This window comes from Parasteatoda tepidariorum, chromosome 2 (genome assembly GCF_982258835.1).
Source record: "Parasteatoda tepidariorum strain Cologne lab strain chromosome 2, Ptep-v5.0, whole genome shotgun sequence".
Classification (NCBI taxonomy): Eukaryota; Metazoa; Arthropoda; class Arachnida; order Araneae; family Theridiidae; genus Parasteatoda; species Parasteatoda tepidariorum.
In genome coordinates this window covers 123,017,231-123,161,409 of record NC_141756.1, presented here as the reverse complement: position 1 = coordinate 123,161,409, position 144,179 = coordinate 123,017,231, and the positions used below count along the sequence as shown (strand labels likewise).

General features: G+C 30.0%; 4 protein-coding genes and 1 long non-coding RNA gene across 6 annotated transcripts; 2 read left to right on the top strand and 3 right to left on the bottom strand.

The window, feature by feature from the left end:
* Positions 1-7,939: 7,939 nt before the first annotated feature.
* On the bottom strand, positions 7,940-19,443 carry LOC107438184 (low molecular weight phosphotyrosine protein phosphatase). Its single transcript, XM_016050402.4, has 5 exons — positions 19,248-19,443; positions 17,275-17,348; positions 13,946-14,121; positions 12,068-12,167; positions 7,940-8,459 (listed from the first exon to the last, which is right to left on the bottom strand). The coding sequence occupies exons 1-5, from the start codon at positions 19,285-19,287 to the stop codon at positions 8,379-8,381; spliced, it is 471 nt and encodes a 156-aa protein (XP_015905888.2). The 5' UTR covers positions 19,288-19,443; the 3' UTR covers positions 7,940-8,378.
* Positions 19,444-19,450: 7 nt separating this feature from the next.
* Oseg2 (intraflagellar transport protein Oseg2) lies at positions 19,451-25,222 on the top strand. The gene has a single exon (XM_016050401.4). It carries the CDS (start codon positions 19,738-19,740, stop codon positions 24,979-24,981), a length of 5,244 nt encoding a protein of 1,747 aa, XP_015905887.2. The 5' UTR covers positions 19,451-19,737; the 3' UTR covers positions 24,982-25,222.
* Positions 25,223-28,291: 3,069 nt separating this feature from the next.
* On the bottom strand, positions 28,292-93,168 carry DNAlig1 (DNA ligase 1). 2 transcript variants are annotated; one of them, XM_087158260.1, is made up of 24 exons: positions 92,988-93,168; positions 90,933-91,007; positions 87,989-88,033; positions 84,492-84,557; positions 84,326-84,407; positions 83,863-83,911; positions 82,342-82,396; positions 80,251-80,311; positions 78,244-78,385; positions 70,818-71,051; positions 68,135-68,251; positions 66,145-66,205; positions 61,122-61,256; positions 55,827-56,064; positions 54,659-54,760; positions 46,418-46,686; positions 45,931-46,132; positions 43,524-43,730; positions 42,053-42,269; positions 39,135-39,217; positions 33,205-33,357; positions 32,930-33,127; positions 30,645-30,737; positions 28,292-28,461 (listed from the first exon to the last, which is right to left on the bottom strand). In XM_087158260.1, exons 1-24 carry the CDS (start codon positions 93,005-93,007, stop codon positions 28,384-28,386), a joined length of 2,982 nt encoding a protein of 993 aa, XP_087014386.1. In that variant the 5' UTR covers positions 93,008-93,168; the 3' UTR covers positions 28,292-28,383. The 2 variants fall into 2 exon arrangements, with proteins under 2 accessions (XP_087014386.1, XP_087014385.1); XM_087158259.1 differs by having other exon boundaries at positions 84,492-84,552; positions 92,988-93,141.
* A 44-nt stretch (positions 93,169-93,212) lies between these two features.
* Positions 93,213-99,678, top strand: LOC107438180 (V-type proton ATPase subunit e 2). Its single transcript, XM_087158261.1, has 4 exons — positions 93,213-93,443; positions 94,687-94,734; positions 97,191-97,300; positions 99,443-99,678. Exons 1-3 carry the CDS (start codon positions 93,346-93,348, stop codon positions 97,285-97,287), a joined length of 243 nt encoding a protein of 80 aa, XP_087014387.1. The 5' UTR covers positions 93,213-93,345; the 3' UTR covers positions 97,288-97,300; positions 99,443-99,678.
* A 4,697-nt stretch (positions 99,679-104,375) lies between these two features.
* On the bottom strand, positions 104,376-105,537 carry LOC147816143 (uncharacterized). Its single transcript, XR_015431064.1, has 2 exons — positions 105,407-105,537; positions 104,376-104,560 (listed from the first exon to the last, which is right to left on the bottom strand). It is a non-coding gene; the product is annotated as an uncharacterized LOC147816143 (long non-coding RNA).
* Between the last annotated feature and the right edge of the window lie 38,642 nt (positions 105,538-144,179).

The window sequence follows — 144,179 nt, the reverse complement described above, 5'->3', positions numbered from 1 at the left end:
TTAAAACAAATAGTCGTTCTTTTACCACTTAGAATTAGACCATGCATCCAGGGTAGAGCATTTTAGAGAGACAAGAAAGTACGTGTGTGAGGGGACTACAGGCAAGGGAAAAGAAATAATGTCCTTTCATTAACACACTGGTGTGCAAAACTTAAGCAACAAGTGGTTTTTCGGCCACAGCTCCCCAACAAAGTAAACTGCTGTTTGTAGAAAATGCAACACCATGAAGGAATCATCAGAATCAAATGAAATTCGCAGCAAATGTCAATTATAGGATATTATGCAAATTAATAAAGTTTCAGAGCCATCGCGCGTGCGTGGCGCGCGCAGCGCCCTCTGAATTGATGCTGAAAGCGTATAAATAAAGTGCTGTAGCGGGACGTTGAAAATAGTCTATGATTATTTGTTAGTGGCAAACGTTTAGTGAGACCTGAGTATGCCTCCACGACGGAAGAATAAGAAATTCAAGCAACTTATGGAGTTTGAACGAGGGAGGATAATCGGCCTTCGAGAAGGAGGATTTTCCTATCGCGCAATAGCAGCTCGTATGCAGCGGAACAGTTCCACAGTGATGCGAGTTTGGAAGCAGTGGACCGACGAGCACCGAACAACTCGAAAAACAGGCACTGGACGACAGAAGGTGACGTCAGAGCGCGATGATCGACACCTGCTCCGCATGGCGGTGAATGATCGCACAGCTTCCTCCAGGCAGCTGGCAGCACATTGGTCTACTGCTACAGGTGTACAATTGTCGGCTTCGTCAATTCGTCGTCGTCTGCTGCGCCGTGGATTGCGTGCAAGGGTGCCATTATACAGGATTCCCCTCACGGCGGATCATCGACGGCTGTGGGCTCTTGAGCACAGAGACTGGCGAGCTGATTGGCACCAAGTTGTCTTTTCAGATGAATCACGCTTCAATTTGTGGACCCATGATGGCCGTGTTCGTGTTAGACGTTATGCCGGTCAACGCTGCCTTCCTGAGTGTATTATTGAACGACATAGTGGTCGAACACCCGGAGTTATGGTCTGGGGTGCGATTTCGTATCATGGACGATCCAATTTGATACGAATTGAGGGTAATCTCAATAGCAACAGATACGTCCGTGAAGTGCTACAGCCCGAAGTCGTTCCTTTCCTTCAAGGCATCCCTGGAGCTATCTTTCAGCAGGATAATGCACGCCCACATGTTGCGCGGACTGTTAGAGACTTCTGTTCAGCACAACGCATGCAACTTCTTCCTTGGCCTGCTTATTCGCAGGATATGTCGCCTATTGAGCACGTGTGGGATATGGTTGGTCGGCGTCTCACTCGTGATCCGCGTCCTGCAGTTTCCAAAGACGAACTTTGGTTGCGCATACAAGCGATATGGAATTCTCTTCCTCAAGCAGATATTCAACATCTGTTTGACTCCATGCCACGTCGTATAGCAGCACTTATTGCAGCGCGTGGTGGCTGCACCAAATACTGATTTCGGACGCTTAATTTGTTTCTTTTGTTTTGAAAATTTCATCATTTATTTGTATCAGTACAAGTCGTTTCTGCATTAAATTTCATTTGATTCTGATGATTCTTTCATGGTGTTGCATTTTCTACAAACAGCAGTTTATAAGATAGCCATGAAATTGCAGTATAATATGCACGTAATTCAGTAGAAAGATTATTTGTATGCAAATTTTAGAAATAAAACGTCGTAGGTGATGTAAGTGTACGTAAACCTTGTGGGTCGGCCCTCGCAGGTCAAAGCTGTGATAAAAGGATGAAGAGCACCGTAGTTAAAGACATTCGCTGCAAGTGATTTGTTTTGTGAAACATGTCTTCAAGAAATCATTTAGACGACTTTACTCGAGGAAGAATGATTGGGAAGCTTGAGGAGGGGCGTAGTGTGACCAGTGTCGCCGAAGAGTTCGGGATCAACAAAAGTGTTGTTTCTCGTGCTTGGAATGTCTTTAAAACTACTGGTACATCTGTTCGGAAGGTTGGTGGTGGCCGTCCAAGGAAAACAACACCAAGAGATGATCGTTACATTGTCCTCCAGGCGAAAAGAAACCGTTTTCAGTCAACGAGCGCCATATCTCAGCACAGCCACAGGACGACAAGTATCAAGATTTACAGTGGCCAGACGCCTCCACAAAGGTGGCTTATTTGCTAGACGTCCTGAACGCTGCATACCTTTAAAAGTTAGCCATCGGCGGCACCGTTTAGAGCGGTGCAGAGAACACGAAACCTGGACACCTCATCAATGGAGTCGCGTCTTCTTCACAGATGAGAGTCGTTTTAGTGCTACAAGCGATTCTCAAAGACAGTTGATCTGGAGCTCGATTTTCATCCCAATAACATTGCGGAAAGAGATCGTTTCGGTGGTCCTGGAGTTGTCGTCTGGGGTGGCATTATGTTGAACGGGCGGACTGAGCTTCAGATCTTCGACCGAGGTTCTGTAACTGGAGACCGCTACTGCAATGAGGTAATCCTACCCCATGTGCGTCTGTTCCGAGGGGCCATTGGACCAGACTTCATTTTTATGGATGGCAATGCCCGGCCACACCGTACTGCTAATGTTCAGGAGCTACTGGAAAGTGAAGATATCACATGAATGGATTGGCCAGCTTACTCTCCAGATCTAAATCCCATAGAGCATGTGTGGGATGCATTAGGGAGACGTCTTGTGACAATGCAGTATCCTCCTGGTAACACCCATCAGCTGAAAGATGCGTTATAGGAGGAATGGAGACGTTTACTCCAAGAACTCCTGGATAATCTGGTGCTTAGCATGGAGAGACGATGCCAAGCAACAATTACAGTAAGGGGAGGGCATATCCCATACTAAGGAAAATCTGCCGTTTCTTCTTCAGGCAATCTTGTGTAACGCCACTATATGTCAAATGAAGCCTTTTTTTGTTCCATACCCTACTTTAAGCTTTATATTCATTTCTGCGCCATTATTCTTTTACCATCGTTTAAGTACAAAATAATGTACATCATATTCAAATTTCATGTCAATCGGATGATTTCTTGTAGAGTTATGACAAAAAACGCACTTGTTGCTTAAGTTTTGCACACCAGTGTATATTGGTTCTTTTATTATGAATTCTTTTCTTTGCTTAGAATGGTACCCCATGAGGAAAGCGAATCATTCTAAAAGAAAAGAACAGGACAAGGAAAATACTGCATATAATAGAGATCCTGCTTTTTTTTATTGTTCTAAGGTAATTTAGTACTACTGGTAGCGCACATGCTTATAGTAAAGCTTTAAAAAAAGAAAACGGAAACTATTTTTAAAACACTTGGAAAATTAAATGTGTATAATATTTCAATGTGTAATTTAGAAAGAAACAGAAATCAAGCAAAAGAAGAATTTCTAAATTATTAATTAAAGACAAATTTGGTTTTAACACTTTTCCATTTTGACTTATAATTTTAAATATTATTTTCTTATCTTGCCTAAATCAGTTTCATTCTTAGAGTAAATTTCATTATTAGATTAAATTTCAATGTATAATTAATAACTGTAAATTTATAAAAAGTAAACTGTTCTGTATTAAACAGGGCCTAGCCTGCCTAGTGTTTTTTTTCTATCAAAAACCTGGGGCTTATCAGGTTTTTGATGAAAACCGTAGCTTTTTTCAAAAATAGTTTAAATTTTTATTTCCGATTACCTAATAAGAATGCATGATTTGCTTCCAACAAGAAAGTTAAATATTTGGTTACTATTTATAACTTGTTTTGTTGCAATTTAAAAATTTTTTTTTTTGTTAAGGTTTTAGATTGTAACGCTATTATTTTTATTTCTTTAAGATAAACATATTGTTAAATAAAAAATTAAATCTAACTCATTTAAAAGATCCCATATTCTTTTTGTTATAGTCTAATTAAAATAAAATTTTATAATTAATCATTTTTTTTCCAGTTCACATTGCAACTTAATATACTGTTTTTTTTTTTAATTTCTATTCAACTTTTGGTTACTTTAAAATTAGTTAATGTTTTTAGCTGGATTATTTAGTTATATTATGTGAAGTTAATTCCTAATAACAATGAGGAACCTGCATGCTTTTTTATGTTTTAAAATGAAACATCATGCCATTTTATAAAGATAGACACCAATTTCAGACTGGTGCGATAACTAGTTATTTTGTTATTAATAGTTGAAATCGCTCGATTAGCCCCGCCCCCTAAATCGCTGCTAGGTTTCCTATCTGCTCTGATGACGTCACGATACAGTACAACCACAACTCCCATCATGTGAAACGGTGAAAGCATATGCCGCTCCGAGTATAAATTTTAAGAATTGGCTCCAAGCAAAAACTACAAGTGTTGCATTGTACCATGTGCAATAGTTCTACATTAAACACGCCAAATAAATTATTTTTTAGTGTACCAAAGGAAGAAAAAAGACAAATTTGGTGCAAAGCCATCAAACGCGATGAAAAAAATACTTGCAAATTGTCTGCAACTACTGCATTATACTGTTGCTAAGACCATTTTACAGTAACTTACTTAATTATAATTTAATTCTATAAGATTGTTTTTCTGATTGATAAGCTTCTCTGAATGAATAATTTATTATACTGAATTTTAAAATGTTTTTGAAATGCTGTTCAGATCACTTTCTTTCTTTTTTTTCTTTAAAATGAAAGAATTTTATTCTGACATAACAGTTGTGTACAGGTTCTTTTTTTTAAAGTTAAAAAATAATTTTATTTTGAAGAAAAAATTATCAAAGTTAAAATAAAAAAGGATAGGGTTTAGCAATATTCACATTTCTTCAACAAAAAATCAGGAAAATATTTTAGAAGTTAATAATAAAATGAATTTTTAAAAAAAATTTTACCTAAATTCCAGGTTATATACCATTTATTCCATTCCCTCTAATTGGGATCCACTCATTAAATAAAAACTTTCAAAACAGTTCAGACTTTTATATATAGACAAATATAAATAAAAATGAATCAGCATAAAAAAATTAAAAATGAATTTATTTTTTTCTAAAGTTGTTGAAAATTTACATATATATTTAAACTATATATAAATAATATAAGCATGAAAGAAAAACAATTTTTAAAAAATGCGGTTCAAATTAAAACGCCTTTGTAACACAATTTTAGATAGGAAGCTTTGGTTTAACTCCTCCCGTTCGCTGATATACTGTATCTTGACGTCATAGCAAACCACGCCTCATTTTGTGTCACGCGAAGTTAGTTTTGTTTTGGGCTAATTTTAAGATAAGTTTTTTTTAATATTCGGGTCAGTTTTTTAAATTCTGAATTGATTTTAGGGAGTTTTAAGATATAAACTATTCAAAATAATCAACATTCTGCGATTACCCGAAGCATGCAGGTTCCTCATTTTGGTTGGAAATAATTTATATAAAGCTAATTATAAAAGTAAATATAACATATTTGCTATTTAGTAATAATTTCAAAATGGTAAAGTTACAAACCATTTTTAATATGTTTTTCTTAAAATGTTTAAAAGTTTTTTTTAATTACTACTATTTTTATAAAATGATATGCAATACGGTGATATTACAAGATTACTTCTAAAAAGAATACCACTTTTAGTTTTTAACTGTTAATTTGAGATAAAAATAAAACATCAAATCTCATAACAATAGTAGAGAATATTAAGAAAGGATCGATGCTAAAGAAATATCAGAAGTAAACGCTTTTAAACAATGAAAAAATAAAAAAATTATTTCTTAATTAAGGAACCTTACCAATTTTCTAGCCATATAAATGTGCTGAGTACTTTGAAAAATCATTTTAGACCATTTTATTTAGATGTTACACTGAGAACTAATCTATCTTAGTTTGAAAATTATAAATCTTCTCATGCATAATTGTATTTTTATCCTATAAAAATTTTCATAAAATATTTATTTCAATGAATTTAAAAAATGTTAAATTAAGCTTTCTGAAAAAAAAAAAGTAGGACAATTTATGGTGTTTGGATATTAGTAGGGCCTTGTATTTACTTGGGATAGGACTTAATTTAAAATGACATAGTTAAGAAAACTCTCATGCATAACCCTAAATCAACTTTTTAGCATTAATTCTTTTATTATATACCCTTATGAATAAACTATTAATTTTACAAACTGAACGAGGGGATTCTAAGACCGAATTCAATTTCAATGAAATCGTTAAAAAAGGAGTTAGTTTCATAGATGCCAATAACCCTTAACAATTTGAAAGTATTTCGAGTTTACTTACCACTATTATAATATTTATTATTATTTGAAAAAAATATGTTTCAATATAATATTAATTAAATTAATTGTAAATATGACAATAAATTATTGATTTTTGCCAACGCCATTTGCTAACATTGGATACAGTAAGTAAAAATGCCATGCCACTTATAAAACGGTGTCATTGGTTTTGCTAAGAGTTAAATTATATAAAAGCATTTTTTTTTTATATTCTATAAAAATATATAGACTTAACTTATTAATTATATCTTACAGTTCAATAACATTTTCAAGCTACATAAATAATTTCATTTCATTATGAAAAACTGATAATTTTTCATAAATGAAATAGTTAAATTTAATTTCTAATTTGAATCACAGAAGATATATCAAAAATGCAATATTAGTATCATACAAAAAGTTAGGCTCTCATAATGGAAATCTTATTATTAATAAGAACAATAATTATAATTTTATATAAGTTGTTCAAGGAGCCCCATAGTTCTATAAAGAACAGTTGTTTCACTTTTCCATTATAATTAAAAACACATAAGTAATCACTTAAAACAAGATGAATAAATTTCAGTTTATGTATCAAGTCAATTTATATTTAATTATTTGAAAGTCTTGTTCTAAGGTGAAATTATTTTGCTTTTAAAGCAAAGCCTAGTCATCTAGCTCAATAAGTTTTCCAAAAAAAAGCACCTTGGAAAAAATTGAGTTTCTTTAAGTGTACCCACTGAAAAAAAGCCTGACCTGGGTTCGCGAAATTTGCCCACTTTGGTAAAGCTTGGTAATAAATACTATTACATCATTACTTGCATTACAATGAAATTATTTTTTTATTATTTTATTTAAAAAAGGGTAAATAATTGGCATCATAACTAGGGTATATGTATACTTGAGGATAAATAGTTATTATACTATGTTTTGTTTAAACTCATTAATTTTTTTCAAGAAAAAGTCCTTAATTTTCATTTTGTTAGAAAAGTGGGAACCCTGAGTGTGTAATTTGTGAATTTAATTACATTTATACAACTTTATTAGGATATTTTAAGAGTTCTACATTGGATTATGATTAGGTATTACTATAAATATACTCTTATACACAAAATGTGGAATAAAAACTACAATTTCTTAAGAAATTCATTACAATATTTTTTTCTTCTTTCCAGTTGTTGCGTATTAGCTTACACTTATTAAAAAAAGATTTGTAAAAGATAAGTATGCATTAAATAGCTTGGAATTTAATGCTATTATTTAAACAAGATTGAAACTATTAACTGTTCTTAAACCTCATTTTAAATATTTCTTAGAGTTACTCTTTTTTTTCCTGATTGAGTTGGAAAAAATTATTTCTTCCGAGGTAATGTTTTTCTAAAGCAGAAGAAATTATAATAATTATAATTTAAAACAGGGTTTAGGCTTTGTTATCAAAAACTGAAACACTAGCTAATAGTTATGCATGTGAAATTTCTTATAGTATAGTTAAAATATTTATGTTCATCACTAAATACATGTTAATATATAAATTTTAATGTTTTATTTTTTTTACTCTATCTTTCCTTTTTATTGTTTATTTTTATTTGAGAGCTAACATTTTAAGGAATTTTGAAATAGATTCCTTGCAATCTTAACATTGTAGAATTATTGTTCATGTTTTTGAAATAGTATCATTATAGTATTCATGTTGTTGCTGCATAAAATTAAAATCATAATCTGTTGGATTAATTAGACAAAAAAAAAAAAATATACAAAATGTTAATAAATTTTAATGTAACAACAAAGGAATCTGAACAATTTGCAATTCTTGTCATTTAAACTTTTTGAGTAAAGAAATGATGGCATAAATATCTTCTTTAGGGTAATTTAACAACTATAAAGGATACAGCAGATCTTTTGTTAACATATTATGGTCCATATTTCAAATATATTTATGGAATAAAAGAATTTGTTAATGTGTATAGTAAATCTAGTACTCAACATTGCATGCAATTTAATAAAATAAATACAAATTATTAGACTTTTGATTCAAGTCAATGAATTGACGGATTTAGCCTTATAAAAGTGACTTGCAATTCAAAAATATGTTGCAGCACCTAAGTTGTTTTTTAACACAAAATTATCATTATTTATTATTGCAGCATAATGCGATTACTATTTTTAACAGCATTATTTGATATCCAACTCTTCAAGAGTGCTTGTCAAGAAATGCTCTGCAGGATCGTAAACTCTGTTGATAAACTTCTTCAAATCCATCTGCATCATCATCCTAAACACATTAAAATATAATTATTTATAAATCATACTATTAGTTCTAAAAGTAGAAATGAAATGCCTTAACATAATAAATTAGAACAAATTGTATAATTAATTTTAATTCTGATTTCAAATGTGTAAGCAGTTCTCTTATATCAGCTTTACTTTTAGATTAGCATTGCAAAACAAAAAATGCTCCTTTTAAGTAGTATAAGAAATATGTTTGTTGCTTTTGATTGAAATTCTGGCTGCACATGAGAAAAAGTTTCTGGAATAGGTCATTTCAGAGGCATTGATGGTTATTCATCTACGGTGGAGGAAAAGGGTAATTTTCGATATTCACGAAAACTCTCATAGACAGCTGTTGTTTTATGGCATTGTTAACACATGCTTTTTTCGGCATCTTGAGCGTCTCGGAATGCGATTTCTCGATCAAACTGCATAATTCGATGTTCGGCTCTACAGACAGCATTTCAAAGTTTTGACAAATGAAAAATTTACTTTGCAGGGTTCTGTCAAGGTTTTTTTTGAGAGGTACCTATTTTGTGAAAATTTAGACAAAATTTGTGAAAATTAAAAGTTACATAAAAAGTTAACACCAAAGTATGGTAAAATAAGAATTTTTTTTTCAATGATTGTCACTACAAATAAAAATCATTTATGACCGGTAAGTTTCTATATATTTTCCCCATATATTTAAAAATAATTTTGCAATTGTAAAATTTTGAGCATAAAATTGTATCCAGATTTAAAAATCCATTCTCCATAGTTAAATTTCGACTTGCATTTAACAAACTAGAACTAATTATTTTCATAATGAGAACATTTTCGATAGGTCATACAAAAATAAGCTTTCATAGGGTAAAAAATTTTGCATAAAAAAATAAAGGTCTGTTGGAATAAATTTACAATAATGTTAAAGATAAGGTTTAGAATGTTGTTCGAATTTCAACCTCCTGTATAGTTTATAGAGAGAGAATCTTGTTATTTCATTTAAAAAAACTCTGAAATATATAGTTTTATAGGGACACAAAAACGAAATATTAAGAAGTATAGAATCTTAGAACTTGCTTTTTTAAAGTTTTTTTATAAAGCTACCCGTTTTTTCTAAAGTTTAATTTGTGAAGGTACTGCTAACAGTTGTAAATTTGTCCTGGACAGATCCCTGCTTTGTCATAAATGATCTGCAGCTAGTGCTTTAAATATTTATCCTCTCAAATTTTCAGTTTAACGGTGGTAAATGGGTGCCCTTTTCTGTGAGAAAGCATTCTGACCCTTTTTTTATTTCTAGTGTGGACTCTGCATAGGTATATATTATCTGGATATCTCAGAGATCTTCCTATTGGATATTGGAGGGATATCTTAATCCTTCAAAACTTTAAATTAATGGATTGACTATAAAAAGTTAATTTAATCTTTACAACCCATAACTTTATCAATAAAATTATTTCTAACATTACAGAATGTAAAATATAAATAAAACCGTGCTATAAATAAAACCATATAATTTAAATTTGCAGAGCAAGGCAACAAGTTCATCTAGAGATTTAAATTTTCATAAATCATTCATAATTAGCAGATAAAAAATATTAAAGTGCTTATAATAAAAATTCTTCATATTGAAGTGAAGGTTTTTCATATTAAATAAATTTTTTCATTTAGCAATTTTTTTTCTTTTTCTTAATAATTTTTAAAGTTTTTAGTCAAATTTTTTATTAACAGGAAAATATTTTGTCATAAACTTAAGACAAAATTACATAAACTATGCAAGGCTAGAGAGTTATTAATGAATCCAATCTATTTATTGTATTACAAATGCTTAAAATATTTGCAACATATATTTTTTTTATAAAGATTGACACTATAAGCATCAGTAATAGATTGTAAATCTGTATCTACCATTTGGATTATATGTGTTTGGTAACTGAAAATATTTTTACACGCAAACCTGTTACAGTATCATTTTGAAGAACTTGCTTTTCCTTTAACAAAATAGTCAAATCCTTAGTAGTTAAGCATAATATTTCAAATAGAAGTTCTGACTAAACAATATTTTTAGTTTAAGTGTAGCATAGTTATTAAAGTTAAGTATTTTAAACTAGATAAGGTTGATTGATTGAATGCAGGGCTTAATGGCACAAAAACCAAATATAAACTAGATAAGGATACTTAAAAAAAAATACTTTAAAATAATCTGAATCAATTTGTTTTCATGTTTTTGTAAATAATCAAATTTTAGTCATATTTTTATTTATAATAAATTTCAGGTAACAAATTGTAATAAATTTTTTATGTAAAAAATTTGTAACAAAATGTTAAAATTTTTAGTTTTAAGTATAATGACCTGAACAGCCATAGCTGAAATTATTAATAAAAGAAAAAAATATAATATATTTAACAAAAGATATTTTTATACATTTCTTTTTATATATTTTTAACAAAAATGTTTTAGTTTTAAGCATAATGAAGTTCTCATCATACTAAAGAATAATAAAGTTATTATATGAAAGCAATTTTCCTTCTACGATCCTCTTAGAAAAGGTTACAAGCTACATTGGCACACAATAGTATATTACACATTTCTATGGATTTTAAGAATTATAAAAACATGTAATATATACAAACATGTAATATATACAAACATGTGCAAAGTGATTTATGAACACCTGAAAGACAAACACTTGCAAGTGTTCGTCTCTTCACTTTTTTACGATCATTTGGTGTTTGCTTGTATCACTTATGAAAGATTCTTGTTTGTATAACCGAAACAATAGTATGTTTATTGCTTTGGTCAGCACAGTACAAAATATATCCTACATAGTTGCCAACGTAGATTGGAAAAAATCCAGTAGATTTTACGAAATATAAATTTCATGATAATTGTCATATAATATACTAAATATTTAACATTTAGGGGATATTAGGGATTTTTATAATCCTCAAAACAGAAAAACTGCAATATTTTCGTTATGATTGATGTTAAACATCATGTATACTCATAATTTCGTATATAAAAAGGCATTTAATACATAAAAGATAGTAAAAAGAATTTTGAATAACTTAAAAAAAAAAAATAAACTGAACATCTTATAACAAAAAAAGTTTTGAACTGAATTCTATAAATGAGATTCGCTTCATTATGTACTAGTAATACATATTTAAATATTCAAGCAACAAACTATAATCAGTACAAAAATTCCATTTCAATAGGGATTTTTTTTAGGAAACTTACACAATTTTAGGGAACTTTCTAAAATGTACAAAAACCAGAAGAATTTTAATTAAACCAGCAGGCAAAGAGAAACTGAAAAAAATCCAGTAGAGTTGGCAGCTATGATTCTATAATCTTTCTGTATGTGAATAATTATTGAAAAAATGTTACTAACATACATATTGTTATTTAAAAAAATATTACGCACCAATGAAAATGATTTCCACGTCCCCCCAAAATTATCCTTACATATAAAAATTATAGGAAAAGAACTATATATCAGAGAATTAACCATCATTTAATTAAACATATATTAACCATCTGATTGCAACTGATGAATCAGAATAAAGGGTGCCGCATGGAAAGGTTTTAAGAATAGAATTTTTAAAAAAATATATAATCAAAGTTACATAATAAGGATCACGAATGATGCACGGTCCTTCAGGATCATAATCTCCCAAAAGTTCAATTTTAGATTTGATATTCTTAGGTGCCATTCTCTTTAGATCTCTGTAATGAAAGACAAAAACATATTATAAATTTAATGTGATTTATTCAGTTCAAATATTTAATAGAAATAAAAAATAGTTTAATGACACAAATAGTAAATTTTACTAGAACCTCATCACATTTCAGTGCCACATAAAATTACCTTTTTCATCAATTTTGAATCTTTTTTTTTATTATTACTAATAGTGAAATTTGTTTATTTCTGTCATTTTTTTAATACTATGATTTTTTTTTCTTTTTAAGTTAATTCTGCTAAGTCATGAAAACTGCATATACTGATAATGTTAAAATATCCCGACTTTTATGTTACCTGCTTTAAGGCAATATCCCTTCATCTGTTTTTTTTTTGAAGACGTTTATTAGCTGTTTTATTAACATTCTTTCTATTCTATCTTAATTGTCCTTTTATACATCAGTGGGGTCAGCCATAATCAAAAGAGTGGGTGGGGATGGGTTGAGCATGAGAGAAACCTTTCGTCATAAATTCTCTTTTGCCTCCATAACTAATTTTTAAGCATAGAAAAACAGAGTTTCGACAAACCTAGAGTAAATCACGAAATTTCGAACATTGACAAGAAAATTTCAAAATTATCGAAATACAAATAAATGATGAGAAGATAACTTAGAACTTCTCACTGGAGAAGTTCTCTTCTTATACTTTGCTGGCATTTTGAAATTTTCATTTGAATTCAGCTATAGCATTGGAGATGAAAGAGAATTCGCAACGGAAAATTTCACTCGTGGTATGGCTTCCTCTTTGGGAGTGAAATTTTTTTTAGCAAGATTCACTCTTTGAGACTTGGAATTATCCAATCATTTTAAGAACATTACACTAAAAAGCTTGTTAGTTAATAATTTCTTTTTCTTGATTCCAATTACTTGCGAGATGCCCCTAAAGCAAAAATAAATGTTCTCGAAGATCTGATTTTGATTTCTACAATAATAGACAGTGCCAACAAAAATGCATTACAAATGGGTTTAAGAAATCTTCTCGTATTTAATTGTTTCTTCTTATCCAATGGGAACATTGGCCTTTTGGAATAAAATTTTATGCCCAAAGATCTTCCGAGGTCAATGACACGTGTATCGAATGTATTGCATTTCCCATTATTTTTTAAATTCTTTTAATATCTGATTTAATGCTAGCTCCTGATAATAGTGATGAAAATGAGCAACAACAGGTGGAGGATATACCTATAACTGATCAAAAGTTTGAAAACATAAAAACTCTGAAACATTTGTAAATGTAAACCATAAATCAAATTTGAAAACAATGGTAAGTATTTAGATGGCTATTGTTACAATTGTACCTAAAGAAAAGTGTAAAGATTACACTATTTTTCAAGTGGTTCATCTCGCAATTGTCAATTTTTGAAAAATATACTTAAATTTTTTTTACCCAGATTCTCTGTTATCCCACTTTGTGTGTTTGTAACACTAGTCCTATGAAAAACATGAAATTGGGGAGAAAATGTAAGTATATTTTTTAAAAATTGACAATTTATACAGATATATAAAAAGTAAAAAAAAAAGTTTCCAATTTCCCCACTTTTACAAAATCATATTTGCTATCTCTGAGTTGATTTCCACTCCGAAGAACAGTCTAGGGAAGATTCTTATTTTATATTTGCTTTATCTAAATCAAACAAATAAGCACAGCTTATATTCTTAAGTTTTTATGAAAATATCAACACTTACAATTTTTAAGACATGCTACAGAAAGAACACAATTGCGCAAAAGTAGTAAATATAACTGAAAAGGTAAGAAAAAGCTCTACTTAATATTAGCTTCATCCATTCCAAAAACATAATCAAAGGTTTCAAAATCTTCAGCAATTATAGGCCTGGCTTTGTGATCCATTGGAATGGAGTGCTTCTGTAAGCAACTTCTTGCTCTTCTGTCAGGATTTTTACCTGTATGGTAGTCTGCAGTAGCTGCACTATCGATATGCCACTTAAAATAAATTTAATTACAAATTACCAAAAAATATTAATAATAAGTAGTAATAGATTATTAAAAACATTTTTTTAAACTTTCCTCATCACAACAAAAGACTTCGTTCACTGTTTTCATTTAAGTTAACTAAAATATTGCAAATTATATATGAAGAGAAAAAAACATTTCAAGAATGATTCAAAACGTATTCACACAATACATAACGTATGCATTGTCTTACAATAAAATAATATAACTTCTCAATCATTATAGACAATGATAAATATTTAATATTAGAGTAGAAAAACAGTCAAAATTCTTTAATTCTACCCCAATCAATATTCGTGCAGAATAAATATTTAAAATTACATATTTATAATAATAATAATAAATCCAAAAGTTTTTGCATAAATATTTAACATTTTATCACGGTAAAAAAACAGCCAAAATTCCCTCATTCTACCCTCTAATCAATATAATGTAATGTTATACACATATCGCCTTTTTTTTTTTAGATGGTAACATAAATTAAGTAATTTGATTATAGTATTTCTCAGTGATGCTGAATCAATTCAGTTTTAATACTCTTAAGTTTTATACTATTTTTTAATTTATAATTGTAAGATTAAAAGACAACTACAGCAATTAACACAAAGAACCCTAGCCAAATCTGTCAACAAAAAATAAGCACCTTTAAAGCACTTTTTAAGCACTCAAAAAATATTTTTAAGCACTATATATGCCAAATATGTATGCCAACAAAATGCCAAATAATTTTCTAAGACTTTACATGATCATGATAAAATAACTAGTTTCTGACAAGGAACTCTTTATTTGATTATATTAGCCACCGTAAAAAGATTGAGAGATTTTATGGTTCGATTTCAGAGGGTGGAAAATGAAGCCTGAAATTGAGAATGTTTTGCAAAATGCAGCCAAGTTGCACATGAGAGTGCAAGAATATCACTGAACCCAGCTTACTAGACGCACATGCGAACTCCCAAGTCTTTCATCAAACATGTAAAATGATTGGAGCTTTCATATGCCGAAATAGATTGTGGTTTAATGAAATGTGAAAAGCACGCTTATGTATAATATGCAGCAAATGTCGACAAGGTAAAGAAAAAAAATTGTCATTTTTGAAAAGGGAAAATTAAGTACTTCTTTTAAAAAAAACCCATGAAAGAAGCACCTTTAAGGGTTTTTAAAATATGAATATCGAAAATAAATACACCTTAAAAACACTACACAACATGATACAGAGAACAAAGATGGAGAAGAAAAAGAACCATAAAGAACAAGAGAAGCAACTGAACTATTATAAATTGTGCAAGAATTTTGTTAATTAAACGTAGAAGAATTGAGCCTTAAAAATACTTGTTTGATGTTGCAATGTAATGCTTCTGAGTGACTTAAATTTTTGATATACAAAGAAAGCCAAGTTTACGCTAAAAAATATAAATCAATAACTAGTTTTGTACCTTCAAGAAACTGATAAATTTATAGAAATATATACTGGTATGTCTGAAATTCAACATAAAGTTACACAAAAATTAAACCATTTTTTAAAAAAACGGTGAGTTTGAACAAGTTTAGCCAAAATCAGAAGACCGCAAAAGGGTTAAACTAGCTACAAGAATCAATAAATTACTTCCATACACTGAAATATATGTGACAGTTGATCTAAAGGTTGTTGTGAATTTTAAGTGACAGATCAACACATTTATATGTTTTCGATGTTAAATGACATATTCAGTCAAAATTTTTAAAATTTCAGACAATTTATAAGATATTAATAATAACATACATAGCTGCAGACACGAAGTGAATAGACCTAAAATTCATATTCATTCTACGCACTTCCCACATTCCTTTAAATAACTCTTCTTTCAATAGTATCCTTCTCATTGCATTTAACTCTATGAGACTTATACTTTTAAACTCTTTTTTTTTTAAAAAAAAAATTTCCGTATATAAATAACTTTTAACAAGAAATTCAATGTTTTACAAAAAAAATTAATGGTTTATTTGACTATAATAACACGAATAAACAAAAAAAGAATTACAGTAGATTAACCGAGGTTTCTGTTAACCGAAGCAATAAAGAAGTCTAAATTTTTTTTCCTCCTCTCCAAAATGAGCTTGGAAGAAATTATACACATATTAGTTCGCTGTCCGTGTTACAGGCTCTTATTCCCCACAAAAGCACTCAACTTCCATGAAATATTACACCCTGAGAAGACAACATCCATGAATGCTTTGCTGACAGTGGTTATGTGACTTGTAAGTTTAATCATGTAAATTTCAAAAATACAATATTTTCTTGAGATTTGTGTTATTTTTGAAAATGCGTCTTTCGATATTTAACTAAGTATAGTTAAAAAAAAATCCATTTTACTTTTTAAAATTTACTACTAGAGTTGATTTCCTTTTTAAATCTGTGAAACATAAGTTCATATATGTTTATTTTTATTATTTAAAAAATGTTTTATTGTTTTTTACTTTAAAAGTAGTTAAATTCGCAAGCACGGAAGGTTTTTATACATGGTTTCTATTAACCGAGATTTCCGATATCAGAGGTACTAGCAGTCCCAATTAGCTAGGATAATCGAGATCTTACTGTACATACAGTTATCATAGATTTTAAAGCTATTTGTTTAACAAAGTGTACGGAAATTTAAACTAATTTTTATAATTTTACAGATAATTTTTCTTAAACAAGGAAAAAGAGAAAATAACGAACTATTTGATAATTTATGCAGTAATAAATATCCTAACTTTAATTTAATACAATTTTTTTTCCTTTGCTCCTTGATAACAGAAATAGAAATTTAGAATAATTCTCAATATCAAATTACGTTCTTTTTCTTGATGCTGGTATTTGATTAGTTCAAATAAATGTTCACTCAATGTCTTAAAATTCTTTGTTTTATCTTTCAATAGATAAAATAATGAATGTTAATAAATAAAAAGGTAGATAGTTCATATTTTAAATAGGGATCCAAAAATACGAAAATTCTAGGCCAGCAGTTTAAAGAATCACTAATTTTAAAATTATTAAATTGCAATTATGCCCGTCCCTCTCTTAAAAAGCACAGGTTAAAAATTTTTTTTTAAAAAAATTGGTTCTTCCCATTTTGAAATAAATAAAAAAAAATCTTGAAATCTTACTTTACTTTCTAATCCTTTTTCCTTCACACAATGTGCAAACACAGCTTCTGCCATAGGAGAACGACAAATGTTGCCTAGAAAATTAGGACATAAATACAGAAATAATCAATACAATAAAAAATTTTCTTTACAACACATTATTTTTAAACATTAAAAACTAATGCATTGCATTGGAGATGCAGCACCTGAACCACCCCAACTGCAGGGGAGTACACTTTGGAGCTTCAAGAACACACAGGAGTACCATATCAAAGACCACAAGCTCTTTATTTGCAACTTTATCAGAAGACAGGGATGGGCCAACTGTGGCCCGCCAGCACAAACAGCTTGAATTGGTCAAATGTTGAAAGCACAAGTTCTTTGTAGAATAGCCGTAGATTGGCGTCTTTCTCGAGGAGCAGACATATGGAATCTAATATAGTTGAATTGTACTTCACATGTGGCAGGCTGCGCATTTTAAGCTCCAACAAGCGTATTTTTCTGCCAGCATGAGTTCTAGTATAATTTATTGCGTTTAAAAAGATTGCACACATATAACGTTATTGCAAATAATGGTGAAATTAGTGAATGCATAAAATAGCTAGTGCTTGTTTAAGTTATTTGTAAAAATTTTTAACCCCAAAATGGCTACTAAAAAACGCAAAGTTGATTCAGAGTATCGTGCGTTCAATGATGAATGGACTTGGAAATATTTTTTTACAGTTGTAAAAGATAAACCGGTATGTCTTATCTGCAATGATGCTGTAGCAGTTTTTAAAGAATATGACATCAACCGACATTTTACAGCCAAGTACAACAACGAAGAAATCCATGAATGTGAAAGGAGACAAAATGCAGAGCGTCTTTTTAATGGATTAATCAAGCAGACAAAATTTTTTCAAGAAGATAAACAGTATAACAGATAAACATCTCATTAAATATTTAATTAAAACTAGAGTATGAATTTTTTTTATTGCAGAAGTTTTAACTTGGCCCACCAAACTTTTTTTCTTCGATTTTTTGCCCTCCACGATAAAAGTTTGCCCATCCCTGCTCTAAGACATGACTCATGAGCTATTTAAACACATAAGCACCTTGTAATTATTTTTTAAGCACCATATAGATTAACAAAATGCAAAATAGTTTTCAAAGACTTTACATGATCACGATAAAATGACTAGTTTCTGACAAAGAACTCTTTTCTTGATTATACCAGCACTTTTTTTTAGTTACTCACGGGCCTCCGATAAAACTTGGTGGAATCTACCACAGATCGCGATAGGGCAATCTCCTCGAGCTTTTCTTTAAATTTAACGAGTTATCCTATTAAAATAAACGACAGCAAAAATTTCTAAAAAGTACTATGTTTTATTTCCAAAACAGTGCCCCATGGTCCGGCTGCAGGAACATTTCTTTGGGGGATATTTCTGTATCTTGATCTGTCGTGCCAACCACAATAGCCAAGGTGTCAAATAGATTTTAAATTTGCAAATTTAAAAAAAAAAAAAAGTATGTAGAAGTTAGCCTGAGAGTGGTTACGAGGGGGAGATTTCCATATCCTGAACTGTGGCAGAATAATCGCCAAGACTTAGAAACTTGAGGGCAACGGCCTACGAGAAACGAAAATATCCCCAACTAAAAAAAACATCACAGAAAGGGACCAACATCTACTTTTCTTTTTTTTTTAAATTTGCTTGTTAAAAATCAATTTGACACCTTGGCAGATCAGGATACGGAAATCTCCTTGAACCCCTCAAACGGGAAAGTATTTATTGATAATCTATAGAAAAAAAACAGATTTTCTTCACTTACATTATTTTAGCCAATTTGCAAAGATCACAGATACTACATTATATCTGTTCTTTTTTATTTAAGAATTTGTTAAATTTTGAATGCATGTTATTCGGTCGAGAAAGCGAGTGGAAAATGAAGTTTCATAAAATTAAAGATTCGTAAAATGTATCTTGGGGAATTATAAAGAATAAAGCAGTTACCTAAGCATACAAACAGGACAGATTTCTTCTCACTAGACATATTTTAATTGTATATTACTATGAGCTTTTCTTTAAATTTCGCAAATATTCTGTCAAGAAAAAAGCAGCAATTGAAGCAATGGTTTTTCAATTCAAAATCGAGAGTTAAATAGTAAATAAACTAACCGTTAAAGTTACAAATAGGCAAGGCCAAGATAGGATGATGTGTGTTGAGCTGTCAGCTAAGCGACTGCTTTTCTGAAAAATTTTATTAAAGATTATTAATATAGCTCAATAGTATTGAATAAAAACCTCTTAATATTTATTTGTTTGAACATTGCTAGTCATGATGGTGATAACGAAATAAATTTTAAAATCCGTTATATTTACAGTTAATAGAAGGAAACATGGTATCTGTTACCATGGGAACAGCTGCAATCACAACAATAACATTCAAGACGAAGTGTTTGGAGAATCAAGACACTTAATCAGTTAAATTTAGGAGAAAATAATGCGTTTAAAGCATATTAAAACAATAGTTCCATCTCAAGATGGATCCGAGAGAGTTATGGCTATGTGCTGGTCTCCAAATAATAGAAAACTTGCTATTTGTACTTCCGACAGGGTTATTTTGTTATTCGATGAAACTGGAGAAAAAAGAGACAAGTTTTCAACAAAACCTATCGATCCAGTGTATGGTAAAAAAAGTTATGTCGTCAAAGGTATGTCATTTTCAGCAGATTCTACGAAAATTGCTATCGCGCAAAGTGATAATATAGTGTTTGTCTACAAACTTGGGGAAAGTTGGGGAGAAAAAAAAGTGATTTGCAATAAATTTCCATGTCAGAGCGCTGCTACATGCATCATTTGGCCATCAGATGGACCTCTTGTGATTGGCCTTGCCGAAGGACGCGTCCGTGTTGCACACATAAAAAATAACAAAACATCCACTTTGTATAATTCCGATTCTTACGTTATTTCACTCACGAGTAATATTAGTGGTAAAGGAGTTATATCTGGTCATGCAGATGGTACTGTTGTTCGATTTTTTTTCGATGATGAAGGAACTGGTGATATTCAAGGTAAAATACTAACACATACCTCCCCGCCTTATGCTCTCGTTTGGGCAACTAATTCCATCATTGCAGCAGGTTGCGACAAGAAAATAGCTATTTATGGAAATGACGGTGCTCTTAAAAAACAAATCGATTATAGCCGTAACACGAATGAAAAAGAATTCACTACAGCTGTATGTAGCCCAAGTGGGAAGACAGTGGTGATCGGCAGTTACGATCGATTGAGAATTCTGAATTGGAGTGCCCAACATCACGAATGGGAAGAAGCTAAACCAAAAGAAGTTACAAACTGGTACACAATATGTACTTTAGCTTGGGCGAAAGACGGGTCGAAGCTTTCTGTCGGTACATTGACTGGTTTAGTGGAATTATTTGATTGTAGCATGAAGAAGTCCTTATATAAAAGGATATTTGAAGTCACATACATAGATCCCAGTCAAGTGATTATAAGAAACATTTCTAACAACCTTCAAGTGAATATCAAATCGTCAAACTCTTATGAAATATTGGATCTTAAAATTTTAGGTAAAAATAGATATGCGGTTATACACACTTCACAAACTCTAATTCTTTGCGACATGGAAGCGAAGTTGACGAGTGAGGTGCCGTGGTTCGGTGTCGGTGAAAATGTAAAGTTTTTTTTCGATTTTGAGAATGTATGCCTCGTGTTCAATGTGGGTGAGCTGTCCTTGATCGAGTACGGCAACAATACGATATTGGGATCGGTGAGAACGGAGTTCATGAATCCGCACCTCATAAGTGTTTGCCTTAACAAACGCAATGGCGAACCTCTCTCCAATAATAAAAAACTTGCATACTTAATAGATCTTAAAACTATCGCAGTATTGGATCTGATGACCAATCAGCTTTTGATTCAAATAAGTCACGAGTCGAAGATCGATTGGCTGGAGCTGAGTGAGACGGGCCGTAAACTGTTGTTTCGTGATAGGCGACAGAGACTCAACCTGATAGATATAATAAAAGATGAGAAAAAAACAATGCTAAATTATTGCTCTTTCGTTCAGTGGGTGCCGGGAAGTGACGTCGTCGTCGCTCAAAGTCGAGGTAGTCTTTGCGTCTGGTATAATATTGAAGCTCCCGATAAAGTTTCTATCATTCCCATCAAGGGTGAAATATTAGAAATTCAGCGAAGTGATAATAAAACTGACGTTATTGTGAGTGATGGTACCTCGGTCACAACGTATGCCTTAGATGAGGGAATGATTGAATTTGGAAGTGCCATTGATAACCATGATTTTAAAAGAGCAGTAGTGTACTTAGAAAAATTAGGCTACTCGGAAGAAACAGAGGATATGTGGGCAAACTTAGGGAAACTTGCCTTAGATTCACTCAATTTACAAATAGCAGAACGTTGCTATGCTGCTGTAGGTGACATATCTAAAGCTAGATATTTGAGAGAAACTATTTCAATAGCTAATGATGCTGCAGCCAACTCGGGTAGTGATGGGTATGATTTTTACCAAGTGAGAGCTCGATTAGCCATAATGACGAAGGACTATAAAGTTGCTGAAAGCATCTACGTAGAACAAAACAAAATCGAGGAAGCCATACAAATGTACCTCGATTTGCACCGTTGGGAAGATGCAATTGAACTAGCTAAAGTGACTGATCATCCTGATTTGGAAAGACTCAATGAAACTTACTTTGAATGGCTGCAAACAACTAATCAAGAAGAGAAAGCAGGCGAGCTGAAAGAAAATAAAGGTGAATTTCAAGAGGCAATTCGTTTATACTTAACTGCTGGATTGCCAACCAGGGCAGGTCGTGTTATATCTAGCATGCCACTGTTAGCAGAAAATGATGAGTTAGTTCAAGAAATAGCCTCAGCACTGATGAAAGGTGAATTCTATGAGCATGCTGGTGATCTTTATGAAAAAATTAATAGTTACCATAAGGCTCTGGAATGCTATAGGCTTGGGAATGCATTTAATAGGGCTGTTGATTTAGCTCGCACAGCATTTCCCGAAGAAGTTATACATTTGGAAGAAGAATGGGGCGACCACCTTGTATCAATCAAACAACTAGAAGCTGCAATTAATCACTATATTGAAGCTGGGAAATCAGTAAAAGCTTTGGATGCTGCAATAAATGCAAAGTTGTGGAAAAAAGCTGTAGAAATAATGGAAATTATTGATGACTCTCAATCGATGAGTAAATATTTAAAGCCAATGGCACAACATTTTTATTCAGTTGGCCAGTATGAACTGGCCGAGCATTTACTAGTTGAAGGAGGCATGTCTCGTGAAGCCGTAGACATGTATAATCGTATAGGCGAGTGGGACAAAGCTTATAAAATTGCCAGTCAGTTTCTGGATTCCGCAGAAGTGCGTCGAATGTATATTTCTCAGGCGAAGGTTCTTGAAGAAAAGGGTGACTACAAAGATGCTGAAAAACTATACACTTCAGCCCAAGAATATGATTTAGCTATTGCAATGTATGAAAATCTTAAACAATATGACAAAGTGTTGAAAATGATAAAAAAGTACTATCCTGAAAAGTTACCTGATACTTACCTTCATATAGCTAAACTGTTAGAAGAGGATGGAAAATATGGGCAAGCAGAAGATTACTACTCAACTGCTGGAGAGTGGAAAGTAGCTGTCAATATGTACCGAAACTTGGACATGTGGGAAGATGCATACAGAGTAGCCAAAACTAAAGGAAATGACATTGCTGCTAAACAGATAGCTTATTTATGGGCTAAAAGTGTAGGAGGTGATTCTGCAGTTAAACTTCTTAATAAATTTGGTTTGCTAGAAAGTGCTATAGACTATGCCACTGAAAACTGTGCATTTGATTTTGCTTTTGAATTATCTAAAACCTCAATGAAGCATAAACTTCCAGATATACACCTAAAGTTTGCTATGTTCTTAGAAGATGAAATGAAATTCAAAGAAGCAGAGTTAGAATTTATTCAGGCACAACGACCAAAAGAAGCAGTTTTAATGTATGTGCACAATCAGGATTGGGAGAGTGCACAAAGAGTAGCAGAAGCCCACGATAAAGAATCAGTTTCTGATGTACTGATTGGACAAGCGAGATTTGGGTTTGAGCGTGGTGAGTACCAAAAAGCAGAATCTCTTTTATTGAGAGCTGAAAGAGCTGATCTGGCAGTAAAGTTCTATAAAGAAGCTGGCATGTGGAATGATGCTCTTAGAGTTTGTAAAGATTATACACCCAATAAATTGATGGAACTTCAGGAAGAATATGAAAGCGAAAGTTCTGAGAAAGGCTTGAGAGATGCCCAGCAGTTATTTGAACAGGCCTCTAGCTGGGAAGAGACGGGTCAGTATCAGAAGGCCATTGATCGGTATTTGCAGGTCTCTCCTTCTAATTCGAAAAATTTTGATTTTATTGAAAAGTGTTGGGTGAAAGCTGCAGAACTCTCTTGGAAGTTTATGAACAAGCAGCATACTGAAAAGTTAATTCAGCAAATTGCACCACAGTTGCTACAAATGAAAAAGCAAACAACTGCTGCGCAATTATTTTTAAAAATTAATTCCATTAAAAATGCTTTAGATGCTTTAATTGATGCAAAAGATTGGAGCAAAGCCAAAAGAGTAGCAGCAGAGGTGGATCCTCGCTACGAAGAGTATGTTGATAATTGTTATAAAGACTTCTTAAGATCAGAGGGTAATACATCAGAATTAGCTGACATAGATGTTATTGCAGCTCTGGACTTGTATGCAGAAAGAAATCAATGGGAAAAGTGCTTAGAGGTTGCTCAGAAACAAGGCATGAAAGTACTGCATAAATATGTGGCAATACTGGCCGTTAAACTTATAAAAGAAAGAAAAGAGCAAAAGGCATTAAGTTTATACGTAAATTATGGCATCCCTCCAATGAGCCAGAATTTCTCGATCTACCGCCATATTATCTCAGCCATTTTTCGAATGCCAGACACCTTTAACTATGAAGCTTATTCTCTCTGGTCTAATTTGCGAAATATACTATTCCAATTATGTCAAAGTTTGCAAAAAGTTAGCAGTGAGGAATGCGACGAATTTAACACTTATTTAACAATTGCCCATTATTATTCGACAAGATCGGCTTGCTTGGGTCACCCGAGTCTCGAACGGCAAGCGGTGAAAATCTCACTCAGTCTGTTGAGAAATGCTGATGTCATTCCTGCCGATAAACTCTTTTATGAAGCTGGCGAGGCTGCAAGGAAAATTGGATGGAACAGCATCGCATTTGTATGTCTTAATCACTTGATGGACATATTCGAAGCAATTGAGGATGGTTCGAATGAAGTGGATAATACTGATTTCCAAGATACAGATATTCCTGTTAATATCTTGATACCTTCAGAAACTTGCCTGAAAGAATCACAGCACGAAGAGACTAGGGAATGGGTGTTATCAGTCTCAATGGATCAAACAGTAGACCAATCTTTACCCTTGGATGAGAGACAAATGTTTGAAGCCTCTTTAATGTCCCATGACGGTAGGCAGTACCCGCCTTGTCTGGTGACAGGTTATCCCGTCATGAGGAATAAAGTCGAGTTTGGGAGTTCCGGTAAAGTTGCCAACAAAGACGATTGGAATAAACTTATTATGACTGCAAAAGTTAATCACGTGTCTGAATGTGAAGATGTGCTCAAGTTTATAACGTCTTGGTGTGGGGGAACTAGCAATACAGGATTTACATTTCAATGAACTGCATTATTTAAAGTGGTGATTGCCATCAGCTACATGTGAATAACTTTATCAAGAATTGTTTTAAAACCTTAAATACTAATAATCAGTGATTCCGCCTTATGAAATAGGCTAATATCATAGACTGGGCACATGCAGAAGTGTCCTCTGGCAATGGGTAATTTTCAATTGTGAAGAGGCAACCACTATAAATTAATATTTGTCTTGTAAGCAAAATTAAACCAACCCCCCCTCAAAAAAACTATTACTGACTCAATTACTAATATATAACATATTTCTAATCATAAGACATTTACTTATCATGCATATCTTTAAATTAAAATTTTTTATTTTTATTAGAGATCTGCTTTTAATAACAAAACAAAAAAAAAAAACCTGGAAATCTAGTCTAGTTTGTAATGTTTCGTCCTGAGAGCGGAATCACTGAGAGCGTCCTCTAAGGGAATTGCAGATATATTTTTTTGGAAAAAAAACTTGCCTGCAATTGTTCTTAAAAATAAGGTACTATAAGGTTAAGGTACTGTTCTTTTAAAACAGTTGCAGAGTCTCTATAAAATTGTGTATCATTAGTTATGATTGTAGTTTTAGTAATTTAGTTAACCTACCACCAAGTTACAAAATAATAGTGCAATTATAAACTGGACAAAGATAATTTGACTGACCATAAAATTTTTAAATTTTCTAAACTTAAGAAACCTCTTTCCCAGTAATTTTCTTAAAAAATTGCATTCCCACAGTTTCAGCACTTCTCTTTAAAATGTTAAAATTTTTGATTTTCCTTTTTTAAATTATAACTGTTTCGTACAGCCAGGACAGCTTGGTTGGTAGAGGGTTGGGTCTAGGCCGCAAGTTCGATCCTCGCCAGCGGGAGACTCCACCTGTAACAAATAGTGACTGGTGCATGCTAAGTGTGTCAGGGTAAGGAAGTCCTTTAAGTTCCCATAACGAATCAATACATCAAGGGTACTGGATTGGAGATAAAGTGTGCTCTGGTTCAGGTCCTAATTATGATGTGGATGGGCTGTGATGTATGTGTTTATCAGAAGTCGAATTCTTGGTCATAAATGGTGCCACTTTGCCTAAAAATATACTTGTTAGTATTGACAAGTGGCATAAAACAACTGTTTTGTACAAATTTGTAAAACCTTTTTTTCTATTACATAGGAATTGATAGAAATAACGTAAAATTTTCTATAAATACCTTATTTCCATTAATCTAGGAAAAATAAATGGTTTTTGTTTGAAAGCAATTAACACAGTGTTCGGGAAATTAACATAAAAGGTTAACCTTTTCCACAGCAATGTGGGATAAATTATGGAGTCCATTTCAATTAGTTTTCATACATCTTTCAAGGAATTATTTTCAATAATTGCACTTCCTTATACATAACTGCCAACCTTTCTGCACTCTTACTCATTTTAACTATTTTTTCCGCTTTACGAACAGAAGATAAGATTTTCCACATTTTTACCCACCCGCCTGACTGCTCGTATTTTTAGGTATTTCTCCATTTTTTTTAACGACAATGTCAACCTTCGTCTATGAAAAGGTACCTCAACATAGAATCAAGTTAACATGTCTTAAATATTCATAAATTGGAAATGTATTTTTGTAGTGGTAGATACACTACAGCACTCCCCCACCGGAATTATAGCTGATAGAATTTGATGAATGGATACCGCAAATTGACTCATTGCTGCTTTGTGAGAAGCCAGGGAAGCTGTAATAAGATCACCGTACTTTTGAGTGCTGATGGTGAGAGCTGTATTAAGTTCAAGGTTTTGGGCGCTCCTGTGTTGCCTTTAGCAGTGGAGTGAATGCATTGTATGTGATCGTGACTGAGTAGCACAGGAGGTGGATTGTATTAGTCACAAGTAGCAAGTCAATGTGGTCTATCAATAGAAGTAGGCTTTTTCAAATTGAAGTGGGAGTATCTGGCAAGGTAGGTATGTACACATCATGTCCGAAGGTCACCAATGTGGGGATAGTAGGTAACGACAATGTCAGCCTTCATCTATGAAAAGGTACCGTATATTCCGCCGTATAACGCGCACTTTTAATACAAAAAATAACATTGGAATTTACGGGTGCGCGGTATACGCCGAATATAAAAAATTATAGATTAAAAAATTTAAATACTATAGAAAAATACTTTTATTTTAAAGAAATAACATACCTTTACCTATATACTTTATTGATTTTCGTTATTGCATAAATAGTTCATTATATTCGTCTTCCGTTATTTCTTCAGGCACGTCATCACAATCTGTTTCGTCTTCATCATCTGTGTTACCCTCATCCATAAATAAACAGCCATCTTCTGATCCGTCCAGATTATTTGAAATACTGCATTTTTTGAATGATTTTCTAACCATCTCTGGCTTAATTTCATCCCATGCTTTTAATATCCATTCGGACACTGTTTCCAAACTTGCATGACACATATGTCCTCCTTTCGTAAAGGTTTCCTCACCCTCCAACATCCAAGTGTTCCACTGTTTTTTTTTAAATTGGCTTTAAATGGTTTGTTTAAGCATATGTCCAATGACTGAACTAATAGTGTCATTCCGCCCGGAATAACTGCCATATCGGTGTTACATTCTTTCAACAATTTTTTTGTATTATCTGTAAGGTGGGACCTAAACATGTTCCACACTAAAAGGCTTTCTGGTTATCTATTGATACTAGACGAGATATTGCACATGTACAATCCAAATTTTCGTGCACGTTGTACGAAGAGTATATCTTAAAATTTAAAAAAAGTTATTAGAAATTATGGGTGCGCATTATACGCCGGGGCGCGTTATGTGTCGGAATATACGGTACCTCAACATAGAATTGAGTTAACATGTGGAATTGAATTGGAATTGTATTTTTGTAGTACCACTACAAAAATACAATTCATGAGATTCACTACAAGCTTAAAATAACATATGAATTGTTGTGACTGTTATGTTAGTGACTCTAATAAGTTGAACCTGTGCAATTCTTATCAAATTTAATTATTTTTGCAATACATTTTAAATACAACTTGCAACTATAATTATTATAATTGTAAAGAAGAATTTTATTAGATTGAATATGTTCTAGTAGATAATAAATGAATTTATGTAACTATTTATAGAATTGCAAATTTAAATCATTATATAATGCCATTTTTAATAAGTAATGTTTTAAACAAACCAAAAATAAGTTCAAAATTCGCTTAATGGGTGTTACAAACATTCCCTTTTAAAAATGTGGAAAGTGTATATATATATATATATATTTTATGTAAATTTATAAATAAAATAAGTTTTATTCCTTAAATAATAAATAAAATCAGATTTATTTAAAAAATGCCAATAATAATGAAATTAAAAATACAGAATGAGGTTATCAACAAAAATTATTTTGACAGTTCAATAATAATTTTCTTCATTTTTAGGTTTCGCTTTCATATTTTGTACTTGATCTTGTCTTCGATACATTTCAGCAATCTAAAATAAAAAATGGCAAATTCTGAGAAAGATAAGTTTTAAAAAGACTACCTCATGGCAAACTTTAAATAAGAGTTAACCTGATCAAAAAATCGAAATTAAAAATTTTTATCCCTAAGAAAGTAAGTACTCATCATAATAAATAAACAGATTTGAAAGCGTTCAATGGGAGCACCCACTTTCCTTTCAAGTTCACTCTAGACAATTGATTCGTACACTGCTTCCAGATCACAGTTATATATTTCTAGTGGTAGACTATAATTCCACAAATGAATGTCCTTTAGTCATTAGCAGGTTTATTAGGAAGAGTTTTCATGTTTTTTTTTAACATCTAGTTCAAATATGGCTTAGTTTCACTCAAAAAGTTCTCAACTAAAGGTGAGTTTGTTCAAACATTTGGTTCAAGAGTTCCCTTGTCTTCTGTGTCTGGATCACAATTACAAGGCTATGAAGTTGTACAATTCTAGCTGTACAACTCTGTACTCTCTATAAAATCAAATAGAAATCATAAACTGATTTTGTAGACATTATAAAACAGCAGAATTCTTAAAGAATCTCTTTAAAACTTTAACTGTTGTTTCTCTAATCAATACCAATTTTTTTTATTGTGAATTCAAAACTGTGTTTTCTAGAAAATAACTAATAAATTTTTGAAAAAATTAATTTAAAGTAATATGGTGATAATTTTATATTATCTTAAGAAACTATCAACTTTGTTCATTAACGGAAAATAGAATGTTTTGTCTAAGTTAAAGTGATTATAATATAATTTTGAGATATTTACGTTAATTAATAGTTTCAATTACTTTTTTATAATGGGGTGCTTTTTTTAGGTGAATAAAATTTTTTTTTCTTATTTCTGCTTGATGTACTTTCTAATCAAATAATTTGAAAATTTTCAGAAAGGTGATGCTCTATTAGCTAAAGCTATCTGCACTATTATTCTAATCTGTGAACAAAATCCACTTAGATAATCAGTATAATACTAGATAAAAGAATGAGAAAGGGTATCACATATCAATAATTACAAGACTGTTTATTTAATACAACTATTTAATACAAATTATTTAATACTACTTAACGCCAAAATGTGAATTTTTTTTTAGGAAAACTCAAGAAACCATAAATAAAAAATTAAAAATAATGCAGGGGTCTTCTATTGAATGTTCAATATTTATTGAACTCACTTGATTTACTAGGAGCAAAAGAAGATTTAATGTTATTTATATTTATTTATAATTAATATAAAATTTTAAAATTTATTATTGGGTTTAATTCTTCTTAATCAAAACAATATATTGATTCCGAAAAGTCAAATGAAGTCTCAAAATACTAAGTACAAAAAAATTTATTTGTGAATATCTCAGCTCATAAAATAATTTTAAATTAATTGTATAATAGGATTAATCAAATAATTTGGATCAAGAAATCTCCATAACACAAGACTAGCTGCTTTATTACATCTTCCAGACAACTTCCTAGCCCAACTCAAAAATCCTGAAAATTTCCTGAGTAAAATCATTAACGACACATTTCAAAAAATTAATGTCTTCATAAATTTAAATTATTGATATTTTCAAAACATGAAATCTAAAAAAAATTATGTACAGCATAATTTAAATGAATAATTATGTTTAAGTTTACTTTTATCTCTAATCACATTTATTATTCTACCACAAAAAATACTTACAAATGAAAGGGATGTCAATTATAAATTCTAGTTCTAATATTTTTAAATAAAATATACAAGAATTTTTATACGTAAATGTTATCGATGATTTCTTGAAACTTCTGGACCTTTCTCTTTTAAAAAAATTTACATAACAGTTGTACTTTGATAAACTAAATTTAATTATTTTTAGGGTAGGTATTTCTGACTTAAATTATAATTTTTACGTTAAGAGTTTTCATCGGTTTTCACAATATAGTGTTTCAATATACTGTTTAAAAGTTTAATTGTACATTACATATGCTACATTAATGGAGAATTTTATTTAAAAAGTTTTAGTTAAAGGCTGTAAGTATTGAAAAGTAAAAACTTTTTGAATATAAAGGACAACTCCGAAAAATAAGAAAATGTTGACGGAAAAAAAAGCGTTAAATCAAGGCAGAATCGATTAAATCCTTATAATTATGATAATAAACAACATAAACTGTATAAAGTTATTTTTAAAAAAACAGACCTGAGAGGAATTTGTTGCTTCTTCAACCTTTTTGTCATCCCTGATTTTGAGAAAACGAGGGAACCTTAAGGAAATGCCCTTCTCTGGGTCAACCTAATAAATAATTTAAAAAAAAAATTAACTATGCAATTTTTTAAAAATAAAACTTCAATATTAGGCAGATAATTTTTATAACAAAAAGGGGTTGGCACTGATATATAATTATTTTGGAGTAATTTCTCCAGAATATGCAATGAAAAATTCTCCAAATTTGGGCTGAGTTATCACACTATTAATTTAGTGTTATGATGTAAAAGAAAATTATTTTCAATACTTAACGAAGAGTACTAGATTAAGGTGGAAAAGAGAACAGGGTGCGTAGCCAAATCTTTCAACAAAAAATAAGCACTTCTTAAGCACCATATACATTAACAAAATGCAAAATAATTTTCACAGACTTAACATGTACATGATAAAATAACTAGTTTCTGACAAAGAACTCTTTTTCTTAATTATATTAGCCACCATAAAAATTCTGAGAGATTTTTAGGTTTGAAAAATGAGGGTGGAAAATGAAGCCTGAAAATGAGAATATCTAGTAAAATGCAGCTGAGTTACACATGAGAGTGCTAAAATCTCACCGAACTCAGCTCAGTAGGTGCACATGTGGACTTGCAAGTATTTCATCATACATGAAAAATGATTACGGCTTTCATACGCTACAGACCGAAGGAAGGCGGGAATGGATTGTGGTTGAATGAATTGTGAAAACGTGGAATAGAACAATCTCAAAACCACGCTTTCGCATAATACATGCCAAAAATCGACATAGTAAAAAATAAACTTTAATTTTTGAAAAGGGAAAAATCAAGCATTTTACTTTTAAAAAACGAAAATAAGCACATTTAAGCACTTTTTAAAAATGCTATGCAGCATGGAGAATAATCTGATTGATTTAGCAGGAGTGATTGTGAGCCCAAGTCAAAATTCCAGAACATTTCTTCGAGTGAAAAAAAAAACATTTTAAATTGGAAAAAATTTAAACAAGGTTTATTTTCCTTTTTCTCAATATTTCTTAGTTTACTTAAAATAAATTTAAAATTTTACACATACCTATGATGACCTGGAAAAGTAAATAAAATTTACAAATATATCTTTCGTTCTTGAGTATATGATTATAACAACTATTTACTGATAAAAAATGAATATTAATCATGAATATGAGCTTATGAAGTATCTCTTTGGCTCTCCCTTACAAACAAATAAAATAAACTGTGTTTTCAAGTTCCATCTTTGAAAATTTAATTTCCTGAAACTTCTGTGATCAATGATTTTTTTTAAACGTCTAGACCAGTGATTCTCAACCACTGTGCCGCGGCACTTTTGTGGTCTGCCAAATTCTTAAAATGTGCCGCCAAATATTAGAAATGATACAATAAAAGTTATAATGCTTTTTTTTATTATGAGTAAAGCTTAAATTAAAGAAAAGTGTATATATATATACTTTTTATAATTTTTCCACGCTTTAACAGCGTGAACATCTTTGTCGGCGATTGTCTCGTCTCTAACAATCTTAAAATAAGATGGAAGTATTTAAATTTTAAATGACACGCAATTTTAAAAAATGTTGTAAGAGCTAATCATTAAAGTAAGCCTTTGCAATTAATAAACAAATTAACAAAGGATTACTAAAAAAATAAATATATAAAAAACAAATTAACGGAGGATAACTAACAAAAATTAAGCTAACAATTAATAATTAGCAAAAAAATTAGTTAACAAAAAATCACAAAAAATAACAGTTAATGTAAAAAAACTAACACTTAATAACAATAGAAAATAAGCTAACAATTAATAACTAGCAAAATAATAAATAACTGTTACTAACTATTTAAAAATTGGTCGAAAGAAATAATTAATCCCTTAATAAATGTTCTTTTGTAGTACATATTATTTTATTTCACATTCAAAATTATTGTCACAAACCATTTAACACAGTGTAAAATAGGTAATTAAACAACTTTTAATCTAATTTTTTTCATTGTGTGCCGTTAAATTTCGAAATCGTTAAAAGTGTGCCGCATCAAAAAAAAAAAGGTTGAGAATCACTGGTCTAGACCATCGATCTCCGGAAACTTCCGGATCACTGTTAGTAAAAATTCCGGAAATCCGGATTTTTTCCGGAGCACAATCAGCCCTGATTTAGGAAATAGGTTCTATTTTTGTGGAGGTGAAACAACATAGCACTAATTTAAGATAAGGTGAGCGAAAAGAAACACATATAATATTTCTGTATGTATACTTACAATACCAATGGCTGCTTTATGGATAGGCGATATAGACAAATCAGCACATTTAACTTCCCATATCTGCTCGGGTTCAAACCATTCATCTGGCTCTAAACTGTGATCAAATCTATAATATGACTTGGGAGCACTGATAACATGGTTTTTTAAGAACTTTGTATGCGCTTCTAACTCATCTTCTTTAAAGCCAGTACCTAACTGATATAACATCCATTATAAGACCATGTATTGTTAATTTCTCTTTTGAAAAAGGCATTACAGAGATTTTAACTTACTTTACAAATACTTTGAAATTCCTCATTGTCGTTGTCATAGCAGGCAAGTAAAAATCCACCATAGGTACCTGTCCTTTTGCCTTTACCATGGTATCCACCGATAACAACAAGATCTAGGGTATCGCCGACACCATTTAAATAGTCTTTTTTTAACTAGAACAAAAACTGGTCATTAAAAATAATGTAACACTAGATTCAAGATTAACTTAAACAGGGTTGCTCATCATTTGTATAATATTTTCATAATATGCTTCTTTTACAATATTACCTTTTAGATAAATGAGAAGATTTAATAAATCTGAAAAAGTTTTGAGAAGATTTAATAAATCTTGTTTTTTTCCAAGAAAAACAAAGTTCTTAATCTACAAAACTCTTGTAAGGCCAGTCTTGGCATATGCTTCTGAGGTTTGGACAATGACAAAACTGGAGGAAAATTGTATCACATTGAGAGAAAACTTTTGCGGAGTACACTTGGTGGCGTAAATGAAAACAATAACTGGTGAAGGAGATTTAACTTTGAACTGTACCAGAGATTCATAAACAACCAGATATTATTAAATACATAAAAATAAATAGAATGAGTTGGATGGCCCATGTAATTCAAATGACTGATGACAATACAATAAAAAAAAAACTGCTTTGTAGTTTACACTACAACTGTAAATACTTTGTTACAACATTAATTAACTATAACTACAAATATTTTTTTTATAATGTAGTGACCACAAACTACTTTTGAATTGTAGTAACTACTTCACTACTTTAAGGAGACAAACTGTGTTAGAGAACTTAATTTACACCTATGTTCAAAATGGGTTTGAATAAGAAATCAGCTTGCATAAAATATAAGTTCAGGGATGAGATTAGCCAAAAGGCAAAAAAGCTGAATTTCCACGATAGTAAATTTTACGCAAGCGCAACACTTAAATAATAAATTCCAGACAGTTTAAGGTAATAAATAATGTGTTGACATACAATTGTGTACTAATCTATTATTATATAAATGATTAAATTGATACTTAACATTTAGTGAAAATTAAAATTACCAATTGAAAAAATAAAGCTGGAAATTTTTTTCTTCCTCAGTTCACATAAGAGACAATTATTACTTGAAAAACTACCCGGTTTAGCAAATTAAAACTACTGAGAATATGCATTAATATTTCATGTCTTTTAATAAATACTGTTATGTGATTTATAGTAAATATATCAGTAATATTATTTTTAAATTATATTGAAAACAAAAACTTTAACAATGGACAGAATCATTATGTTCCTATTATAGTCTAATCTAATTAGAGCCCTCTGAAACATATCAATAACAGTGAAGTAGAAATATATAGTAACTCCTTAACATACAGTTTTAGTTTGAAAAATTACATGACAATCAGCAACTGTTTAGATAATTGTCTTTTATTTGATAAGAATTTTGCATTTATAGCATAAATAACAGCAATTATAAATAAAATTTTGATGACTTAATTAACTCTTTTTCCAAAAAAAAAATAAATGAATAAATAAATTAAATCCCTTTTTAAGTGATTGCTTTTGCTTGCTATATCTTTTATGTTTGCTATATTTAGTCGTTAGTCCATCTTCAAACATCTTGTGACAAATCCTATTTTTTCTTCTTTGCAAGCACAGAATGTAAGTTTTGAATATATTCCCTTCCAGTTTCTCTGATGTTGTAACACTTACATATACTAATAATCGTCGTTAGAAAAACAGTCACCTTTATAGTAACTAATTAAAAAAAAAAAATTACTTCTTACAAGAATCGCGATAGTTGATTAGAATTGCGTGAACATGAATAACAATTATGGATTTTGAAATCACATGAATATGAAACTAGATATATGATTTTGAAAATGAGAAAATACAAACTGGGATATAGAATTTTTAGAATGCGTAAATACAAATCAAGATTCATAATTTTTAGATAGCGTAAATACAAATCATGATGCTTAATTTTTAGATTGCATAAATAAGAATTATGATGCATAGTTTTTAGAGTGCGTGAATGCGAATCCCAATGCCTTATTTTAAAATCATGTATAAATACGAAAATCAATGTTTGATATTATAAACCGCTTGAGCAAATCAAGACATTGAACTTTAAACTTGAGTGAATACGAATCGCTACATAGGTTTTTAAAAAGGCGTAAATACGAATCACAATATCGGATTTTTAAATCTTGTAAAAAAGAATCGCAACGTACAACATTCAAATCGGGTGAATAAGAATCGCAACATGCAAATATGAAAAGCTATGTTTGATATTAAAATCGTATGAATAAGAATCGAGATATTAGCAGATTCCAGGCTTGGGACCTCTAAAAGGTTTGTCAGAAGCAGCGTCGTTTGAACTACAAAAATCTGATCTATCTGGAGGGCGGGTAAAAAAATTCAGAAAATCTTATCTGCTGCGTGTAAAAGGGGAGAAAATAGCTAAAATAAGTAAAAATGAGAAAGGATTGGTAGCTATGCAGCTTGAATTTTCTGTTTCTCTTTGAAAATCGGTAAATTTTCTGAAAAAGCGGAACACTTATATAAAAAAAAGTGACATTTTTAGAAAATCTGAATTTTTGATAAAAAAAAAAGCTGAAATTCAAGAGATAAAAGTGAAAAAAGCGGAAATCCGCCAAAAAGCAGAAAAATCTCATCCCTGTATAAGGGAATAATTAAGAAATATTTCATGTGTACACCAGCCAGTTTGTTATTTCAAAAATTTTTTTTTATTGTTTTTTATTACTTTGTTCTGAGAAATGCCATTTTCAATAGAGAATATTTAATTTAAGGAATGCAAATTTATCAAATATTTGCAATTTTTTAATGCTCTTTTATTTCCTCAAAGAAATAAAGTACATAAAAAATAGGTTCCCTTTCTTTCGATTAACATCAATGTTTTAGGAGTGTGCATTCACATATAAATAATGTACAATGTAAAAAATGTAATTAATTATTACATTTAGAAATAAAAATTTCAATATTTTAATTGCTTATTTATCTTTACCCCCAGAAAAATATTAAAACAAAAATTTAAATTTTACCTAAACAATTGATTAATAATATACTATAACACATAAAACAAGAATAATAATCCTAAACATTTATATGCTAATCAAATTAACAAATTTATTGCCCCCTAATAATTTCCAAAGCGAAATTTTTTTTCCATAAATGCAATAAATTTTAAAAATATTTTTAAATATTACAACTCTGTTCAACAATGAAAATAAGCTCCATAGATAAAAAGTAAATATTATCAATTGAAATATCAATGATAGCAAAAATTAATAGCTCATAATAAAAATCAATAATCACTTTTGCTATTTAAACACTACTTACTTTTATAATCATGAAATTTTCGAAATTATTATTCGAACAAAAGTGCAGATTCAAATCAATTAAGTAATTAATTGTCAACATAAATACAATTTCTTAAAAAAAATTTATACAATTTACCAAATAAATATTATTTCTTATTAAAACTTATGCAAAATATTTAAACTGGAAATCAGATTTAATAAAATTTTTATCCTCCCAATGTAGTTTTCCATAATTATAATAATAATATCCATCAGAATTTCCATTCATTAAATTAAATGGAAACTAAATTCCTCCAACCCTTCCTTTGCTCACTAGATTTCACCACAAATCACTTTTGAAGAGCATAGCCAGATTTTTCAACAAAAAATAAGCACTTTTCAAGCACTCTAAAAATATTTTAATCACCTTACGAAAAAGAAAAATCATTATTAGGATCTGTGCAGTGATAAAAATTATTTTTTTCCATCGTTTAAAGTTCTTAATTTATAAACATAAAATCAATAAAATTCAAACACTTTACATAATCATGATAAAATAACCAGTTTCTGATAAATATTGGAGAGAAAATAGAAAAAATTATGCAATTTTTGTAATTTAGAACAACAATCAACACGGCGAAGAAAAAATCTCTTCTTATAAGACAGGAAATTAAGCACTTTTTACAAAACCCGAATTAAAAAAAAAAAAGCATTTTTAAGGGCTTTTAAAAAACATAAGTCAAAAATAAGCACTTTTTAAAAATGCTATGCACACTGAGAGCAGACTCCCAATAAATTTTGAACTTATTGCTGAATCACAATCCTGTTTAAGAATCTCTTTAGTAGTTAATATGAACAGCTGCTATTTTTCATATTTGGAAATGCAGAAACACCGTCACATTGAAGCAGATATCAAAAACAAAGTCTTAGGCGTTCATCTTTCAAATAGTTTTTTTCCCCTTTCTTTCAGTAATAGAGCAAACAAAACTTTTTTTTCTTTCCCTTCAGTGTTTCCTTTATAACAGCTCCATTCTTCAGTTGAGTGGCCGGTGCTCTTTTGTTACACTCTTTTATTTATTTATATACATGTTAAGCAAGGAGCATTTTATTAATCCAGCACCTGTATTCTTCAGGTCTTGTCAGGTCAAATCTTGCAAAGTAAATCCGCAAAATGTTTTGTTTTAGAGAATAAGTGAAATCTTAATAATTATTATTGGTCTGTGAAATAGGTCGAGAGAAATTTAGTTTTCTCACAAGGAGAAACATTCAAATGTTAATTAATGCATACTTTAGCTAAAAATAGATTAAAAGACAGGAAGTGAATTTTAAAGTGTAAGAAATTGCCTTTGTTTTGAATAATAAATTAAGAAAAAGATTTACAGAAAAGAAATAACATAAAAAGTTTAATTAAAGCTTTTTATGTTACAAAATACACACACACATATATATATATATACCTAAAGGCTAATAACATTCAATTTGTAATATGTAAACTTGCACACTTAAATACTTTCACCTCATACGAAGAACGGGTATTTAGCTAGTTAGCTTACAAAACAAATTTTTTTCTTTCCGATGTAAGCCAAATATTTCAAATAAACAATAGGGCTTGAAATTTATGTTAGTTTGCAACCACAAAAAAAAAAAATTTTTTTTTTGTATGGGATTTTCATGCATTGGGTTGTGTTTTTGTCACGAAATAGCATGCTATGATAATTGTGACATAACACATTCTCATTTTGTAATTTTTAATTTAAATTCATTTGAGTAAAATTTTTTTTGCAAAGCAAACCAATTGGTCACATAATGGATTTCTCATAGGCTCAACTCACTAATAGGTTTAGGGTAGCTTTCAGTCAGTGATGGCAGGTTTTTACCACAGTAAAAAAAACAAACACAGAAAACACGATGGAAAAAAAACAAACCACCCTAAAAGTATATAACAATGAGTTCAAGTGAACGAGTATATAATAATAAAACCTCACTTTACAATAATATAAACTGTTAAAATAACACTCAAATTTTATTGATTAAAAATAATTGAATTCAGTTAGAAATAAGCATACTAATTTTAACAATTAAACGGTGCTAAGTATGAACTAAGTATGCATTATAAACGTACATTTGTAATTTTTTTTAAAATCACAATTATTAAATTTAATTTTCTTAAAATGTCATCTATCCGTATAAATACTATTTTCAGCTTAATCAGGTTTCAGGGCAAAACCAAATTCAGGTTATAGTTCCAGGTTTGCCCCAGTGTCCATGAAAAAATAGGAATGTTCTTGACAAAATACCAATATCTCCTTAAATAATAATTAAAAAAAAGTTTCTTTTTTGTTGATCAACTTATGAAGGGTTAAGAATGGTATTCCATATATTGAGGCAATCCTCAAACAAATTTAATATATTTTAGTAGGTAGGTGGTCATATTACAAACATTTTGGTATATAAGGATAAAGTAAGTTTTGAGGTCAAATTAGACAGGATGATTGAGGTCAAATTAGACAGGAAGTCTACTTGACAAGTTTTGATTTCTAACAGATAATCATGATAAAGTGAAAATTAACATTTATTTGCCAATTAAAAACACATAAAAAAAAAGAAATTGCTAAGTTTTACCTTCAACCAATTATGAGATCTCTTGGCTATTTCATATGAAGCATCAACTTTCAAAGCCTTTACCATTAAACCTTCACAGTTACCTAAAAGTTGATAAAATATTTTAGATTACTATTCTGAGTAGAATGACCCAAACTATAAAATATTTATAACAGTCGTCGAACAGCCGACCCAATTTAGGGTTTACGACAACTTATGCTTAACTTCATAGAATTGTAGTTTTAAACCCAATCCAAAAGACAATGGAACTCCTGGATCCAGCATTGGGAGAAATTTGCCTTCGTGGAGGACTTTATTGATGGAACTAACCCGCATTAGCGGTACATGGGGAGGAAAATCACAAAAACCATCCATGGTTCACCTGACAGAGTGGTTCGAACGTGGTTCACCTCATCGGAAAGCGAACGCTCTATTCCCTAGATCATCGCAGCTATAACTATAAAATATTGGCCTGTATCCCGAAATCTTGCTAATTGAGGTAAATATTTGCTAATTCAGTCAGTAACAGAACTAAGAGAGTTGTGGTCCATTTTCAGCAGACCCCACTAATCTTATTAAGCACAGTCAGAACTTCATTTTAAGCAAAAAAGAAAAGAATTTTTTTTTTTTTTTGTTGATAAGTTCAAATGCAATAACATTACAAAATAGTATATATACATTCATCACTTATACAAATTAGCAACAAAGTAGCAAGCAGTTAAAAAATTGTTAATTGACAAATCTTAAAATTGAATAATATTTGACAATAAAAATACTTTTTTTTAATGTCTGTTAGAGATATACTGTTTTCTAAAATTGCGCCAGGTCGAGGTCTGGTGAAAATTGAATCGTTTACCCAGTCAGTTCTGGGTATAGTGCAGCATTTGGATTTATTACCTGGGTATGTATTATTTACGCATAACGATATAAAAATCATACATTTTCAATTAGACAAAGATTTCACAAGATATAGTTCTAAGAAATTTAGTGTGCAGCTATATCATTTATTATAGAGGCACATATATGATATCCATAAAAAGATATGTTTTAATTTTTAAATTTTGTTTTATTGATACTGTTTTGTTTTATTGTTTTAATTTTTAAATGTTAATTTTTAAGTTCGCAAAAAAGATTTGGATTGACTGTTTATAATATAAAACTTTTCGACAAAGTGGAGACATCTGCCTTAAGTAGACTTCATAATTAATAAAATTCATAATATCATTTATTTTAGTAGCTTCTGTTTTTAATATATAGCACTTTAACTAAGCACATTAAATGAAAAATGTTTTAACTACCTAGGATTAAATTTTAATCGTGTAATAATTTTAAAAATAATTTATGCGCAATGAGATCTTCCTTAGAACTATCTTTTAAGCTTTCTGATATTTGACTTTTCGGCGGTTACTTTAAGCTTTAATTACTGATGAAATTGATTTTAATGGGGCTTTCTAAATTCCAGATATTTCTCAGTTAATATTATTTCTACACGTAAAATTTGAATCACCCATTTAAATAATCACTTTATGACTCACTCAATTTACGCCGATAGTGGCATAAGTGCATATAGTGTTTTTCGCAGTTACTAGTATTGATTTTCACGTGGTTTTCAAATAATGCCCTGATATATTTTAGACAATATGAGAAATTAGAATCACACATTTGAGTATTTACTTTTTAAAGCAATGATTATATTGATTTTTTCAGCAGTAATTGCTATTGAATTTCCACAGTTTTTAAAATCTGACATGATATTATTTATTAGAACAACCGAATCTCGAAACGAAATACGGATTTGAGTAACTCCTCTTAGAAGAGATTTCAAAATATTGTTTGGTAGTTACTGCTACGGATTTCACGATTTTTTTAAAGTGATGATGATTCACAAAATGCGAAAAAGGAAATAATTTGGGTGTCCCCCCAACAAAATGTGAGAATATCGCTTATAATATTAGAATTAAAAAAATATTACATATTCAATTATAAAGATTATATACAGTTTTTTTTTCCATAGGCACAGCGCTTATGTTACTGTAAATTAGCAACATATATATTTGTTTTTATTAAAGGCGGTATCGCACAGAAAGATATTAGTGCAGTGGTTCCTGAACTTTTTTGTCTCGTAGACCCCTTGCCATGTTTTTTGGTCATGGGTAGACCCCCTGCTTACCTGGTATTGATTTTTTTGTAAATTCATCAACTTCAAATGTATTTTTGACTGCTGGCATAGTGCTACTCACTGCGAAAGATTTCATTCTGTTTGCACCGGTTTTCTATTATACTTCTACAAATTTAAATAATAACACATTATTGCATCTACCAATTTGCTCAAAACAAATTTAGTAGGTACAGGGTGGCCAGTCATATCTGTAAAAAATATTCCCTGTGTTTTCCCTGCATATATTATGAATAAACACTGATTCACTGTGTTCTTATGTGCTATATTAGGATAACAATACCAGTTTTAGTTGCTGGAAAAATTTAAGAGAAACAAGAAAGAACAAATAATACTATAATTTATGAAATAGTATAATATAGCTGAACTATCATCTTTATGTATCTTATAGATCTTTGAGTGGCCTGTATTTTTTAAAAAGCTCCTGTTTTTTCCCAGATTGTAAGGAAAAATTAAGAAAGCTCTGCATTTTCCCTGCTATTTTAGATTATTTTTAAATTCACTGTGGAGTGGCAACCCTGTATGAGAGTTAACTTTAATAAATTTCGATAGAATTCTTTATTTCTAATTTTGTATTTATTTCATTATCAGATTTATTTAGTTAAAATAGTTTTCAACATTAGATTCTAAAGTTAACGCCTATGAAAATTTTGAAAAGGCTTTTCACAGGATTAATTAAAATTATATCTGAAATAAAGATCTTTTTTACCAACTTTTTTATAAGGTGACAAAATAAAAACATAACAGGCAGATAAAACCATACCTTTAATGGACTCATCTAAGAACTCCTGCATTGTTTCGGCACTATTACCATCTTTGTAGGTGACGAACATGAACTCGTTAGGCACTTCATCGAATGATGAATGGAGGAGCTCTCTTCTTTCTTTCAATGGTTTCTTCACTAAAGATTCTCCATTTAAATAGAGCAAATCAAAAGCCATAACACAAACTTGAACTACAATTTCTGACTTAGCAGCATCCTTGTGAAGAAGAATTAAGTTCTTAATTTTAAGACAATAATAAAGCGAAATACAGTAAAAGTTCGCAAATCTGACAAGTCACAGTCAAGATATTAATATTAATTTTAGAAGATAAAAACATTCATCTGTCCATTTCAAATTGAATAGTCGCTTAGCTCATTTTTCCAATGAACAACAATTAAAAATAATCAATAGCAATAAATCTCGACCAGTGTAAAAGACTATCTCCGTTAGAGTCAAAATTCCCAAGTCCACACCAAACTAACAAACAAAATGTTTAGTTGAACCAAGTCTGTATCAAACCGAGTACTCTTATCGCAATCTAACACTAGTTTCTACCTTCGATTCCCCACACGAGGAGTCTAGTCATTTCAATGACGCTGCACCTATTCAACAACAACATGCAAAACTTTCAATAAATCTCATTGGCTCTGACTTCAAACACTTAAAGGCAGTCGACATGCTTCGGCACGTATGGAAATAAGCTTATGGCATTGCGATCAATCATTATTCCAGGTCTGACGTACAATTTTTCTAGGTTTAAGCAAAAATTAGCGATTTTTCCTAATTTACTTTGGTTGTTTCTTATTCCCTGACAATTTCAGGTTTTTTCTGACCTGTGGGTACCCTGTTTTTTTGCTTTATTTAATAACGTAATTAACGTCTAACATAAATTATTTTAGCTTTATTACTGTGTCGTTATATGCCTTTCAATTTCGTGCATGATTTTGCATTATTCAGTATTGATTTATTATTTTCATTTTTTTATTCACTCCGTATAAAGAACAGGTATTTTGCTAGTGCATGTATATATATATATATACATATACAAACACTGCTCAAAAAATTAGGGGAGTACATGGGTTCAACGAAATCTCATTGATTACCTCGTTAAATTTATGCAAAATGGGTGTGTGGCAGTCTTGGCGGTTTGGGGGGACAACATACCATATTAAACATCCAAACAATCAGATTTTTGTCTTTTAAATGTTATCAAATTGTTGCCTTCAAACATTTCATGCTCTTTATTCCATTCCAAACAATTAAAATTCATACACAATTGCTTTTTACTTCTTTTTTCTGTATCGCATTTCATTGCACCTGTATTTTTCACTTCACGCCCATGCATGACTACCGCACAAAAGTTTCATCACTGCTTGCTCCCCTAATTTTTTTTTTTAGTTACGTATAAAATTTACACACAAAAAATAAAACACATTTAGTCATAAAGATATAATAACAGAACTGACTTACTTTCTTTTTTCTAGTACTAAGTATTTGAAAGGGTAAAATTTGTTTCATTTCATGATCCCAAGCAACAGCTTCTGTGTCAAGGATAAATGATTTTGTAGTATCTTTCAATGCCTTAGAAATTCTGGCAATAATATCGGGATATTTTGAAGTGTTATCTTCTTGATTACGGCTAAATATTTTAACTTCACCTTTGTCTGTTCTATGGATCTGAAAATGTATGTTATATGAACATAAAAAAGTTAAAAAATAATTTTTTATAAGTAAATATATTATTAAACCTAATATTAAACCTAAATAATTTAACCTTGCTAATTTAAATTATTCCCAAAACTTTATTTTTACAAAAAGAGAACATTTCTTTTTCTGTGTAGATTATAAACCGGTTTAGCGAAGTATAGTTCTTCAAACATTTATATCTTTGAGCATTTTCTTTTAATACTTTTCAAAATCTTTTATAATATTGTTAACTTTTATTAAATATATACACAGAATCATGACACTATCACACTATTTTCAGTAAACTTTTCATTGTTTATATTTTGTTGCCATGAAAAATATTGAGAAAATATTTTTGTTTTAAATACTAGTAAATAAAATATCTTTTCTAAACAAAATATTACTTTTTGTCCACAGAAATTGTAACTTTGTTCACAGAAATTGTAACCAATGGTACAAAAAGATTTATTTCTCAAGTTTGGCATTCAAGAAAATATTTATTCAAATACAAAAATAACCATGTATGTTGCTCTTTTTTATTTCGTTTTCTATTTTTTGTGTGCTGTGAATATAGTTTAGCATGTGTGTTCAGAAATTTTCACGCAGAAGTTCTGCGATTTAACTTTTTGAAACCACTCATTTTGGACGAAATTATTTACATTTGTAAATTTTGTAGCCAGAATTTTTTAATATGCAATTAAAAATCTACTTCTTATTTTAATTTGTAATTCAATACTTTTGTTTTGTACAACTTGATAAAAATCTGACAGTAATATTTAATGTTCCTTCAAACATAAAAGAGTCCTGTATAAAATTTTGATAAAGTTGTGACCTGCCATTTGAATGGTGTTTTTAACTGCGGTACCCAGCCTCATGTAAGTTGGAAACCCCTGATTTAGCCAATATAGGCCTGATAAAGGTTAATATTGGCCCTATATAGAACCAATATTAAAAAAATCTGGACATTCCAATATTGGTCCCTTGGTGAATGATCATACAGGACTCATATTCAGCCCAACTAGTGCCAAGATAAAATTGTTGCTGGGGTTCTTATAATTAAAAACAAATTACTAATTAGTAACAGTAAAAATACAACATTAGAAAAACAATCAGTAGATTATCAGATATCAAAAATAAATTAAGTTGATTTTCCGTCGATCGTTAATACAAATTTTGTTGCATCATATTGTTTTAATGGTCCCTTTACAAATACTAATCTTATCATGTATTCTTTGCATAATATAATAATGATTAAGGAAAGGAGGATTTGTTATAGTTTGAGAAAAATGTCTCAACAATACGTTTTATGTTCTCGCAACAACTGCTGAAAATAGAAAGCTAAAGAAGGCCAAGACATACGAAAAATGTCACAACTCAGGCCACTCGCAGCTCTGACGCATTGAGACTGAAAGTTATTTCAACATTATTTGTGAAAGGCCTTTGCTTTGATACAATAAAATACTCTACATTAACTTGAACCTAAAGAAAATGAACAGCAATCTGCTACAAATGTCAGAAATTTATTGTTTGTACTAAGAAAACCAAAATTTCCAAATATTTCAAATTATTAAATGTGTTAATTTATCCTTCCATTGCATCATAGAATAAGTACATAATTTATTCAACCAAAATTTATTAATTTTCAAGTCTAAACCTTTTAAAAAAATTGTCAAGTCTTTATTTGATATTTTGTGTCGACCCTCGTTTTACTGTATCTATTGTTAGCAATGAATAGTCACATGTGAAACAATCGATTAGGATTCTACTGCATGAAAAAAGCATCAAAAATATATACAGGTATTATAGACAGGGTATCTGCTACATTTTAGATTTTCCAATTCATGACTTTCCATGACTAATTCCAAGAAATTTTAATTCAAAGACTTAACAAAGTTACTATTTTTTCCAGGAACCCCCTGGAATATAATCCCCCTGGTCTTAACATCTTTCTCATTGATTTTAAATATCAAATACAAACAAATCATAACTTAATATTTAAAAAAAAAAATGATTTGAAAAACTAAACTGAAAACAGGAATAAAGCAGAATTGTTTTAAATACTTTAAATCATTGAAGTAAGCTAATTCACCAAGAATAATTGCAAACATGAAACTGAAAATATAGATTTTTTTTTCTTCCAATGCCAACTTAGTTTTAAGAAAAAAAAAAGAAAAAGAAATAACTAACATACTTGAGCTCGTTCACCATCATATTTAAATTCACACGTGAAATCATTATTAACGAAACGTTGCAGCACTTCATCAATCCCCGTTGTAGGGTGAGCTAACATGGGCTTCAGTGGGCAGCCCGGTGAAAGTTGGCAATGTTCAGAAAGACGATCGATACCTTCTTTCAAAAGAACAGGTATCATCAAATCATAATTAGGGCATTCACTGCATAAACAAAATGTAATTGAAATTATAAAAGGTATTTAATATAATTATTATAAAAAACATTATCATATAATATAATTGGCTGGTAATAAAAATAAACAATGAAAAATAATAAATAGTTGACATTTACACATAACTATATTTTTAGCAAGGTTATCTAACCAATGAAACTTCAAAATATAATTAAAGGAACTTTCACCTAATATCAGGCAAAAGGATTTCATTCACACAATCGTCATATACGCACATTTTTTAACTTAAATATTAAGAAGACACAATTCTCACCAGTAGGTAGTTTTCAGAATAAGTGTTTTTTCATCCTGAAGTTTCTTGAATTTCTCACTAGACATTCCAGATGAGGTGTCAATTTTATCAGGAGGATATGTTTGGCCAGGAGGTGTCAAAACAACAGCTCTGCCCAAAGCTGCTAGAACAGATTGTTCTGCTAATCCAATTCTCAGTTTCCCGCTTAGTGATCTGATGATGTATTTGGCCTCACAATCTCGGCAAGCGACAAACAACGTCTGAATTTTATCGGTCTTCTTGGCCATCGCCTAAATCAATGATTTACATTTTAATATACAAATTATGCTATATTTTTTTTAAATTTTAAGGCATTATATCAATGTTATTTTCATAGGTCATTTTTAAAATAAAGAGGCAATCAGAAAAAATTTTCTTAAAAAAATTAAATATTCAAATTACTACCTTTAAAATTGTCAGCTGCAACTACAGAGTTGCCACTCAAATCTGGAAAAAAATTCTCTGTGTTTTCCCTGTACGTATTATACATAATGTATCAAGAGGAAACAAGAGTTACTGTGATCTTGTGTGAGCTATATTGGACTAACTATACTAGTTTTAAATGCTGGAAAACTTAAAGGAACAGCTGAATATACTTAAATAATGTTATAGTAAATGACATAGTTTAGCATAGCTGAAATATCTTCCTTAAATATCCCATAGATTTCCCTTCGAGTGGTTACCATTTTTTTAAAAACAAAATTCTCTGTATTTTCCCAGTTTGTAAAGAAAAACTCAATATTAGTTTTACAAACATTGAATGCAATATTTAATGAAATAATAAATAAAAAGTCAATAAATAAAGTTACCATGAGCATGGTAGAAAGAGAAACAAAAGTGAAAAAAACTGCAAGAGTCATTTTAATTGAGCAGGTTTAACCTTTGAGTGGTTACAATAGATTACCCTTTGAGTGGTTACCATTTTTTTAAAAACAAAATTCACTGTATTTTCCCAGTTTGTAAAGAAAAACTCAATTTTAGTTTTACAAACATTGAATGCAATATTTAATGAAATAATAAATAAAAAGTCAATAAATAAAGTTACCATGAGCATGGTAGAAAGAGAAACAAAAGTGAAAAAAACTGCAAGAGTCATTTTAATTGAGCAGGTTTAACCTTTGAGTGGTTACAATAGATTACCCTTTGAGTGGTTACCATTTTTTTAAAAACAAAATTCACTGTATTTTCCCAGTTTGTAAAGAAAAACTCAATTTTAGTTTTACAAACATTGAATGCAATATTTAATGAAATAATAAATAAAAAGTCAATAAATAAAGTTACCATGAGCATGGTAGAAAGAGAAACAAAAGTGAAAAAAACTGCAAGAGTCATTTTAATTGAGCAGGTTTAACCTTTGAGTGGTTACAATAGATTACCCTTTGAGTGGTTACCATTTTTTTAAAAACAAAATTCACTGTATTTTCCCAGTTTGTAAAGAAAAACTCAATTTTAGTTTTACAAACATTGAATGCAATATTTAATGAAATAATAAATAAAAAGTCAATAAATAAAGTTACCATGAGCATGGTAGAAAGAGAAACAAAAGTGAAAAAAACTGCAAGAGTCATTTTAATTGAGCAGGTTTAACCTTTGAGTGGTTACAATAGATTACCCTTTGAGTGGTTACCATTTTTTTAAAAACAAAATTCACTGTATTTTCCCAGTTTGTAAAGAAAAACTCAATTTTAGTTTTACAAACATTGAATGCAATATTTAATGAAATAATAAATAAAAAGTCAATAAATAAAGTTACCATGAGCATGGTAGAAAGAGAAACAAAAGTGAAAAAAACTGCAAGAGTCATTTTAATTGAGCAGGTTTAACCTTTGAGTGGTTACAATAGATTACCCTTTGAGTGGTTACCATTTTTTTAAAAACAAAATTCACTGTATTTTCCCAGTTTGTAAAGAAAAACTCAATTTTAGTTTTACAAACATTGAATGCAATATTTAATGAAATAATAAATAAAAAGTCAATAAATAAAGTTACCATGAGCATGGTAGAAAGAGAAACAAAAGTGAACAAAAACTACAAGAGTCATTTTAATTGAGCAGGTTTAACCGAAAAGAAATGTTTATATAAAACTGAAAAACATAATTTCATCTTACCAATAGAACAGAAAAAAAAATAGAAAAAAAAAGAAAGAAGGAACATTAAAATAATAAATCTAAAATAATTATGTAAATAAAACATCCTTATCTTGTCAAAGCTTTATTTTCTTAGAACACAAGATAATTTTTTAAAATGGCTATCTTATCTATAAAAATAGGCCATGCAGGGAGGACCAACTTTGCCAAATCAACAAAAATAATTTATTAAAATAATTATGGTAACTGAGACAACATTGAAATGTTTGATTTATACTTTAAAGCTGTATATTAGATAAGCTGTGAGATGCAATTTTCACCAATAGATAAATTTTAGTTTGCAGTTAAATAAGAGGCAAAGATGACAGAGAAAGTAAGCTGTATTAAAAACTATTACACAGGAATAATTTTTAAATAATAATTTCAATATATCTACATTTACTAAGAATATGTAGTAAATTAATTTGAATTCTTAATGTCATTTGAAATTTTATTTCAGTAATTGAAATTACTTAAATTTATGAGACATCAAAAGTGCAAATGTTTTGAAAATGACCTATTTCTTTAACGGTACATTAAATCAACGTCAATCATATTTAGAAATTTGAGTACACTGATTATACAGTCAAACCCTGCTATAGTGACTGAAAAGTTCGCTCCCGCGCCTTGAAATACATGTATAATCAGGGGTCTGTGCAGACATTTTATGAAAGATTGTGTTTTTACAAAATTTTGAAAAAACTACCCATAATTTGTGAATCTAAAATTAATGTTAAGTCACATTCTTTCAACCAGGGTCCTGATTTGGTGAATTTACACAAATAGGATCCTGTCATTGCAAAAACCACTTTTAAGGAGTTCTTAAATTATAAATACGAGGTGTGTTCTTCAAGTAAGTACCGTTTTGAAATTAAAAAAAGACATTTCAATAATTTTATTTTACATGAAAGCCTGTACCGTAATCTACTTTTCTACATAATTTCCTTCAACTTTGAGGCATTTGTCATAATGTTGTATCAGTTTTTGAATACCCTCCTCATAGAAGTCTGCCGTCTGACTTTTTAACCACTGCATCACAGCTGCTTTGACTTCGCCATCGTCTTGAAGACGCTGACCGCCCAGGTGTTTCTTCAAGTGCAGGAACAGATGATAGTCACTGGGTGCCAGATCAGGGCTGTACGGAGGATGATCTAGAGTTTCCCATTGAAAAGATGTGATGAGATCTTTGGTCCGATTAGCCACATGCGGACGGGCATTGTCATGCAGCAAAACGATGCCCTTCTTTAACTTGCCACGTCTTTTGTGCTGGATTGAACAGAGCAGATTTTTCAAAAAAACTGCGCACATGACTTTTTGCGCAGAAATTGTTAAAACTTTACTTTTCTGGGTGAATCTGAATGCCGCCATACCATGGACTGTTGCTTTGATTCTGGTGTGACGTAGGCCACCCATGTTTCATCGCCTGTAACAATTTGGCTTAAGAAATCATCCCCGTCATTGTGGTACCGCTCAAGAAAAGTCAATGCACTGCCTAAACGTTTAGTTTTGTGCACAACCGCCAACATTTTCGGTACCCAACGTGAGCACAATTTTCGGTAATTCAAGTGCTCGGTCACAATGCTATACAAAACACTACGAGAAACATTAGGAAAGTCAAAACACAAGGAGGAAATCGTAAAGCGTCTGTTTTCTCTCACCTTATTGTCCACTTCCTGCACCATACTTTCATTAACGACTGAAGGATGCCCACGCCGTTTATCATCATGCACATTTGTGCGGCCTTCTTTAAATGCTCTCACCCATTTTATTACCATTCCATCACTCATAATGTTTTGTCCATAAACTGCACAGATCTCACGATGAATATTGATCGGTTTTAAGCCTTTAGCACTAAGAAATCTTATAACAGCCAGTACTTCACAGTTGACGGGACTCACAATTATCGGAGGCATCTTAAACACTCAGTAAACAAGGAAGAATCAGACTGCAATGGCGTCAGTGCGTAGGCAAGAGATGTAGGTACCCAGTGTGGATGCACAGAATGCGATCGCAGTGCGGTGGGAAAACGGTTCTTACTTAAAAAACACGCCTCGTAGATGCAAGATTATACTCAACACTGTAAAATTATAATTAAAACAAGTACATTTTCAAAAAAAATTTCTATATGCTGCCACTAAATTAGTGATGCAACATACAAATATTCCGTATTTAGCCTATACTACTCAAATGACGAATATTTGTTTTGGACGAATATTGATAACAAAATCACTTACATTTTTAATAACTCCAATTGATACATTTTAAAAAACACAGCTAATAGATCACATATTAAGTAAAGTGTTACATATTAAGTAAATTTATAATATTTTATTTAAAAAAAATTGGTATAAAATAGTTTTTATTAAATAATATTTAATTAATAAATTTTATGAATAAATATAAAGTATTTATTAACTAAAATAAAACAAAAAAGTTTACTTATTTAATATTAATAAAAATGCACAGAGCAAGAAAAAAAAATGGACCACCCAAATAATTCTAAATTGGATCTTTAGGACTCAACCTTAATGGCTTGAGGGGGTGAACTCAAAAATGCAATTAATAAGTGTAGACTATATTTTGAATTAAGAAGTCAAACACAAAAAAGGCACTTTCTCTGAATAAACACACCTTTCCTTCGATGGTTTCGGATTTATGACACCCCCCCCCAAAAAAAGTCCCATAGTTAAAATTCAATTTCTAAGGAACCATGGCCGATTGTGATCAAATTCTGCATATTACCATGCAAAAAAACAATTTTTTTATTAAAATTATGCATACATTTTTACACCTTACAATTCAAAATTTTTCTGACCATTATTAAGTAAAATAATAAATATTTACTAAAAGTTATTTTTTTTGCATAGAATTATCTTTGGATAAATGAATTTTAGAATTGTGCGTAAAAAACTTTCAATTCACTTAAAAAGTTCTAGAGATATAGCGAAAAACATAAGAAGTAAAATCAACATTAAGGAATCCAAGCTTTAGAATACTCTCCTAACCACACTACTAAGACCATATTTCCCAGATTGCGGATTGGAATTATAAATAAAATAAGACAATAGCGAGATAGGTAAATTTGCAAAATCAAGGAAATAAATAAAATGTGACAGGGCGAGCATAAAATGTTCTGTTCTGCTACATGCTAAGTCAGAGTGCCGATCACTGACGTTATCAGCTTCCTCTAGAAGAGAAAGGAAGGCGGAGGAGGAAGAATGGTGGATGAGGAGAGAGGTAAAGAAGGGCGCAGGTAAAGACTTCACAATAACTTAGCGGTTCTCTTAGCTTTCCATTTTTTTATATTACTATTTTCGACTTACAAAACATTAATCATGAAGATAAGCAAATTTGAGAACAGTGTGAATAAAAAATAAAATCTTTTGAGAAAGGTCATTTTTTAAGATAAAATATTTTGTGAAGGGTCCGTTTTCATGAAAAAGTATTTCGTGAAGAGTCCGTTAACGGAACCAAATTTCTTTTATACAGATCCCTGATTATATTATTTTTTGTGGATATAGTGAACAAAAAAAAAAAAAAAAAAAGAGGAAATTGGATGTTAAGTTTTTTTTTTTTTTTTTGTCTTTGACTGATTTTTTCTTTTTTTTTGTAATCATATTGAAATTTCCACAATATAAATACATATACCAATTTTTAAAACCATCTATATAATTGTTAGAAAAAGCAATGAAGTCAAATGTGCAAAAACGATAAGATGATAAGCGCATTGTCGATGCAAAAGTTCTTAAGCGGTTATGGTATGTTTGGTGTTAAATTCAAGAAATTCCATGAAAACATTCCAATAAACAGAAATACCTTTCTGTGAATATAACATTATTGACGGAACACAAAACATGATGAAATAGTGCAAACAAAACATATAAATACATAAAATAACATTTGATAATATAATGCCTAAAAATAACAAGGGAAAAGGTCAAGGGAAAAGGAAAGAGATATATTTTTTAATAAGAATTTCTTCTACTACTTATTTTTTCTCATAAAACAACCAATGAGTACAAAATTAGATTTTTTTTTCAAACAGTTACACATTGATTACTTCGAAAATCAGATAGTTCTCATAGTTAGTGTCTGATGAGGACTAGTAATTAATATGTTTGTGAAGAAAACAAAAGTAGGAAGGAAAGAATAATGAGTTTTTACTTCAATATTAAAGATAAAATAAGAACGCTTGGTAGTCCAAAAGAGAAGCTGAAAGTTACTCTCAAAGATTCTGCACCTTTTTTTCTTTTTTTTTGTCGGCTTTTAAAAAGGTTTTTAAATTTTAGGTACAATTTTAAAGGAAAAGCTTACTCTTTGGTTATAAAAATGGATTTATATTCAGAAGTATACAGTAATCCTCTTAGATAATATTTTTTTTTAATGCCAGCAGCTTCAAATTTGATAACTCAATATAAACTTTTATTAAATGAAAAAAGTGATATAAAATCATATTTCGATTAAACAATGGTGACCTTATTGATCAGAAAAAGAACACTTTTATTAAAATATCAATGTTATCAAAAGCAAGCAATATTCTAAATGAGTTTATTTTCTAAATGTTACACAAGATTTTAAGTAAAGTGAACTCTTATTTTTCGATGGTGCAATGGAATAAGATTATTAATAAACTGACAACTGTATAATATACATGAACGCTGTTCGCGGAAAATATGTTACAATTGCTAAAATTCTATAAGCTGCTGTTAAAAAGAAGGTGATTTAAAAGCCACTATTATGATTTGCGTTTAAGTGGCTTAAAAATTATAGTTCTGAATTTGTCTTCACGTGATTTTAAAATCTAACATTAAGATTCATATTTACACAATTTTAAAATAAAATATTGAAATTCGTATCTTCATGTTGTTAAAATTAAACACAGGATTTGTATTTACAGCGACTTTAAGAATTAAATGAGGAGATTCATACTCTACAATTTAAATAAATAAAATCTTGCATTGATATTTTGATTAAAACATTTCTTTGAATAAATATTTCCTACATTTCTCTTGCTTAAATTTCAGGTATTTTTCAATCATTTAAAAAGTGTTTCTGCACGTAACATTTTAGGATTTCTAATATCAACTTCTTTCTTATTTTTAACCAAATTTATACTAATGGTATGAATCAATAAAGAGTCTTTTAAAAAATGCCTTGCGGCAGAATTATTTCTAGCAACCTGCGACAAAACTCTCTAACACTTATATCTCTATGCAAAATACTTTTAATAATAAACACACATATATGTCACTCATTTAAAATAACAAAAGTGCTGTGTTTACAGGAAAAAAAATATATATAATTTTATTTTTTAATTGGAAATGAAATAATTTTTTATTCTAAGATATGGGTGATATTCTTGCATTTTGTTGTTGTTGGGGGGATGCACAAATTATTTCTTTTTTCACATTTTGTAAATAATCATTTCAATAAAAAAAAATATATTTCATATAAAAATCATGAAACCCACACTAATTTTTGCCGAAAAAAAGATCGCTGACGAAATCACATGAATCTGACTACTCAAATGCACGTTTCGTTTCGAGTTCAGGTTGTTGTACTCGAAAATAATGTATAAAAAATATCAGATTTAAAAGTTATGGAGAAATCAACAGTCTTCAAAAGTAAATACTGAAATGCAAGATTCGAATTTTCCGTTTTGTTTGAAATGTATTGGGATATTTAAAAACTACGTGAAAATCTATGTCCATAACTGCTGAAAATACAATTGATTTACAATACTATCGGCGTAAATTCAATGCGTCAAAAAGTTATTATCTAAATGCATTCAAAAGAAAAGTAAAATTTTTTACTTTTTTAAAAGAAAAATCTTTCTGCAAGAACTAAGTAATGTTTTGTGACAATGTCACCGTGTCGCTGTAATTCTGAAAAGGGGGAAAAACATTTTTTTTTTAAAAATCCGTCATTTTCAAACGAATTTCGCCAAAATTAGATGACAACGAAAAGATTGAAACTAGTTACAAGAGTGAATCAATGTGTGCCAAAATTCGTAGATTGTATAATGGCAAAAAGTTTTTCATTTACCTGTTGATAACATTTTTAAGTAATATTGAATACTTGAAAAAAGATATCTTACAGCATTTCCAGACATTTTAGCAATTTCTTTGAATTTAGAGAATACTGAAGCCACTGTCAATTTTGGAGGAGCAAACATCACTTTCTGGTTACCTCGGCTACTCTGAGGGTAGAAAACATTTATTAGAAAAATAATCTTCACAAGTCTTAAATTAATAACAAATCATATAATCAATACATTATCAATTATAATATTTTTGAGAATAAATAAAAATGACTGAGAATATTGATGATGCATTGAGGGTAGTCTCACTCTTAGTAAAATACATAAAATTGTAGCACGTTTGAAACTCTCTCAATTACAGTAGAAGATAACACAAACCTTCCAAGTTTTTTGAATTTATTTGTTACATAGATCATTTCACAAATCCTTAAACATTGCAACAATATTAAACTGCAGCATATTAATTATAAAATGCTATAGAATAATTTTTAGATATAAATATCTAAAAACACAAAAATATAAACTTATATGTTTATTCTAAAAAAAAAATTTTTTTTTTAAAAATTAAAGCACATAGCTGCCAACACACATAGCAAGAAATCCAATAGATTTTAAGAAATAATATAAATGTCATGATAATTGTTGCAAAATAAACTAAACATTTCGCACATTGAGAATTTTAGGGATTTTTATAGTCATCAAAATAAAAAAACTGCAATAATTTCTAGTTATAATTTCACATTTAATTATCTTGAAATGTTATGCATTATGTTTATATATAATTTTGAATAGTAATAGGAATTTAATTCAAAGATAGTTAACTGAATTTTACAAAAAGAAGCTCGTCTACTAGAAAATCCAATAGAGTAGGCAGCTATGGAAGTAATAGAGTTAATAACGAACAAATTTATAAATTTTGCTTATACGAACTTTTAAAATTTGTAGCATCTTAATAAACAATTGAATAAATGATGTAAAAAATTAAAGTTACAGAAAACTTTAGTCAACATTTTTCATTGTTTATACTTATCAAAGGAAAGTGTTTTCCGGCAAATGGCGGTTTATAGCAGATCTTCTGTACAAATTTTTTTTTTATAAAGACTAAATTACTTTTTTTTTCTACAGCTTAATTAACTCACATCCTAAAATTTGCACTCTTAAAATAATGTAGCAAGGTTGTCATGTAAAAGAGATTAAAGACAAGAAAAAAATAATAAAATTAAACCTCAGCAACTAGCCCAAGATCTCCTTTTTCCTTCACTTCTGCCCTTATTTTATCGAGAGTTCGTCCGGTAGCCTGAGCAACGGCTTTCATCAACACCATGTCACCAACTCCCAACTCAATACCTTCATACTCTGGAGCGATGCGATTTAGGCACAGGTACACAGACTGCAAGAGGTCATCTGGTGTCAGAACAATGACGGAACGAAAGTAGTTTGCAAGAATTTCAACTATCTTCAGCCTGTAAATAGCATATTAACTCAAAATTTTTACATAGCATTTGTGTTTTAAATCAATTTAAAGTAATACATAATAAATACATTGAAGCAATTTTCAATTACAGTGAACTCTCACTTATGCACCGGTGTAAGGGGCCAAGAGAAAAAAGCGCATAAGTGAAAGAGGCGCATAAGTGAAAAACTTCAAAATTCTAAAATGCAACATGAATTACAGTGACAATATGAATAAATATGTTTCTGAAGATTAAATGTTAATATTTATACTGTTTTGGTATTTACTATAATTATACAAAGAAGAAATTTAACATACCTTAAGACAATTTATTTTCTTACAAAATAATCTCAATACACGTTTGTATTTGTTTTTGCAGACGTTATTCAAAAACTGTTTTTTCCAGTTCATATAAATGGGATAAGGGGGAGTTTCAGAAGCAAAATTAAATTGTAAATAGTCAGGAATAATGTCTAAAGCTTTCAATACTGCTGTGTGATTTGGAGGAACTTTATCATCTCGTCAGTATCATCCACCACGTTTTCATCGCTCGCAAGTTTTAGTTAGATATAAAAGAACAGTTCTTCACGAAATATTTGAGTTTTATGGGAGGGGGTGAAACATCACATGATAAATTTCTAAGAAAAGTACTTGACGTCATAATATGCTGCACAATAAGTAGTTCAAGTATTTCTGTCACTAAACTGATCACCTCCTTTTATTTACTCATAATGTCCATCTGACTGCAAGCAAGTGATCACGGTCTCTTTCATCTTTCGTATTCCAGGTGTCTTTTTTTTTCTAGAAATCAGCATGGGAGTAAAACTAACCTCTGGACAAGAGGAATGGTCATTTCCTAAAAGATGAATGGGCTTTCATTGTTGTTGGTGTAACAGATAAGACACCCTATTCAAAATTCTAGAAAGAATGTCTTTCCAGAAACAGCAAAAATGAAAAGGTCACAGGGGGATGCAAATTCAATAGGATTTAACAACATATATTTCCTTTTATCTGTTAACAAGGATTGCTTATTTGCTTCATTTTGAATTTAAAAAAAAATTTTTAAAAAGGAAAAAATATTTAAAGGATTAAAAAATTAAAATGTTAGCCTAAAATTTCGGCGCATAATTGAAAATTTTATTTTTAGAGCAACGCATAAACGAAGTTTGTTTATAATTTTTTTCCTATCTAATGTATTGGGACCTATAAAAATCGTTGTATAAATGAAAAAGGTGCATAAGGGAGAGGTCACTGTAATCTAAAATTTACAAAGCCCTTGTCTTTTCAACAATGTCCAAACTCAATTACATTTCCAGGATTTACAGAAAAGATTTCAACAAAACTCCAGATCACATTTTTGCTGTCATATACATAGGTTATACATATACATAGGTTATTTTCTCAATATGTTTGCTTTTAAATCCTTAAGCAAAACTTCTCATTAAAATATTCATTTTCATTATTTAATGATAAGTTTTGCTCAAAATACAAGGAGTAGAAAAAGTAATATACATCTGAAATATTTTGCACTCATAAAAATAAAATGTGGTAAAATGTCATTACTGTCCTGTGTCCCTAACACACATTTCTGAATATTTATTTTTTGTAATTTACTACATTATGAAGATGTTACAAAGAAAAATGCACACAGATTCTGATATAGTAGGACAGTCTACTTGAATATTTATAATCAATATTCTTAGAAATTTTTTTATATTTGTTCTACACATCACTTTGTTTTGTGTATCCCCTACTTTAGTACTTTACTACTGTTACATGTACGAAAAGTGCTAATAACACTATAGATAGGTCTAGTTGAATAAAATATAAGTTCCAGGTAACAAAGAACATTCTTCTCTTCAGAACAAAGTTTAATTGCAGTACTATTTTTTTCCTGGGGGGGGGGGGAATAAATAACCTTAATTTTACCTTTAAAAATCTGTTACTTTATTGAATGGAATTACTGTCCCCCTTTATTTTCATCTAAGAATTTGCAAGCAAGTGAAAAAATTTTGATTTGTACAGAATGTAATAAGTTACCTTTTATAAATTATGGATAATTCAATTACAGAAATAAAATATTTTTCTTGTCTTTTTGCCGAAATTTTATTATTTATTTTTTTTTGTTTGTAATTACTGCCTCTTATCTTTAAATGCATTTAAAAAAAGGGCTGTAATTACCCAAGGGCATATTATTAGTTTACTATCAAAAAACTTTTAATTTGTTTGGTTCATTTGGTTATGTTATTACATATTTAGTTACTTGGTCAATAATGTTGTTAGTAAACATAAAAAATAAAACTTAATTTTAAAGCCTATGACTGCTTTCAATATTGAGATAATATCAAATTAAAATATAATCCAATGTTATCAAGTTAAAATAAACTACTTACAATTTAGATAGTTATGAATACTTTCTGTTTTGTGTTGTAATAGCTAAAAAAACTGAATTTTTATTTATTTTTTAAAAATTGAAGAAGTTTACTTGACATTTTTGTGTTCTTTTTGTTACACTAATTAAGATTTGAACCTTTTCCACTCCACTGACACCTTTGCAATGAGATCAAAAGTTGCCACTTTGAAATTTAAAATTTTTGTATCGTAATATTTCCTCACATTATTGATGATTTTTGATTGTTAAGTAGTAATACTGCATCATATATTTTTAATAAATTAGTGCTTACGTCACCTAATTTAAATATTTTAAAATACTAGTGCAAAAAGGTAAAATTATAGTTAGTTATAGTATAAAGGTAATAGTATATTAACAGCATTAGTGTATAAATTTTGAAATTTTAATTTTTTTTCAACCTTCCATATAAAAAAATGAGAGTCATAAATAAGGATCTAGTTACTTTAAAAAGAATAACAATCTTGATGTTAGTACGGAAATTTGCAATTTCAGTTTTAATTCTTAATTTCTAAATTTCAGTTAAATTGTGTAAATATAACTGATAAAAAGTAGATAAAGAATAAGAATGAAATTTTATGGGTTGTTTGGATGAAAAGTTTTATTGGTCACAAGAAATGTCATTTAAAAAATGCCACAAAACCAAATTTCTATCTATTTTTAAATAATAAACAATTTAAAAAAAATACACAAACTATATTTTAAAACGCAAAACAAACAATATCTATTGTGTTTCAAAATTATTATAAAGCAAATGTTGTGGTTAAGAAAAAAACAGATCCTGAAATTTAAATATAAGTGATGCAAAAATGCTTTTACAATGAAAAAGTAAAACTTTTTAATAGTTCTATTACTTCAAAATTCTAGACATAATCCATTTAAAAAAAATATTAATAAAATTTTCAATTAAATATTATTTATAATGTTTTCTTTCACTTACTTATTAATAATTGATTCATGAAGGGATAGTAATTACATTTTCCCATGCAATTACCATTTAAAAGTGTCACTAAATATTTTTTAATAATATTTTTCCATTTCTGGTCATTGATTTGTATACTTAAATGCATGATCTTAATGTATGAATTATCAACAATAAGTCATGAGGCTTACTTTTTGAGAAAAAATATGTCAAATTATGCATCTTGTAAAAACAAAATTTCACTAGATGAAGATTTTAGATGAACACATAGATTTTAAGATAAACAAATATATAAAATATTGATAAGCAATATTTTGCACCAAAAAATTTAAAAATTCAAATAATATTCAAACTAATAAGGTCTTTATAAGGTATTGGTATGCATACCTAAGTTCTTAAATGCTAAAGGCAGGGACAGCAGCCAAAATTTTCAGAAAATTGTAAGGAAAATAATAGAATTTCCACGAATATTAATTTAAATCATAAAAAATATCTACTTTCCTACATAGCCTACATAAATTTTAAAAGCAGTAATTAAAAATAAAATTGCTGAAAGGATAAAAATTCTGTAAGTGTAAAGACAGATATTTTACTTTCTACTCTTTTCATAACACTTTAACAATATAATTATGAGCCATAAGCAATATAATACACATTTTGTATTAAATAATATATTTACAAAAAATTGAGACAAGATTTATCAAAAAATTATTATGCCAACAACGACTAGCCAAACCCATCTAATCTCTAAGGCAGATAGTCAATTTAGTTTTTAAGGCAGATAGATAATAAATTTTACTGCAAAAAGCATTATATTATTAAAATGCAAGTATGGTAATATTTAAGAAAGAATTTTAAATGAGAAATTTTTTGACACAGAATTTTTCAGAATTTTGCAATTCTAATTCTAATAAATCTAAGAACAATGTAACTGTTGCACCCAATTTTTTAATAAAAATTACAGAAGCTAGATATATTTATTTTTACCTTCATTGGTCACTTAATGTTACAGTGAATTTTAAAACTGTTTATTTTCCAGGTTTTGACCAAGTATTGTACTATTTACTGACTTTTCTTTCTTCTCTTGAAATCAAAATTCCTGACAACTCCAAGTTTTTCCCGAATCGGTGGAACCCTTTTTAAATTATTTCCAAGGTACATAAACAGGGGTCTGTCCAGACATTTTGTAAAAGGTCTTGTTTTTGTAAAATTGTGAAAAAATTACTCACAATTTGTGAATATAAAATAAACGTTAAGTCACATTCTTTCAACCATTGTCCTGCTTTTATGAATTTGTTCAAATAGGGTCCGGTTATTGCAAAAAACTAGGAGTTTTTAAATTGTAAATAGATACAAGATTACGCTCAGCACTGTAAAATTATAATTTAAAAGAAATCAAATTTTCAAAAATAAACAGCAATCGCTGCTTCTAAATTAGAGGTGCAACATACAAAAATTTGGTATTTAGCCTATACTGCTGAACGCAGAATATTAATTTCAGGCGAATAATGGAAGAAGCGTCTGCCGAAGACAAAACTTAATTCGTTTTCATCCATATTTCTTGTATTCCCCCCTGGGAAGGGTTTAGTCGATTAGCAAAACAATAATGAAGATAAACAAATTTGTGAAGGGTCCGTTTAAAAGAAAAATTTCTTCTAAACAGACCCCTGATAAGATAAACGCATCGTGCTGTGTTCATTAAAATTAATTGAAAACTCTAACATGAAATGCTTACCTAGCACTTGTGTTTTCAATAAATTCCAATGTCTTAGCCAGTGCAAGATAGGGAACTTTTTCATTACGTTTCCAACAAGCATCTTCAATGGGATGATATTTACTTTTTGAAGGGTCATAATGAACTCCAGAGGAACTATTCAAGAAATGTACAAAACATTATTAAATAAGAAAATTAAAAAATGTTACTTCGAAATAACTTAATAAGAGGGTTCCTACAGAGCAGGGTTCATGATTTTTTTGATTTAAATAGGATTTTTTTTTTAAAATTCAAATACACTTTGATTTATTATTAAAAAAACTTTAGAAATGTTTAATCAAAATTAAATTAATATTAAAACTATATTACAACAACATTTACAGAAGCTCTAACTACCTAAAACAATTTTTCATTATAATACATAGCCTTGAATGCATAGCAAACATTTTGAAACAAATGTATGATTGAAATTTAAAGAGTGGTTGAAATAGAGAATTCGTTTAAATTTAACCTCAAGCATTAGAAATATACTTTTTCCACCAATAAAATATACTGCAGATTTTAACTCTATGCTTTTTCAATCAAAAGGTAGAAATTTAATTAGCATTTGTATTTTTGTTGTGATAAAAATTCATGTTTATTAATTACTTTCTACAGCTATGTAAGTCAGCAATAAATGTTAAGACAGTATTAAATGTTATTACTGTCATAAATGTTATTACAAATTCATAATGAGATTACTTTAATCTGTACTTTCAATCTCAAGAATCAAAAGATTTTTAAAAATGTAATTTCAAACGTGTTGGAATTTAACATACACTAAGAAGGAAAGTAATTTTGTAAACTAAAATTAATTAATGCAGCAATTTATTTAAAATAAATCTTAAAACTAAGAAAAGAAATAATAAAAGTATCAATTCACTGTATTTTAACTTTGTAAATCAATATATATATAAAAAATCCTTTGATCTAAATCCATGATGTTTTTTTAAAAATCATTTGATTTAAATCCATGATTTTTTTAAAAAATCGTTTGATTTAAATCCGCGATTTTTTTTGAAAATCATATGATTTAAATCGTGATCTAAATCAAGCTGATTTAAATCGTGATCTAAATCAAGCTGATTTAAATCAACAAACCCTGCTACAGAGAAAAAAATACCCTCAGCATGAATTGTAGGAAAAACACAATAAATCAATTGAGAACGATGTCTTAATACAGGGATGAGATTAGCAAAAAGGCAAAAAAGCTAAATTTTACGCAAGCGCATCCCTATAATAATAAATTCCAGACAGTTTAAGGTAATAAATAATGTGTTGACATACAATTGTGCACTAATCTATTATTATATAAATGATTACATTGATACTTAACATTTAGTGAAAATAAAAATTACCAATTGAAAAAATAAAGCTAGAAATTATATTTTTCCTCAGTTCACATAAGAGACAATTATTACTTGAAAAACTACCTGGTTTAGCAAATTAAAACTACTGAGAATATACATTAATATTTCATTTCTTTTAATAAATACTGTTATGTGATTTATAGCAAATATATCGGTAATATTACTTTTTAAATTATATTGGAAAAAAAACTTTTAACAATGGACCGAATTATTATGTTTATATTATAGTCTAATCTAACTAGAGCCCTCTGAAACACATCAATAACAGTGAAGTAGAAATATATAGTAACTCTTTAACATACAAAAATTGCTATTTTAGTTTGAAAAATTACATGACAATCAGCAACTGTTTAGATAATTGTTTTTTATTTGATAAGAATTTTGCATTTTATAGCATAAATAACAGCAATTATAAATAAAATTTTGATGATGAGTTAATTAACTCTTTTTCCAAAAAAAAAAAAAAATTAAATTAAATACTTTTTTTAGTGATTGCTTTTGTTTGCTATATCTTTTATGTTTGCTATATTTAGACGTTAGTTCATCTTCAAACATCTTGTGACAAATCCTATTTTTTCTTCTTTGCAAGCACAGAATCTAAGTTTTAAATATATATTCCCTTCCAGTTTCTCTGATGTGGTAAAACTTACATATGCTAATAATCGTCGTGAGAAAAAAAAACAGTCACCTTTATAGTAACTAATTAAATAAAAAATTTACTTCTTACAAGAATCACGATAGTTGGTCTTAAAATTGCATGAATATGAATAACAATTATGGATTTTGAAATCACATGAATATGAAACAAGATATGCGATTTTGATAATGAGAAAGTACAAACTGGGATATCGAATTTTTAAAACGCGCAAATACAAATATGAAAAGCTATGTTTGATATTAAAATCGTGTGAATAAGAATCGAGATATTTGCAGATTCCAGGCTCGGGACTTCTAAAAGGCTTGTCAGAAGCAGCATCGTTTGAACTACGAAAATCGGATCTATCTGGAGGGCGGGTAAAAAATTCGGAAAATTTTATCTGCTGCGTGAAAAAGGGGAGAAAATAGCTAAAATAAGTAAAAATGAGAAAGGATTGGTAGCTATGTAGTTTCTGTAATTTTCTGTTTCTCTTTGAAAATCGGTGAATTTTCAGAAAAAGCGGAATACTTATAAAAAAAAGTGAAATTTTTAGAAAATCTGAAATTTTGATAGAAAAACTGAAATTCAAGAGTTAAGTGAAAAAAGCGGAAATCCGCTAAAAAGCGGAAAAATCTCATCCCTGTTAATATCAGTGGGCAAAAAACATGAATAAAACCCTAAAATCATGAAAAATATAAAGTTAACATACATCAATAATAACACAAAATTAGTGTTATCTGTCCGCATAATACAATGTTTTACATCCAGACATTATACATATAAATCAAACTTTTGAGTCAAAATAATTCTCTACATTTGAAAGATTTTAAGACTGAAGTTTGTTTACCGTTAACCGCTTCCCTGATCATCCCGAGTTAACTAGAGTATGTATATATTGCAAATATTTATTATCCCGAGAAAACTTAGGCGTTGCAGAATTTGTCAGTACGTTTTGTCTTATCACGTTTTCACTTGGCCGGAAGTAAAGGAAAAAAATCTGCTGTGAATAGAATTTTGCCAAGTTTTTTTCAGGAATTTTGCTCTTGGACTGTGGTATTGCACACGTGTTTCGTGCAATCGTGTACATGATGGTTGCTGAATTTGCATAAAAAGAAGTTTAAAAAAAATGGCGTTCACATACGAAAATGGATGATTTTCGAAATTATGAAGATGTGAACATATACGAAGACTGACATTTAACTTTTTTCTTTTGCCCTAGATAACTTGGGATAGAAAACCTATTGTAAATTAAAATATTTTTTACACATAAAAACGAAATTAAAATTCCAACTAAAAATTTGTGTATTATGTTTTGTTGTAGTCCATTGTATTTATTAATGAAATTAAAAATATAATTACTTTTTTGGATTTTTTTTCTCCAAAAAAATTGGTAAGCGGTTAACCATCTGAAAACCTTGAAAAATATTAAAAATACTTACCTATAGTTGTCTAAGTCCTTATTTAAGCAATAATTTCATCTTAATTTAATATTACAGCAAAAAAACTATAAGTTCCAACAAAGTTTTTTTTTAAACCATAAAATTACTACATCAAAGGAAATAATCTCATGACCATGGGTGCAATTTGGAAAAAAGGCCAAGACTGAAAATTTTTTGACTGAAATACCTAACATACACAATACTCCCTCAACATATGCAAACTATCTAAGAAAGCTTTACCATAATACATCAAGTTTAAATACTGTACAAAAAATACCTATTCATCTGTCTTTTGATAAAATAACAACAGGACATAAGAAAGTAGACCAATAATGTAGACCTAAAAAGTATTCTTGCTTCCGTATTCTTGCTTGCTAAATAGTCAGTCTTGCTTCCGGCCGCGGACATTTTCGAAAGACGGTAATCCGTCCTGGGGACAGAAGACTTGCACCCATGCTCATGACTATATTACGTATATAACACAATAAAGAGACAGTAAAGAATAAAAGAGAGATTAGCAAAGAAAATTTTTAAAAAAATAATAAGTATTACTTACTACTCATAAGTTCATAAAACACATGAAATAAGTCAAAAATATAAAAAAAATAGATAATTTTAAAGAGAAGAAAAAAATCTCAATAAATAAAATGTTTCTGAAAATATTAATTAAGTTCAAAAACAACACAAATATAATATAAGACGTCAAATTATATTTGTAAGAAAGAGTTCTTTCTACTATTGCATTGATATGGCCAAAGCAAAATATATCTTAATTAATATACATTTCAAAATATGAATTTATCTTTCTATACGATTCAGGGAGAAGCACCAAAGACATTGAAACTAAAATAAAACAAAATAAAACATATTAAGCAAAAAATAGAAAATAAGAATGCCTTTATTTTCATATTTTGTAATCTGGCAAACTTGTTATGACAATATTTTAAATCATTTTAATAAGATGCAGGCAAGTAGAAAGACATTAGAGTTAGCTACTCTCTTTATATGTTAAATTTTCTATTTTATTCTGTATTTTTCACAAATTTTTAATTTGTGCTTGCTAAGTTGTATATAGTATTTTTTGCTTAGTATGTTTTACTTTTGTTTAAATTTTTTTGGTGCTTTTCCTACTACTGTATTGATATATTTTGCTTTGGCTATATCAATACAATATTAGAAAAAATTCTTTTTTGTGGATATAATCGTCTGAGCTGATGACGAGATTATACCTTCTCCTTATTTCGCTTTACAGTTTTTTTTTAAAATATTTTTTAAGGACATTTATTAAAATTTTTTGTCGCCTCTTTATGAAAATATATCTAAAGCAAGAAGATTAAAAATTAGTAAAGATTGTCACTTATTTAGTAAAAATTTTTGACTATTAAAAACAAAATTATTTAGGGAGACATCTTTTTTTTTATTTTGCACACTGTGGACCTTTATATAATATCAATGGATATAATACAAATTACAAAAAAAAAAAATATTTATGATTACATCTAAAAAAATAAATTTTTAAATAAACATAACAAGTTTTTTTTTCTAAAAAAAGTATTCACCTAGAATTTACAGTTTTCTTTTTAGCTTTTTCATTTGGCGATTCATCAACCTTTTCTGAATCTAAAATTGAAAAAAAAATTTAAAAATAAGTTAAATGTTAACTTATTTGAGACTCATGAAAAAAACACAGGTAAATATACTAAGATTGTTTTAAGCTAATTCACCATCTATTAATGTACTTAGCTAAGTAATTGTAGTGTTTCTACCACTATAAAAATACAATGCTAATTCACTAGTATATAACACATGTTAACTTGATTCTATGTTGGGATACCTTTTCATAGATGAAGGTTGACATCGTCAATATCAACTCTCCCCACATTGGTGACCTTCGGATGTGATGCGAACATGCCTACTTTAACAGAAACTTCCACTTCGATATAAACACACCTACTTTGATGGATGGTTCACATTAAACAGATGACTTGCTACTTGTGACTGCGACATTATCCAACCCCTCACCCTGTTGCTACTCATTCTCAATCACGCACAACGTACAAATTATTCCCTCGACTGCTAAATGCAACAAAGGAGCGACCACAACTGTGAACTTAATACAGCTCTCACGATCAGCACTCAAAAGTACGGTGATTTTAATACAGCTCTCCCGGCTTCTCACAAAACAGCCATGAATCAACTAGTGGTATCCGTTCATCGAATTCTATCACAGATATAATTCTGGTGGGGGAGTACTGTAGTGTATCTACCACTACAAAAATGTAATTCCAATTCACTAGTATATAAGACTCGTTAACTCGATTCTATGATGCGGTACCTTTTTATAAATGATGGTTGACATTGTAAGTATCAACTCTCCCCACAGTAATTCTTGCTTCTTAGCTTGATTAAAGAGTATTACTTGATTAATCAATGAGTATTACTTGAATTTAGGAATCAAACAAATATTTAAAACTGCTTTAATTAAACATTATGCATTTCGTGACCAGATTGATCTACACTTATTCTGCCAGTCAGACCATAAATCAGTCTGTCTCATAATCACTACTTATAATGGGGACCCTTCAAAGTTTACTTTGTGGGGGGGGGGGTAAGAGATCTTGAACAAATTAATCCAATTAGAAATTATAATTCGTACTTGCCAACATTGAGAAATCAAATAACGGAGCTCTTACCAACCTACCCAATTTTGGGTCTACAACTACTGAAGTTCAACTCCGTAGTCTTATAATTTTGAACCCAATCTAGAAGACAAGGGAATTCCTGGATCAAGTATTAGGATAAAATTGCCTTGAGGAGGACTTTTTTTATGAAACTAAACCGTATTTGAGCTACACGGAGACAAAAACCATGAAAATCTCACACGATTAGCCTGACGATAAGGGTTCTAGCCCGTGAATCATCTACCACTGAGGATATTTCACTTCAGCCCTGTGGTTGTTGCAAGCCGAATGCGAAATTTGATCGACCCGTGGTAGCTGGAATGCGAACCTGGTTTCACCTCAGACGAACGCCCTATCCCCTGAGCCATCTCGGCTTGACTTAAACAATTAACACTCAACACATTGCAGTAGTGGCAATAGCACCATCTGTTGAGGAATACGAGAAGTATTTTTGCCATCAGTGGATATTTTGTCATCAATTTCTTTCTTTTTTTCAAATACGGAGAAATTTGAAAATATACAGGTAAAGAGGAAATGGTCGTAAAATACCGGAGTCTTTGTTAAAAAACAGGAGACTTGGCAGGTATGGTAATCTAACTATGATGGTTTTAAATAAAATATGGATAAATTTAAGAGAAACATTTCTTCATGCCAATCTTCAAATGGCAAGTGCGAAACAAATCTGCTACAGAAAAAAGCAGGTGAAAGCACAGTAGTCTGATTGATAAAAGGGTTAAGAATTTTCATTTTTCATATAAAATCTGGAATGACACTAGAATGACAAACATTTCCTTATTTAAACAATCAAAATTTTAATACAAATTTCTTATGATGTAACTAAGTAAGAAGTTTTATCATTTTTACTTACCATCAGGATTCTTGTTGTTTTTCTTGGACTCAGATTCCCCATCCGATGAGCTATTCTTCTCTTCCTCTTTTTCACTCTCAGATACACTTTTTGATTTTACAGGAGACTCTTTCTTGGCTATTTAGATAAACAATAAATAAAATGTCTATTTCTCACTTACAAGTAAGATGTAAAAAAAAAAAGAAAAGAAAGAATTTATTGCGAAATTTTCTTCGTATTATTTTTTCTTCAGATTTTTTTATTATTATTTTTGATTCAGATAATTTTTATATCTATTTATGTAACTTAATAATAAGAAAAAAACTAATAAAGTGAACGTTATCTAGATAAATCTAAAATTGACATGATTATATTTAAAAGTAAAAAAAAAAATTTCACTAACATAAAAACAAGTTACTGAAAACAAATTAATAATACGGTTCACACTCAAAATCAAGTATCAATAAGAAAAAAAGAGGGGTACGGCGCAGCGCCATTTGAAAAAGGCAAAGTAGGAATGCTTGTTAACATGGAAAGACTTCAAGAATTCATTAACAAGAGTTAAAGAAGAATCTTATGTATGCAGTGGTTCCATAAAATTTGTAATGTGGAAATCCTTAGAAAAGCAAAACAGTAATCAATTGGAAATTAAAAAATGGAAATGAATTGGTCATGTTCTATGTAAATCTAAAAAATTTAACTTTGAACAAATTTTTGTTTGGAACGTTCAGGGCAATAGAAAAAGAAGACCAAAAAATACTTGGCGCAGAATGATTGTAAGCGAATTGAAAACAATAGGAAGGACATGAAGAGAGGCAAAATATCAGCGTGAGATGGAAAGCCATGATAGAAGCCCTATGATTCAATTTGAAGTGAAAAGGAATATGTATATACTTTTCTGAGTATTATTTTCATTTACTTTACAAAGGCAAATTTAACATAGATTACACGTTGAATGAAACATAATAAAGGGTTCCCACTCCTTCAATAAAGCAAAAATTAGGCACCTTCTTTTTTTGAAAAAATTAAGTACTTTTTTGAAAAATTAAGGATTGTTTAAAGTTAACGTCATTCAGATTGTAAAAGTTAACCTATAAAACTAAACTGCATTCCACTTTTAATGATTTCATTGAAATTGAATTGTAAAATTAAGTGCAGAATTTAAAATTTGTAATTTTTTTCATGTATATTAAAAAAAGAGTAAATAAAGAAGTTTGACTAAAACAGTAAAAAAAATTACTTCAACAAGTTTTTATATTTTTCGCTATTAGACCAGCAAATGTGTTATATTTACTTTTATGATGAACTTCAACAAAATTATTTCCAATCAAACCAGTTATTAGGAATTAACTTCTACATAATGTTACTAAACATTCTGGCGAAAAACATGAACTAATTTTAAAACAACCAAAAATTGAACAAAAATTAAAAACAGCATATTAAGTTGCAATGTTAACTTAATAAAATTATTATTAAAATCTAAGGATTTTTCAGTTGAGTAGATTTATATTTTATGTAACAATCTGCTTATCCTTAGGAAATAAAAATAATAGCGTAACAATCTAAAACTTTAAACAAAAATTTTACATTGCAGCAAAACAAATTATAAATAGTTACTAAATACTTAACTTTCTTGTTGAAGAAAATCCATGTTTTTTTTTATTTAGTACTTAGGAAAATTTTTTTTAAAGTATTTTTGAAGAAAGAAAAAAACTTGAGGTTTTCATCAAAAAACCAATAAACCCCAGGTTTTTGATGAAAAACCTAGGTGGGCTGAGATTTTTTAAACCTTGTTTCTAATAGATCAGTTTATTTTTTTAGTACAATAATGAATTTTAAAAAATGCTATGCTTTCTATAAATTTATGTTTACTTATTACACATTGAAATATTATACAAATTCATTTAATTCTTCAAGATTTCAGGAAATAGTTTTCATTATGGATTCTAGTTCAAAAATATTTCTGATACTTCTTTTCTTAGCATTTTATTTAATCCCTACAAGCAGATGTGTTACCAGTAGAAGTGAATTTCTTAAATTCTGTTAATTTTGAAGGTTAGTGCGGGTCTTCTACTTAGGAACCTAAAAATTGCCCCCCCGCCTCCCAAAGCAATATCTCTTCCATGTGCTGTATTCCCCTTGTCGACATTAGTCTTTCCCTTTAGAATGCTTCACTCTCCTCATAGAACATCATTCTAGGCAAAGAGCAGAATATATCAATGAAAGAACCAATATATTAATGAAAGGACACACTTTCTTCCCCTTGCCTGTAGCCCCCCACACATTAATTTTTGTTTCCCTAAAATGCTTTACCCTTGATGCCTGGTCTAAATCTAAGTGATAAAAAAACAACAATTTAGTTTAAAAAATTGAGCTGAAAAATTGTTCCTATCAATCACAGTGATGCTGAAAAATTGAGGAATTTTAAAAACCTTGAACTAAAATTAAGTACTTTTAAGGAACCTTATTTTCGAAAGTAAAAATTAAGCAGTTTTTAAGGACCATGGGAACCCTGTAATAATTACAATAAATCTTTGATTATGTCACAAAGTAATTTCAATTTGTGAAGATTGTGATACTGATTGCTTATGAAATTTCCACTAACATACCTACGGCCTATAAGCTAAAAGAACTAGTACAAAATTATCATGCATGTACAGCAAAATAAAAATTAATAGCAGAATAACCATTCAAAATACAATACCAAAAAAAGGGTGAATTGCTTGAGGTTTCTTGGAAGAAGTAATTTTCTCCGAAGATTCTTCCTTACTTTCTTCAATATCATCAGATTTAATTTTTGAAGTCTTATTTCCATCTTTAGGTGAAGAATCTTTTTTAACCACCTCTTCTTCATATGTTTTGATGCTTGGAAATTGCTTCGTTGAATCTTCTTCAGAACTCGTTTCAATAGCATTTGAAGCTTTCATAGATTTGCGTGCTAAAGAAAAAATAAACAATTATATAACTAGATGAATATCCGTTCTTTACACGATGCTAAAAATAAGTAGATAATCATTAAATCAGCATTCATGAACACTACAAAAAAATGCACAAAACTAGAAGGCACATACCAAAACAATTGAGAAAAAAACTTAAAAATTTGTTATTCTTATTTAGTGTTATTAGTTGCGGAACCTGCAACTGACTTTATAGTTCAGGCAAAGCAAATTTTAAATATTGTAATTTTTCTATTTTCATTTGAGAATAACGAAGTAAAAAAAAAAAAATTTCTGCAAGAATATTCATTCTATTTTTTATTAATTTTTTTTGGCAGTTATTGCTATTGATATAAATAGTCTTTAAAATCCGATATTTTTTAATATGATTATTACAAGAGCAGAATCTTAAAAAGAAAACACGCATATGTAATCCCTTTTTTTTTTTTAAAGAGTTCACTTTCGTGTGATTTTGCGGTCGATCTTTTTTCTTTCGGTAGTTACAGCGACACTGATATAAAAGAAAATGCAGATGATTTCAAAGATAGCGTCAGTGATGTTTTCTTGCTTATAGCTCTTGTCCGCGCCCTCATTGGCGAGATTGTAATGCGCCAAGCGTAGCTTTCTAACATTCTTTTCTCATTCAATAAAAAATTACCAAACGTAACAGTCCACTTGACTCTATTAGCTCCGACAGCTCTCATTAATCAAAACAAAGAAGTTTATTGGATGTTCATATATATTTAATTATTTATCAACAGTTTATCAATGTGAGCATGGTAGCATAGGTAAGCTACATCACCAAATTAGCATTTCTTAAATAATATGATACAACCTGTTTCTTTTTTTTTAAAATTAAGCTTTTAAAATATATTTCTATAAAAATGAATAATTTAAAATCAACAGTTTTTGAAAAGCAAAATTAAAATGAAGAAATAGTACTAAACCGCTTAGCAGATAGGTCAAAAATTGCATATATAATTTTAGTAAAAGGTACTAATTGGAATAAAAAAATTAACTAAGTACTAAAGGGAAATCATAATGGAAAAATGATACTATTTCATTTAGTACAAGTGCAGTAAATTGCCATACTGTTATTGACACATATGATGCTTATTTAATTTTGGTAATAGTTATTATAACTGAAATAAAAAAAATAAACTATGTATTATGTAGAAAAATGAATGGAGAAATGGTACTAATTCATTGAGAAGAAAAGTTGAAAATCGTGATACCATTTTGGGCACCAATGACGTTTTATTAATTTTGGTAACAGAAACTAATTAAAATAATACTAGAAACTAAGTACTAAAAAGCAAAACTTATTGGAGAAATAAAACTAATTCATTTAGAAGGAACATAAAAAAAGCCATAGTATTAGTGACATCAATGGTGCTTAATAATTTTGGTAATAGGTACTTTTGATATCATGGTAACAAACATATTAATGTAGATAAAATTAGTATATTTAATACCAATTAAAACTGATTAATACTGTGCAGTTTTAAATTAGAGGTGTTTTGTTTACTTTTGTTTAATTGTTTACTTGAGGTTAATTTAAACCATTATAAGCTGGTCTCTAGCAATAATGAAAAATAATACTAACTAAATAAAATTAAAAAAATTGGAATTATTTTAACTTGTGCTGTTATATGTCTGAATCTTGTGCAAGATTTGTTGTTCAGTACTGATTTATTGAATTTTAATTTTTTTTTCCAACCTGCACTGAGAATGGGATATTCAGCTAGTATGATATAAAAATTTTGATTAAAAAGCATCATATATATTTTGAATAAAATAATTCTAAATATATTCTAAAGCTTCACTTCAAAAAAGTAAAATTCTTCAAAACTCATCAGAAATAACTGATACAGTCTAATTAACTACTAATCAAAAATATTTGTGAATAACATATCTGTGAAAATATCAGTTATAAGACAGCCCAACACTGAGGATTCAACCTGACATACTGTAAATGATGTGCGTAAGAATCAACTCACACCAAACTTTGCAGTTATAAAGAGAAATTACTAGAAGCTGGAAAATATAATTTCTGATTCAGTTCACAAAAATAAAAAACAAAAATGTTTTAGAATAATAGCATGCCTGCCAACATTTTACATCAGGCATAATCATGTAAGTCTCAAAATTGGAAATAATGTAGGCACTTATATTTAGAAAATTAAAAAAATATGTATATGAATCAATCTAAAAGAGATTTTTATAAACCATTATATAACTAATTTATTTTATAACCGTTGTTGAACAGACGAACCAATTTTTTGGGTTTACGACTACTAATACTCTGCAGCTTTTTAACTTTGAACCATATCCAGAAGACAAAGGAACTCCTGGATCAAGTATTAGAAGAAATTTGTCTTCGTGGAGGACTTTTTGAAGAAACTAACCTCCATTTGAGTTACATGGAGATGGAAACCATAAAAAAACTCCCATGGTTAGTATGAAGGCAAGGGGACTTGTTCATAATTCGTCTACCACTGAGGATATTTTTACTTAAACTATTAACACTCAATATACTGCAGTGGGGCAATAGTACTATGTGTTGAGGAATACGAGAAGTATTTTTGAAATCAGCGGATATTTTAGCTCAATTTTTTCACAAATTTTATCAACAAATACGGAGAAATTTGAGAATATACAGGTAAACAGGAGGTAGTTGTAAAATACAGGATACTTCGTAGTTATGTAATAATCTCTTGGTATAACAAAGATAGATTTAATTGATTATTTTGTTGCCAAATTAAAGTTAACACTAGTTTAGAACTAAACGATCTAAGTGATTTTTTTTCATCCATTAAGAGATATAACTTTTTCCCTGAATTAAAAAAAAAAGTTCAAGGTATTTAAGAAATTAAGTCTATACTACAAATTTATTTTATTTTTCAATATCTATATGCAATACATTCATTTTATTCTTTCAGAACAGTCTGGCAGCAGTTAATCCACATTTTACAGTTTTCTGTTAAGAATTGTGTTAAAGAGATTGACAATTCTGTATAGGAACAGAAAACATGAAAATAAAAATTTGAAAAACACATACTGAAATTTTAACTTAAAAAAAAATCCAAATTAATACCTAGATTCCAAATTAATATATTTATATATATATATATATATATATATATATATATATATATATATATATATATATATATATATATATATATATATATATAAGGATAGTCGTAAACTTTAATATAAAGTTCCAAATTCTAATAGCAACACCATTAATTTTATCCATTAACTGCAGAGAAACTGAATTAAGGAAGATTTTTTTCCACTGAAAATTCCTTCCCAGCATTGAAATACACAAAAAAAGAAAAACAATTTGCTTAAAAAGTATAGTGAATTAAAAACATTTACATACTTCCTACAAAAGATTTAAATCGATTTATTTTAATTATTAGTAATAGAAATGAAATTCTGAAAAATAGCAAAACAGTGTTTCCCAAACTTATGACTTTTGTGTACCCTTTCTAAATTTTTCGTAATGCTGTGTACCACTAATAAAAAAATGAACGTATTTTTTACTATAAAAAATGTGCAATAAAGTTAAAAATCACAACTGGCTGTTGATACCACTAATTATTAACTGTTAACTCTGCAAAAAAAAAAATAGTCAATAGAAAAATACATAATCATAAATTTTCATGGCTAGCTTTATTTTTAAATAAAAAATTTTGAAATTTTCGTTTGTTGCAAGATATTTCGCATAAGAACACGTACCCCTGCTAAACTGTTCCCGTACCCCTGGGGTACGTGTACCACACTTTGGGAAACACTGGCTTAAAGAGTAGCAGAGCTACTGATAATCTTTAGCATGCAACCATTAATTAGCAACAAAAGGAAAAAAAAGAAGTAATAATACAAAATAGAAAAGAACAAAGCAACAATAAAAGTGCAAAAAATTACTTTTCCCTCATTCTAAGGTACTTGAAATTTATACTATGTTATTTAATTAAATATAGATATTTGTTATATCAATAAAATTCAAAAATATCTTCAAAAACTTTATATAATCATGATAAAATAACTAGTTTTTGATAAATATTGCAGAAAAAATTGGGAAAATTCTGAATTTTTTTTGTTATTTAGAACGACAATCGAAAAGGCAAAGAAAAAATCTCTTTTAACAAGATAGAAAATTAAGCACTTTTTACAAACCTCGAATAGATATATGCACCTTTAAGGGCTTTTAAAAAAACGAACAAGGTGGCCACAACACTACAATTAAGTTAGATTTTCAGATATGATTCAAATTTATGAGAATCTTGCAATTTTTCATGTCCAAGGAGAAAAAAAGCTGAAATTACAGATTTTACAGGGTTCCCACTCAGTTTTTTTTTAAAAAAATCAAGGAATTTTCAATGACTTTCAAAGACCTAATATCAAATTTTTCAAGGACTTATTCAGTATTACAGTTACATGCTAAAGTACGTGTCAACCAGATTTTACAATTACACAGAAGCAGAAATTGAATATTTTTAATGCACAATGCTTATTTGGCAACAAAAAAAATTTAATTAAATTTATCAGCTAATAATACAAATGGTTGATAGTTACATTGCTGTTTCAAATCACTTTGGAAAATTTCAGTTGACGAAAAAAAAAAAAAAAAAAAACAATCTAAAATTGACATAGGATACTAGCCCAACATTTAAAAACTAGCATCAGTGAAACTTTTCACGAAAAATTTAATGATGTGCATTAGAATTAATGTAATTGAATGAATGAATGATACATATTACATTAAACAAGCATAGTAAAGAATTGATAAAGTTTGTGTATGGTTATTAAAATATAAATACTTTTTTTTAATATGTTAGATCAAATTTTAGGTTACAGGAAATGTATGTAATTAGATAAAATATCAAAATATATCCATTTAACATCTGTTTCAATTTTAATAACAAATTATCTATTTTATTACTTCAGAATATCAGTAATGTATTTTGAACATAATAAAATCTATCATAGAACAATATTTTACAGATACCTAACTAAGACTTATCAAGCTTCATTTTCTTTAAAATGTATCTATAAAATGTGAAGCGTGATTTTTAAAACAATTTTGTGAACAAGCATAATTTTCACTAAACGTAATTTTTTAATTGCATTTATACGAATCTAGATATACTATACGTAAATCAAAATTATAGGAAAGGTGAAGTCTTGAAGATTGCGTAAATTACATATCACAATGTGCGATTTTTAAATAGAAATGCGGTGTATTTATTTTAAATTGGAACAATATGAATAGCAAATGATACAAAACGCACGAACTAATAAGACGGAAATCACAATGTGTGATACATAAATCATTTTAATGTAAATTCTGTTGTGTGATTAACCAATAGTTTTCACGTGAATAGTGATCATTATGATGCAAATTGCAATTTGTGGTTTAAAAGGTGCTTAATATAGAACAGCTATGTGTGATTCTTAAATCATTTTGATGAGAATTGTGAGTGGTAATTCTTAAATCTCTCTTTTGTGAATCGCAATGCATGATTTGTAAACTACAAGAATGAGAATTGTGAGGCATGATTCTGAAATTACTTAAATATATCATGTTACTTAAATGTATCATGTTATATGATTCAGAACTATCAATTACTAAATGTATCATGTTATATGATTCAGAAATATGATTCAGAAAATCATGATGTGAATCCTGATGTGATTAATGTGAATCCTGATTGTGATTTATAAAATACCTTAATACGAATTCTGATGAGTAATTTGCAAACCACTTTAAAGTAATGTTTTATAAGTGATTCATTAATCGCTTTCCTTTAAATAGCAATTCATAGAAAATTTTATGTTAATTCCAATCCGTAAATCAAGAATCAGTTTTATGTGAATCACAATGTTTATTCATAATTAATGAAACCTGTAGAACTAAATTTTATTTATTAGCAGTAAAAACTAAATGTAAAAATTTGATTATAAATGATAAAAAATTTATTATTTTTCGTCGTAATAATGAAGTTAACACATTGAACATATTTCTAAATCAACCAAATACAATATATCATTCGTTAACTATGACTGCAAAACGTAAAATTTGCTAGAAATTTCAGCCTTCAAAACATCAGTACATAAATTAAAAGAACAAATAGGATAACAATATTAACCTGTCATAATAATGAGGTTAACACGCTGAACATATTTCTAAATCGATTAAATACAATATATCATTTGTAAAATATGACCGCAAAACATAAAATTTGCTAGAAATTTCTGCCTTCAAAACAGCAGAGAGAAGAACAATAACCTGGTGCGAAAACTCTAAGAGAGAAAATTTTTGCATCTTCTTTAACCCTTTTACACTTCAAGCATTAAAAATTGCATCTATCAAAATTTCTATAATTTTCCTTTGAATTTATTTATTTTTTTACTGCTTTTTTGTAAGAAAGATTAGTATTATTTTAATTCCTAACAAATCAAGTACTTTACAAGTACCCTATGGCAGAATTCAAGGACTTTTCAGGGCTCTGATTTTTTTCAACAAAATTCAAGGACTTTCAAGGTTTTTCAAGTACTGTGGGAACCCTTTTTTATGAGTATCCATTTTGCATTGGCCCCGCAATTGACTGATCATTAAGATACAGTTCCCAGCAGATCATCGAAGTCAAGCATCACTGGCTGAGGTCAGTGTGCGTGTGGGTGACCACTTGGATCAGTCTGCGTAGGGACCAAGGGTGTGCGGTATGGGTCCTTGCTAAACTGTTCTACCGTAAAGAGCTCGACTTCACGTGCAGGCCGAAGGGGTACTGAAGCGGTGATGCTATCCCCTCTGAAGAGGATCAAAATTGTGATGGCATGTCTTCGGATCATCCTCAGGGATGTTTCCCAGACCGTCACCAATAGCCCATTGTACAGCTCTAGTGCGACGTAAATGAACTACAACAACAACAACAGTTTTGCATTGAAAAAAGGGAGGACTAGGGTGTAATATAAAATGTTTCAGATAACATAGTAAATATTAAACATAAATTATTATTCAAGGAGCTTTGCACTAAAATAATTTTATTTTCAAGTGAAATTAAGGATATTTATTATATATGGGATATGATACCAAAACTTCAATCTGGGAGACTTGGTGGCTACACTTATACATGTGAACAAATTTAAGGTATTTACAGAAACAATGCTAAAAAACGTATCTACCTGTTTTTCTTTTAGGCGGTGGAGGCAGTTTAGAGTTTCTATTACATAAAACGGACGAAGAAGGTGATTGAGAGTTAACTCTAGAATCTGATAAATTGCTGAGCACATTGGTTTTCCCAGGGGAATTACCTTCAAGTTTGATCTAGAGAATAAATGACAATAACAATTATTCTTAACAAATAATGTAAACAATGATTAAAATTTGGATATGAATAATAAAAAGGAATTAAAAAATATGAAACATTAAAATATAGCAAGCAAAATAGGAATAAGTAAAAAAAAAAATACCTTAAATAAAAGGTCAGAAACCAAAAACAAGCAAAAACGAAATTCTAAAAACACGTATGTTAGCATGTCTTTAGAATTTCGTTTTTGATTGTTTTTGGTTTCTAACTTTTAATTTAAATTGTTTTCATAAGACAAAATTTGGCTTCAGCTGCTTTTAGCGATTTTTCATTTTGACTCATTACTTTAAGTTTTTTTCTTATAGTTGTTTTTTTTTTTTAATATTTGCTTAAATCAATTTCATACTTTGATAAGTAAAAAAAAATAATAAAAAATTTTAAGGAAAGATTTTTTTTTAAAGAAAATTTCACCTCACCAAGTTGATTGAGAAATCGACCACTAAAATATTTATAATCTAGATGTTGATACTCAAATGATACTAGAAAAGATGTTGATGCTCAAATGAAAAGCAAATTAATTAGAACTTATTTCTCTACCAACTATTGTATCTATCAATCAAATTAACAAAATATTTTTAAATGATCTTCAAGGGAAACATTTGGAAGAAAATCACACACAGAACTACTTCTTATAAATATACATTTTAAAACATAATTGGCTGGGTTAGTGGAGAAAAAAAAACACAAAAACCATCCAGCTTTGTCTGGAATATTACTACTAAAACTCATAATTTATGGAAATAAAATGAATAAATTTGTATTATTTGTGCAAATTAAATGTTTCCAAATCTGAGTAGTTATTTTTCTTTTTTAATCCATTATTTCACAAAGTGGTTTAAATGAGAAATTTTTTTTTAACATTTAATTGAAAACGAGACCAATTTTTGCCACTCCCTAAAATAACATGACGTTTTAACTGTTGTTCCCTGCACATATTAATACACAATATGTTAAGACACAATCACCGTGCCCTAGTATGAGCTGTAACTATACTAGTTATAATTGGTGGAAAAATTAAGAGAAAAAAGCTGAATATACTTAAAACAAACAATGTTATAATAAATGAACCAGATTAATATCATTTTGGGGAAATAGTAGTAATCGACAATGTCAACCTTGTTCTATGAAAAAGTACCCCACCATAGAATCGTGTTAACATGCCTTATATACTGGTGAATTGGAATTTTGCAGTGGTAGGCACACTACAGTACTCCCACACCAGAATAACATCTGTGATAGAATTCGAAGAACTGATACCACTAGTTGATTCATGGATGTTTTTTGAGAAGCCGGGAGAGCTGTATTAAGATCACCGTACTTCTGAGTGCTAATCGAGAGAGTGATATTAAGTTCATTGTCAATGTCGTTCGTGTCGCCATCAGCAGTAGAGTGTATACAGGCCAGAGTTGTGTATGATCGAGAGTGAGTAGCAACAGCGCTAAGAGGACAATGTCGCAGTCACAAGTCAACTGCTCGACATGGAGGATCCATCGAAGTAGGCATGTTCAGATCGAAATGGGCGATTCCGCCAAGGTACGCATGTTCATATCACATCCGGGTCACCAATGTGGGGATATAGAGGTTATAGACAGTGTCAACCTTCATCTTTGAAAAGGTACCCCACTATAGAATCGAGTCAGCATGTCTTGTATACTGGTGAATTGGAATTGAAATTTTGTAGTGGTAGACACACTAACAATCATCCGTAAATCCCATTTTCAGTGGTTACCATTTTTTAAAAAACAAAATTCCCTGCTATTTTGGGTAATTCCTTGTATTTTCCAGGCTTTCCCTGTGAAGTGATAACCCTGTAAATATATACCTTTTTTGAAGAAGACTCTTTCGCATTTTGCAGAGAATCTTCACTTGATAACAGTTGTTTTCTATAAGTACAAAAATAAATATATAAAAATTGAGAAGACAATGTGTTAAGGTTTAAAACATCTTAAAAAATGATAAATAAAATTCAATAGTCAGGATGAGTAATCAAAACTCTCTTGCACTGTTTTTAAAATCCAGTACATAACCAATAAAATATAAAAGAAAAAACTATATTAAACAGGTAATGAATACAAAAGTGGGATAGATATATTAGAGTCATGCAAAACGTCTGCCAACCGTCATAGTAACAGGCGTATTTGTACCAGTTACTATGACGGTTGGCAGACTTTTTGTAATTTAAATTTTCAGTTAATAAAACCAACAGTCACTAAAAGTTTTTATAATTTAAAAGTTTGTAAAAGCAATATTATAAATAACATTTAGTGTTACATTGATAAGTTATGACACTAATTAATAATTCAAATAAAAATATTTTTTAATTATTTTGATCTCTTGAAAAAAATATGTTATGATTCCACAAAGAACATAAGTTAGTTTCTTCCATAAGATGAAAATAGTATGTCAGCAGAAAATTGAGTTTCAGAAAATGGATGTTACTATTTTTACTCTGTTAACAATGTTTAATTATGCAGCATCAATATAATATTAAAAATAGCATCGATAATACCAGAAAATATCAGGATTGGCTTTTTACAGACAGAAACTGGTTATAACCAGTAAAAACTGGCTAAAACAATAAAAATGTTTATAGTTGCTAAATGACATTTAAGTAAACTAAAAAATTTGACTTCATTTCGTCATTCTAAAAACGTGATATAAAATAATTCAATGTAAAAAAAATTAATAAATTACAAGACTGAAATTTCTGAAGCAATAATTGTTGAAAATTACAACAATGATTAACGTAATCTTCTAGTAATTGTAACAAACTTCTCAGTTCACAGTTCGTAAATATATATATACTTTTTAACATTCAATATAAAAAGTGTAGTATGTGTAATATTTATATGAAAAAGTAATATAATTATAAATACTGGATTTAAGTTTTTATTATATTAAATTCCATAATTGAAAAACTTATTCTCATTGAACTTTTTACGTAACTAAATGAAGTCACTCACAAAAAGTTTTTTTTCTTGAAAGTCCTGATTTGCATGGCGACGGTCAACAATCCAATCATGTAAATACGATTAGTCTTAATCTTTTCTACTTATGAGAAGTCATATAACTGGATAGATTCAAGACTCAAATGTAAACATTAACTTATCTTTTGTTAGGTACAGACTATTGCAGAATGTAATATTTGATTTTGAATGGCGGTAATATATAAATGTATTGGTACTTGATTAACATTTAATTGCTTTTCTTACGCATTATCCGTTGTATGTCAGCAATTACTTTCCCATCATTTTCTGAGTTTCTATTTTAAATGCGGCAAAAAGTTTTTTTTTTTGTCATACCTGTATTACCCGGTTTCCACGAGTGCAACTACAGAAAAATGTCAACCCTGAGTGATTTCAATTAAGTTAGAAAAAATCACAAGCATTTTTAAATAAACCAAACATATTGCCATTTTTATTAAAATTAGAATATTTTAACTATTATGTAAACGAAACATGTCAAAACAGAGACATAGTTGCAATATTTTCACTTTATATTTTAGAATTCTATTCTATCTCTGATCTGATATTCTATTACTGCTTTTACTGGAGAATTCCTCCCCCCTTTTAACACAAGTCAAAAGCTTCAATTAATATCTCATTTTGAAAAAGGGAAAATTAAGTACATTTTAAAAACAGCCAATAAAAAAAGCACCTTTAAGAGCTTCTAAAAATGAAAATAAGCACCTTTAAGCACTTTTCAAAAACGCTACGCACTCTGTTAGAGTGTGAAGTACTAAATAAAAAAATGACTGAAGAAAAATAAGAGAAGATTACAAGAAAAAAAATTTATAAATACAACAAGTATTTTTCAGATTTTAGTAGTTATTATAACTGAGTATAATTTATTTATTTGTTTGTGTGATTGAGTGACATAATATTTTGAGATATGCTGAGTTCATATTACTTACCCTATCAGTTTTGTTGAAGAGTTATTACTTTGAAGACTTTCTCCAACTTCCTGACCTGTATTGAGAAACATAATGCTCTAGTTTCATTGTGAAAGAAATATGCACCAAAATAAATAATTGACTTTTTCAGAATACACATCAAAATAATCTGACATTTTTTATGAAAATGTACCAAAATATGTGAAATATGCCCCCCATTTATCGAATAAATAATTTAACTTATATTTAATAACTGAAACGTTTGTTACAATTATGTTGTTATTTCAAATTTGTTTTAATACACTAGCAATATTATAAAAATAAATGGTAACAAAAAATTATTGATAATATATATATTTTAAGATTCAAAACCAATAAAAATATTCTGAAAAATTTTAAAGTATAGGTTGGGATTAAAATGTGTTAAACTAATAACATTAAACTTAAAATCTCTTCTTTTATTGTATAATCCAATGAAAATTTTGTGTATTTGTGTAGAAACAAGTGAAAGGCATGTGACATGTGATCATGACAAACAATGATATTTTTTTAAATTCTTTTTTTTTACTGAAGTTAATTTCCCTAATTCTAAGTTATGTGCCAACTAGTTAATTGCAATTCAAATGTTTAAGTACTTATACACTTACATTATATATCCGACCGTATGTATAGTTAATAACATGCAAGAAGTAGAGTTACGTCCATTTTAATTGAGATTATTTAAATTAATAAATGCTTAAGTATTATGTTTTCATTACGACTAATTAGTTTTCTTCTTAGGATTAAAAGTGCGATAGTTCCTTTATTGTAAGTTCAATTTCTAAAATCTTAGGTTGCGTATACTAACTAAAGTAAAAATCTTTACGATCTCAATCTTACATAGCTGACAACATGGATAGGAAAAAAGCCAGTAGATTTTAGGAAATAATATAAATTTCATGATTATTGTTGCAAAACATACTAAATATTTTACACATAGGGAATTTTAGGAACTTTTGTAGTCATCAAAATAGAAAAACTGCAATACTTTCCAGTCATGATTTCACATTAAATGATCTTGAAATGTTACGTATTATGTTTAATCATAATTTTGAATAATAATAGACATTTAATTCTTCAAAGATAGTTAACTGAATTTTATAAACAAGACTCACTTTATTATGCATTAGTGAGACTTATTTAAATATTCAAGCAAGCAATGATCTGCACAAAAATTCTATTTCAATCAGGATTTTTTAAGGAAACTTACTCAATTTTAGGGATTTTTCTAAAATGTACAAAAACCAGGAGGATTTTTACTAAAGCAATAGACCAGGAGAAACTGGCAAAATCCAGTAGAATTGGCAGCTATGATCTTATGAGTTTTACATCCAATTGTCAAAATTAGATACAACAGTTCTCGTCCAGCAATGTGAGTGCCCACTTTGAGAAGAGGGTACATAATGATTTATTCATAGAAGATTTATGGAGAATTGAAAAAATGTCCGCAATGAGAGGTTTCCCTATATTTTAAATAGATGTATATAAAATTTCATCACTTACTATCATCAACTTCCATTTTTTCTGATTCATTCTTAACAGTATTTGAAACCTATAAGAAATCGAAAATTTTTCAGTGAAAGAATTTAAAAAACTAGGACCGTGGAAGAAAAAAAAATGAAATTTCAGCTTTAAGGACACATTTTAGATGATAGGGCAAAATATGATGCTTGTATAATCCTCCATAATAAAAACTTATTTGTTTTTTAAGTAAAAAAGCATTCAATATTTTTTAAAAAAAATATGCAAATAAATCCTTAGCTTTTCTACGCACATAATATTAGTATTTAAATGTAATTAATAGCATAAACAATATATAAATGCATAAATGAACAATGAAACTCATTAAAAATTAAATCTATGGAAAATTAAACACATTAAAACTTGTACATTCAATAGCAATACTTATAAATACAAGGGTAATTCTAAGTAAATACAATAAACTTATTAAAAGTAAATATCATACCCCATTTTGAGATTGATTTGACTCTTCATCACTATCTATAAGACGAGTTTTGCGCTTTTTACCTTGTTTTATTGGACTATCACTAAGTAATAAAACAATAACTTAAAGTTTGCATAAATAGGAAATGATAAGGTTTATGTAAATAAGAAAATTCAAACTAACTTACTTTTCCGTTAATTCAAAACCATTTTGTTTTTTTGATGAATTACTACAGTCAGCTGCAGAACCTTCTCTACAAAACATGTCATAAATATCAATGATAACTATTTTTGCTAAAATGCTGCATGATTATACAAGTCATTAAATAGCTTTGTAACTAGACAGTCATAAAAGCTTTTTTTTTGGCTTAAATTTTTTTTTTTGGTTTATTGAAAAGAAAAGGTTAAATGGCATGTTTAGCCTCAAATTAAAAGTAATTCAGCAATTAAAAAATATTTCACAGGAATCCTTATTAACTATTGATTGATATTTTTTAAAGAACTCCAAAAAAATTACACTTTAGTACAGAAATATATGAACATGATACGAAAATATAATAACTAAGATGTTGAAATATGCAAATTTATTACTTTATAACTCCATTTGGCAAACAAGTAAATATTTTATAACTAAAAAAAAAAATTCCTTAATTGTTAGTATACATAAAAATGTCATAATTCAACATTATTTATATTAGTATAATTATTTAGCAGAATACAATTTGAAGCAACAATATCAATTAGTTGTCCTTAAAATAAACATTTCTAGTTTATTATTTATTGAATCAATACAAATTTTAATATAATTGGGTGTGAGACATTTTAATCAAAATATTTTTTAATAGAAAAATGTTTAAGATTCATAAAATGATGAAAAGAAATGAAACAGACAAATGGACTACATAAATATAAACATATAAAATTGTAAAGCTATGTTTTAGTATTAAAGATTTGAAAAATAATGAATAAATTACTTTTTTTTGTCACTTATTCATACATAGTCTTTAAATTTAACAATACCCTTATTGACGTACAGCACAATTTAATAAGTTAGACAAAAATATTTTAGATTAATATATAGAAATAATTAGAATATAATTAGAACAAAAATATTAAATATTTTTTAACAGACTTTTTTTAATATAATTTGAAAACTACAATGATTTTTTTTTTTTAACGGCGGGCAGTTGGAACTATTGTCCATTGGCTATAGAAAGTGCCAGAACTGCTAACTCTCTTTTCGTTACCCCGTGGGCAACTGCGGCGAAGCCACGGCGGTGGAGCAGTGTCGCGCACGTCACACTACCACAACCCATTTATAGGGCGGGTTACTTTCACACACAAAGGAGAAAGGGCATAGAACACAGATAGAGAGAAAGAAGCATCCATGCTTTGCCCGGGATTCGAACCCAGGACCTTTCTGATGCAAGGACAGCTCCCTGCCCCCTACACAGGCCGGTCGACACAATGAATATAATTACATTGCATATGCACTATACAAATTTATTTACAATGGCTGAAAATAATTCTACAATTAAAATGAAAAAAACATGAAATTTAAAAAGCACCTGTTATCCATTTTTACTTTTGAGTGCAGCTAACATAATGTATTTAAGTAGCTATCTAAAAATAAGTTCTGAGGAACTTGAATTCCTTCAATAATTAATTACATTACTTAATTTTAAAGACTATAAAACATCAGTTGTTTATTTTATTTTAAACATTTTTACGTGACATTAGGATTTAATTTTAAATTCGCTCTTATAAGTTAACAATCAGGAATGGCAAATTTCTTCCACAGTGGGAAAAACTGCTGAAAAACACTGGCTCACAGCCCGAAACTCTTAAGAAAGAAGTATCAAGTATGTAAAGAATTTTTTAGAACACTTTATAATAGAAATCTAGTTTATATAATAATAATACAGTACCGAACCCGTTATCCGGAAATCAGAAAACCGGAAAACCAAAAAACCGGAACGAAATTCCATAAATTTTCACGCCATTTTTTCTTAAATGTTTTTTTTCCTCATAAGATTTTATTTCTTTTTTGAAAGATGTTTACCTTACCATCACTTTGGAAATAATCATTAGTGTATTACTATTAGTTTTTTCTTCTTTTCAAGATTATTTCCAAATATTTTTATTCTTTAGTTGGGTTAAACAATAAAAAAAAAGGCTTTTTGTAGCGATTCAGAAAACCGTAAAAATCAGTTACGCGGAATAGCGATGATCCCGACCGTTCCGGATAATCGGTTCCCTACTGTATTAATTTTTGAGCTATTTAATGCATCGTTTATAAATATTTAAAATTTAAAAAGCAGAAAAAATATTCACATTTTCATATGCATTTCTTAAAAAAATTTAAATAACTAGTTTGTCAATATTTTATATTAAACAGCCTAGCTTAATTTTATGATTAATGAAGAACTATTAAAAGAACAAAATCAAACTTTTACACCACTAAATTAACAAATTGCACATTGAATTCTCAATTATAAATAGAATACTGATTTTTATAATCAAATGAAGTATTAATACTCAAACCAACTCTGAAATAATATGATATATAGATTTCTAAATTTTCCATAAAATTAATTAATAAATAAATGTTTTATTAAAAAGTAAATAAAAAATTTAAACATTCTCTGTTACTATATTAAATTTAATTTGTTCAAAATTTGAGTTATTTTATAATATTTACTGTTAAATAATTGTAAGAGTCTTTTTTAATTTTTACCATTTTGTGCAGTTTTTTAAAATTTCTTTTCCAGTTACTCTCATTGTTCTGGAAAAAATAGGTTTCACCTGAACAAAATGCCAATCTTGTTTCAAACATATATATTTCTGTCTATTTCTGCTTTTAAAAATTGCAGATTTATGTTTATTTAAAATAATACAGATTACCAAAAGCAATTAAATTCCAAAATTGTAAATCTCTTCGTTTCTTTTCTTTCTTTTTTTTTTTTTTGCAACTGAACGGAAAAATTAATATGAATAATAGAAAATATAATTACATGAAAAAAACTTTCTAAAAAACCGATTGGTTTAAACCCAATAAATCCTGCTTCAAGTTAATCAAATGATTACTTATAAAAATGTTCTATTTGAAAAATCATCATTAAACAAACCAATCCACAAATGGTCATTATCAAAAATACAAAAAAAACTTATAACCGTAACAAAACTTCAATCTGTGCATCATATTCTACAGAAAACTATGAAAAATTTACTCAATCCCTCAAAAAGACAAAAAAAAACTCCTCAATTATCCGATCTGCACAATTACAAAATTGTCAAATATAATCAAAACTTCAAATATCCACAACCAAATACAATCTCGCTTATGTTCTATGCCTTCTTTCATAACTCCATTTACATTTCGGCAATGACTATGTTTTAACTAACACCACATTATCATTTACCGCCAAACTTGGTGATGAAATCCAGAAAAACAAGTACGGACGTTTATACCTTGATATTTAGAAAATCAAATAAGTTTCTCAGAGTGAATAGAATATAGAATTTAATAGGAAGTAATGCAATTAAATAATGAAATAAAACAAATTCCTACATTAAAAAAAAAAGAAAAATAGTTTGCTTTGTTATCTGTACATTCCTGAAAGAACAAATAAGATTTATTTAGGATTCAAATAATTTTAAGAATGTATTATAAAATAGAACAAACTTTTCATTATGACCATTAAGTTCCGCTGATTCCTTAGAAGTTTCACTGAAAAAAATAAGACTGTTAGCAATAAAATTATTAGTAGTAACACTTTTAGCACTGCATACATTAAAAAGATTTAAAAAACACAATATAGCTGCAAGATAAAAAATCAAATTATAATAAGATATAGATTCTGGATAATAATATATATAAAAAACAAGCTAGGCATCAAGGAGAAACAGAAAGAAATTAATTACCTCCAGAAATCAATTTTAGAATTTTTTTTTATACAAAACAATATATGACATAATCAATACATGATATTGATAGCAAGTAAAGAATTTTTTTTTTTTCGGTCTTCAAATGGGAATGAATTATTCTCAGTCGTTTATTTAGTTCATATGTAATACATTCTTGGATCTCTTATCAGTTATAAAATTGATAACTAACAAATGAGGGAGGTGCCCACATGCCACTTATATCCTTGAAGGAGAAAGAAAGAAGTAGGGCTTTGAATAATTTATTGGCTATATAGGGGTGCACAACTTTTTTTAGTGAAGGGCCACTTCCACAGCACGTAGATTAATGAAGGGATGCACGCATATTTCGTCATGTTAGCGGCAAATATGATGATTTTTACTAAACATTAGTGTCCTAAGCAGTGTCTAACATTACTAAACATTACTAACATTACTAAACTTAACTTAACATTACTAAACATTAGTGTCCTTATCAGTAAACATAATAACATATTTGCAGAAAAGTAAATACTTTCAATTATTTGAATTTATTTAAAACTAAAAACACTGATACATTTTTTTAAAAAACTTTTTCCATTGGTGGTGTGATATAAATTCTAACCAAAAAGAAGCTTACAGAATGAAAGTGCAAAAAAAAGAAAAAAATATGTATTTTATAGAGTTATATAAATTTGAATTAAATAATTCGATAAAAGAAAATTTATAATATTTAAACAAAACCAAATTAAAAGAAATTTTTACTGCTTTCAGAAGTTCCTACGGGCAGCACATCAACAGTCAGCGGGCTGCATGTGGTCCGCAGGACATAGGTTCTGCACCCCTAGGCTATATGCATGATTTCTGAGCTGTTGTCAGATGTTTATGTTTAGTTTCATTATTGATATTTATTTCCAAAAATTAAGTATGCACAGTAACTCTTTATAAGAACTTATTCAAAAGCTATTGTGTGCGTCTGCACGCGTGATGTCGAGCATTGCTCCCGATAGTACACTCATGTCTGCAATTACGGGCGAAGAGCCTTCTCTTCCGTAAGCATGCAGTGATAGCTGTGGCGATGATCGTTATCTTTAAACGATTTTTTTTTCACATTGTGATTCATCGTTTTGCTGATATGATGAATCCGTATGTGATTGAGAATCTGAGTGTCCAGCAAATCCTGTTGATTTTTTTACAATCAATCAAGCAGTTTAATGTTTTTTGTCCACTATTTTGTAGATATCCATGTCTTTGAATACTGAGAAATAATTATAAAAAAATGCAAAGTTTTATCCTTTAAAAAAAATGCAACTTATTATTTGCAAATTTACGCAGTACTAAAGATAAAACATTATTATACCGAACCATTGCAATGCATCGAAATATCCCGATGTTAGTGTGACGATACATTGAGATGCCATCGCCCAGTCCTAATGATTGTATTCTTTTAGTTTCACGAGTGTCAACATCTGGTTGTCACCTAAACTTGGCAATTACGTTAACACAGATGCTCATGCATAAGCTTTTCTTAAATAATTATAAACATACCATACCAAACCATTTAGCCTTTACAGCTAAGGTGAACAATAAGATATCATATATGTAACATTTAACATTAAATTATGCGTCTGCATCTTTACATATTAAGTGCAAAGATGCATAGTGTCAGGTGGGGTAAAGTGGGTATAAAATATAGCTTTTTAAGAAGCTTAAAGCTATACAGAAGGGACTCTATGACCAAACCATTACATTTATTTTACTGAAAATTTTAATGCATTTTATATACATTGGACTTATATGCATGCTTTGATATACCAATTTTAATTCAGAGTGGGGTAAAGTGGGCAGAGGTTGGCACTCAAATCAGAAAAAAAATTCCCTGTGTTTTTCCTGTACATATACATTGTACATACATTATACACAATATATTAAGAGGAAACAACAATTACAGCTCTCTTGTGTGAGCTATATAGGACTAACTATATTTATTAGCTTTAATTGCTGGAAAAACAGCTGAACATACTTAAATAATGCTATAGTAAATTAAATAGTTTAGTATAGCTGAAATATCATGGTTAAATATCCCATAGATTAAGCTTTGAGTGGTCACCATTTCCTAAAAGACAAAAATAAGAAACAAAATTCCCTGTATTTTCCCAGTTAGTAAAGGAAAAATCAAAATTCCCAGCAGTTTGAGAGTTAATTTAGCTGATTTTTAAATTACCTGTATTTTCCAGGTGTCCCCTGTGGAGTGGCAACCCTGGAGTATAATTCTAAATTCAGTATACATTTCACTAAAAACACATGTAAATGTTGTTTCAGAAATAAAGGTCTTTAAACGTATCATCAGGTTGAACTAATGTACATATGAAACATAATGTACAATGAAACATATATCGTATAAGTTTGTCATTAATTAATAGCTTGTCGGCATTAATTTTTTTATTGGTTTTTAAAACTGAAAAAGAAATGCTTGTCACAATCCCAGTAAATGTCTCTAAAAATATTAAACAAATTATCTCAATTTAAAAGGAGAAAATGAAGGTTTTTCAACATATAACCACTCTACCCTACTTGACCCTATAGATGTAAAATATAGCAGAATTAATACAATTGATATATTTGTAGAGTAAAACAAAGGTTTCTTAACATATAACCACTCTACCCTAAAATATAGCAGAATTAATGCAATTGAAAAGTTTTTAAAAGTAAAATAAAACTTATACCTTTTAAGGGAGAGTTTACCACTGTCATTAGATTTGTTGGACTGCAAAGACTTATCAGTCTGTTTGAAAAACGACCTGCAAACATAAAATATTAAATATACACTATATAATGTTATAAAATATTCCAGACTTAGATAAAATGAAAAACTTTCTACACACATTAATTAACTCCTGTAACTAGTTTCAAACATTTTGTCAAATTTTGTTGCAAAATATTGGATTTTTTTCATAAACTTTTTATATCTTTCTATTGATTCATACCACAGGGATCAGTTACTGCATTATGTCTATCATCTTTTATTGTATTTTAGATTTTTTATTGTGCTGTAACTACTGTCCAATAAATTTGCCATTGGAAACAAAAAAAGAAAAAACACTGGGATAAGTTTGGAAATAAAATTTGAAATCAAAAATTAAAAAAAGTCGTTCATAAAAACACTTTTTAAAGAGGGGGGAGTAAAAAATAAACACTTTTTAAAAACACCCAACGAAAAAAAAAAGCACCTTGGAGGAATTTAAAGAAGCGAAAATCAAATGAGCACCCATTAAAAAGCCACGCACCTTGTTAAATAATTGAAAAATAACTGAAATTTGAGTAGGAAGCATACATATGCTTCCTACTCAAATTTCAGTTATTATGTTATATATGTTTTAATAAATGAAGAACAGAATGTTATATATGTTTTAATAAAAAAAAATAGATGAGAGATTTTGTTTATTTCTTAAATTGTTAGAAAATGAATCTCAATATGAGATTTTTAAATCACATGAATATGAGTCTCGATGCTTAATTTTAAAATCCCGTTACTACGAATCTCTATGTTTGATTTTAAAATAGTGCAAATTCCAATACTTAATTTTAAGTCACTTAAACCTGAATCATATAGTGGCTTTCAAATCACAAGAGAACAAAACGCGATATTGGACATAAAATAGTGAAAAGGCGAAATACGAAGCTCAATCTTAAATTGCGTAAATATGAATCATGATGCGTGATTTCAATTCATATGTATTAATTAATCAAGTAACTTATAATCGGGTTTGCATAGGTAGAAAAAATCATAAAAATTCATCTTTTTTTCAGGAATTCGAAAAAGACAAACTTTCCTGGAAGAGGAGAATATTTCTTTCTTAGTAATAGTAATAAATATTGCGCGTTGATGACAAATTTTTTGTTATTGACATCCATGCATATTATACAGTGCTGTACTAGACACTTAATTTAAAACTTGACTAATGTGCAAAAATAAAAACCCAATATTAAAAATTAATTAAATATATTATTAGTTTTGATGGGGAGATTTCGATATCCTGATCTGTGGCAGCATAATTGCCAAGTCTTGGCAACTTCCGGGCAGTGGCCCGAAAGAAGCTAAAAAAACATCACAGAATGGGACCAACTCGAAATGTATAACTCCGGGCAACTCGAAATCCATGAAAGGGATGAAACACTCAAATGTATAACTCGAGATATATGACCAAGCAAAAATATACATGTTTTTTTTTTTTTTTAAAAATTAAAATTTAAAATCTATTAGACGCCTTGGTGATTGTAGTTGGCGCTACAGATCAGGATACGGAAATATCCTCGTTTTGATCTTTTTCCCTTGATATTATTCTAAAATATTGGGGCAGAAGGTTTTACAAACAAATTATGCAAGTTCCTTTCAGCGATCATTTCACTCAACTCGGCATTAATCTAATTCCATAGTTTATCTCTAACATAACAAAGATGCAGACAACTTATAAATCTTTTAGGAAAGCTGCTTGATTCACTATTTTGAAACAATTAGGTTCTAAGAAGTCATGGATTTGCAATGAGAATCGGCTATTAAAACTTAGTTTAAATAGAATAATTAAAAAAAATTGTGCAATAAAATACAGTATCAAACATCAGTTTTAATAAGATCCATAGAAACTCTAAGCAAAAGAAGGAAGTATTAGAAAATTATCTTTTAAATACGACGCTGCAATAAATTTATGTTTAACAGGAGCTTCAAGAAGAAAAAATCAAAAGTTAAATAAATGATAAGGAAACACAAAACAAAAACTTACAGTATGGATTTCTGAGACATTTTAAGACAATCATAAATTATTATTAAGTTAAATGACTGAAATGCACATTACTTCAATAACATGAAGAAAAATATGTTAAAAAGCAAAATAGGCGCGAATAATTGCAAGAGTTTCAGATTCATTACCTTACTTATAGCTTACAAGGAAACTAAAGGAATAGATAGCAGCCTCTAGTATGAGGCGTGAAATTATTTTTTAACTGTAGCCGTGGTTTTATCACATGACAACTGCTGTTTTCTGTTTTCTTATGATACTTCAGAGTTAAACAGTGAATTGAATCGTTTATTTAACTTAAATTGAATTATTTTGAAATCTAGTCTTTAATTGTATTAATACAATGGGTGCATCAGCAGTTCCTTTTGTGATTTTTACTTTATTCTGGTTATTGGTTGGAGGAGTTTTACCTTGGTTTGTACCTAAGGGAATCAATAGAGGGTACAATACTTTATTTACTTTTTTATTCATATTTTATTCATATTAAGATATATCATTCATATACTTTTTTATTCATATTCTACCTAATCTTACAGAAAAATTCCTAGTAAAAAAATACCTTGTTACTATACCTTATTACAGTATATTATACTTTCACTAGACCTTGAAGCTTTTAGTACTTCAAGCTTTTAATATCTTCAATTTTCTTACTATTTCTATCTCAATTTTTTATTTTAGAAAATCTCATTTTTAAGTTATTTTTCCTGTTTTCTATAAAAATATAGAAATTCGCCAGAACTGGATGGGGGATTATAAATTTTTACAGGTTTTCAGTTAAATGCCCTTAAAATAATCACTCCCGACTTGGTGATAGTTTTGTCGCAGATACCTCGAAAAAATTCTGCCACTGGATTAAAAATATAAGTATAAAATTTCATGTTGTAGTTAAAATTCTGCTAATTATATCGTTCTGCTGGGTTTTTTTCCTTGAAATTTTATATAGAAATTTCAAGGAATTTGGGTTTGTTTAGAAAGTGATCATTTTGTTAAATGCCAAAGTAAATGAATCTGTGATATTTTTTTTTTTTTTTTTTTTTGTGTGGCATAAGTTACATTTCATTTTTTTCTAAACAACACATTTATCCAGGTTTTTGTACATTTCTATTTCCATTCAAAAATATTTGATTTGATATTAAACAAACAGCTAAGTATTTAGTAATTTGAATGAATTTATTATAGAAATTAAATTGTATTGAGTTTTTGTCAGAATAAGTGTACAAAAAATATTCTACTATTCTTGCCAGTTTCTATAGGGTCAAAACATTCAATAAAATTCTGCAGGAAATACTCTGTAAGAAAGAAAGAAAGAAAAAAAAGGAAGTGATATGCTATTTTATTAACTGCTTGTAAGGTTTTATGGTGCCAAAGTTTTCTAGATTTTAATATTTAATTCTTATTGCTACTCATTTATTTATTCATTTTTCTAAAGACTCCATTCTCAGTGCATGCAAAAATTTTGCACTCAAATGATGATGGGTGAAATATATCTTCGCTAGGAAGGATTCAACACTCAGATTCTCAAATCATTTTTTTTTTTCGTACATAGTTAGAATGGCATCTAAATCATAAGTTTATTTTGAGAATATTAGTCAAATAAAAGTTTTTTTTTTTTAATTGTTTAAACTTAAATTATTTAAGCTATGTCATGTACCTATTTTTAATCTACTTAATTATTTTTTTACAGTGTTATTCAAACTATGTTGGTCACAACTGCTGTCTGCTGCTATTTATTGTAAGTGATAAGCGTATTATGATTTCATTTCTTTTTTTTTTTTAATCATTTAAATAAAATCTCTAGTATCTGAAAATTCACTAAACCAATATTTGTTGTTTTTCTATGCATATTAAAAATATTGAAGCAAAAAATCTCTGTATCTGTTAAGATATATATGGGTGATTCTCACAAAACATGACAATTCGGAACGAAAAATTTCTTCAAATTTAAAATCTTCAAAATAATCTAAAATTTTTTTATATACTTCTTTAGCTACACTTATTAATATCTTATAGACAACAGTGTAGTTTATTGCCATTTGCTCGAGAAAAAAAAAATAGTAATTCACCAATTCTTGAATGCCAGGAAAATGACATATTACCTTAGAAGTTTAAAAAACAGTCATTTTAAGTTAATAGTAAGTAACTCAACTTAAGCCTTTATGTTAGATGAACCATAAATTGTTTAAATTAATTCTTTCTATCCACTGTAGAAAGAAACAAAAAAAATTTTGTTGCTGATATGTACAGAATAAAATTGTGTATAATAATCAATCATTAAATAAATAAATAACTTTGATTACATCCAAACATATTACAATCATACATAAACTTGGTATTAGGTAGGTTAATATTTGCTTTCCTTCTTTACAGTATGAGCAGTTAAAATGAATTTCTGGTAACACTTCAATGTCCTGGCATTAATAAGCCAGGATAATGACAAATTCGCCATTTTATAGCATATAACTTTAATTTAATATTTTGACCGAAGACGTTTATATTCTGCAGAAAACAACAGTATTTCTTAAAATAACTCAGATAAATCTATGTAGTTTTTGTTATTAATGATTTCAAGAAGCCAGGAAAATGACAGCATAAAAACCTACTCACCTTGAAAAATTTTTTGAAATAGATTTTGAGCCAGAAAATTGGTTCTTTATTTATGCAACAAGACATGTTCAGATAGGAGGGTATCTAATCAATCTATTAACATAAGATATTGATTCCTGGCACTATCTATTTTGCTTATAAATCACTAAATAAAAGTAGCCAGGAAAATGACAGTTTTTCATGGTACAAACAAATTATTGGCAGAAAAAATTATTTTAAACAAAGTTTTAGTAAACAATGCCCTCTGCGTACATTCTAGAAATGCTTACATAGGATAAGATAAAAAAAATTAGATTTTGAAAAATGTATGGGAAGTTTTGAAGCTAGTTATCATTGAAAATACTGTTTGGGACATGCCTGGAAAATGACATTTTGATATTCAATAAAATTTTTTAAGTATACAATACAGTCAATACTAGTGCAAAGTCATTTTAAAATGCTAACGGTAATGCTATTTATTAATTTTTTTTAAAAAAAAGTTCTTTTAGTATTATAGTATTAGATCTTGGAGCAAGGGGCAGTGAATTGTCATGTTTCGTGAGAATCACCTATATGTGGCCCATGCTGTCTTTTTATATCATTCCAAACTTAATTTGTATTTAAAAATGTAAACTTTTTTTTTTTGTAGTTGTCTCTTTGATAATAATCAGGGTACATATTTTTAAACATGAATTTGAATTGCTACCATATTACACAGAACAAAAACTCTATTTTGATCAAATGCCCCTTTAATATTTAACTATTTTGGCCAAACAACCAATGTTCTCTGCCCACTCTCTTTTTTTCTTTTTTTTTCTTGTCACAACTGTGCAGAAAATCTAAAAAAAATGTCATTTATACTCTGAAAAAGAAAGTCGAAATAGAGAGGGGACGTTCCGTACACGTACATTCAAATGCAAATTTACACTCATGATAAAAATTTAAAAATAAAATGTCTGTTATTTCAACAAAGAATGTGGTTCGCTCTTCAACTCTCGATGAGCTGTAAGTTTTAAAGAGCTTTATACCCTTAACTATGTCATAGATATTTGATAATTTTCTAGTATTTCTTGAAGTTGAAAAAAAGAATTAGTAAAGTGAAAATTTTTGAAAATATTTTCTTACTTTACCGTATTTTTGCTTTGAACTTTTTAATGTAATTTTTAATTTTCACACATTATGTCAAAATTTTCACAAAATAGGTACTTCTTAAAAAAAACCAAGACAGATCCCTGACTTCCCTGTACGCAATGTTTGAAAAGTTATTTTTGCTTTGAACATTATGCAAAATAAATGTTTCTCTAGTATTAAAAAAAATTCAATGGTTCTTGACATCTGCTATTTTGATCATTCAAAAATAGAGAAAGACTTCTTCTTTTGATATTTTAATTTTTTATTAATGATATTTTTTTCTATAAAACATCTTAAATATTATTAAAAAAAATACCTGAATCTGTTTGCTGTTAAATAGGTACAAGAATATTTAATATTTTGGTAGCATGTGTATTTGTTGCAAAAACTTACTAATGAAAATGTTTTCTTTGAATCTAGAACTAAATTGTTTATAAAATTGTGATTATTTATGATTTTTTCTTCCATGAAAAGCTGGCTCTGTTGCTACATGGTGCAGATGAATCCACTATTTGGACCTCAACTACCAACTGCTACTTTAGCTGTGATGAAAGAAGTTTGGAAGAAATAATTGGTTGAAAAAAGTAAGTATAATCTTTAATTTCATGCCTTTTTATCTAATTATTATTGTCTTGTAGTCAGTTATTATCAAATTCAATTTGGCTTTTAGTTTAGACATTTATATCTCCAATTAAATTGATTTATTATTCTACAGGGTTGCCATCTCCATAACTAGGATAGGGAAAACTTAAACAATACAGGGAATTTAAAAATCACCTAAAATAACAGGGAAACAGCCAGGAATTAGGAAATTTAAACATGATATTTCAGCTATACTAATTTCATTTACTTAATTATTTGTTTTAAGTATGTGGAGCTATTCCTTGTTTTTTTTCAGCACTTCACTAAAACTAGTATAGTTAGCCCAATATAAGCTCACGCAAGAGCACAGCATTTTCTTTTAATATATTGTTTATAATATGCGCAAGGAAAACATAGGGATTTTTTTCTTCTGATTTCCCTGTTCTAAGTGAATGGATTTGAGTAAAGAATTAATAACACGAGAATAAATATTTTTGTAATGTCCTAACTATCTTTAGTGAGATTGTCACTTAAGTTAAGAACTTTTACATTTTATTTGCAACAGATAAGCATATTAACTATATAATTGTTTTGTCAAACTAGGTAAAGTTCTAAAATACACTAAAAATAGTTTTAATGTTATACTAAATAGTAAAATTCTAAAAATACTGTTCATTGCATTTTCATAAGTTAATTGCCTTTATAGTATGAGTAGCAAGGGTCTCAAATCAAAAAACATTTCTTTCAGTGTCATTTATACTTAAGATTGGGTGGGTTAGGCCTAAGGAGTTTTCGAAAAATCATATATGTTTGACCATTGCCAAATTTCTTATATATAGATATATAAGGTTGAAATACAAGGAATTTAGTTTAAATGAATTATAATTAAAAAGTGAGAAGATTTTAAACAAGAAATATTTTAATGAACAGGTATAAATAGCGACAAATATTTTAATTTGAAGCGTTCTATTTATGTATCTAGTCTATTGCCACGTCTTTTTTTATATAAATGTTAAACTTTTCTGCACTGTTATAAAATAAAACTTATTTGAACCTTGCATACACATATACATATCATACATGCACACACACACACACACACACACACATATATATATATATATATATATATATATATATATATATATATATATATATATATATATATATATATATATATATATATATATATATATATACACGCATACACTAATTAAATTGTAATGGCTGGGAAATATTTATAACAAATTATGCATATCATACATGCTCACACACGCACATATATATACACACACATACACTTATTAAATTGTAATGGATAGGAATTATTTATAACAAATTATGTTTGTGCATCATATCTGCCGTATTCGAATTGTAGCTTGTATTAACCTATGCACACAAAAAATTCTGTATTGTTAAATTCAATAAAATTATTTTATTTATGTTTTTAATCATGAGGAATTAAATTAATATTTGCATGATGCTGAGTGGTTGGTGGGAACATCAATCTCACATAAACCAATAATCTTAAAATGTAATATTATTCTAATAAAAATTATGTACTTAAATTGCAATTTAACTATAAAGTACATTTAAAACAAAATAAAGGGAGTTTCCTCTGAAACTGAAGAAATCCAGGATTTGAGAAATCCAGAACATTTCCCACGAGGTCATATCAGAAAAAGTTTCACAGAGAAAAAAATAAAGGTCTGTTAGAATAAATTTAGAACAATGTTTAAATTTCAACTTCCTGTAAAGTTTACAGAGGGAGAGCCTCAACAACAAAGTTTACAGAGGGAGTGGGGAAAAAATTCACTGTAATATGGCGTAAGCGACCGGTTAGGCTTGCCACATCCCATTACGAAGCACATGCTACCCATACTTATGTACGGAATTAAGCCGGGATTTATTGTTTCTTACGGGGATACAAAAACATGTTAAGAGGAAGGTAGGAGAATCATAGAACTTGCTTTTTTAATTTGAGAAACTACAGTTTTTCCTAAAGTTGAATTTGTGAAGGTACCGCTAAATGGTAGTAAATTTGCCCTGAATAAAGCTCTGCATATGTTCTAGTCTGACACTGTTTCTTATTTTGTTTATATTTTAAAAAAACTAAATACTTATATCTATTTTGTTTATTGTAGGTTTTGTATTATTTTCTGTATAATCAAGATAGATTGAAGGTTAGCTCAGTATATTCATGGAAGAAATCATGTGATTTTTGTTTCATCTGTATATATGCGATTCTTTTCGAAGAAGTCACTCTCAATTGTATGATGTTTAAAATTTTTCTTGCATTATAAAATTATATATTATCATTATTTTCTGTTGATGTTCATAGAGTTGGATATGAAATAAATTATTTATTGTTCCAGAAAAATGTATGTATTATTGTTTAAAGGAGACTTGTTTGTGTAGTATTCTTATTGTTTAACAGAGACAATTTTTATGCACTTTATTTACTTCACAATTTTTATATGTCTTTGCACCAAATGATTCTGTCAGTAATTATTTTGAGGGACTTGAATTCATTATTATTTTTGATTTCTCCATTTTTTTCTTTTTTTAATTTTTCAAAATAGTTAAATTTATGGTTTAACCACTCTAGTTTTTAAATAATGGCAGAAAATGTGATCTTTTATATTATTTGTTCTTTAGAAGAAGGCAATATGCATATAAAATATTTTATTTATATATATTTCTCCAGGGTGCATGGCATTTTTAAAAGCGCTTATTTTTGTTTTTTTAAAAGCCCTTAATGGTGCTTTTTTTTGTTGTGTTTTTAAAAAGAGCTCAATTTTTCCCATTCCAAAATGAGAAATTTTTTCTTTACTACATCAGTTTTTTCCTAGAATGGACAATTAGTCAATTTTAATTGAAATCTTAATGCATTCAGTATCCCTCAAAATCATTAGAAAACATTTTATTACTTTTTCTAAGGGTGCTAATTATTAAGTTATTTTTAAGCAAAAAACGCTTACTTTCGTTTTCATCTGCATATCTAATGAATTTACACATTTTTTCCTTTGTATTTTGAACTTTAACAGTCTTTATGAGTTACTTATACGCGTGTAATTAGTTTCTTATGCTACTTATTATACGAATGTTATAGAAAATTTATGCAAATAGTAGTTAAATTCTTTTCCATTTATCTTAAACTTTCAATGCAGCTTTTAAGCATTAGTAATTTATGAATTTGTTACACTTTTACAAAGCGTTATATTTTTATGTGTTACTGTATATTAATTCATAAAAGTTACTTTACGCTTTTTTTCTTCTTTTCCTTTAACATTTCACGCGTTATACGAAGTACATTTTACGTTCTATGCGTAGAAGTTATGCATTTATTGTAATTCTTCGTTATACTTATATTGATCCGCTACATTTTCCATGTTTGAATTTCTTTTGCTTTTCCTTTATGCTTTTATATACGAGACTTTTAATTAATTATGACTTTATAATTGTGGCTGAACTGAAGCTTTTGAATCTTCCCATAGGAAATATAAATTAATAAAGGGATACTTTTGTCACTATTAACCAATTAAAAATATAAATCTATTCAGTCCCTGCCCAAATTATTAGGCATACTATTAAATTCTACATAAAACTTTAATTATCAGGCGATACTTTAGTGCTTTATTGTTATTACGAGAGTGCAACCGGTTTGCACTTGTTTGCTCTCGTGCATCGATTGGACAAATTAGATGATATATAATGTAAAACAGACGATTCGATAAATTAAACGATATATTATATAGAGTATTTATTATATTAGGTGTTATAATAGTATAATAATTAGACTGAATTAATAGACTTACTGTAGTTATTTAATAATGACGTATTTATATGCATTACTTTTATTTTAACATACATGCAATGGCTTTTTATTCAGGAGATTTTTACCTCCTATTTGTATTTATTTTTAACCTATTACATTACAATGTTAATCAATTGAACGTAAACAAGTGCAGTCACATAAAAACAACAATTCTGTATACTATCACCTGATAATTAATATTTTCGATAGAATCTTATAGTGAGACTAATAATTTGGCTAGGTACTGTATATTTTCAAGAAGAAAATATTCTTTAACACCATAATCCAAGCGTTAGGGATAAAGGAAGAAACACGCACTTTAATTACATTCGCTTGGATAATCTGTAAAATAATAGCTTTTCATTAAAGTAAGATAACTTTGCAATTTTGTCCTTAATATACATGATCCTTGCTTTTTTCTTCAGTCCTCACTCAGATCTCCAGCCTGACTCTTTCAGCCATTATACATCTTAACATGAGTCTTTCAGTCACTTGAATTTAATCTGTATATCATGCTGATCTAGCAGGGACAATGATGTACATAGAACAGTAAAATGCCTCCCAAACAATGTTTCAACTTGTCAGTTTTAACGATCTCTAATCTACAAGTCTGTCATATCTCTATAAATCTTGCAATAAAAAGTACACTAGTATTATTTTTAACTCGCCATTACATGTTCTAACTGTAACCATACCCCTCACGAGACCGTCAAAGGTCATCGTCAAATTTTTTCCCCTCTATCATAATAGAAAAAGTTCTCAACTTTATTAACGAAAGTGCCCGAAAAATTTATTTGAACTTTATGAAAAATAAGAGGTATACAAAAATAATAATGACTACATTTTTCAAACATCATACATTTTTGGAAGATCATATATATGCAGGGTATCTGCTACATTTCAGATTTTCAAATCCATTCCTTTTCATGACTCATTCCAAGAATTTCACAAGATTTAACGAAGTTGCTATTTTCTCCGACGAAAACATAGCAATAAATTTAAAAAAGCATTATAATAACATGAATTAAAATGAAAACTGTTATACTCTGCATCTTCATATATATAGATTTTAAATTTAAAAGAAAGAGTTGAAGCAATAAAATAGCTCGGGGAAAAAATACAAAAGCAAATAATTTTTTTCTTCCGCAGAATTATATTCTTAAGATATTTTTCTTGTTCATCTGAAAGGAGAGAAATACTCCTGATTTTTCTGCTCTCATTTCAGAATTAAAAAAAATTGCTGGCTTGCTTCAGCTAGAATTTTAAATTGATAAAATAAAAAATCTGAAATCACTGAAGTTTAAGAGATAATTTTCTCTAGAAATGCTTTTTCTTTCATTTTTTGAACGAACACCATAATTTTTAAAGTATGGGATAAAAACATTTTAAATATTAATAAAATATGACTGTTGAGTGGGGTTTTTGTTACTAATTCAGATATTTGGAATATCGGAACACTGTGAAAGGGTAAATTCCATTTTAAAAATTAGAATTTTCGGCCACCTAAATCTGATTTTCCATGAATTTTTTTTAAAACAATAGTTAAAATCATAACATTACATGACACATTTTGCTCAGTGTGGAATTCCAATATTCGCACCGGTTACACTGGTTTGCCGCACCGACCGTTCCAATATTAAAACTGGTTACACCAGTGCACTGCACCGATCGTTCCAATATTCAAACCAGTTACGCACGAAGTGCACCAGGTTTCTGGTCGGTTTGATCAGTTCGCATGATGCCTTATTTGTTTACAAACTTTAATACTGCTGTTGAGATTGTCATAATTTTGCTGTATTTTTGAATGGATTTTATTATAAATTTGCAATAAAAACTTGTTTTATCATTGAAAATAAATTTTCTTGTATTAAGTTGAAATTAATAACAAGATTCTCACAGTACTTGAAAAACCTTGAATTTGGTTGAAAAAATCAGGGCCCTGAAAAGTCCTTGAATTCTGCCATAGGGTACTTGAAAAGTACTTGATTTGTTAGAAATTAAAATACTACTAACTTTTGGGAATTAAAATACTACTTCTTATAAAAAAGTAGTAAAAAAATAATAAATTCAAAGAAAAATTATAGAAATTCTGATTGAGGCAATTTTTAATACTTGAAGTGAAAAGTTAAAGAAGATGCAAACATTTTCTCTCCTAGATTTTTCAGACCAGATTATTGTTCATCTCTCTGATGTTTTGAAAGCTGAAATTTCTAGCAAATTTTATGCTTTGTAGTCATTGTTTTCAAATGATACATAGTCCCAAGTAGCACAATTCACAAAAACGATATCGTAAAAACTTAGCTTTGAACATTGTACAATATCGTAGCGAAATATTGTACTATATCAAAATGGACCCCTTTTATAACGTATATTTAATATTGCAAAACAATATTGTTCGATATTGTAAAAACGTTGGGGAACGTCAACCGACATCTCTCTGCATTTACAAACGTTGTACTATGTCGACTGACATCGTCAACACGATATTCAAAAAACGAAGGCTGTGGAATACCGACAATAGCCAAAATTACGTTATTTGAGAAAATAAAAATTAGTTTTTGAAAATAGTCATGCCTGTTTGCAACCTGGAAAAAGCTGATAACAAAACCGTTCTAGCTTGTTTAAAATTAAATTATTTGTTATTACCAAAACTTATAGAATTTTTAGGTCTGCAGCTTAGTTATTAATATTTAATAAGTTTGGGTAGGCAGGTATATTTTACTGTTATTCTAGAAAATAAGCTAGAAAGTAAATAGTTTTACTTAAGATATTTCTTTTCTTTTTCAGGGTACAAGCAGCCATTTATACTGTGAAATAATTTTAAGTGATTTGTGCAATAATTTTTACAGCATCTATATTTTACTATGTAGATTAAAATTACAATATGTTTAATTTAAAACGATGAACTTTTTTGTTGTGACGTTTTAGTATTATATAACCTGTATTTTACTTAAATAGTATGCATGGAAAACAAAATTCCTTATCTTCACAGCATCAGGTTCGATTTTAAGAAAACTGATTAAAAAGAAGAAGAAATGCAATATTTACACTGATATTGTCATAATAAAATAACGGGAGTCACTTCCTCAGATTTCTGTTTTAAAAAAGGGTAAGCATGGTAGAATTTACTATAACGATTTAATTTACGATTTAATTTACTTATAGCCTTTGTCCATTAAAATGTTGCCAAAATATCTATTAGGGCTTGAACAGATGTCAAATGTGTAAATGAAATATAATATTTATTAAACAGTAAAGAATAATATACTAATTTCTATAATTTATTGTATTCTTTAATACAATCAATTGTTTCTAAAACAAAACTGTGTCAGTTGAGGCAAACTTAGTCTTCCTGCCTTCCCGGTCGTTGGCGGTGGCAAGAACTTCACCAAATTTTTCAGCTTTTCCTAGTCAGCTAGTTTCTTAAACAGTCTAAAGGTAGCAGCTGAAAAAAAATAAGACATGAACTGTGGTTAATTTTAATATTTTTAAATTAAAAGACAAATAGTTATATTGAAAACATTACATGAACTAAAGTAGACAAAAGCATAACACAAGTACTACTAGCAGCGTTTATGCTAATCCCTAGGTTGACAATTCTTTTGCATAGAATCGGAGCAGTTTTTATGTTTTCAATAAGTTTATAACGTATGGAAAACGAGTAAGTTTATAGTAAGAACCTTACAAGTAAGTTTATAACATGTGGAAAATATTATATATTAGAATATAATAGATGGAAAAAAGTTTTTATTTGAATAATCTTTAAAAATTATTTGGTCACCTTTAGATGAGATGATCCGGGTTCCAATCCCAGTATTGGCTGGTATTGGAACCCGGGTAGTCAATACAAATTCCACATCTAACACATGCTTACCACAGTGCTGATTCAGATAGAGTGAAGTATTTTTTAAAGGTACCGCTAAGTGGTAATAAATTTGGCTTCGACACAGATCCCTGTTCCTTAACTATTAAAACAAAGTTTCAATTAACAAACCATAATTTTAATTAAAAAGTGAGATTTTTTTTCTCTTGATTTTTAATATGACAAAATAAATGTAACAGATTGTGTTTATAAATGTAGTCATTCATCAATAAATGAATAAATATTTAATCATTTTTATATTAAAATATTCATTTTTAATCTTATATCAAAATAGATAAGTTAAGCTAAAAAAAAATTTTAAAAAATCTGTGTACTCATTGGAATTTTTTTTCACAAAATCTCTTTATAGAAAATCTGATAATGTCAAAGATGCTATAAACATATTATGAGGAGAAAAAAAACAGTTACCAGTTAATAACTCTACTGCTTCAAATAGACTTCGAAAGGGAAGAATGACACTATATCAGGAAAAAAACATCTGAATTCATCAGCCCCCTTTTTTTCCCTTCATATATAACCTCAAGGTTTAGAAACATACATTTTCCACTAATAAAATATAATGTAGATTAGAATTTTAATTAACATTATTTGTATTTTTTTTTTTTGAAAAAATTCATGTTTATTAATTACTTTCTACAGCCATGCAAGTATATATTAAGACAGCACTAAATGTGTACTTTAATTTGTACACATTTAATGCTATCCAACAGGTCCCGTAGCCAGGGGAGGGGGACAGTCGGGACAAATCCCCCCCCCCCCCCGAAATTCTGGGATTCATACTTTTTAGTCTTTCTTTGAACCTCTCAGTAAAAAGAAAAACAAAACTGTCGAATCAAACCTTTTATTAACTAACTTTATTAAGCATATTTCGGGACATTCCGGTTTGTCCTAAAAAAGTAATCGAAAAATTTTCTTCAAATCCCCGTCGCATGTCTTTGTAAACTTTGTTTACAAATTGATTATAATTATTATGTAATATTAATTGAAAAATAATTATTATGTAATATTTTTTAATTACTAGTTTAAATTTTGCAAACAACAGAATAAACAATATTTGTTACAATGTTTTCCCCTACTTTGCATGTCTGAAACCGTCCTTGCATCTTACCATATCCCCCCCCCCCCGAAAAAAAATCCTGGCTACGGCCTTGCTATCCAATCAATCTCAAGAATCAAAAAGATTTTTTAAAATGTAATTTCAAATGTGTTGGAATTTAACACACACCAAGAAAGAAAGTAATTTCAATAACTAAAATGAATTAATGCAGCAATTTATTTAAAATAAATTTTAAAACTAAGAAAAGAAAACAATAAAAGTATCAATAATTTAAAGCATTGTTTTTTAACTTTCAAAATCAATGATTTAAAAAAAAAAAATCATTTGATTTAAATCATGTATTAAATCAACAAACCCTGATAGCTAGTAGTTGAGAAAAGACGCCATGAAAAACATTACAAAACTTTAAAAGTGGCTATCTTTTGAACTTTGAAACATACAATGCAGTAAAACGTAAAAGTATTAGAGTTTAGAATACAAACTATGCAAAATAAAACAGGAAGGACCAGGGTAATTAATTTAAGGAATAACTGATCCATTTTAGTGCAAGATAATGACTCATGAAAATGCAAAGTCTTATTACAAATTTTAAAATTCTAAGTCTATAAAATTACCCAAGATGGCGTTTGTAACTACTGAGAGGCTTTCAAAACACTGTTTCCTTTTTCATTTTAATTTACAATACATCATCGCCAATTCCAAGATGATGCTGAAGTAAAAGAGCATAGATAGCCTTTACAGATGGTTTCGAAATAACATATCTGAAAGAAAAAAAAGATATATATATATATATATATATATATATATATATATATATATATATAATGTTTTAATAAGCATTACAAAATGTACCTCATATTTTATCATCAATTAAGACCATATAAGTAAAACGGGCATGGGATTGCTGAAGGAAGGAATTATCTAAACTTTTCATTTTTATAATATATTATTTCTTATTTCAGTCACTTTATTGTTTAAAAGAGTTCTTGCATTAGTTCTTTACTTTGTATATAAGAAGCTTCCAAAGCAATGGCCTTTGCATAAATATATTAAACATTGCAATATCAGATTGTATGTTAACGAATCCAATTATCAAGAATTCTATGTATAAATTGTGTGCGGAGAAATACCCATACCATCAAAACACTTATCACAGTCATATTGGACTTAAGAATCACATTAGTCAAAATATATTGCAAAGTTGGGACATATTCAGCTATGGATTGCTTTTCATTTTGATATGTACATGGTATCTGCGACATTTTAGATTTTCAAATCCCTGAGTCATCAATAATTCCAAGAAGTTGTCATGACTTACCGAAGTTACTATTTTATCCAACAAAAACACTACAATAAATTCAAAGAAGCATTATACTAACATTAATTGAAATGATAGGTATAACCAAAGCTGTTATACTCTAAATCCTTGAGGCAGAATTTTTTCGAGCTATCTGCGACAAAACTCTCTAGCACTAATATCTTTCTGCAAGATACTTTTCACAATAATAAACATGTATGTTATTAATTTAAAATAACAAAAGCGCTGTATTTTAAAAAAAAAAAACTATTTATAACTTTTTTTTAAATTGAACGTATAATTTTTGTTATAACATTACACGTAACATTTTCACATTTTGTTGGGAGGCATGGGGACACAGAAATTATTTCCTTCACCTTTAGTAACTAATCATCACAATAAAAAAATTGCAAATTATTAAATCCGCAGTAGTACTGGGCGAAGAAAAAAAAAGATTGACGACAAATTGACACGAATTGGTCACCTCAAATGAGTGTTTCGTTTTTGATTAGGCTGTTGTATAAAAATATCGTATAAAAATATCAGATTTAAGAACTATGGAGAAATTAATAGCAATAACTGATAAAATTCGACAGAATTATTGACCTAAAAAGTAAATACCCAAATACAAGATTCGAATTTTTCAGGTTGCTTATCAGGATATTTAAAATCCACTTGAAAATCAACATCAATAACTGACGAAAATACAACAGAAAAAATTCACCAATTTAAGCTACTATCGGCGTATATTGAGCACGTCAAAAAGTTATTATTCAAATGCATGATTCAAATATAACTGGTAAATTTCCGTCAAAAAATAAATAAAGGTAATTTTTTTTTTTACTCTTCAAAAGAAAAAACGTAATGAACGAAAAAAAAAAAACTCTGTAACGTTCAGCGAAAATGTTGCTGTGCCTCTGCAAATCTGCCAAGGGGCTCTGAATCTTCTCATTTATTGATATTAAACTTAAAAATTGAGTAAAGAAAGAGTTGAAGCATTTAAGTAGCTAAAAAAAATACAAAAGCAAATAACTTTTATATAGTTATTTAAAGCTGCTTTCTTTTGTTGCCTAAAAGAAAGTGTAACATAATTAGCCTAAACAAGAATTTTAAATTGATTAAAATAAAATAAAAATTAAACAAATAAAATAATTAATAAGATTCTGAAATCACTGAAGTTTAAAAGATAATTCGCTCTAGAAAGGATGTTCTTTCCTTAATTATTTTAAAAAACACAATCAAAACATTTTATATTTTAATAAAATGCGACTAAGATTGGATATTTTCTTACAAATTCAGATATTCAGGACGCTGTGAAATTAGGGGGATTCCATTTTTAAAATTAAGATTTTTCAGTTATCAAAATCCGCAATTTTTAAAAAAATAATAGTTAAGATCATGACAAATTTTGTTCAATAATGAAATCCATGACTTTCTAGGTGTGCAGATACCCTATAAGTTCCCTAATAAATACATATATGTACCCAAAGAATAGCGTCAGAAGAGATACCCTATTCTTTGGCACGAGCATATGGGAGAAACATTGAAAAAGTTGGTCATCTTTCAAGTCTTTCAGACATTTTTTTAGTTGAATAATGTGATATAATTTATTAGTTAACAAACTTCAGTTTATGTAAGTTAAAACACCTTCTGAAATTATGAATTACTTGATTAATGAGCTTCGGTAAGTAAGATGTAGACAAATAAAATTTTCATGATTCAATTCTTTTTTTATTTGTTATTTAAACATTATTATATATTAATTAGATACATTAAGCATAATATTAAATAATAATTAAACATATATATATATACATACATATTTATATATTTACTGCAAAATTGTACGATTGAGAAAAAAAAGTTCTTACTAGCAGCAACATTAGATATCTTATTAAATCTTCAATAGACATATTAAATCAATCTAGTAGACACATTAAATCTTCAATTTAAAATTTCGAAAAAAAAAACATTTCAATCTACCCTGACAAATTAATAAATATGCGTTAGCTCACTTAGCTCTCAAATTTTTAATTAGTTCAAGTATTAAAAAATATTTTTCATCGAACGAACAAGTTGGCAGGTGTGAAAAAATATAAACATGAGCATGTCAGAAGCTTAACACCTCCAAACATACTATAAAATTAGGCCACTGTTTGTGAATATGAGAATTGAATAATGTGATATAATTAAATTGTTAAGCAGCCTGGACATGAAAAAGGTGGAAATCAATGAAATTCATGCAATATATAATTATATATATTATAAACAGCACATACCTAGCAAGATCAGAGAATTCGCTCGCATCAACGAGGTGCATTAATTCTCCTTCATCTTCAGCTGGTTTGAGTTCTCGGGCTCGCTCAATCGAAGTAATTTTCTTTCTACTTACATTATGCGCTAAGATATGAATCTTATGAGACGAATTTAGATTTAAATATAAGAAGATAAACAGTCCGCAAGTGTAGCGGAAACGATCGATTTTGTGACAAAAACACGATTACAATATTGATATCAAATATTGTCCGCGTGTTGTTCGGATATCTCTAGATTTATATGTTAAATTTATTTTTTGGAATTATAACAATTTGACGTAATTTTTTGTCCTTTAAATGATTAATTTTGATTTCAGAACACAATAAATGAGTTTAAAAAAATAGTATAATAAAAATAAACTAATCTTCCGGGATTTTACCAGTTTTTAAGCATTATTTGAAATTTCCCGAATAACATTTTTTTTTCCTTATAGGATCCTTTAATGTATCGAAAAACACATTAAATAAATAATATAAAGTAAAATAAACAAAATAAGAAAAAAATTAAAAATTGACCACAGCTGGGGATTGAACCAACGCCCCCTCGCTCCATGCGAAAATCTCAAACACATGGCCTTAGCCGTTGGACCACGCTTATACGAGGATAGCGCTACAACATAGCTTCAAGTACCCTCTCCCGGTTTGCTAAACAGAAGACATAAGGGGCCATTGCGGCCCCCCTAATTGGGTTATAAAATTTTGCTTAGGTAGAGGGGTCCGGCACATAGAGGCCTAAATTCGGTCCAAGTTTGAAAATTATAACTTAATATTAAACGAAAGTAGGTTGGCTTGAAATTTGATCCTTTTTCCCGCCATTTTTTTATTTTTTTATTCCATTCTGCATTCTTTCACAAAGAGACACCCTTGATTTTATATTTAGAACAACATATTTCACCTGTTAAACTATCATGAAAGTTTTGAAAAAGGTGTTTAAAAAAATAATATAATAAAAATAAACTAATTTTCCGGGATTTTACCAGTTTTTAAGCATTATTTGAAATTTCCCGAATAAAATTTTTTTTTTCCTTATAGGATCCTTTAATGTATCGAAAAACACATTAAAAAATAATAGAATGTAATGTAAACAAAATAAGAAAAAAATTAAAAAAAATTAAAAATTGACCACAGCTAGGGTTTGAACCAACGCCCCCTCGTTCCATGCGCAAATCACTAGCACATGGTGTTAGCCGTTGGACCACGCTTATACGCGGATCGCGCTACAACATAGCTTCAAGTACCCTCTCCCGGTTTGCTAAACAGAAGACCTAAGGGGCCATTGCGGCCCCCCTAAGGGGGATATAAAATTTTGCTTTGGTAGAGGGGTCCGGCACATAGTGGCCTATATTCGATCCGAGTTTGAAAATTATAACTTAATATTAAAGGGAAGTAGGTTGACTTGAAATTTGATCCTTTTTCCCGCCATTTTATTTTATTTTATTTTTTATTCCATTATGCCTTCTTTCACAAAGAGACACCCTTGATTTTATACTTAGAACATCATATTTCACCTGTTAAACTATCATGAAAGTATTGTAAAAGGAGTTTAAAAAAATAATATCATAAAAATAAACTAATTTTCCGGGATTTTACCAGTTTTTAAGCATTATTTGAAATTTCCCGAATAAAATTTTTTTTTTCCTTATAGGATCCTTTAATGTATCGAAAAACACATTAAATAAATAATATAAAGTAAAATAAACAAAATAAGAAAAAAGAAAATTAAAAATTGACCACAGCTGGGGTTTGAACCAACGCCCTCTCGATCCATGCGTAAATCACAAGCACATGGTGTTAGCCGTTGGACCACGCTTATACGAGGATCCCGCTACAACATAGCTTCAAGTACCCTCTCCCGGTTTGCTAAACAGAAGACTTAAGAGGCCATTGCGGGCCCCCTAATTGGGATATAAAATTTTGCTTTGGTAGAGGGGTCCGGCACATAGTGGCCTATATTCGATCCGAGTTTGAAAATTATAACTTAATATTAAAAGGAAGTAGGTTGGCTTGAAATTTGATCCTTTTCCCCGCCATTTTATTTTATTTTATTTTTTATTCCATTATGCCTTCTTTCACAAAGAGACACCCTTGATTTTATACTTAGAACATCATATTTCACCTGTTAAACTATCATGAAAGTATTGTAAAAGGAGTTTAAAAAAATAATATAATAAAAATAAACTAATTTTCCGGGATTTTACCAGTTTTTAGGCATTATTTGAAATTTCCGAATAAAATTTTTCTTTCCTTATAGGATCCTTTAATGTATCGAAAAACACATTAAAAAAATAATAGAATGTAAAATAAACAAAATAAGAAAAAATAAAAAAAATTAAAAATAGACCACAGCTGGGGTTTGAACCAACAACCCCTCGTTCCTTGCGTAAATCACTAGCACATGGTGTTAGCCGTTGGACCACGCTTATACGAGGATCGCGCTACAACATAGCTTCAAGTACCCTCTCCCAGTTTGCAAAACAGAAGACTTAAGGGGCCATTGCGGCCCCCCTAATTAGGATATAAAATTTTGCTTTGGTAGAGGGGTCCGGCACATAGTGGCCTATATTCGGTCCGAGTTGGAAAATTATAACTTAATTTTAAAGGAAAGTAGGTTGGCTTGAAATTTGATACTTTTTCCAGCCATTTTATTTTATTTTATTTTTTATTCCATTATGCCTTCTTTCACAAAGAGACACCCTTGATTTTATACTTAGAACATCATATTTCACCTGTTAAACTATCATAAAAGTATTGTAAAAGGAGTTTAAAGAAATAATATAATAAAAATAAACTAATTTTCCGGAATTATACCAGTTTTTAAGCATTATTTGAACTTTCCCGAATTAAAATTTTTTTTTCCTTATAGGAACCTTTAATGTATCGAAAAAAACATTAAAAAAATAATAGAATGTAAAATAAACAGAATAAGAAAAAAAAAAAAATTAAAAATGGACCACAGCTGGGGTTTGAACCAACGACCCCTCGTTCCATGCGTGTATCACTAGCACATGGTGTTAGCCGTTGGACCACGCTTATACGAGGATCGCGCTACAACATAGCTTCAAGTACCCTCTCCCGGTCTGCTAAACAGAAGACTTAAGGGGCCATTGCGGCCCTCCTAATTGGGATATAAAATTTTGCTTTGGTAGAGGGGTCCGGCACATAGAGGCCTATATTAGGTTCGAGTTTGAAAATTATAACTTAATATTAAAGGGAAGTAGGTTGGCTTGAAATTTGATACTTTTTCCCACCATTTTATTTTATTTTATTTTTTATTCCATTATGCCTTCTTTCACAAAGAGACACCCTTGATTTTATACTTAGAACATCATATTTCACCTGTTCAACTATCATGAAAGTATTGTAAAAGGAGTTTAAAAAAATAATATAATAAAAATAAACTAATTTTCCGGAATTATACCAGTTTTTAAGCATTATTTGAAATTTCCCGAATAAAATTTTTTTTTTCCTTATAGGATCCTTTAATGTATCGAAAAAAACATTAAAAAAATAATAGAATGTAAAATAAACAAAATAAGAAAAAAAAATTAAAAATTTACCACAGCTGGGGTTTGAACCAACGCCCCCTCGTTCCATGCGTAAATCACTAGCACATGGTGTTTGCCGTTGGACCACGCTTATACGAGGATCGCGCTACAACATAGCTTCAAGTACCCTCTCCCGGTTTGCTAAACAGAAGACTTAAGGGGCCATTGCGGCCCCCCTAATTGGGATATAAAATTTTGCTTTGGTAGAGGAGTCCGGCACATAGTGGCCTATATTCGATCCGAGTTTGAAAATTATAACTTAATATTAAAGGGAAGTAGGTTGGCTTGAAATTTGATCCTTTTTCCCGCCATTTTATTTTATTTTATTTTTTATTCCATTATGCCTTCTTTCACAAAGAGACACCCTTGATTTTATACTTAGAACATCATATTTCACCTGTTAAACTATCATGAAAGTATTGTAAAAGGAGTTTAAAAAAATAATATAATAAAAATAAACTAATTTTCCGGGATTTTACCAGTTTTTAAGCATTATTTGAAATTTCCCGAATAAAATTTTTTTTTTCCTTATAGGATCCTATAATGTATCGAAAAACACATTAAAAAATATTAAAATGTAAAATAAACAAAATAAGAAAAAAATAAAAAAAATTAAAAATTGACCACAGCTGGGGTTTGAACCAACGCCCCCTCGTTCCTTGCGCAAATCACTAGCACATGGTGTTAGCCGTTGGACCACGCTCATACGAGGATCGCGCTACAACAAAGCTTCAAGTACCCTCTCCCGGTTTGCTAAACAGAAGACTTAAGGGGCCATTGCGGCCCCCCTAATTAGGATATAAAATTTTGCTTTGGTAGAGGGGTCCGGCACATAGTGGCCTATATTCGGTCCGAGTTGGAAAATTATAACTTAATTTTAAAGGAAAGTAGGTTGGCTTGAAATTTGATACTTTTTCCAGCCATTTTATTTTATTTTATTTTTTATTCCATTATGCCTTCTTTCACAAAGAGACACCCTTGATTTTATACTTAGAACATCATATTTAACCTGTTAAACTATCATAAAAGTATTGTAAAAGGAGTTTAAAGAAATAATATAATAAAAATAAACTAATTTTCCGGAATTATACCAGTTTTTAAGCATTATTTGAACTTTCCCGAATTAAAATTTTTTTTTCCTTATAGGAACCTTTAATGTATCGAAAAAAACATTAAAAAAATAATAGAATGTAAAATAAACAGAATAAGAAAAAAAAAAAAAATTAAAAATGGACCACAGCTGGGGTTTGAACCAACGACCCCTCGTTCCATGCGTGTATCACTAGCACATGGTGTTAGCCGTTGGACCACGCTTATACGAGGATCGCGCTACAACATAGCTTCAAGTACCCTCTCCCGGTCTGCTAAACAGAAGACTTAAGGGGCCATTGCGGCCCTCCTAATTGGGATATAAAATTTTGCTTTGGTAGAGGGGTCCGGCACATAGAGGCCTATATTAGGTTCGAGTTTGAAAATTATAACTTAATATTAAAGGGAAGTAGGTTGGCTTGAAATTTGATACTTTTTCCCACCATTTTATTTTATTTTATTTTTTATTCCATTATGCCTTCTTTCACAAAGAGACACCCTTGATTTTATACTTAGAACATCATATTTCACCTGTTCAACTATCATGAAAGTATTGTAAAAGGAGTTTAAAAAAATAATATAATAAAAATAAACTAATTTTCCGGAATTATACCAGTTTTTAAGCATTATTTGAAATTTCCCGAATAAAATTTTTTTTTTCCTTATAGGATCCTTTAATGTATCGAAAAAAACATTAAAAAAATAATAGAATGTAAAATAAACAAAATAAGAAAAAAAAATTAAAAATTTACCACAGCTGGGGTTTGAACCAACGCCCCCTCGTTCCATGCGTAAATCACTAGCACATGGTGTTTGCCGTTGGACCACGCTTATACGAGGATCGCGCTACAACATAGCTTCAAGTACCCTCTCCCGGTTTGCTAAACAGAAGACTTAAGGGGCCATTGCGGCCCCCCTAATTGGGATATAAAATTTTGCTTTGGTAGAGGGGTCCGGCACATAGTGGCCTATATTCGATCCGAGTTTGAAAATTATAACTTAATATTAAAGGGAAGTAGGTTGGCTTGAAATTTGATCCTTTTTCCCGCCATTTTATTTTATTTTATTTTTTATTCCATTATGCCTTCTTTCACAAAGAGACACCCTTGATTTTATACTTAGAACATCATATTTCACCTGTTAAACTATCATGAAAGTATTGTAAAAGGAGTTTAAAAAAATAATATAATAAAAATAAACTAATTTTCCGGGATTTTACCAGTTTTTAAGCATTATTTGAAATTTCCCGAATAAATTTTTTTTTTCCTTATAGGATCCTTTAATGTATCGAAAAACACATTAAAAAATAATAGAATGTAAAATAAACAAAAAAAAAATTAAAAAAAAATTAAAAATTGACCTCAGCTGGGGTTTGAACCAACGCTCCCTCGTTCCATGCGTAAATCACTAGCACATGGTGTTAGCCTTTGGACCACGCTTATACGCGGATCGCGCTACAACATAGCTTCAAGTACCCTCTCCCGGTTTGCTAAACAGAAGACGTAAGGGGCCATTGCGGCCCCCCTAACTGGGATAAAAAATTTTGCTTTGGTAGAGGGGTCCGGCACATAGTGGCCTATATTCGATCCGAGTTTGAAAATTATAACTTAATATTAAAGGGAAGTAGGTTGACTTGAAATTTGATCCTTTTTCCCGCCATTTTATTTTATTTTATTTTTTATTCCATTATGCCTTCTTTCACAAAGAGACACCCTTGATTTTATACTTAGAACATCATATTTCACCTGTTAAACTATCATGAAAGTATTGTAAAAGGAGTTTAAAAAAATAATATAATAAAAATAAACTAATTTTTCGGGATTTTACCAGTTTTTAAGCATTATTTGAAATTTCCCGAATAAAATTTTTTTTTTCCTTATAGGATCCTTTAACGTATCGAAAAACACATTAAATAAATAATATAAAGTAAAATAAACAAAATAAGAAAAAAATTAAAAATTGACCACAGCTGGGGATTGAACCAACGCCCGCTCGCTCCATGCGTAAATCTCAAACACATGGCCTTAGCCGTTGGACCACGCTTATACGAGGATAGCGCTACAACATAGCTTCAAGTACCCTCTCCCGGTTTGCTAAACAGAAGACATAAGGGGCCATTGCGGCCCCCCTAATTGGGTTATAAAATTTTGCTTAGGTAGAGGGGTCCGGCACATAGAGGCCTATATTCGGTCCAAGTTTGAAAATTATAACTTAATATTAAACGAAAGTAGGTTGGCTTGAAATTTGATCCTTTTTCCCGCCATTTTTTTATTTTTTTATTCCATTCTGCATTCTTTCACAAAGAGACACCCTTGATTTTATATTTAGAACAACATATTTCACCTGTTAAACTATCATGAAAGTTTTGAAAAAGGTGTTTAAAAAAATAATATAATAAAAATAAACTAATTTTCCGGGATTTTACCAGTTTTTAAGCATTATTCGAAATTTCCCGAATAAAAATTTTTTTTTCCTTATAGGATCCTTTAATGTATCGAAAAACACATTAAAAAATAATAGAATGTAATGTAAACAAAATAAGAAAAAAATTAAAAATTGACCACAGCTACGGTTTGAACCAACGCCCCCTCGTTCCATGCGCAAATCACTAGCACATGGTGTTAGCAGTTGGACCACGCTTATACGCGGATCGCGCTACAACATAGCTTCAAGTACCCTCTCCCGGTTTGCTAAACAGAAGACCTAAGGGGCCATTGCGGCCCCCCTAATAGGGATATAAAATTTTGCTTTAGTAGAGGGGTCCGGCACATAGTGGCCTATATTCGATCCGAGTTTGAAAATTATAACTTAATATTAAAGGGAAGTAGGTTGACTTGAAATTTGATCCTTTTTCCCGCCATTTTATTTTATTTTATTTTTTATTCCATTATGCCTTCTTTCACAAAGAGACACCCTTGATTTTATACTTAGAACATCATATTTCACCTGTTAAACTATCATGAAAGTATTGTAAAAGGAGTTTAAAAAAATAATATAATAAAAATAAACTAATTTTCCGGGATTTTACCAGTTTTTAAGCATTATTTGAAATTTCCCGAATAAAATTTTTTTTTTCCTTATAGGATCCTATAATGTATCGAAAAACACATTAAAAAATATTAAAATGTAAAATAAACAAAATAAGAAAAAAATAAAAAAAATTAAAAATTGACCACAGCTGGGGTTTGAACCAACGCCCCCTCGTTCCTTGCGCAAATCACTAGCACATGGTGTTAGCCGTTGGACCACGCTCATACGAGGATCGCGCTACAACATAGCTTCAAGTACCCTCTCCCGGTTTGCTAAACAGAAGACTTAAGAGGCCATTGAGGGCCCCCTAATTGGGATATAAAATTTTGCTTTAGTAGAGGGGTCCGGCACATAGTGGCCTATATTCGATCCGAGTTTGAAAATTATAACTTAATATTAAAAGGAAGTAGGTTGGCTTGAAATTTGAACCTTTTTCCCGCCATTTTATTTTATTTTATTTTTTATTCCATTATGCCTTCTTTCACAAAGAGACACCCTTGATTTTATACTTAGAACATCATATTTCACCTGTTAAACTATCATGAAAGTATTGTAAAAGGAGTTTAAAAAAATAATATAATAAAAATAAACTAATTTTCCGGGATTTTACCAGTTTTTAAGCATTATTTGAAATTTCCCGAATAAAATTTTTTTTTTCCTTATAGGATCCTATAATGTATCGAAAAACACATTAAAAAATATTAAAATGTAAAATAAACAAAATAAGAAAAAAATAAAAAAAATTAAAAATTGACCACAGCTGGGGTTTGAACCAACGCCCCCTCGTTCCTTGCGCAAATCACTAGCACATGGTGTTAGCCGTTGGACCACGCTCATACGAGGATCGCGCTACAACATAGCTTCAAGTACCCTCTCCCGGTTTGCTAAACAGAAGACTTAAGAGGCCATTGCGGCCCCCCTAATAGGGATATAAAATTTTGCTTTAGTAGAGGGGTCCGGCACATAGTGGCCTATATTCGATCCGAGTTTGAAAATTATAACTTAATATTAAAAGGAAGTAGGTTGGCTTGAAATTTGAACCTTTTTCCCGCCATTTTATTTTATTTTATTTTTTATTCCATTATGCCTTCTTTCACAAAGAGACACCCTTGATTTTATACTTAGAACATCATATTTCACCTGTTAAATTACCATGAAAGTATTGTAAAAGGAGTTTAAAAAAATAATATAATAAAAATAAACTAATTTTCCGGAATTATACCAGTTTTTAAGCATTATTTGAAATTTCCCGAATAAAATTTTTTTTTCCTTATAGGATCCTTTAATGTATCGAAAAAAACATTAAAAAATAATAGAATGTAAAATAAACAAAATAAGAAAAAAGAAAATTAAAAATTGACCACAGCTGGGGTTTGAACCAACGCCCTCTCGATCCATGCGTAAATCACAAGCACATGGTGTTAGCCGTTGGACCACGCTTATACGAGGATCGCGCTACAACATAGCTTCAAGTACCCTCTCCCGGTTTGCTAAACAGAAGACTTAAGAGGCCATTGCGGGCCCCCTAATTGGGATATAAAATTTTGCTTTGGTAGAGGGGTCCGGCACATAGCGGCCTATATTCGATCCGAGTTTGAAAATTATAACTTAATATTAAAAGGAAGTAGGTTGGCTTGAAATTTGATCCTTTTTCCCGCCATTTTATTTTATTTTATTTTTTATTCCATTATGCCTTCTTTCACAAAGAGACACCCTTGATTTTATACTTAGAACATCATATTTCACCTGTTAAACTATCATGAAAGTATTGTAAAAGGAGTTTAAAAAAATAATATAATAAAAATAAACTAATTTTCCGGGATTTTACCAGTTTTTAAGCATTATTTGAAATTTCCCGAATAAAATTTTTTTTTTCCTTATAGGATCCTATAATGTATCGAAAAACACATTAAAAAATATTAAAATGTAAAATAAACAAAATAAGAAAAAAATAAAAAAAATTAAAAATTGACCACAGCTGGGGTTTGAACCAACGCCCCCTCGTTCCTTGCGCAAATCACTAGCACATGGTGTTAGCCGTTGGACCACGCTCATACGAGGATCGCGCTACAACATAGCTTCAAGTACCCTCTCCCGGTTTGCTAAACAGAAGACTTAAGAGGCCATTGAGGGCCCCCTAATTGGGATATAAAATTTTGCTTTAGTAGAGGGGTCCGGCACATAGTGGCCTATATTCGATCCGAGTTTGAAAATTATAACTTAATATTAAAAGGAAGTAGGTTGGCTTGAAATTTGAACCTTTTTCCCGCCATTTTATTTTATTTTATTTTTTATTCCATTATGCCTTCTTTCACAAAGAGACACCCTTGATTTTATACTTAGAACATCATATTTCACCTGTTAAACTATCATGAAAGTATTGTAAAAGGAGTTTAAAAAAATAATATAATAAAAATAAACTAATTTTCCGGGATTTTACCAGTTTTTAAGCATTATTTGAAATTTCCCGAATAAAATTTTTTTTTTCCTTATAGGATCCTATAATGTATCGAAAAACACATTAAAAAATATTAAAATGTAAAATAAACAAAATAAGAAAAAAATAAAAAAAATTAAAAATTGACCACAGCTGGGGTTTGAACCAACGCCCCCTCGTTCCTTGCGCAAATCACTAGCACATGGTGTTAGCCGTTGGACCACGCTCATACGAGGATCGCGCTACAACATAGCTTCAAGTACCCTCTCCCGGTTTGCTAAACAGAAGACTTAAGAGGCCATTGCGGCCCCCCTAATAGGGATATAAAATTTTGCTTTAGTAGAGGGGTCCGGCACATAGTGGCCTATATTCGATCCGAGTTTGAAAATTATAACTTAATATTAAAAGGAAGTAGGTTGGCTTGAAATTTGAACCTTTTTCCCGCCATTTTATTTTATTTTATTTTTTATTCCATTATGCCTTCTTTCACAAAGAGACACCCTTGATTTTATACTTAGAACATCATATTTCACCTGTTAAATTACCATGAAAGTATTGTAAAAGGAGTTTAAAAAAATAATATAATAAAAATAAACTAATTTTCCGGAATTATACCAGTTTTTAAGCATTATTTGAAATTTCCCGAATAAAATTTTTTTTTCCTTATAGGATCCTTTAATGTATCGAAAAAAACATTAAAAAATAATAGAATGTAAAATAAACAAAATAAGAAAAAAGAAAATTAAAAATTGACCACAGCTGGGGTTTGAACCAACGCCCTCTCGATCCATGCGTAAATCACAAGCACATGGTGTTAGCCGTTGGACCACGCTTATACGAGGATCGCGCTACAACATAGCTTCAAGTACCCTCTCCCGGTTTGCTAAACAGAAGACTTAAGAGGCCATTGCGGGCCCCCTAATTGGGATATAAAATTTTGCTTTGGTAGAGGGGTCCGGCACATAGCGGCCTATATTCGATCCGAGTTTGAAAATTATAACTTAATATTAAAAGGAAGTAGGTTGGCTTGAAATTTGATCCTTTTCCCCGCCATTTTATTTTATTTTATTTTTTATTCCATTATGCTTTTTTTCACAAAGAGACACCCTTGATTTTATACTTAGAACATCATATTTCACCTGTTAAACTATCATGAAAGTATTGTAAAAGGAGTTTAAAAAAATAATATAATAAAAATAAACTAATTTTCCGGGATTTTACCAGTTTTTAGGCATTATTTGAAATTTCCCGAATAAAATTTTTTTTTCCTTATAGGATCCTTTAATGTATCGAAAAACACATTAAAAAAATAATAGAATGTAAAATAAATAAAATAAGAAAAAAATAAAAAAAATTAAAAATAGACCACAGCTGGGGTTTGAACCAACAACCCCTCGTTCCTTGCGTAAATCACTAGCACATGGTGTTAGCCGTTGGACCACGCTTATACGAGGATCGCGCTACAACATAGCTTCAAGTACCCTCTCCCGGTTTGCTAAACAGAAGACTTAAGGGGCCATTGCGGCCCCCCTAATTAGGATATAAAATTTTGCTTTGGTAGAGGGGTCCGGCACATAGTGGCCTATATTCGGTCCGAGTTGGAAAATTATAACTTAATTTTAAAAGAAAGTAGGTTGGCTTGAAATTTGATACTTTTTCCAGCCATTTTATTTTATTTTATTTTTTATTCCATTATGCCTTCTTTCACAAAGAGACACCCTTCATTTTATACTTAGAACATCATATTTCACCTGTTAAACTATCATAAAAGTATTGTAAAAGGAGTTTAAAGAAATAATATAATAAAAATAAACTAATTTTCCGGAATTATACCAGTTTTTAAGCATTATTTGAACTTTCCCGAATTAAAATTTTTTTTTCCTTATAGGAACCTTTAATGTATCGAAAAAAACATTAAAAAAATAATAGAATGTAAAATAAACAGAATAAGAAAGAAAAAAAAATTAAAAATGGACCACAGCTGGGGTTTGAACCAACGACCCCTCGTTCCATGCGTGTATCACTAGCACATGGTGTTAGCCGTTGGACCACGCTTATACGAGGATCGCGCTACAACATAGCTTCAAGTACCCTCTCCCGGTTTGCTAAACAGAAGACTTAAGAGGCCATTGCGGGCCCCCTAATTGGGATATAAAATTTTGCTTTGGTAGAGGGGTCCGGCACATAGTGGCCTATATTCGATCCGAGTTTGAAAATTATAACTTAATATTAAAAGGAAGTAGGTTGGCTTGAAATTTGATCCTTTTCCCCGCCATTTTATTTTATTTTATTTTTTATTCCATTATGCCTTCTTTCACAAAGAGACACCCTTGATTTTATACTTAGAACATCATATTTCACCTGTTAAACTATCATGAAAGTATTGTAAAAGGAGTTTAAAAAAATAATATAATAAAAATAAACTAATTTTCCGGAATTATACCAGTTTTTAAGCATTATTTGAAATTTCCCGAATAAAATTTTTTTTTTCCGTATAGGATCCTTTAATGCAGTGTTTCCCAAAGTGTGGTACGCGTACCCCCAGGGGTACGGGAACAGTTTAGTGGGGGTACGCGTTCTTATGCGAAATATCTTGCAACAAACGAAAGTTTCAAAACATTTTATTTAAAAGCAAAGCTAGCCATGAAAATTTATGATTACGTATTTTTCTATTGACTATTTTTTGCAGAGTTAACAGTTAATATAATATAATTAGTGGTGTGAGCAACCAGTTGTGATTTTTAAGTTTTTTGCAATTTTTTAATAGTAAAAAATGCATTCATTTTTTTTTTATTAGTGGTACACAGCCAGGGGTCTGTTTAGAAGAAATTTGGGTCCGTTAACGGACCCTTCACAAAATATCTTTTCATAAAAACGGACCCTTCACAAAATATTTTAACTTAAAAACGGACCCTTCACAAAATATTTCAACTTAAAAACGGACCCTTCACAAAATGATTTTTCTTTTAATCGGACCCTTCACAAATTTGTTTATCTTCATTATTATTTTGTTAATCGAATAAACCCTTTCCAGGGCAGAAAACAAGAAAGAGGGATGTAAACGCATTAAGTTTTGTCTTCGGCAGACGATTCTTCCATTATTCATCCGAAATTAATATTCTGAGTTCAGCAGTATAGGCTAAATACCAAATATTTGTATGTTGCTTCTCTAATTTAGAAGGAGCAATTGTTGTTTATTTTTTAAAATTTTATTTTTTTAATTACAATTTTACAGTGTTGAGCATAATCTTGTATGTCTATACAATTTAAAAACTCCTTGAAAATTTTTTTTTTTGCAATAACGGACCCTATTTGCACACATTCACAAAAGCGGACCCTGGTTGAAAGAATGTGAGTAATTTTTTCACAATTTCACGAAAAACGGACCTTTCGCAAAATGTCTGGACAGACCCCTGACAGCTATACGAAAAATTTAGAAAGGGTACGTAAAAGTCATAAGTTTGGGAAACACTGCTTTAATGTATCGAAAAAAACATTAAAAAAATAATAGAATGTAAAATAAACAAAATAAGAAAAAAAAATTAAAAATTTACCACAGCTGGGGTTTGAACCAACGCCCCCTCGTTCCATGCGTAAATCACTAGCACATGGTGTTAGCCGTTGGACCACGCTTATACGAGGATCGCGCTACAACATAGCTTCAAGTACCCTCTCCCGGTTTGCTAAACAGAAGACTTAAGGGGCCATTGCGGCCCCCCTAATTGGGATATAAAATTTTGCTTTGGTAGAGGGGTCCGGCACATAGTGGCCTATATTCGATCCGAGTTTGAAAATTATAACTTAATATTAAAGGGAAGTAGGTGGGCTTGAAATTTGATAATTTTTCCCGCCATTTCATTTTTTTTTTATTCCATTATGCCTTCTTTCACAAAGAGACACCCTTGATTTTATAATTAGAACATCATATTTCACCTGTTAAACTATCATGAAAGTATTGTAAAAGGTGTTTAAAAAAATAATATAATAAAAATAAACTAATTTTCCGGGATTTTACCAGTTTTTAAGCATTATTTGAAATTTCCCGAATAAAATTTTTTTTTCCTTATAGGATCCTTTAATGTATCGAAAAACACATTAAAAAAATATTATATTGTAAAATAAACAAAATAAGAAAAAAATAAAAAAAAATTAAAAATTGACCACAGCTGGGGTTTGAACCAACGCCCCCTCGTTCCATGCGTAAATCCCTAGCACATGGTGTTAGCCGTTGGACCACGCTTAAACGAGGATCGCACTACAACATAGCTTCAAGTACCAACTCCCGGTTTGCTAAACAGATGACTTAAGGGGCCATTGCGGTCCCCCTAATTGGGATATAAAATTTTGCTTTGGTAGAGCCGTCCGGCACATAGTGGCCTATATTCGATCCGAGTTTGAAAATTATAACTTAATATTAAAGGGAAGTAGGTTGGCTTGAAATTTGATCCTTTTTCCCGCCATTTTATTTTTTTTTATTTTTTATTCCATTATGCCTTCTTTCACAAAGAGACACCCTTGATTTTATACTTAGAACATCATATTTCACCTGTTAAACTATCATGAAAGTATTGTAAAAGGAGTTTAAAAAAATATTATAATAAAAATAAACTAATTTTCCGGGATTTTACCAGTTTTTAAGCATTATTTGAAATTTCCCGAATAAAATTTTTTTTCCTTATAGGATCCTTTAATGTATCGAAAAACACATCAAAAAAGTAATAGAATGCAAAATAAACAAAATAAGAAAAAAAATTAAAAATTGACCACAGCTCGGGTTTGACCCAACGCTCCCTCGTTCCATGCGTAAATCACTAGCACATGGTGTTAGCCGTTGGACCACGCTTATACGCGGATCGCGCTACAACATAGCTTCAAGTACCCTCTCCCGGTTTGCTAAACAGAAGACTTAAGGGGCCATTGCGGCCCCCCTAATAGGGATATAAAATTTTGCTTTGGTAGAAGGATCTGGCACATAGTGGCCTATATTCGATCCGAGTTTGAAAATTATAACTTAATATTAAAGGGAAGTAGGTGGGCTTGAAATTTGATCCTTTTTCCCGCCATTTTATTTTTTTTTATTTTTTATTCCATTATGCCTTCTTTCACAAAGAGACACCCTTGATTTTATACTTAGATCATCATATTTCACCTGTTAAACTATCATGAAAGTATTGTGAAAGGAGTTTAAAAAAATAATATAATAAAAATAAACTAATTTTTCGTGATTTTACCAGTTAAGCATTATTTGAAATTTCCCGAATAAATTTTTTTTTCTTTATAGGATCCTTTAATGTATCGAAAAACACATTAAAAAATAATAAAATGTAAAATAAACAAATTAAGAAAAAAATAAAAAAAATTAAAAATTGACCACAGCTGGGGATTGAACCAACGCCCCCTCGTTCCATGCGTAAATCACTAGCACATGGTGTTAGCCGTTCGACCACGCTTATACGAGGATCGCGCTACAACATAGCTTCAAGTGCCCTCTCCCGGTTTGCTAAACAGAAGACTTAAGGGGCCATTGCGGCCCCCCTAATTGGGATATAAAATTTTGCTTTGGTGAAGGGGTCCGGCACATAGTGGCCTATATTCGATCCGAGTTTGAAAATTATAACTTAATATTAAAGGGAAGTAGGTTGTCTTGAAATTTGATCCTTTTTCCCGCCATTTTATTTTTTTTTAATTTTTTATTCCATTATGCCTTCTTTCACAAAGAGACACCCTTGATTTTATACTTAGAACATCATATTTCACCTGTTAAACTATCATGAAAGTATTGTAAAAGGAGTTTAAAAAAATATTATAATAAAAATAAACTAATTTTCCGGGATTTTACCAGTTTTTAAGCATTATTTGAAATTTCCCGAATAAATTTTTTTTTCCTTATAGGATCCTTTAATGTATCGAAAAACACATCAAAAAAGTAATAGAATGCAAAATAAACAAAATAAGAAAAAAAAAATTGAAAATTGACCACAGCTGGGGTTTGACCAAACGCTCCCTCGTTCCATGCGTAAATCACTAGCACATGGTGTTAGCCGTTGGACCACGCTTATACGCGGATCGCGCTACAACATAGCTTCAAGTACCCTCTCCCGGTTTGCTAAACAGAAGACTTAAGGGGCCATTGCGGCCCCCCTAATAGGGATATAAAATTTTGCTTTGGTAGAGGGATCCGGCACATAGTGGCCTATATTCGATCCGAGTTTGAAAATTATAACTTAATATTAAAGGGAAGTAGGTTGGCTTGAAATTTGATCCTTTTTCCCGCCATTTTATTTTTTTTTATTTTTTATTCCATTATGCCTTCTTTCACAAAGAGACACCCTTGATTTTATACTTAGAACATCATATTTCACCTGTTAAACTATCACGAAAGTTTTGTAAAAGGAGTTTAAAAAAATAATATAATAAAAATAAACTAATTTTTCGTGATTTTACCAGTTTTTAAGCATTATTTGAAATTTCCCGAATAAATTTTTTTTTCCTTATAGGATCCTTTAATGTATCGAAAAACACATTAAAAAATAATAAAATGTAAAATAAACAAATTAAGAAAAAAATAAAAAAAATAAAAAATTGACCACAGCTGGGGATTGAACCAACGCCCCCTCGTTCCATGCGTAAATCACTAGCACATGGTGTTAGCCGTTCGACCACGCTTATACGAGGATCGCGCTACAACATAGCTTCAAGTGCCCTCTCCCGGTTTGCTAAACAGAAGACTTAACGGGCCATTGCGGCCCCCCTAATTGGAATATAAATTTTTGCTTTGGTAGAGGGGTCCGGCACATAGTGGCCTATATTCGAACCGAGTTTGAAAATTATAACTTAATATTAAAGGGAAGTAGGTTGGCTTGAAATTTGATCCTTTTTCCCGCCATTTTATTTTTTTTTATTTTTTATTCCATTATGCCTTCTTTCACAAAGAGACACCCTGGATTTTATACTTAGATCATCATATTTCACCTGTTAAACTATCATGAAAGTATTGTAAAAGGAGTTTAAAAAAATAATATAATAAAAATAAACTAATTTTTCGGGATTTTACCAGTTTTTAAGCATTATTTGAAATTTCCCGAATAAAATTTTTTTTCCTTATAGGATCCTTTAATGTATCGAAAAACACATTAAAAAAATATTATATTGTAAAATAAACAAAATAAGAAAAAAATAAAAAAAAATTAAAAATTGACCACAGCTGGGGTTTGAACCAACGCCCCCTCGTTCCATGCGTAAATCCCTAGCACATGGTGTTAGCCGTTGGACCACGCTTAAACGAGGATCGCACTACAACATAGCTTCAAGTACCAACTCCCGGTTTGCTAAACAGATGACTTAAGGGGCCATTGCGGCCCCCCTAATTGGGATATAAAATTTTGCTTTGGTAGAGCCGTCCGGCACATAGTGGCCTATATTCGATCCGAGTTTGAAAATTATAACTTAATATTAAAGGGAAGTAGGTTGGCTTGAAATTTGATCCTTTTTCCCGCCATTTTATTTTTTTTTATTTTTTATTCCATTATGCCTTCTTTCACAAAGAGACACCCTTGATTTTATACTTAGAACATCATATTTCACCTGTTAAACTATCATGAAAGTATTGTAAAAGGAGTTTAAAAAAATATTATAATAAAAATAAACTAATTTTCCGGGATTTTACCAGTTTTTAAGCATTATTTGAAATTTCCCGAATAAAATTTTTTTTCCTTATAGGATCCTTTAATGTATCGAAAAACACATCAAAAAAGTAATAGAATGCAAAATAAACAAAATAAGAAAAAAAAAATTAAAAATTGACCACAGCTGGGGTTTGACCCAACGCTCCCTCGTTCCATGCGTAAATCACTAGCACATGGTGTTAGCCGTTGGACCACGCTTATACGCGGATCGCGCTACAACATAGCTTCAAGTACCCTCTCCCGGTTTGCTAAACAGAAGACTTAAGGGGCCATTGCGGCCCCCCTAATAGGGATATAAAATTTTGCTTTGGTAGAGGGATCCGGCACATAGTGGCCTATATTCGATCCGAGTTTGAAAATTATAACTTAATATTAAAGGGAAGTAGGTTGGCTTGAAATTTGATCCTTTTTCCCGCCATTTTATTTTTTTTTATTTTTTATTCCATTATGCCTTCTTTCACAAAGAGACACCCTTGATTTTATACTTAGAACATCATATTTCACCTGTTAAACTATCACGAAAGTTTTGTAAAAGGAGTTTAAAAAAATAATATAATAAAAATAAACTAATTTTTCGTGATTTTACCAGTTTTTAAGCATTATTTGAAATTTCCCGAATAAATTTTTTTTTCCTTATAGGATCCTTTAATGTATCGAAAAACACATTAAAAAATAATAAAATGTAAAATAAACAAATTAAGAAAAAAATAAAAAAAATAAAAAATTGACCACAGCTGGGGATTGAACCAACGCCACCTCGTTCCATGCGTAAATCACTAGCACATGGTGTTAGCCGTTCGACCACGCTTATACGAGGATCGCGCTACAACATAGCTTCAAGTGCCCTCTCCCGGTTTGCTAAACAGAAGACTTAACGGGCCATTGCGGCCCCCCTAATTGGGATATAAATTTTTGCTTTGGTAGAGGGGTCCGGCACATAGTGGCCTATATTCGAACCGAGTTTGAAAATTATAACTTAATATTAAAGGGAAGTAGGTTGGCTTGAAATTTGATCCTTTTTCCCGCCATTTTATTTTTTTTTATTTTTTATTCCATTATGCCTTCTTTCACAAAGAGACACCCTTGATTTTATACTTAGAACATCATATTTCACCTGTTAAACTATCATGAAAGTATTGTAAAAGGAGTTTAAAAAAATATTATAATAAAAATAAACTAATTTTCCGGGATTTTACCAGTTTTTAAGCATTATTTGAAATTTCCCGAATAAAATTTTTTTTCCTTATAGGATCCTTTAATGTATCGAAAAACACATCAAAAAAGTAATAGAATGCAAAATAAACAAAATAAGAAAAAAAATTAAAAATTGACCACAGCTCGGGTTTGACCCAACGCTCCCTCGTTCCATGCGTAAATCACTAGCACATGGTGTTAGCCGTTGGACCACGCTTATACGCGGATCGCGCTACAACATAGCTTCAAGTACCCTCTCCCGGTTTGCTAAACAGAAGACTTAAGGGGCCATTGCGGCCCCCCTAATAGGGATATAAAATTTTGCTTTGGTAGAGGGATCTGGCACATAGTGGCCTATATTCGATCCGAGTTTGAAAATTATAACTTAATATTAAAGGGAAGTAGGTGGGCTTGAAATTTGATCCTTTTTCCCGCCATTTTATTTTTTTTTATTTTTTATTCCATTATGCCTTCTTTCACAAAGAGACACCCTTGATTTTATACTTAGATCATCATATTTCACCTGTTAAACTATCATGAAAGTATTGTGAAAGTTTAAAAAAATAATATAATAAAAATAAACTAATTTTTCGTGATTTTACCAGTTAAGCATTATTTGAAATTTCCCGAATAAATTTTTTTTTCTTTATAGGATCCTTTAATGTATCGAAAAACACATTAAAAAATAATAAAATGTAAAATAAACAAATTAAGAAAAAAATAAAAAAAATTAAAAATTGACCACAGCTGGGGATTGAACCAACGCCCCCTCGTTCCATGCGTAAATCACTAGCACATGGTGTTAGCCGTTCGACCACGCTTATACGAGGATCGCGCTACAACATAGCTTCAAGTGCCCTCTCCCGGTTTGCTAAACAGAAGACTTAAGGGGCCATTGCGGCCCCCCTAATTGGGATATAAAATTTTGCTTTGGTGAAGGGGTCCGGCACATAGTGGCCTATATTCGATCCGAGTTTGAAAATTATAACTTAATATTAAAGGGAAGTAGGTTGGCTTGAAATTTGATCCTTTTTCCCGCCATTTTATTTTTTTTTAATTTTTTATTCCATTATGCCTTCTTTCACAAAGAGACACCCTTGATTTTATACTTAGAACATCATATTTCACCTGTTAAACTATCATGAAAGTATTGTAAAAGGAGTTTAAAAAAATATTATAATAAAAATAAACTAATTTTCCGGGATTTTACCAGTTTTTAAGCATTATTTGAAATTTCCCGAATAAATTTTTTTTTCCTTATAGGATCCTTTAATGTATCGAAAAACACATCAAAAAAGTAATAGAATGCAAAATAAACAAAATAAGAAAAAAAAAATTAAAAATTGACCACAGCTGGGGTTTGACCCAACGCTCCCTCGTTCCATGCGTAAATCACTAGCACATGGTGTTAGCCGTTGGACCACGCTTATACGCGGATCGCGCTACAACATAGCTTCAAGTACCCTCTCCCGGTTTGCTAAACAGAAGACTTAAGGGGCCATTGCGGCCCCCCTAATAGGGATATAAAATTTTGCTTTGGTAGAGGGATCCGGCACATAGTGGCCTATATTCGATCCGAGTTTGAAAATTATAACTTAATATTAAAGGGAAGTAGGTTGGCTTGAAATTTGATCCTTTTTCCCGCCATTTTATTTTTTTTTATTTTTTATTCCATTATGCCTTCTTTCACAAAGAGACACCCTTGATTTTATACTTAGAACATCATATTTCACCTGTTAAACTATCACGAAAGTTTTGTAAAAGGAGTTTAAAAAAATAATATAATAAAAATAAACTAATTTTTCGTGATTTTACCAGTTTTTAAGCATTATTTGAAATTTCCCGAATAAATTTTTTTTTCCTTATAGGATCCTTTAATGTATCGAAAAACACATTAAAAAATAATAAAATGTAAAATAAACAAATTAAGAAAAAAATAAAAAAAATAAAAAATTGACCACAGCTGGGGATTGAACCAACGCCCCCTCGTTCCATGCGTAAATCACTAGCACATGGTGTTAGCCGTTCGACCACGCTTATACGAGGATCGCGCTACAACATAGCTTCAAGTGCCCTCTCCCGGTTTGCTAAACAGAAGACTTAACGGGCCATTGCGGCCCCCCTAATTGGGATATAAATTTTTGCTTTGGTAGAGGGGTCCGGCACATAGTGGCCTATATTCGAACCGAGTTTGAAAATTATAACTTAATATTAAAGGGAAGTAGGTTGGCTTGAAATTTGATCCTTTTTCCCGCCATTTTATTTTTTTTTATTTTTTATTCCATTATGCCTTCTTTCACAAAGAGACACCCTTGATTTTATACTTAGAACATCATATTTCACCTGTTAAACTATCATGAAAGTATTGTAAAAGGAGTTTAAAAAAATATTATAATAAAAATAAACTAATTTTCCGGGATTTTACCAGTTTTTAAGCATTATTTGAAATTTCCCGAATAAAATTTTTTTTCCTTATAGGATCCTTTAATGTATCGAAAAACACATCAAAAAAGTAATAGAATGCAAAATAAACAAAATAAGAAAAAAAATTAAAAATTGACCACAGCTCGGGTTTGACCCAACGCTCCCTCGTTCCATGCGTAAATCACTAGCACATGGTGTTAGCCGTTGGACCACGCTTATACGCGGATCGCGCTACAACATAGCTTCAAGTACCCTCTCCCGGTTTGCTAAACAGAAGACTTAAGGGGCCATTGCGGCCCCCCTAATAGGGATATAAAATTTTGCTTTGGTAGAGGGATCTGGCACATAGTGGCCTATATTCGATCCGAGTTTGAAAATTATAACTTAATATTAAAGGGAAGTAGGTGGGCTTGAAATTTGATCCTTTTTCCCGCCATTTTATTTTTTTTTATTTTTTATTCCATTATGCCTTCTTTCACAAAGAGACACCCTTGATTTTATACTTAGATCATCATATTTCACCTGTTAAACTATCATGAAAGTATTGTGAAAGTTTAAAAAAATAATATAATAAAAATAAACTAATTTTTCGTGATTTTACCAGTTAAGCATTATTTGAAATTTCCCGAATAAATTTTTTTTTCTTTATAGGATCCTTTAATGTATCGAAAAACACATTAAAAAATAATAAAATGTAAAATAAACAAATTAAGAAAAAAATAAAAAAAATTAAAAATTGACCACAGCTGGGGATTGAACCAACGCCCCCTCGTTCCATGCGTAAATCACTAGCACATGGTGTTAGCCGTTCGACCACGCTTATACGAGGATCGCGCTACAACATAGCTTCAAGTGCCCTCTCCCGGTTTGCTAAACAGAAGACTTAAGGGGCCATTGCGGCCCCCCTAATTGGGATATAAAATTTTGCTTTGGTGAAGGGGTCCGGCACATAGTGGCCTATATTCGATCCGAGTTTGAAAATTATAACTTAATATTAAAGGGAAGTAGGTTGGCTTGAAATTTGATCCTTTTTCCCGCCATTTTATTTTTTTTTAATTTTTTATTCCATTATGCCTTCTTTCACAAAGAGACACCCTTGATTTTATACTTAGAACATCATATTTCACCTGTTAAACTATCATGAAAGTATTGTAAAAGGAGTTTAAAAAAATATTATAATAAAAATAAACTAATTTTCCGGGATTTTACCAGTTTTTAAGCATTATTTGAAATTTCCCGAATAAATTTTTTTTTCCTTATAGGATCCTTTAATGTATCGAAAAACACATCAAAAAAGTAATAGAATGCAAAATAAACAAAATAAGAAAAAAAAAATTAAAAATTGACCACAGCTGGGGTTTGACCCAACGCTCCCTCGTTCCATGCGTAAATCACTAGCACATGGTGTTAGCCGTTGGACCACGCTTATACGCGGATCGCGCTACAACATAGCTTCAAGTACCCTCTCCCGGTTTGCTAAACAGAAGACTTAAGGGGCCATTGCGGCCCCACTAATAGGGATATAAAATTTTGCTTTGGTAGAGGGATCCGGCACATAGTGGCCTATATTCGATCCGAGTTTGAAAATTATAACTTAATATTAAAGGGAAGTAGGTTGGCTTGAAATTTGATCCTTTTTCCCGCCATTTTATTTTTTTTTATTTTTTATTCCATTATGCCTTCTTTCACAAAGAGACACCCTTGATTTTATACTTAGAACATCATATTTCACCTGTTAAACTATCATGAAAGTATTGTAAAAGGAGTTTAAAAAAATATTATAATAAAAATAAACTAATTTTCCGGGATTTTACCAGTTTTTAAGCATTATTTGAAATTTCCCGAATAAAATTTTTTTTCCTTATAGGATCCTTTAATGTATCGAAAAACACATCAAAAAAGTAATAGAATGCAAAATAAACAAAATAAGAAAAAAAAAATTAAAAATTGACCACAGCTGGGGTTTGACCCAACGCTCCCTCGTTCCATGCGTAAATCACTAGCACATGGTGTTAGCCGTTGGACCACGCTTATACGCGGATCGCGCTACAACATAGCTTCAAGTACCCTCTCCCGGTTTGCTAAACAGAAGACTTAAGGGGCCATTGCGGCCCCCCTAATAGGGATATAAAATTTTGCTTTGGTAGAGGGATCCGGCACATAGTGGCCTATATTCGATCCGAGTTTGAAAATTATAACTTAATATTAAAGGGAAGTAGGTTGGCTTGAAATTTGATCCTTTTTCCCGCCATTTTATTTTTTTTTATTTTTTATTCCATTATGCCTTCTTTCACAAAGAGACACCCTTGATTTTATACTTAGAACATCATATTTCACCTGTTAAACTATCACGAAAGTTTTGTAAAAGGAGTTTAAAAAAATAATATAATAAAAATAAACTAATTTTTCGTGATTTTACCAGTTTTTAAGCATTATTTGAAATTTCCCGAATAAATTTTTTTTTCCTTATAGGATCCTTTAATGTATCGAAAAACACATTAAAAAATAATAAAATGTAAAATAAACAAATTAAGAAAAAAATAAAAAAAATAAAAAATTGACCACAGCTGGGGATTGAACCAACGCCCCCTCGTTCCATGCGTAAATCACTAGCACATGGTGTTAGCCGTTCGACCACGCTTATACGAGGATCGCGCTACAACATAGCTTCAAGTGCCCTCTCCCGGTTTGCTAAACAGAAGACTTAACGGGCCATTGCGGCCCCCCTAATTGGGATATAAATTTTTGCTTTGGTAGAGGGGTCCGGCACATAGTGGCCTATATTCGAACCGAGTTTGAAAATTATAACTTAATATTAAAGGGAAGTAGGTTGGCTTGAAATTTGATCCTTTTTCCCGCCATTTTATTTTTTTTTATTTTTTATTCCATTATGCCTTCTTTCACAAAGAGACACCCTTGATTTTATACTTAGAACATCATATTTCACCTGTTAAACTATCATGAAAGTATTGTAAAAGGAGTTTAAAAAAATATTATAATAAAAATAAACTAATTTTCCGGGATTTTACCAGTTTTTAAGCATTATTTGAAATTTCCCGAATAAAATTTTTTTTCCTTATAGGATCCTTTAATGTATCGAAAAACACATCAAAAAAGTAATAGAATGCAAAATAAACAAAATAAGAAAAAAAATTAAAAATTGACCACAGCTCGGGTTTGACCCAACGCTCCCTCGTTCCATGCGTAAATCACTAGCACATGGTGTTAGCCGTTGGACCACGCTTATACGCGGATCGCGCTACAACATAGCTTCAAGTACCCTCTCCCGGTTTGCTAAACAGAAGACTTAAGGGGCCATTGCGGCCCCCCTAATAGGGATATAAAATTTTGCTTTGGTAGAGGGATCTGGCACATAGTGGCCTATATTCGATCCGAGTTTGAAAATTATAACTTAATATTAAAGGGAAGTAGGTGGGCTTGAAATTTGATCCTTTTTCCCGCCATTTTATTTTTTTTTATTTTTTATTCCATTATGCCTTCTTTCACAAAGAGACACCCTTGATTTTATACTTAGATCATCATATTTCACCTGTTAAACTATCATGAAAGTATTGTGAAAGGAGTTTAAAAAAATATTATAATAAAAATAAACTAATTTTCCGGGATTTTACCAGTTAAGCATTATTTGAAATTTCCCGAATAAATTTTTTTTTCTTTATAGGATCCTTTAATGTATCGAAAAACACATTAAAAAATAATAAAATGTAAAATAAACAAATTAAGAAAAAAATAAAAAAAATTAAAAATTGACCACAGCTGGGGATTGAACCAACGCCCCCTCGTTCCATGCGTAAATCACTAGCACATGGTGTTAGCCGTTCGACCACGCTTATACGAGGATCGCGCTACAACATAGCTTCAAGTGCCCTCTCCCGGTTTGCTAAACAGAAGACTTAAGGGGCCATTGCGGCCCCCCTAATTGGGATATAAAATTTTACTTTGGTGAAGGGGTCCGGCACATAGTGGCCTATATTCGATCCGAGTTTGAAAATTATAACTTAATATTAAAGGGAAGTAGGTTGGCTTGAAATTTGATCCTTTTTCCCGCCATTTTATTTTTTTTTAATTTTTTATTCCATTATGCCTTCTTTCACAAAGAGACACCCTTGATTTTATACTTAGAACATCATATTTCACCTATTAAACTATCATGAAAGTATTGTAAAAGGAGTTTAAAAAAATATTATAATAAAAATAAACTAATTTTCCGGGATTTTACCAGTTTTTAAGCATTATTTGAAATTTCCCGAATAAATTTTTTTTTCCTTATAGGATCCTTTAATGTATCGAAAAACACATCAAAAAAGTAATAGAATGCAAAATAAACAAAATAAGAAAAAAAAAAATTAAAAATTGACCACAGCTGGGGTTTGACCCAACGCTCCCTCGTTCCATGCGTAAATCACTAGCACATGGTGTTAGCCGTTGGACCACGCTTATACGCGGATCGCGCTACAACATAGCTTCAAGTACCCTCTCCCGGTTTGCTAAACAGAAGACTTAAGGGGCCATTGCGGCCCCCCTAATAGGGATATAAAATTTTGCTTTGGTAGAGGGATCCGGCACATAGTGGCCTATATTCGATCCGAGTTTGAAAATTATAACTTAATATTAAAGGGAAGTAGGTTGGCTTGAAATTTGATCCTTTTTCCCGCCATTTTATTTTTTTTTATTTTTTATTCCATTATGCCTTCTTTCACAAAGAGACACCCTTGATTTTATACTTAGAACATCATATTTCACCTGTTAAACTATCACGAAAGTTTTGTAAAAGGAGTTTAAAAAAATAATATAATAAAAATAAACTAATTTTTCGTGATTTTACCAGTTTTTAAGCATTATTTGAAATTTCCCGAATAAATTTTTTTTTCCTTATAGGATCCTTTAATGTATCGAAAAACACATTAAAAAATAATAAAATGTAAAATAAACAAATTAAGAAAAAAATAAAAAAAATAAAAAATTGACCACAGCTGGGGATTGAACCAACGCCCCCTCGTTCCATGCGTAAATCACTAGCACATGGTGTTAGCCGTTCGACCACGCTTATACGAGGATCGCGCTACAACATAGCTTCAAGTGCCCTCTCCCGGTTTGCTAAACAGAAGACTTAACGGGCCATTGCGGCCCCCCTAATTGGGATATAAATTTTTGCTTTGGTAGAGGGGTCCGGCACATAGTGGCCTATATTCGAACCGAGTTTGAAAATTATAACTTAATATTAAAGGGAAGTAGGTTGGCTTGAAATTTGATTCTTTTTCCCGCCATTTTATTTTTTTTTATTTTTTATTCCATTATGCCTTCTTTCACAAAGAGACACCCTGGATTTTATACTTAGATCATCATATTTCACCTGTTAAACTATCATGAAAGTATTGTAAAAGGAGTTTAAAAAAATAATATAATAAAAATAAACTAATTTTTCGGGATTTTACCAGTTTTTAAGCATTATTTGAAATTTCCCGAATAAATTTTTTTTTTCCTTATAGGATCCTTTAATGTTTCGAAAAACACATTAAAAAATAATAAAATGTAAAATAAACAAAATAAGAAAAAAATAAAAAAAATTAAAAGTTGACCACAGCTGGGGTTTGAACCAACGCTCCCTCGTTCCATGCGTAAGTCCCTAGCACATGGTGTTAGCCGTTGGACGACGCTTATACGCGGAATGCGCTATAACATAGCTTCAAGTACCCTCTCCCGGTTTGCTAAACAGAAGACTTAAGGGGCCATTGCGGCCCCCCTAATTGGGATATAAGATTTTGCTTTGGTAGAGGGGTCCGGCACATAGTGGCCTATATTCGATCCGAGTTTGAAAATTATAACTTAATATTAAAGGGAAGTAGGTGGGCTTGAAATTTGATAATTTTTCCCGCCATTTCATTTTTTTTTATTCCATTATGCCTTCTTTCACAAAGAGACACCCTTGATTTTATAATTAGAACATCATATTTCACCTGTTAAACTATCATGAAAGTATTGTAAAAGGTGTTTAAAAAAATAATATAATAAAAATAAACTAATTTTCCGGGATTTTACCAGTTTTTGAGCATTATTTGAAATTTCCCGAATAAAATTTTTTTTTCCTTATAGGATCCTTTAATGTAACGAAAAACACATTAAAAAAATAATAGAATGTAAAATAAACAAAATTAAAAAAAAAAAATTAAAAATTGACCACAGCCGGGGTTTGAACCAACGCTCCCTCATTCCATGCGTAAATCACTAGCACATGGTGTTAGCCGTTGGACCACGCTTACACGCGGATCGCGCTACAACATAGCTTCAAGTACCCTCTCCTTGTTTGCTAAACAGAAGACTTAAGGGGCCATTGCGGCCCCCCTAATTGGGATATAAATTTTTGCTTTGGTAGAGGGGTCCGGCACATAGTGGCCTATATTCGAACCGAGTTTGAAAATTATAACTTAATATTAAAGGGAAGTAGGTTGGCTTGAAATTTGATCCTTTTTCCCGCCATTTTATTTTTTTTTATTTTTTATTCCATTATGCCTTCTTTCACAAAGAGACACCCTGGATTTTATACTTAGATCATCATATTTCACCTGTTAAACTATCATGAAAGTATTGTAAAAGGAGTTTAAAAAAATAATATAATAAAAATAAACTAATTTTTCGTGATTTTACCAGTTTTTAAGCATTATTTGAAATTTCCCGAATAAATTTTTTTTTCCTTATAGGATCCTTTAATGTATCGAAAAACACATTAAAAAATAATAAAATGTAAAATAAACAAATTAAGAAAAAAATAAAAAAAATAAAAAATTGACCACAGCTGGGGATTGAACCAACGCCCCCTCGTTCCATGCGTAAATCACTAGCACATGGTGTTAGCCGTTCGACCACGCTTATACGAGGATCGCGCTACAACATAGCTTCAAGTGCCCTCTCCCGGTTTGCTAAACAGAAGACTTAACGGGCCATTGCGGCCCCCCTAATTGGGATATAAAATTTTGCTTTGGTGAAGGGGTCCGGCACATAGTGGCCTATATTCGATCCGAGTTTGAAAATTATAACTTAATATTAAAGGGAAGTAGGTTGGCTTGAAATTTGATCCTTTTTCCCGCCATTTTATTTTATTTTATTTTTTATTCCATTATGCCTTCTTTCACAAAGAGACACCCTTGATTTTATACTTAGAACATCATATTTCACCTGTTAAACTATCATGAAAGTTTTGTAAAAGGAGTTTAAAAAAATAATATAATAAAAATAAACTAATTTTTCGTGATTTTACTAGTTTTTAAGCATTATTTGAAATTTCCCGAATAAATTTTTTTTTCCTTATAGGATCCTTTAATGTATCGAAAAACACATTAAAAAATAATAAAATGTAAAATAAACAAATTAAGAAAAAAATAAAAAAAATTAAAAATTGACCACAGCTGGGGATTGAAGCAACGCCCCCTCGTTCCATGCGTAAATCACTAGCACATGGTGTTAGCCGTTCGACCACGCTTATACGAGGATCGCGCTACAACATAGCTTCAAGTGCCCTCTCCCGGTTTGCTAAACAGAAGACTTAAGGGGCCATTGCGGCCCCCCTAATTGGGATATAAAATTTTGCTTTGGTGAAGGGGTCCGGCACATAGTGGCCTATATTCGATCCGAGTTTGAAAATTATAACTTAATATTAAAGGGAAGTAGGTTGGCTTGAAATTTGATCCTTTTTCCCGCCATTTTATTTTATTTTATTTTTTATTCCATAATGCCTTCTTTCACAAAGAGATACCCTTGATTTTATACGTAGAACATCATATTTCACCTGTTAAACTATCATGAAAGTATTGTAAAAGGAGTTTAAAAAAATAATATAATAAAAATAAACTAATTTTTCGTGATTTTACCAGTTTTTAAGCATTATTTGAAATTTCCGGAATAAATTTTTTTTTCCTTATAGGATCCTTTAATGTATCGAAAAACACATTAAAAAATAATAAAATGTAAAATAAACAAATTAAGAAAAAAAAATAAATAAAAAATTGACCACAGCTGGGGATTGAACCAACGCCCCCTCGTTCCATGCGTAAATCACTAGCACATGGTGTTAGCCGTTCGACCACGCTTATACGAGGATCGCGCTACAACATAGCTTCAAGTGCCCTCTCCCGGTTTGCTAAACAGAAGACTTAAGGGGCCATTGCGGCCCCCCTAATTGGGATATAAAATTTTGCTTTGGTGAAGGGGTCCGGCACATAGTGGCCTATATTCGATCCGAGTTTGAAAATTATAACTTAATATTAAAGGGAAGTAGGTTGGCTTGAAATTTGATCCTTTTTCCCGCCATTTTATTTTATTTTATTTTTTATTCCATTATGCCTTCTTTCACAAAGAGACACCCTTGATTTTATACTTAGAACATCATATTTCACCTGTTAAACTATCATGAAAGTTTTGTAAAAGGAGTTTAAAAAAATAATATAATAAAAATAAACTAATTTTTCGTGATTTTACCAGTTTTTAAGCATTATTTGAAATTTCCCGAATAAATTTTTTTTTCCTTATAGGATCCTTTAATGTATCGAAAAACACATTAAAAAATAATAAAATGTAAAATAAACAAATTAAGAAAAAAATAAAAAAAATTAAAAATTGACCACAGCTGGGGATTGAAGCAACGCCCCCTCGTTCCATGCGTAAATCACTAGCACATGGTGTTAGCCGTTCGACCACGCTTATACGAGGATCGCGCTACAACATAGCTTCAAGTGCCCTCTCCCGGTTTGCTAAACAGAAGACTTAAGGGGCCATTGCGGCCCCCCTAATTGGGATATAAAATTTTGCTTTGGTGAAGGGGTCCGGCACATAGTGGCCTATATTCGATCCGAGTTTGAAAATTATAACTTAATATTAAAGGGAAGTAGGTTGGCTTGAAATTTGATAATTTTTCCCGCCATTTTATTTTATTTTATTTTTTATTCCATAATGCCTTCTTTCACAAAGAGATACCCTTGATTTTATACGTAGAACATCATATTTCACCTGTTAAACTATCATGAAAGTATTGTAAAAGGAGTTTAAAAAAATAATATGATAAAAATAAACTAATTTTCCGGGATTTTACCAGTTTTTAAGCATTACTTGAAATTTCCCGAATAAATTTTTTTTCCTTATAGGATCCTTTAATGTATGGAAAAACACATTAAAAAAATAATAGAATGTAAAATAAACAAAATAAGAAAAAAAAAATTAAAAACTGACCACAGCTGGGGTTTGAACCAACGCTCCCTCGTTCCATGCGTAAATCACTAGCACATGGTGTTAGCCGTTGGACCACGCTTATACGCGGATCCCGCTACAACATAGCTTCAAGTACCCTCTCCCGGTTTGCTAAACAGAAGACTTAAGGGGCCATTGCGGCCCCCCTAATTGGGATATAAAATTTTGCTTTAGTAGAGGGGTCCGGCACATAGTGGCCTATATTCGATCCGAGTTTGAAAATTATAACTTAATATTAAAGGGAAGTAGGTTGGCTTGAAATTTGATCCTTTTTCCCGCCATTTTATTTTATTTTATTTTTTATTCCATTATGCCTTCTTTCACAAAGAGACACCCTTGATTTTATACTTAGAACATCATATTTCACCTGTTAAACTATCATGAAAGTTTCGTAAAAGGAGTTTAAAAAAATAATATAATAAAAATAAACTAATTTTTCGTGATTTTACCAGTTTTTAAGCATTATTTGAAATATCCCGAATAAATTTTTTTTTCCTTATAGGATCCTTTAATGTATCGAAAAACACATTAAAAAATAATAAAATGTAAAATAAACAAATTAAGAAAAAAATAAAAAAAATTAAAAATTGACCACAGCTGGGGATTGAACCAACGCCCCCTCGTTCCATGCGTAAATCACTAGCACATGGTGTTAGCCGTTCGACCACGCTTATACGAGGATCGCGCTACAACATAGCTTCAAGTGCCCTCTCCCGGTTTGCTAAACAGAAGACTTAAGGGGCCATTGCGGCCCCCCTAATTGGGATATAAAATTTTGCTTTGGTGAAGGGGTCCGGCACATAGTGGCCTATATTCGATCCGAGTTTGAAAATTATAACTTAATATTAAAGGGAAGTAGGTTGGCTTGAAATTTGATCCTTTTTCCCGCCATTTTATTTTATTTTATTTTTTATTCCATAATGCCTTCTTTCACAAAGAGATACCCTTGATTTTATACGTAGAACATCATATTTCACCTTTTAAACTATCATGAAAGTATTGTAAAAGGAGTTTAAAAAAATAATATGATAAAAATAAACTAATTTTCCGGGATTTTACCAGTTTTTAAGCATTACTTGAAATTTCCCGAATAAATTTTTTTTCCTTATAGGATCCTTTAATGTATCGAAAAACACATTAAAAAAATAATAGAATGTAAAATAAACAAAATAAGAAAAAAAAAATTAAAAACTGACCACAGCTGGGGTTTGAACCAACGCTCCCTCGTTCCATGCGTAAATCACTAGCACATGGTGTTAGCCGTTGGACCACGCTTATACGCGGATCCCGCTACAACATAGCTTCAAGTACCCTCTCCCGGTTTGCTAAACAGAAGACTTAAGGGGCCATTGCGGCCCCCCTAATTGGGATATAAAATTTTGCTTTGGTAGAGGGGTCCGGCACATAGTGGCCTATATTCGATCCGAGTTTGAAAATTATAACTTAATATTAAAGGGAAGTAGGTTGGCTTGAAATTTGATCCTTTTTCCCGCCATTTTATTTTATTTTATTTTTTGTTCCATTAGGCCTTCTTTCACAAAGAGACACCCTTGATTTTATACGTAGAACATCATATTTCACCTGTTAAACTATCATGAAAGTATTGTAAAAGGAGTTTAAAAAAATAATATAATAAAAATAAACTAATTTTCCGGGATTTTACCAGTTTTTAAGCATTATTTGAAATTTCCCGAATAAATTTTTTTTTTCCTTATAGGATCCTTTAATGTATCGAAAAACACATTAAAAAAATAATAGAATGTAAAATAAACAAAATAAGAAAAAAAAAATTAAAAATTGACCACAGCTGGGGTTTGAACCAACGCTCCCTCGTTCCATGCGTAAATCACCAGCGCATGGTGTTAGCCGTTGGAGCACGCTTCTACGCGGATCCCGCTACAACATAGCTTCAAGTACCCTCTCCCGGTTTGCTAAACAGAAAACTTAAGGGGCCATTGCGGCCACCCTAATTGGGATATAAAATTTTGCTTTAGTAGAGGGGTCCGGCACATAGTGGCCTATATTCGATCCGAGTTTGAAAATTATAACTTAATATTAAAGGGAAGTAGGTTGGCTTGAAATTTGATCCTTTTTCCCGCCATTTTATTTTATTTTATTTTTTATTCCATTATGCCTTCTTTCACAAAGAGACACCCTTGATTTTATACTTAGAACATCATATTTCACCTGTTAAACTATCATGAAAGTATTGTAAAAGGAGTTTAAAAAAATAATATAATAAAAATAAACTAATTTTTCGTGATTTTACCAGTTTTTAAGCATTATTTGAAATTTCCCGAATAAATTTTTTTTTCCTTATAGGATCCTTTAATGTATCGAAAAACACATTAAAAAATAATAAAATGTAAAATAAACAAATTAAGAAAAAAATAAAAAAAATAAAAAATTGACCACAGCTGGGGATTGAACCAACGCCCCCTCGTTCCATGCGTAAATCACTAGCACATGGTGTTAGCCGTTCGACCACGCTTATACGAGGATCGCGCTACAACATAGCTTCAAGTGCCCTCTCCCGGTTTGCTAAACAGAAGACTTAACGGGCCATTGCGGCCCCCCTAATTGGGATATAAAATTTTGCTTTGGTGAAGGGGTCCGGCACATAGTGGCCTATATTCGATCCGAGTTTGAAAATTATAACTTAATATTAAAGGGAAGTAGGTTGGCTTGAAATTTGATCCTTTTTCCCGCCATTTTATTTTATTTTATTTTTTATTCCATTATGCCTTCTTTCACAAAGAGACACCCTTGATTTTATACTTAGAACATCATATTTCACCTGTTAAACTATCATGAAAGTATTGTAAAAGGAGTTTAAAAAAATAATATAATAAAAATAAACTAATTTTCCGGGATTTTACCAGTTTTTAAGCATTATTTGAAATTTCCCGAATAAATTTTTTTTTCCTTATAGGATCCTTTAATGTATCGAAAAACACATTAAAAAATAATAAAATGTAAAATAAACAAATTAAGAAAAAAATAAAAAAAAATAAAAAATTGACCACAGCTGGGGATTGAACCAACGCCCCCTCGTTCCATGCGTAAATCACTAGCACATGGTGTTAGCCGTTCGACCACGCTTATACGAGGATCGCGCTACAACATAGCTTCAAGTGCCCTCTCCCGGTTTGCTAAACAGAAGACTTAACGGGCCATTGCGGCCCCCCTAATTGGGATATAAAATTTTGCTTTGGTGAAGGGGTCCGGCACATAGTGGCCTATATTCGATCCGAGTTTGAAAATTATAACTTAATATTAAAGGGAAGTAGGTTGGCTTGAAATTTGATCCTTTTTCCCGCCATTTTATTTTATTTTATTTTTTATTCCATTATGCCTTCTTTCACAAAGAGACACCCTTGATTTTATACTTAGAACATCATATTTCACCTGTTAAACTATCATGAAAGTTTTGTAAAAGGAGTTTAAAAAAATAATATAATAAAAATAAACTAATTTTTCGTGATTTTACCAGTTTTTAAGCATTATTTGAAATTTCCCGAATAAATTTTTTTTTCCTTATAGGATCCTTTAATGTATCGAAAAACACATTAAAAAATAATAAAATGTAAAATAAACAAATTAAGAAAAAAATAAAAAAAATAAAAAATTGACCACAGCTGGGGATTGAACCAACGCCCCCTCGTTCCATGCGTAAATCACTAGCACATGGTGTTAGCCGTTCGACCACGCTTATACGAGGATTGCGCTACAACATAGCTTCAAGTGCCCTCTCCCGGTTTGCTAAACAGAAGACTTAACGGGCCATTGCGGCCCCCCTAATTGGGATATAAAATTTTGCTTTGGTGAAGGGGTCCGGCACATAGTGGCC

Bases quoted from the DNA above. Each gene is read 5' to 3' on its own strand.
- LOC107438184 (XM_016050402.4), bottom strand. From the start codon at position 19,287: ATGTCTAGTGAGAAGAAATCTGTCCTGTTTGTATGCTTAG. The intron at 17,349-19,247 runs GTAACTGCTTTA...CTAATTTTCTAG, and splicing joins TGTCCTGTTTGTATGCTTAG to GCAACATTTGTCGTTCTCCT. The intron at 14,122-17,274 runs GTAAGATTTCAA...ATTTATTTTAAG, and splicing joins AAAAAGGATTAGAAAGTAAA to TGGCATATCGATAGTGCAGC.
- Oseg2 (XM_016050401.4), top strand. From the start codon at position 19,738: ATGCGTTTAAAGCATATTAAAACAATAGTTCCATCTCAAGATGGATCC.
- DNAlig1 (XM_087158259.1), bottom strand. From the start codon at position 93,021: ATGATTGTCTTAAAATGTCTCAGAAATCCATACT. The intron at 66,206-68,134 runs GTAAGTAAAAAT...TTTCAATTTTAG, and splicing joins AAACAACAAGAATCCTGATG to ATTCAGAAAAGGTTGATGAA. The intron at 33,358-39,134 runs GTAAAACTTAGC...TTTTTGTTCTAG, and splicing joins GATCTCATAATTGGTTGAAG to TTAAAAAAAGACTATTTAAA.
- LOC107438180 (XM_087158261.1), top strand. From the start codon at position 93,346: ATGGGTGCATCAGCAGTTCCTTTTGTGATTTTTACTTTATTCTGGTTA. The intron at 93,444-94,686 runs GTACAATACTTT...ATTTTTTTACAG, and splicing joins CCTAAGGGAATCAATAGAGG to TGTTATTCAAACTATGTTGG. The intron at 94,735-97,190 runs GTAAGTGATAAG...TTCCATGAAAAG, and splicing joins GCTGTCTGCTGCTATTTATT to CTGGCTCTGTTGCTACATGG.